The 144,179-nt window shown below is 46.3% G+C and overlaps 2 pseudogenes across 2 annotated transcripts; both read right to left on the bottom strand.

Moving 5' to 3' along the window:
• Positions 1–44,318: 44,318 nt before the first annotated feature.
• Positions 44,319–74,497, bottom strand: LOC307066835 (zinc finger protein 541-like; annotated as a pseudogene). The gene is made up of 15 exons: positions 74,392–74,497; positions 73,944–74,187; positions 70,435–72,302; positions 68,616–68,674; positions 68,249–68,408; positions 67,924–68,091; positions 66,707–67,031; positions 51,803–51,866; positions 51,067–51,209; positions 50,558–50,661; positions 49,243–49,318; positions 48,596–48,684; positions 44,913–45,053; positions 44,548–44,729; positions 44,319–44,430 (listed from the first exon to the last, which is right to left on the bottom strand). The product of its transcript is annotated as a zinc finger protein 541-like (transcript).
• Positions 74,498–79,709: 5,212 nt separating this feature from the next.
• On the bottom strand, positions 79,710–138,782 carry LOC307066102 (zinc finger protein 541-like; annotated as a pseudogene). Its single transcript has 15 exons — positions 138,476–138,782; positions 100,996–101,239; positions 97,224–99,097; positions 95,404–95,462; positions 95,033–95,192; positions 94,708–94,875; positions 93,494–93,818; positions 87,181–87,244; positions 86,444–86,586; positions 85,935–86,038; positions 84,622–84,697; positions 83,975–84,063; positions 80,305–80,445; positions 79,939–80,120; positions 79,710–79,821 (listed from the first exon to the last, which is right to left on the bottom strand). The product of its transcript is annotated as a zinc finger protein 541-like (transcript).
• Positions 138,783–144,179: the final 5,397 nt, after the last annotated feature.

Genomic DNA, 144,179 nt, shown 5'->3' with positions numbered 1-144,179 from the left:
GGCTGACAAAATAGTCCATATTATGTGCTGCACCTGTGGTGTAGTTCAAATGTTCTGTGTCACTGCTCATTTGGAAGCTTTACAAAGCTGATGCCACCTCTGGGCTGTGAGCATGAAGAGGTGTAGATGACATTTACACTGAAATAAGGGGCTTTCTTCCAATGGAGAAAATGTTCACATCACCCAACAGGTGGAGGCATGCCAAGTGACAACATTCATTCTGTCTATGAAAAATACAATTAGGCATACTTGATTGGGGCTCCCTGGTGAAGTAATTTAGAGTCGACAACAACCTGAGTACCTTTCCTGAAGTTTGTTTCCTAGTTGTGTAAATCGGGGTTCAGAGGTTAGATGAGAACAATCTTCCTCTGCTTGCAGGAAAGAGCCTTCGTCCCATGCCAAAAGCCTTGTGTTTCTGGTGTTTGAAACAGAAGAACTTTTACACCAACCGTTCTTCCTTTATGGGGAACTGTCCCTGAAGGCTGAAGCAGGCGGGGTTTCTGTACCACAGCCTGGGAAGCAGGGCAACTGCCCTCAATTTTAGCTAATTGAGAAAATGTGTCAAGACCTTCGGAAAGCACCGAATATGAAAAGTTACGTTGCAGTTTAGGAGAGTTTTCTACCAAACATCAGCAACTCTGCTACTTGATAGTGCTCATGCTGTGTAGAATAGTGATAGGCATGACGTTGCCTGGCTTGTGAATGGTTCATTTCTGAATCGAATTCATCGGTGAAAATTTCCCGAGAGGCTGATCTCAAGCAAGAGGGCTCCACACCATTAGCATGGGGGCATAGCAGTCCTGACTAGTTGTGCCACCTAAAGAATGGAACCAAAGTTTTCTTACCATAAGAAAGCACACCGAGGTCTTGTGTTCTATCCATGAAAAGGACGTGGACTTTAAGTGTGATGCCTATAGTATGTTGTAGGAAAGCTTAGTTGTATGGCGGTCTTTCTCTGTCTCTCGGTCCCTCGCCCCTGGGTTCAGCTATGTGGAGGAATGCTGAGTAGGAGAGACGGCCTCTCCACTGGACTCAGAAGCCTTCTTCACCTAATGGGAAGTGTATATATCTGTTACGTGTGGGAGGATGTGTGTCCAAAGATGTTCTGAAATGAAATATGTAATGACACAGGTTGCAGTGGAGCTGGACCCTCAGTGGAGGGAGACAAAAACCCCGCATTGGTAAGGACCTTTCGAAAGCTGCTGAAGGCTCTGTGCTCAGACCTAGGAAATGAAACTTTTGACAGCATGGAAAGACTTTAAACCCTGGGACCCAGTGCAAATTCGACTCGCAAGTTAGATGGAAGAACCTAATGCAAAGTGTCCTTGCGAATATGAAACTGGACTCAAGTGGCTGAGGCAGGGAGCATTTTACTTCACAGAATTGCTATCCTCCTATGCCTGTAGGCTGGTTTCCTGAATGTGACAACATCAAGAAATTATTCATAATGGCCAAAAGAACCCGGTTAGAGAGAGGAGCTGCTCAGTGCTGCACAGAACCATTAATCAAGACAACCGACCAGTGTCTCAAGCAGCGTTCTTTCCCAGGATTGTCCTTAGCCTCCCATCGGGATTCAAGCAGGGAATTTTGCCTCGTACTAGAAAAGCTTACACCGGAGCCTGGGATGAGATGTGTGGCTAATCAACATGCTCTCATTACAAGTGTCCAGGAGTTTTCATGGATCAGCATTCCTCACTATTCCTCTAATACACGTGTACACCAAACAACCACTGTGCAGCGGGTGTTCACAGGATGACAAAAAAGTCCATATTGTGTGCTGTACCTGGTTTGTGGTTCAAACGTTTTGGGTCAGTGCTCCTTTGGAAGCCTTTCAGAGCTTATGCCCCCTCTGTGTTTCGAATACGAAGAGGCGTGGAGGCCTTGCACACCGGAGGACGCGGTTTGCTTCCTCGGTAGAGAATGTGTACATTGCCAACCAGCTGGGAGTGTGCAATTTTACACCATTTCTTCTCTGCATGGAAGTTACATATACGCATAATTGATTTCGGCTGCCTGGTGAAATAACTGGAAGTTGGGAACACCCTGTGTACCTTTCCTGAATTTAGATTCCTAGCTCTGTAAGAAGAGCTGTCGGAGATTGGATGAGAACTAACTTGCTCAACTTGCGGGGAAGAGACTTTGTCACATGCCTAAATTACTTGTGCTTCTGCTGAGATTCAAGCAAGATCTTTTAAATATAGCATTCTTCCTTTACGGTATGCTGTCCCAAGTAGCTGAAGCAGGCGGAGATTCCATAGAACAGCCTGGAAAGCTGGGCATTTGTGGAGTCTACCAAACAACTGCGCTCAATTTTAGCTAAGAGAGAAAATGTGTCAATGCCTTTGGAAACTACCTACAATGACAGATTTCGTTTTGGTACAGGAGATTTTGACACCAAAACCCCGAAGCTCCTCTCTCTTAGAGTGCTCTTGCTGTGTACACTAATACAGAGCAGGATCACAGTCCGCAGCTTGCAAACGATTCATTTTCAAGTGGGTATCATCGGGTAAAAATCCAAAGGTGGCTGACCTCAGTGAAGTGGACTCCACACCATTATCCTTTGGGGCACAGCAGGCCTGAGCACTTGTGCCACCTAATGAAGGGACCAAAAGTTTTCTTATCAGAGGAAAGCACACCGAGTTCTTGGGCTCTCTCCATTAAGTGAACGTGAGTGTTAAGGGTGGTGTGTATACTATGCTGTGGGAAAGCACTGTGGTATGGTTGTTTCTCTAGGTCCTTCGTCCCATGCACGTAGGCGCAGCTCCATAGAGGAACGCTGAGTGGTATCGACTGACTATTTTCTGGATTCAGAAGGCTTCTTCCCCTAATGGCAATTCTATATATCTCTTATTTGGGGGAGGATGTGCGTGCCCACAGATGTTCTGAAATGAAAAATCTAACAACACAAGGTGCACTGGAGCTGGTCCCTCAGTGTAGGGGGACCATAAGACCCACATTTGTACGGTCCCTTTGAAAGCTACCTGTCACTCTGCGATCATAAACCTAAGAAGTGGACATTGTGACAGTATGGAAACCCTTGGATCCAAGGACGCAGTGCGAATGCGACTCAGTGTCTCCAGCAGCATTCTTTCCAAGGATTGTACACATCTGCTCACCGGGATTCAAGCAGGGAGATTTGTCTCATACTACTACAGCTTACAAAGGATCCTGGGATGAGATGTGTGGCTAATCGACGTGCGCTCATTCCAAGTGGCCCAGATAAGTTTTTATGGAACAGAATTAAACACCGTTCCTCTACTACACGTGTACACCAAAGAAGCGCTGTGCAGTGGGTGTTCACAGGCTGAACAAATAGTCCATGCTGTGTGCTGTGCCTGCTCTGTGGTTCAAGCGTTCTGGGACACTGCTCCTTTGGGATATTTACGGAGTTAATGCCAGCTCTGGGCTCTGAGCACGAAGAGGAGTAAGTGCCTTTTACACTGAACCAAGGGGCCTGCTTGATGGAGAAAATGTTTACATCACCCACCGGGTGGAGGCATGCAAGTTTACACCATTTCTTCTGTCCATGAACAATACAATTAGGAATCCTCGATTTGGGCTCCCTGGTGAAATAATATGGAACTGTCAGCCCCTGAGCACCTTTCCTGAAGTTTGTTTCCTAGCTGTGTAAAATCGGGGTTCAATGGGTAGATGAGAACAACCTTGCTCTGCTTGCGGGGAAGAGCCTTTATCCCATGCCCCAAATCCTTGTGCTTCTTGTTTTTGAAATGCAAGAACGTTTACAAATATGGTTCTTCCTTTATCGTGAACTGTCCCTGGAGGCTGAAGCAGGAGGCGTTTCCCTATCGCAGCCTCGGAAGCAGGGCGACTGCCCTCAATTGTAGCTAACTGAGAAAACACGTCAAGGCCTTTGGAAACCACCAAATATGAAAGGTTTCCTTTCAGACTAGGAGAGTTTGCTAGCAAACATCAGCAGCTTCACTCCTTCATAGTGCTCTTGCTGTGTAGACTAATAATAGGTACTATGGTGCCCAACTTGTGAACGGTTCGTTTCTGAGTCGAATTTTTCGGTGAAATATTACCAAGAGACCGATGTCACGCAAGTAGGCACCCCACCAGTAGCATTTGGGGCATTCTAGGCCTGAGCAGTTGTGCCTTTTAATGAATGGAACCAAAGTTTTTTTACCACAAGAAAGTGCACTGAGTTCTTGTGTTCTCTTCATGATCTGAACATGGGCCTTAAGGGTGATGCCTATAGTGTATTGGGGGAAACCTCGGTGGTATGGCGGTCTTTCTCCATCTTTCGGTCCCATGCACCTTGGCTTAACTCTGTGGAGGAATGCTTGAGTAGGCTATACTGACTCTCCTCTGCACTCAGAAGGATTCTTTTCCTAATGACAAGTCTATATATGACTTACATGGTGGTAGACGTGGGTGTCCACAGATATACTGAAATGAAATATGTAACTACACAGGCTGCAGTGGAGCTGGTCTCTCTCAGTGGATTGCGCTGGAAATCCCACATTGTTAAGGACCCTTTGAGAGCTGCCGGAAGCTGTATGCTTACAGGCTAAAAAATGAACCTTGTGACGGCATGGAAAGGCTTGGATCCCTGGGATGCAGTTCAAATGCGACTGGCAACCTGGATATAAGAACCTAATGCTGAGTGTTCTTGTGAGTATGATACTGAACCCAAGTGGCTGAGACAGGTATTGTTTTATTTCACAGAATTGCTATCCTCATATGCCTGTAGGCTGCTTTCCTGAATCTGACACCGCCTGGAAACTCTTTGCAAAGGCTATAAGAATGCGGTCAGTGAGAAGAGCTTTGAAGTGATGCACAGAACTGTTAATCTAACCAACAGACCAGTGTCTCAAGAAGCGTTCTTTCCCAGAATTGCCCTTAGCTGCCCACTGGGATTCAAGCAGAAAATTTTGCCTCGAAGTAGTACAACTTACGCAGGAATCTGGGATGAGATGCGTGGCTAATCAATGTGCGCTCATTCCTAGTCACCCGGAAAAGTTTTCATGGAGCAGTATTCAACACCTTTCCTCTTCTACGTGTGTACACCAAAGCACTGCTATGCAGTGGGTGTTTTCAGGCCGACAAAAATCCATGTTGTGTGCTGCACATGGTCGGTGGTTCAAAAGTCTGGTACACTGCTCCTTTGGAAGCTTTTCAGAGCTTATGCCTCCTCTGGGTTTCAAAAGTGAAAGGGTGTGGAAGCCTTGCACACTGAAGGAGTAGTCTTGCTTCCCAGGGAGAAAATGTGTTCCTCGCCAACAAGCTGGAGGAGTGCAACTTGACACCATTTCTTCTCTCAATGGAAATTACAATCAGGCATAATCGTTTTGGTTTGTCTAGTGAAATATTTGGGAGTCGGCAACACCCTGAGTACCTTTCCTGAAGTGAGCTTCCTAGATGTGTAAATAGATGTTTCAGAGATTAGATGAGAACAAACTTCAAAGCTTTCAGGGGAGAGCCTTTTTCACATGCCTAAAATGGTGACCGTCAGGCAAGGTCTTTTACAAATAGGGCTCTTCGTTTACGGTAAGCTGTCCCGAGTGGCTGAAGCTGGCGGAGATTCCGTATCACAGCCTAGGAAGGAGGGCGTTTGGGGAGTTTACCAAGTGACAGCTCTCAATTGTTGCTAACTGGGACAATGTGTCAATGCTTTTGGAACGTACTTACAATGAAAGATTTCCTTTTGGAACAGGAGATTTTGCCACCAAAACACCGAAGCTCCTCTCACTTTGAGTGCTCTTGCCGTGTACATTAATACAGAGCAGGAGCACAGTCCCCAGCTTGTGAACCGTTCATTTCCGAGTGGGTTACATCAGGGAAAGATCCACGGGAGGCTGATCTAAACAAAGCGGTCTCCACACCGTTAGCCTTTGTGGCAGAGCAGGCCTGAACAGTTGTGACATGTAATGAATGGACCAAAAGTATTCTTACCACAGGAAAGCACATCGAGTTCTTGTGCTCTCTTCTTGAACGGAACGAATCAGCTTTTACTTTTATTGATCTTTGCTCTTCTTTCCTTCTTTTACTTTTCATTTATTTCTGATCTGATCTTTATGATTTCTTTCGTCTGCTGATTTCGGTGTTCTTTCTTTTTTTTTCCTGTGCTACCTTCTTTAATTGCTTTAGGTGTAATATTACGTTGTATATTTGAGGTGTTTCTTGTTTCTTGAGGTAGGATTGTATTGCTATATACTTCCCTCTTAGAACTGCTTTTGCTGCATCCCATAGATTTTGGATCGTAATATTTTCATTGTCCTTTGTTCCCAGGTATTTGTTGATTTCCTCTTGATTTCTTCAGTGATCTCCTGGTTATTAAATAGTGTATTGTTTAGCTTCCATGTGTTTGTATTTTTTACAGATTTTTTCCTGTAGTTGATATATAGTCTCAGAGCATTGTGGTTGGACAAGATTCTTGATATGAATTCAATATTCTTAAATTTACCAAAGGTTGATTTGTGACTCAAGATATGATCTATCCTGGAGAATGTTCCATTAGCACTTGATAAGAAAGTGTATACTGTGGTTTTGGAATGGAATGTCCTATAAATATCAATTAAGTCCATCTTGTTTAATGTATTATTTAAAGCTCGTGTTTCCATATTTATTTTCATTTCGGATTATCTGTTCATTGGTGAAAGTGGGATGCTAAATCCCCTACTATGATTGTGCTACTATTGATTTCCCCTTTTATGGATGTTAATATTTGCCTTATGTATTGAGGTTCTCATATATTGGGTGCATAAATATTTACAATTGTTATATCTTCTTCCTGGATTGATCCCTTGATCATTATGTAGTGTCGTTCTTTGTCTCTTATAATAGTCTTTATTTTAAAGTCTATTTTGTCTGATATGAGAATTGTTATGCCAGCTTACTTTTGTTTTCCATTTGCAAGGAATATCTTTTTCCATCCCCTCACTTTCAGTCTCTATGTGTCGCTTGGTCTGATGTGGGTCTCTTGTAGACAGCATATATACACTTTTTTTTTTTTTTTTATCCTTTCAGCCAGTGTATGTGTTTTGGTTGGAGCATTTAAACCATTTACATTTAAGATAGTTATCAATATGTATGTTCCTATTACCATTTTCTTAATTGTTTGGGATTTGTTATTGTAAGTCTTTTCCTTGTCTTGTGTTTCCTGCCTAGAGAATTTCCTTTAGCATTTGTTGTAAAGCTGGTTTGGTGGTGCGGAATTCTCTTAGCTTTTGCTTGTCTGTAAAGGTTTGAATTTCTTCATTGAAGCTGAATTAGATCCTTGCTGGGTAGAGTAATCTTGGTTGTAGGTTTTTCCCTTTCATCACTTTAAATATGTACTGCCACTCCCTTCTGGCTTGCAGAGTTTCTGCAGAGGATCAGCTCTTAACCATATGGGGATTCCCTTGTATATTATTTGTTGCTTTTCCCTTCATGCTTTTAATATTTTTTCTTTGTATTTATTATTTTTTTAGTTTGATTAATATGTGTCTTGGCATGTTTCTCCTTGCAGTTATCCTGTATGGGACTCTTTGTTCTTCATGAACTTGATTGACTCTTTCCTTCACATATTGGGGAAGTTTTGAACTATAATCTGTTCAAATATTTTCTCAGTCCCTTTCTTTTTCTCCTCTTCTGAGACTGCTATAATTCGAATGATGGTGCATTTAATGTTGTCCCAGTGGTTTCTGTGATGGTTCTCAATTCTTTTCATTCTTTTTTCTTTATACTGCTCTGTGGTAATGATTTCCAATATTTTATCGTCTAGGTCATTTATCCCTTCTTCTGACTCAGTAATTCTGCTATTGATACCTTCTAGAGAATTCTTAATTTCATTTATTGTGTTGTCCATCATTGTTTGTTTGCTCTTTAGTTCCGCTAGGTCTTCGTTAAAGGTTTCTTGTTGTTTGTCCATTCTATTTCCAAGATTTGAGATCATCTTTACTATCATTACTCTGATAGTAATGACCTGCAATGTGGGTCATTGCAGGTTAGCTTTTGCCACACAATAAGTAAAGGGGAAAACAAAGGGATGGTTTTTAAGGTTTTTGGAGGTTGGAATTGCAGATATGGGGTTGTAGATCGAGATGATCTGGGACATGGTGGGATATCTGTGGCGTTTCATTGAGATAAGGTACCGCCTGGCACTTAATAAGCCCGTTGTAAGTGTTGGCTGCTATTATTATCATTGAAAAGCCTTTAGTCTGTACCTACTAAGTCTGTGCAGACAGATTGGGCTGTGTTGCAGATCAACAGTTTCTCAAACTTGAACGTGCACATGAATCCCTTGGGGAGCCTGTTCGAATGCGGAGTCTGATTCAGTGGGTCTGTGGCAGGCCTGAGACTCTGCATTTCTAGCAGGCTCCCAGGGGACACTGAGGCCGCTCCTTTGAGTAGCAAGGGGTAGAGTGGTTTCTGGACGATTTCCGAGTTGCTTCAAGGGCCCTGCACTGGATGCCGAGGCTAAGATCAGATTCCTTAACTCTTTGGGGTTTGCCAATTTGAGGGCAGATCTGTATGAATTAATTAGACACAGAAAAAAGTCATATATAACACTATGAAAGTCTTTTCACTGTCCCCTTGTCCTGCCCTCTCCAGAGGAGCCCTCTGTGAGGAGTTTGGGTGCATTCTTTCTACCCCTCTATTCTGTGCATACATTTTTTCCTCTTGCTCACACGTACCATATGAATTATTCTACACCTTGCATTTTAACTTGAACAAATGTCTTAGAATTATTTCCATGGCAGCAATCTAGAGCTGCACTCTTTTATTTTTAATTGAAGTATAGTTGATTTACAATGTTATGTTAATTTTTGCTGTACAGCAAAGTGATTCAGTTGTACATATATATTTATATTCTTTTTCGTAGCCTTTTCCATTGTGCTTTATTACAGAATATTGAATACAGTTCCCTGTGCTATACAGAAGGACCTTGTTTTTTTTTAATGTTTATTTAATTAATTAATTTATTTATTTTTGGCTTTGTCGGGTCTTAGTTGTGGCACATGAGATTTTCACTGTGGTGCATGTGCTTCTCTCTCCAGTTGTGGCACGCGGGCTCCAGAGCATGTGGGCTCAGTAGTTGCGGCTCACAAGGGCTTAGGTGTAGTGTGCGGGCTTAGTTGCCCCAAGGCATGTGGGATCCTAGCTCCCTGACCAGGGATCGAACCCACGTCCTCTGCACTGGACAGCAGATTCTTAACCACTGGACCACTAAGGAAGTCCCCAAGACCTTCTGTTTTTTTTTTGTTGTTGTTTTTGTTTGTTCATATGTTTTTTAAGTTTTTTTTGTGTGTGTGGCTGCACTGTGCCGCACGTGGGATCTTAGTTCCCCAACCCGGGATCAAACCCACATCCCCTGCATTGGAAGCACAGAGTCTTAACCACTGGACCGCCAGGGAAGTCCCAGGACCTTGTTGTTTATCCACTCTGTATATAATAGTTTGCATCTGCTAATCCCAAACCCCTTATTCGTCCGTCCCCCACCTGTCCCCCCAGAACCCGTTCTTTTAGCAAACTAAAGGAGGAGTAATATTCCATAATTTATTTAACCTCTACTCTATGGATTTTTTTTTTTTTGGTTCCAATTCTTACTGTGAGCCTATATATGTCTTTATATTTAAAGTGTGCTTACATTTAAAGTGTGTCTCTTGCAGACAACAAATAGTCTATATCCTTTTGATGATTGGAATGTCGAGACCAGTGCTGTCCAGTAAGGAAATCCTAGCCACTTATACGTTACTTAAAATTTTCTAGTAGCCACAGGAGAAAGAAATAGGGAAAATTAATGTGAATATATTTTATGCAACCTGTTATATACAGAATACTATTATTTCAACACGTAAATCAGTCTAGAAGTCACTAATGAGATATTTTACAGTCTTTTGTATTGTGGTAAAATGCACGTGACCTAAAATTTCCCATTTTCACCATTCTTAAGTGCACAATTCAGTGGCATTATGTATATTTGCAATGTTGTGTAACCGTCACCGCTCTCCGTTTCCAGAACTTGTTCATCCTTCCAGACAGGAACTCTGGGCCCCGTAAACAATCATCCCCATCCCCTCTCCCACCACCGACTGCTAACCTCCGTTCTACTTTCTTTCTCTATGAGTTTGACCACTTCTTCCTCATATACGTGGAATCATACAGTATTTATCCTTCTGTGTCTGGCTTATTTCACTTACCATAATGTCTTCAAGGAGAGTCATCACATTCGTAGCATCTATCAGAATTTCCTTCCTTTTTAAGGCCGAATACTATTCCATTGTCTGAATAGACCACACTGTGTTTATCCATCCAATAATAGACAGACACTTGGGTTATTTCCACCTTTTGGATATTGTGAATAGCGCTGCTATAAACATTGGCATACAAGAATCTGAGGCTGCCTTCAGTGCTTTTGGATATACACCTAGGAATGGAGTCGCTTGGTCATCTGGTAATTCTCTTTTTAACTTTCTGAGGAATCACTGTTGTCCACGGTGGCTGCACCATTTCACATTGCCACGAGTAATGCACAAGGGTTCCGATTTCTCCACATCCTCGCCAACACGTGTTGTACAGTGTGTTCCGCCTTCCACCCCGCACTGAGTTTTTGAAATCCAGTGTGTATTTTCCACTCAGAACATCTTATTGGACTAGCTCCGTTCCCAGGGCTGGGCAGTCATATGAGGCCTCTCTGAGTGGACGGTGCGGGGTTAGACCGTTCGTATTTGCCCTCATTACTGATGTGGCTGCATTGAAATCTTCTATCTTACTGTTCATTTTTGGTTTATCTCTGGTATTCTTTGTTCCTTATTCTCTCGTTTCCTGCCTCCTTTAGATTAATTGAGTAATTTGGCCTTCCATCTTATCTCCATTAGGAGCTGATTCATGCTACCTCTTTATTACTCTAGAGTTTCCATTCTGCGTCTTTGACCAGGACCTGGGCTCTGCTTCTGAGTGAGATGGGAGACATGGCAGGCTTTTGAACAGGGGAGTGACCCGACCTGGCATTTTTTGTATCCACATCTGCAGTTGTTTGTGCAGGAGCGTTTCTACTGGCCGGATTCCTGGAAGAGGACTTGCTAAGGCAAAGGGAAGCGTGTGCTGAGGTTTGAGGAGGCCCTGGCAAATGGCATTCCAGAAAGGCCTCACTGTTCTCATCCCTTGCAAAGAGCAGCCAGAATTTACCGAGTGACTGTTTGGTGCCAGGCCCTAGAGATGCTGGCGAGAATCAGCCCAAGTCCTGCTACTTAAATAACTCTTGGTCCTGGAAACGCAGGGCAGACTGTGTAGTGGCCTATGAGCTCAAAGGAAGGTGAAGCTTTCAGAGGAACCAAAAAAGGAGAGGCCAGAGGCTATTCTAGGTGGCAGAAGGTGGCCTGGCACAGCCCTGGTGTGAGCTCTGGCTGGACCAAGAAGTGGAGTGTATTGGCCTGGAGACTGCGTGTGTGGGCCCCCCATCCATGTGGGACATATCGAGGTACAGCTAAGGAGTAAAATAATAGCACCTCCCCCTTGGGGCTTGTCTGGGAGGGTTCAGCAGGAAGCAGACAGCACACGGTTGTTGTTTGGCTAACTTATCCCCCCTGGGAGGGGATCAGTATCAGGGACGGGGCGGCCTGACTTAGGGACAGGCATGATCCATGCTTTGGACATGTTTAGGCCCTGTGGCAGATAGACTTGGACTTGGAGCCCCAGCTGTCTCCTTCTTCAGGCCAGCTGCGCCAGGCCTCTGTTAAAAGAGGATACATAACAGTAGAAGCTGCTTCTCAGGAGAGTGATGAGGGTCAGGCAATGAGACGGTCACCACATGGAGCACAGGGGCCTCCTGGACCAGAGTAGGGTTCCATGAAGGTTAGCCACTATTATTATTATTGCTGCTGCTGCTGTTGTCATTGTTGTTGATTTAAGGCTTATAAGCAACAGCCAGATCCTTCCAGACCTGCCCCCCCCCAGGACTGAGACCCCTGGAGAAATGAGGTCAGTTGCTCAGGGTCAGGAAATCGCAGAGCAGGGATTTGAAGCCAGGTGTGTCTGACCTGAGCTCAGGGGCTCCCTGCTTCCAGGCCTTGGGGGAGCCTTGGGCTTAGCACAAAGACTCTTCCCTTCTTAGATCAACCAGCGAGCAAGGCGTGCTATCACAGTGACACCACCTCCATCAGTGATGATAAGGGCAGCTCGCCCGCTGTGACTCAACAGGCAGCAGGACCTGACCCGAAGCCAAGCTATTCGTAGTCTGTCTTTGCTCTCCATGTGAATATTCATACATTTGTCTGCAGAAATATTAGTGTTTGATTGCTGGGTGGCGTCTCAGAGCTGGTTGCGGGTGTTCCGCCATAGACAGGTGCGCATCCCAGCACCTGGCAAAGTCTGGAAAAAATCTGCTTTTCGGAAAGCATCTCCCCTCAAAGGTTTCGGATAAAGGATCTTGGACCCCTTAGAATATATATTCTGTCTCGCGCTTGCCCACCCCCCAGGGTGCATGTTGCCTGTACTGTTTGGCGACGTTGGATGGTGTTTACTATTCAGATTCCGCACTCCTTGCTAGACGATGCAGAACGAGCAGACGCATCGAGCCTTCATGGGCTCCAAAGGCGGGGAAGCCGGGTGGGTGGTAAGAGTGGGCAGGGAGGCTTCTGGAAGCCTGTTCCCTGAAAGCTGGGAGCCTGGAGGCTGTGTTGCACTGTGACTGGTGATGAGTGAGGAAGGGGGAACGTGATGATGGGCCAGACTGGGGCCTGCCCTGTGACAGGATGATCCTGCACAGCTGGACACTGTGTCAAGGGAACCAAGAGAGAAGCCAGGCCCTGGAAATGTGCAGGAGAGGAATTAAGGGCAGATTTTATTCACTTTTGTCTCCAGCCCGTCCCGCTCTGCCGAGCCCTGCTCCACTGGGTTGTCTCAGAGTCACCTCAAACTTAACACATCGGACCCCTCAACCCCACCCCCCAAGCAAACAAGCAAAAGTAAAGCCTGCCCCCTCCAGTTTGTCACCATCTCAGTCCATTCTCCCAGTGGCCTGGGTCAGGTACTTTGGCATCATCCTTGACTCTTTTTTTCTCTCTCTTTTTAAATTTTATTTATTTATTTATTTATTTATGGCTGCTGCTCAGCTTGCGGGATCTTAGTTCCCCAACCTGGGATCAGACCCAGGCTGCAGCAGTGAAAACGCCGAGTCCTAACCACTGGACCGCCAGGGAACTCCCGATTTTAATTTTTCTTATTGTGATAAACAACACATGACATAAAACTTACCATCTTAAGCCCTTTTTAGTCACATTGCTGTGTGGATGCCCCTTATCCTTCTGTCTTCTGCACCCCGTCAGTCCAGCAGTGTAGCCTGTGAGCTCTGCCTGTGGAAGATCTCCACCGTCTGGCCTGTCTCCCCACCCCCGCTGCGCCCACCCCGGTCCAGCCACCATCACCTCCCGCCTGGACCATCTCAATCTCCTCCGCCTGGGGCTCCCTCCATCCCCTGTCCCCCACTGGCTATTTCCCTCACTCAGCCAACCAGACCCTGTTGTAACCTGAGTCAGCTTATGGCCCTTCTCTGCTCAGAGCCCTCCCGTGCTCGCCCAAGAACTCCACTCACCAATGCACTAACCACTGGGTGAGTGTGTGTTAAAAAAAAAACACACACACACACACTGGATTTCAAAGGCTTCGAAGGAAGGGGGAAAAAGTCAGTTCCCCATTAATACTATTTTTATATTGAAGACACGTTGAAATGATCGTGTTTGTATATATCATATTACATAAAATGTATTCTTGAAATTAACATATGTTAAATTTACCTCTTCTTTCCACTAGAAAATTTAGAATGACATATGTGGCTTGCATTGCCTTTCTGGGGGGCAGCACTGGTTTAGAAGGCACCTCCCCTATTGGGTTGTCGGAGGGGTGAAGGAATGAACATATGTAAAGCTTTGAGTACAGTGCCTGATACATCTAATGCAACATGTTAGATGTTATTGCTTTTTTTTTTTAGATAGTTAACTGCTAGGATATTTTAAAAATTATTTTTAATTTTATTCATTTATTTTTGGCTGTGTTGGGTCTTTGTTGCTGCGTGTGGGCTTTCTCTAGTTGCGGTGAGCAGGGGTTACTCTTTGTTGCGGTGCACAGGGTTCTCATGGCGGTGGCTTCTCTTGTTGTGGAGCACAGGCTCTAGGCGCACGGGTTTCAGTAGTTGCAGCACGCGGGCTCAGTAGTTGTGGCTTACGGGCTCTAGAGCACAGGCTCAGTAGTTGTGGCACACGGGCTTAGTTGCTCCGTGGCATGTGGGATCTTGCTGGATCAGGGCTCAAACCCGTGTCCCCTGCATTGGCAGGCGGATTCTTAACCACTGCGCCACTAGGGAAGTCCTGTTATTGCTTTTTAATTGTGGGAAAATGTGCATACCATAACATTTACCATTTTCACCATTTTTAAGTGTCCAGTTCAGTGGCACTAAATACGTTTATGGTGTTGTGCAGCCATCATCTGTATCCATTTCCAGAACTTCTTCGTCATTCCAAACCGAAACTCAGTACCCATGAAACAATAACTCCCTGTTCTCCCCTCCCACCAGCCCCTCGTAACCTCTCATCTACTTTCTGTTTCCATGAATTTGCCTATTTTATGCACCTCATTTAAAAATTTTTTAAATTTAATTTAATTTTTTTAATCTTTTGGCTGCACCCTGCGGCATGTGGGATCTTAGCTCCCCGGCCAGGGATGGAACCCATGCCCCCTGCACTGGAAGCACAGAGTCTTATCCACTGGACCACCAGGGAGGTCCCGTATGGTCTCATTTAAATGGAATCATACCATATTTGTCCTTTTGAGTCTGAGTTATTTCACTTAGCATAATGTTGCCAAGGTTCATTGATAATGTAGCATGTATCAGAATTTCATTCCTTTCCAAGACTGAATAATACATCCAGTGTGTGGCTGTACCACATTTTGTTTCTACACCCCTCAGGTGATGGGCACGTGGGTCGTTTCTGCCTTTTAACTGATATTATTTTTAGTTCATGATCTGACCCCTGGCTTTCTATCTATCTACCTAACCTCATCTCCCACTAACTACTCTCCCCCTTACTCACTCCGCTTCAGCCTCACTGGCCTCCTTCCTTGACTCAGACACGTATCCACCTCAGGGCCTTTGCACTTGCTATTCCTCTGCTCCATGATTCCCTCCCTCCCCTCCTCAATCAAGCCTGCCTTTATTACTCTAGTTAAAATTACAAATACCTTGTCCTTCTTTTTCATTGCTTTTCCTCCACAGCACTTAGCAACTTCTGACATAATATTTATGTTACATTTATATTGATTTTACATGTCCTAATCTTTTATAACATTTGTATTTTAAATATGATACATAATTCTATACATGACATATATTCTAATATCTATTAAATATTTATTCAATAAATAAAAGCTAAATACATGTAAGTTAAATATTTGTAAATACTTAGTATAATCTGTTATATTGTTCTTTCTTTGTTTCCCTCCTTACTCTCCTCAAAAATGTAAGCTCCACGTGAACAGGGATCTTTGTTTTGTTCACAGCCATCCCTCCAGCTTCTAGAACAGAGCCTGGCACGCAGCACATATCCCAAGTTTTAATTGCTGAATGGCTGGATATTTCGTGAATGAGGAACCCGGGAGGATGTGAATGAGACAAAAGAAAGTGTGTTAATCGGGGAGAGGGGAGGAAGTTGGGAAGAGCAGAAAAAGGGCCCCGAGGCTTAAAAGCTGGTGTGATCAGGCCCTGGGTGAGTGTGAGGGACACTAGGGAACAGGCTGGCAGAAGAGACACAGTGCGTGCTTTGGGGGTGGTGGAGGTCTGAGCTTTGCTTGAAATGTGGTTCCCTCATTTGCTGGGTAAACTTGAGTCAGTGACTTGTCCTCTCCGGGCCTCATTGCCTCATCTGTAAAAAGGGAGAAGAGCAGCTGTTCGTTCATGAATGCAACATGAACGTACATATTTCCTGCATTCCTGCCATGTGCCGGGCACTGTGGTAGATGAGGCAGGCAGCGTCCTCACCCTCATTGATCTATTCCAGGCCCCCACCTCTAGAGTCATGTAGAATTAAGCACTGTGGTTGGCCTGTGGTGAACCGCAGTTCCCGTCGTCAGGTTAGCTGTAGGCTTCAGCTTTCCTCTTCGGTAAGGTAGGGATAGAGGTACCCACCATGCGTGGTTGTCATGGAAGCCCAGTACCCCGTGTATGGTAATGGTGATTTCTAAATGAGGGCTTTGTTATTGGTGCGGTCTTGGGCTCGAGATGCAACTTGGACCCTTCATCATTGAGCTTATGTTTCTTTTCTTTTCTTTTTTTTTCTTGACCATGCCACGCAGCTTGCGGGATTTTACTTCCCCGACCAGGGGTTGAACCTGGGCCCCCCCAGGCAATGAAAGCACTGAGTCCTAACCACTGGACCGCCAGGGAATTCCCATGGAGCTTATGTTTCTTTTCAAAATATGAACTTGGCGTGGCTTAGAACGCATTTTGTGGATGCTAAATCTCTGGCCTTGGACGTGACCCTGATGCTTCACTAGGCTTTTCTGAGTTGGGCACACGTCCTGTTCTGTGAGACGTCCAGAGACTCAGTTTCCTCTCCTCTCCTCTCTGGAACTTCAGAAAAAGATTCTTCATTCAGCGGGCTGCTGAGTTAACCAACCTTCATTTGGCGGGGGGTGTGTGTGTGTGTAAGTTAGCACAGGTCATGCTAGCTGCTGTAACAAATAAGCCCTTTATTCTCAGTGGCTTCAGTGTACTAAATGGCTTCAAAGCATTTTTCTCACACATGTTATAGACCAGTGAGGGTGTTTCTGGTGGGGCAGCCTCATGTGAACTCATTGAGAGAACCAGACTCCTTCCCTAAAGTGTCTTTGCCCTCCCTAAGGCTGTGGAGTCCACTTTAGATGAAGAAGTGTGGAGGGATGTCTTTTGTGCCAGGCCTGGAAAGTAGGAATGTGAATGTCACTTCCAACTTCGTTCTGTTGGCCAGAATTCAGTCATGTGACCACACCCAGCTACAAGGGATGCTGGGAAATGTAGTCCAGGGAAAGAAAATGGTTGGGAGAAACATCAGCAGTCTTCACCATAGTGGGTGTGTATTTGTAGATGCCCGGGTGGCCAGTGGAATGAATGGGAAGGTCTCAGATCTATGGGAGGAGGCATGTGGATTAGCTGTTTTCCTGACCTTTGGACCTGCAGTCTCTGATAAGACATATATATTTCACACCATGATCCAGGAGGGATAAACACACACACACACATGAAACAAAGTTTTGTGGAATACTTAGCTAAACCACCTTTGAGTCATTCAATATGTTTTTTCAATTTTACTCTGTTCTTTTTCCTTCATTTGTTTCAGTGATGGTTGAGACTCACTATACTGATTTCATCACTGCTCAAATTTTCCAACTCACAATTTGAAAAGTGCTGAAAATGAAAGTAGAAATGTGAGGAACCCTATGGGCAACTTCTACACTCCTGAGAGAGTAGCACCTCAGTTCCCCATGTGTCCCAAGCCCAGTTCCAGAAGCGCGTTGGAGACATTGGGGCAACTCTGGAAGGTTAGAACACTTAGAGCAAAATCTACTCGCTTCCCATGCTTACTGCCCCCTCCCCCCCCCCCCCAGCTACTTCTCTGATGTCCTTCCCAGCGCCCTCCCCCCACCTCACAGTGATCTAGTTGTTCTTGTTGCCTGTCAGGCACATTCCTGCCTTAGGGCCTTTGCACTCACTGTTCCCTCAGCCTGGGATGCTTTTCCCCCATCTATCTGCACGGCTCCCTTCATTTCAGTCTCTGCTTCAGTGTCACATGTATTGACCACCCTGTTTTAAAACTAAAGCCTCCCCTTCCCCATCATTCCCTTATCCTGCTTTTTGAGCTCCTTCTGGCCACTTGCCACTAGCCAATATCACGTCGTAGATGACTTTGTTTATCAATTTATGGTTTGCTTCTTCCAGGAGAATTTAGCTCTATGAGGGGTCTCCCAGGGCCTGGGGCATAGTGGGTGTTCACTGAATATTTGTTGAGTGAATGAATGCAAATGTTTTGGTTTTGTGGTTTTTTCTCCCTGCCCAGTGGGAAAGCAGCTTCCTCTCATCAGCATTTTGGGAAGGTGAATTGTCCACCGGTTGTTGTAAGAGAGGGTCTGGGTGGGGGTCGGGTGGGAGGGAGAGAACCGAGCTGGGAAAGCTGTTCCCAGGAATTCTGTGGAATCAATAGCTTGGTTGCTTGACGTGAGAACATATGTCTATAGATTATTATTTCATAAAAGAATCGCTTAGGAACTGTGTGGGTTTTTCTGTTTCCCCTGCTGAAATAACAGTGCTAAATCTCACCTCCTAACCAACTTAATCTCCCAAGGCACCGCAGAGCGTGGCGGGGCAGGGTGGGGGTTCCCTCAGGTCCCTCTGGCCTGATTTGGTATGTGTGTGTGTGTTTTCACTTTTTGTTGAAGTCTAAAGGTTTCTATGTTTGCTTGGTTTTGTGTTTTGAAGTATAAAGGTATTTCTGCCTCCGAAATCAGCACTTGACACACTTAGAAAATTCTACAAACCCAGCACATTTTACATGCCTCTGTGGTTTCTGTGATTTCTTGCCCATTTTTGGCTTTGGTGGGGTTGGGGGGTGGGGTGTGGTGGATGGAATGAGAGGCTAAAGCTTCATACTCACCTCTCACATGTAGCGCCCCCATCCCAGGGCCAGTAGTGGGTACAGAGGGAAGTGACCCAGGGACGTGCTGGGGGTGTCCCACCTGGGTCATGGAGGGCACCCAGGAAATTCAGCCAGGGCTGGAGGCGGGGGTCCCGGCGCTGCCCCATGCGTTTGAGGGGCAGGGGCCATGCTGAGGGAACATATTCTGGGAGGATGTGCAGCCTGGTAAGTGCAGGTTGGGAGTCATGGTCCAGGTGGGGGTGGGGGTGGGGTTGGGCCATGTGACCAGTTCCTTCCTCCCTCCCTCCCTCCCTCTCTCCCTCCCTCCCTCCCTTCCTTCCGTTTTTCCTTGCTTAAAATTTTGAGCAGCTTTATTGAGATATAATTCACATACCATAAAATTCCCCCGTTTAAAGCATACAGTTCAGTGGTTTTCTGGTACATTCACAGAGTTGTGCAGCCATCCCCACAATCTATTTCCAGAAAATTTTCATCCCCCAAAATGGAAACCCTGTCTCCTTAACAGTTGCTCCCCATTCCCCCTTCCATCCAGCCCCTGGCAACCCCTAACCTGCTTTCTGTCTCATGAATTTGCCTGTTGTGGACATTTTCTATAAATAGAACCCTACACTGTGCGGCCTTTTGGGTCTGGCTTTCATGCAGTGTGTTTTCAAGGTTCATCCATGTTGTCGCATGTGTCAGAGCTTCATTCCTTTTTTTTTTTTCTTTTTAAACATTGAGAGGGCTTCCCTGGTGGCTCAGTGGTTGAGAGTCCGCCTGCCGATGCAGGGGACGCGGGTTCGTGCCCCGGTCTGGGAAGATCCCACATGCCGCGGAGCGGCTAGGCCCGTGAGCCATGGCAGCTGGGCCTGCGCGTCCGGAGCCTGTGCTCCGCAACGGGAGAGGCCACAGCAGTGAGAAGCCCACGTAATGCAAAACAACAACAACAACAACAAAAAAAAACATTGAGATATTTGCATACCATTAATTTCTCCCCTTTAAGGGTACAACTCAGTGGGTTTTAGTACATTTACAGAGTTGTGCAACCATCCTCACAATCTAGTTCTTGAACAATTTCACTCAAAAGGAAACCCTGTATATTTTCCCCTAATCCCTGGCAACCATTAATTTACTTTGTCTTTGGGGATTTGCCTTCTCTGAACATTCGTACAAATGGAATCGTGCAAGATGTGGTCTTTTGTTTCTGGCTGCTTTCATTTCATGTATTGTTTCCAAGGTTCATCCATGTTGTAGCATGGATCAGTGCTTCATTCCTTTTTATAGCTGAATAATATTCTGTTGTACAAATGTACCGCATCTGGTTTATCCGCTTGTCAGTTGGTGGACATTTGGGTTTTTTCCACTTTTTGTCAACTATGAATAAAGCTACTTGGTGGCTGTTTCTTCACTTGAGGTGGAAGATGGCATTTCCAGCCACACCCTGCCCAGGCCTGTTCTTCCTTTGTGTGCTTACAGGTACACAGGCTTCCCTTTCCCTCTCTCCCTCCCCGCCTCCCCTTCCTCTTTTCCTTTCTCTTCCTAGCCTTCCTGTTCTTCTTGTGTTGTATCTCCTCCTCCCCCAGCCTCAGCCCAGGGCTTAGGAGTCTGGAAATCTTTTCCAGGGAGCCCTGGGCAGTCCCACAGGGCGGTTCTCCTCTCCCAGCAGGAACGTCTCAGCCCTGCCTGGCCTCCCACCCCTGGGAGGGAACAGAGGGGACAACCTGATCCTTCTAATCCAGCCCCAGGGGAGATGTGTGGGGACAGGGCCACATGTAGGAAACAGCTTTTCTTTGGGGCTTAAAAAAATTTTTTTTTCTTTTTTTTAAATAGGAACAATGCACCCAAGTAGAAAACTCGAATAATATCAGAGATTTCTAGTCAAAAGTCTCCCTCCCTCTCCCACCTCCCAGCTATCTGTACCCACATCCTCTTCCCAGAGTTAAATGGTTAGAGTTTGGGGGCCTCTTTTCAAACAGACATTCTGTGCATGTGTAAGCATCTCTCCCTCTCTCTCTCTCTCTCCTTCCCCCTCCTTCCCTCCCTCCCTCTCTCTTCATGCCCCACCTCCCCCCATTTTTTAAGGCACTAATGACAAGTTATTCTAACACTGTTCTGCCCTTTGCCTTTAGCTTTTAATGATATATCCTGGAGGTTCTAACTTGTCAAGTTCTGTGTCTTTCTCAGCTGCATGGTATTTATTCCATTGGAGGGCCCTAGCTTGCTGAAGCAGTCCCCATCTGCTGGACACTTAGGTTAGTTCTAGGCTATCACAAACAAGACTACAGTGAGGTACCGTGTGTACCACTGTTGATTTGCATGAATGAGAGTAATGTGAGTACCGTGTAAGTTAAAAGCCCAGAGGTGAAATTGCTGGGGCAAAAGGTGTGCAGAAGAAAATAAAATTTATTAATGAAAAATTCCAACTGTATACAAAATTAGAGAGAACTGCATAATGAACCCTCCTTACTTATCCCCAGGTTCCATAGATCGAGATCTGGCCACACTTGCTTGTATCGATATCTTTTTTGTTGCTGTTGAAGTATCAATATTTTAAAGCAAATCCCAGATCTCCTGTCATTCTAATTCTACAAACTCAAGTGTGTATTTAAAAAACAAAACTAAGCATTTTCTTACATAGCCACAATGACATTGTCAAACCTAGTAAAAATTACGGTCATTTGGTATCATCAAGGGATGTGCTTTTTTTAATTACTTTTTTTTATGGAGATGTAATTCACATACCATAAAATTCACTGTTTGAAAGTATACAGTTCAGTGGTTTTTAGTATATTTACAAGGTTGTACAACCATCACCGTTATCTGATTCTAGAATATTTTCATCACCCTCAAAAGAAATCCCATTTCCAAGAGAAGTCTCCTCATTTCCCCCAGCCCTCCTTCCCCACTACAAGCCCGTGATCACCATTAATCTACTTTCTGTTTCTATAGATTTGCCTGTCTGGACATTTCACATGAATGGAATCATCCAGTATGTGTGTGGTCTTTTTTACTTGGCATCTTTCACTGAGTATAATGTTTTCAAGGTTCGTCCATGTCGTAGCATGGATCGGTGCTTCATTCTTTTTTCTGGCTGATTAATGTTTAATTATGTGAATATACCAGGTTTTATTTATCCATTGATAGACATTTGGGTTGTTGCCACTTTTTTGTCTCTTGTGAATATGCTGGTATGGGCATTTGTGCACAAGTCTTTGTGTGGATGTATGTTAATTCTCTTGGGTCTATACCTAGGAGTGGAATTCCTGGGTTAAATGATAACTCTGTGTTCAGTTATTGAGGTACTGCCAGACTTTTTCCCCCAGCGTCTGCACCAGTTTACTTTCCCACCAGTAATGCATGAGGATTCCAATTTCTCTTTTCTAACACAACCATCCTACTGGGTGTGAGGTGGTATCCCATTATGTTTTGTTTTTTTTTTAATTTTTTTTTGTTTATTTTTGGCTGCATTGGGTCTTTGTCGCTGCGCATGGGCTTTCCCTAGTTGCGGTGAGTGGGGGCTACTCTTCGTCGCAGTGCGCAGGCTTCTCATTGCGGTGGCTTCTCTTGTTGCGGAGCACGGACTCTAGGTGCGTGGGCTTCAGTAGTTGTGGCGCACGGGCTCAGTAGCTCCGTGGTATGTGGGATCTTCCTGTACCAGGGCTCGAAGCCGTGTCCCCTGCATTGGCAGGTGGATTCTTAACCAGTGCGCCACCAGGGAAACCCCCCATTATGGTTTTGACTTGCATTTCTCTAATGGCTAATGATGTTGAACATCTTTAAATGGGGTGGGGGTGTGCATCTAAATTCTCATCTCTGTTTCCACTTGGTGGATGGGACCACTGGTTCTCACTGGCTTGTCTTTAATTTTCCCCGAAACACTCTCCTTCCCTCTTCCCTGCCTGTTTTCTCTGCCCCTGCTTTCTCTGTCTTGACTGAGTAGTCTTTGTGTACAGAGACCGCCAATCCTTCTTGCTGCCTGTCATTCAGGGGAGGAAATCTGGGCTTCATGGTGGTCTGGGCTCATGTCCTTCTCTGGGGCAGCATGCAGTGTGCAGTGTAGGTAGCTGGTGGTGTCAGCCTGCCCAGTAGGGACCCAAGCTCCACCCCTTACTTGCTGTGTGACTTGGGGCCAGTGCCTTTGCCTCTCTGAGCTTCAGATCCTTGAGGTTAGTGGTGAAGCCCATTTCTTTCCATCTTCCCTTGTGCTTTCTCCTTCTTTCCTTGACTAGATACTTATTGAACATTTTGCAATTCACATCCCCAAATGGGAGTAGCATGTATCCCTTAGCTCACTTATTCAGCAGTTATTTACTAAGTACCTATTGTGTGCCAGACACTATTCTAGGAGGGGGGATATAGCATGAACAAGACAAAAATCCCCGCTGTCTGGGGGCTGGCTGGCTGGTGGGGGAGACCCATGATAGGACTCATCAGAAGGTACTGAATGCAGTGGAGCAAAAGGGAAAGTGGGTGGAGAGGGCTGGTGGTGCTAGTGGTCATTTTAACCTGCCCTCGCTGAAAATGTGACATTTGAGCAAAGACCTGAAGAAGGTGAGCTGGAAGCCCCGTAGCTATCTGCAGGAAGGGTGTTCCTGACAGAGAACAGCAAGTGCAAAGGTCTTGAGGCAGGGAAGTGAAGATACCTGCCCCAATTCACAGCTGGTAACTTGTGGAGCCACAGTTTGAACCAGGAAGTCCGGAGTCGGAGTCTGTTTTTGTTTTTGTTTTGTAATGAACTTCATTAAGATATAATTTATATTTAATGTGATACATCCATTTAAAAATGTTTTTAATTTAATTTTTCAAATTGAAGTGTAGTTGATTTACCATGTTTCAGGTGTACAGCAAAGTGATTCAGTTATACATATATATATTCTTTTATTTATTTATTCATTCATTCATTCATTCATTCATTTATTTATTTTTGGCTGCAATGGGTCTTCGTTGCTGTGCGCGGGCTTCTCATTGTGGTGACTTCTCTTGTTGCTGAGCACAGGATCTAGGCGTGCGGGCTTCAGTAGTTGTGGCTCACTGGCTTCAGTAGTTGTGCCTCGCAGGCTCTAGACCACAGGTTCAGAAGTTGTGCCACAAAGGCTTAGTTGCTTCGTGGCATGTGGGATCCTCCCAGACCAGGGCTCGACCTGTGTCCCCTGCGTTGGCAGGCGGATTCTTAACTACTGCGCCACCAGGGAAGCCCATCCACTTGTGGTTTTGATTTGCATTTCCCTGGTGGCTAATGATGTTGAACATCTCTTCATGGGCTTGTTGGCCATTTGTATTCTTTAAAAAATTTTTTTTTATTTTACGTTGGAGTATAGTTGATTTACAATGTTGTGTTAATTTCAGGTATACAGCAAAGTGATTCAGTTATATATGTACATATATGTATTGTTTTTCAGATTCTTTTCCCATATAGGTGGCCATTTGTATTCTTCATTCTTTTTTACAGCTGCATAGTATTCCCATTTAGATGGACCCAGTTTATTTAACCTGTTTTCCAGTGATGGCCAGTGGATTACTTCCAATATCTCGCTGGTAGACAACACCTTGCCCTAAAAACCTCCTAAATGTATAATTTTGGATATATCAGGTTGCACCTGTAGGATCAGACCATGAGTGAAATCTCCAGGTAAAGGGTAAATAAATGTGCTATAATCTTGACCAATATTTCCCTGTACAGTTGATTCTCATTCCCACATGCCATATTTGTGAATTCATCTACCTGCTAAAATTTCTTTGTAACCCCCAGATCAGCACACCGGGTGCTTTCCCAGTCATTTACAGACATGTGCAGAGCAAGTGAAAAATTTGAGTTGTCTTGTGTGCCTGTTCCTAGCTGAGATCAACCGGGGCGACCCTGTGTCTTCTTGTTTCAGCTCTTACTGTAGCCAAGTGGCTTTTTCTTGGTCTGTTTAGTGCCACGTTTTTCACATTTTGGGGCTGTTGGTTGCTGGTTTAGCTGTTTAAAATGCCCCACAAACATTGTGCTGAAGTGTTGGCTAGTGTTCAAGTTCCAGAAGGCTGTGATGTGTCTCAGATGAGCTTCGTTCAGGTGTGAGTTACAGCGCCGTTGGTTATGGGTTTACTGTGAATGAATCAGCCGTATATATTAAATCAGGCGTCTATAAACAGAAACACACGTTAAAAACAAGGTTATGTATTGATCAGTTGATGAAAATGTTGGGACCAGAGGCTCATAAGAACCTGTATTTCCCCCAAGAACAATAGTTCCTTATTCTCTAATTCAGTGTTTGTGGCAACTTTGTCGAACATAACTACCACGAATAACAAGAATCGATTGTGTAGGGTTTTTTTGTTTTTTGTTTTTTTAAGCTGTGCTTTACTGGGATACAAATGAAGTATAATAAAAGGCACAAACCTTAAGTGCACTGCTTGATGAACTTTGGCAAATATTACCTATGTAACCATCACCCAGATCTAGCTACAGACCATTTCCATCATCCCAGAAGATTTCCTCGTGGACCTTCCTAGTCAGTACTTAGCCCTCTCCCCCTCCTGCTGCTCGCTTAAGGCCATCACACCTCCGATTTTTTTCCCCATCACTTTCACCAGAACTTTACTTCAAGGGGATCGCACAGTGAATGGTCTTTTGTGTCTGGCTTCCTTTCCTCAGCATGGTGGATTTAAGATTCATCCATGACCTTGCGTGTATCAGTAGTTTATTCCCTTTCATTATCAAGCTGTATTCAAGTGCGTGGATATAACATAGTTTGTTTCTCCATCTACTAGTCGATGGACACTGTGCTGTTTCCAGTTTGGGGCTTTTGTGAATAATGCTGCTATGAAAATTTCTGTACAAATGTTTTTGTAGACATACTTTTCACATCCATTAAGTGGAATTCTTTGAAGTGGAATTTCCGGGTCATAGAGTAGGTGTATGTTTAACCTTAGTTAATTCAGGCTTTTAGTTCTCTTCTGGAACAACACATCTAGTTGAAGGCCATTCCAGGAATATTTGGCAGCTCAATATTGCCAGGATGCTGGGTCTGTCTCTGATTCACTGGGCCTCCCCCCTCAGGAGTGCAAAATGGCTGCTGTAGCATGGCCATTGTCACCATGCTTCACATCATTCTCTGAAGCAGGAAAGAGTAGGGGCAAATAATCTTCCCAATGTAAGGTTCTGTCTTTTTTATCCAAATGTAAAAATCTTCCCATGTCCACACTTGGCTGCAAAGGAGGCTGAGAAAGGAAGTCTCTGGCAAAGGGGCAAAAGGCCTATACTCACTGTGAGTCGTCCTCTTAGGAGGGTACATTGCTGAATGGAACCAAATCCATGTTCTGTTTAAAAGGATATCAGACTGAGACTGGCTGTTGGACCCTCCTGAGCCTCGGAGAGGACCCTGCGAGGCCACATTGTCAGGGGCCTGGGCACTGGCTAGGAACTGGTGGCTTGTGTTCTATACAAGAGCAAGAGCCCCAGAAGGAAAACTAAAGAGACAAAAGCTTCTAGAGCAGTGGTCCTTGGACCAGCAGCATCAGCATCACCTGGGAACTTGTTAGAAATGCAAATTTTCAGCACCCCCCGCCCCTGCCCCCAACCTGCTGATTCTGAAATCCATTCTTTCATTCTTTATTTTAAAAGCCTTCCAGGTGATTCTGGTGCCTGCCCACGTTTAGGAACAAGTGGTCTAAAGCATGTGTGGAATGTTGTAGGGGCTTTTCTTTCCCCTTCGCTTCTCTTAACTCCATTTTTTCCTGAACTTGAAGTGCTCTCTTTTGCTTGATGCCCTGGGCAGCCCTGTGTCTGGTCAGTGTAATCGCTGCTTTTGTTCCCTTCACCCCACCCCGTTACCTGTTTCACTCCTCAGAGTTTCCCCCCTGTTTTTTATACACTAGTATTAAGAAAATATTCAAAAACCTTTTCAGATGCCTGATTTTCTTGGCAAGTCTGTGGCTTTATAGCTTCATTTAGAACAGTGGTGAATGGCAAAAAGAGAAAGAGAGAACATACCAAACATTTCTAGTGTGTGACTACCTGTGTAAACAGGGCTTTTAGGAGCTAGACACCAGTTGCTTTATGAGCAATCCAAGTTTTATAGGGCAGGCTTTTATGTTGTTAAACTAATTCCGTGATTTTAGAACTCTAAAGGTCACTGAACATAAAGGTGGTGTCGATTTTAATTGCTCTCCAAATAGCTCTTTCTTTCTCTCTCCCCAAAAGTCTGGGTGGATGGATAGATGAAAAGAGAGATGGTGAGGCCTGGATCTGGGCAGGAATAGTGGTCATGGAGAGGAAGAGATAAAGTGGAGAGATTTGGGAGGTGGAATGGGTAAGACTTGGGTGAGGGACTTCCCTGGTGGCACAGTGGTTAAGAATCCACCTGCCAATGCAGGGAACATGGGTTCAATCCCCGGTCCGGGAAGATCCCACATGCTGCAGAGCAGCTAAACCCATGTGCCACAACTAATGAGCCTGTGCTCTAGAGCCCGTGAGCCACAACTACTGAGCCTGCATGCCACAACTACTGAAGCCCATGCACCTAGAGCCCGTGCCCCGCAACGAGAAGCCACCACAGTGAGAAGCACGTGCACCACAACAAAGAATAGCCCCCGTCGCCGCAACTAGAGAATGCCTGCACGCAGCAATGAAGACCCAATGCAGCCAAAAATAAATGAATTAATTTAAAAAAAAAGAAAGAAAGAGTTGGGTGAGTCAGAGGTGTGAGGTCAAAGTTGGTACTTAGTCTCTAGAGAGGGCTGTATCAGCTAGCTGCTGCCACATAACAAATAACCCCCAACTTTAGAGGCTGTTCTGGTTACTGTTGCTGTTTAACAAATTACCCCAAAATGTAGCAGCTTAATGGAACAGCTGTATTATGCTCACAGGTGTTATGGGCCAAGAATTTGACATGGAATTTGACATAGTGGGTCTCTGCTCCATGATGTCTGCAGTCTTGGCTGGGAAGACTCGCAGGCTGGGGGCTGAGGACTTGTTCATATGCCATGCATGGCACCTGGGCTGGGATGACTTGAAGATAAGACCATCAACCAGAGCATCTACTCATGGTCTCTCCATGTGTCTAGCTTAGGCTTCCGCATGGCATGGTGGCCTCAGAGCGGTAAGAATTCTATTAAGGTGGCTTAGGGCTTCCAGGGTAAATGTCCTGGTGGACATGGCAGAAACTGAGTTGACTTTTATGACCTAGCTTCAGAAGTCACATAGTGGCAATTCTGTTGCACTGTCCTGGTTGAAGTAGTCACAAAGTTTCCTCAATTCAAGGGGACTGGCAAGATCACACCTTGGTAGATCATGGGAGGTTGTAGACATTATTTCAGCCATCTTTGGAAAACACGATGTGCCACAGTGGATTAAAATAAAACTGTGGTTCCACTGGTTAGAATTTGGCCTTGGGTACCTCTGGTTACTTCTGTCTTACCTGGGTGTGGTCAGCGGTAGGTCAGCTAGGCAGCTCTGCTTCTAGGGCTTGGCTGGCTGTGAGCTGGGATGATAGAGGTGATGGGCATGTGTCTCTTGTCCTCCAAAAGGCTAGCCTGGACTTTGTCACATGGCAGCTGGGCAAAGAGTAGGCTCAGAAACGCACACCATCACTTCCACCACATTCTGTTGGCCAAGGCAAGTCAAAAGGCCAACCCAAGTTCAAGGGTTGGATAATAAATAGGAGGAGCTGTAAACAGTGGGACTAGGGAGAAGAAGAGTTTTTGGCCCCAGTGGTCTTTTTTTCAGGTCCCCTTACCATCAGCCCTCTCCCACGTTGCTGGGCCTATCTTCTCAATCAGCAGATTCACAGAGTACAGTCCTTGACCCACGGAAGGCTTTGAGAGTCCTTGTGATGGGCTGCAAAGATGTGTAGAAATGCCAACTCGTTTGTGTCAGGTTGTGTTTGACTGCAAATAACGGAAAACCTAACAGTGGCTTAAACTGTAAGGATTAAGAAGTCTGGAGGCAGGCAACCCATGAGGAGTTGTTAAGAACCTAGTCTTTTTTTCTCCTCTCATCAGTTATCCTCCGTAGGTGGGCTTATCAGCCTCAGGTTTATTACGTCATGATTGCAAAATAGCTGCCAGAGCTCCAGTCTTCTCAACTGTATTCAAAGCTGGAAGCAGGAAGCAAAAGACTTTCTCCCTAGAGAAGCTCTGTCTTTATATTCTGGAAGAAAACCTTTCCCAAATTCTGTCTTCCCCAAAAGATTCATTGAGCAGAACCCAACTCTGTACACTTTGGCTTTTACTTATTTGCAAAACTATGGCTAGCCTAGCTGCTAGGAAGCCTGGGAAAGTGAATGGCTGATAAAGGGGAGAGCAGTGCCACTGGCCTCGTCCAATTATTTTAAAGCTATTTTGGCCACAACCCACAGTAGGAAATATGTACACACAGAGACACACAAAATTGAAACGAGTATCACAAACTGATCCTTTTGCTTACCCTGTGTGATGCCTTTTAATATTTCCTATTCTATCCCATTCCATTTGACCCCATACTCTTTAACTTAAAACAAAATTCCTTGTCACAACCTGCTAATTTGATTTCACAACCCTCAAAGGCATGACCCATAGTTTGAAAAAGACTGACTGACTCAGAACAGCGTTTGTTTACATCTTGGAATTGGCAGGGGTTACCCCGAGCAGCATCAGGCTGCTGTGAGCAAGGCGAGGAGGGGTGGGGAAATGGTGTTTGGAAAAGCAACAGCTAGACTTTGCCACATCCTCTTCACCTATCACTTCCCATGAGCAAATGGTAGTGTTCCGTCGACTTTCATTTTTATGACTTGCAAATAACCTGAGGGTTACTAGCATTAAATTAAATCTAAATTAAAATTAGCCTGTTTCTGGAGCTTTGCGGGGACTTTTAATTCTGTATCCTGCTCAGCAGCCTGGCTTCTGCACAACTCCTGATGACAACGCAAAACTCCGATGGCATTCCAAGTGCCGGAGGAATTCACAGGATTTTCTGGAAGGACACTTTGTCATTGTTGCATCGTGGCTGTTCTCTTGAGCTGGTTGTGGTTTCGCAAGCCCATCTTTTCGTGCTTTTTATAGCCCAGTGGTGGAGAACGAGGTTCTTCGGAATCACAGGGTCTGAGTTCGAATTCTGGCCTCACAGTGTGGTTTGGGGCAAGTGTCCTGACCCCTGGGAGCCTCAGTTTCCTGCGCTGTGGGAAATGTTCCTCCTGCCTCCCCGGGGACTGGGAGGAATCAATAGGTGTGGGGTTAGCACAGGGCCTGATACCAAGGAAGCACTGGGGCAGGGTAGGCTCTTCCTAGATGTATCAGCCAGCTTCGGCTGAGTGATTTGCAGTAATGAGTGAGCCCTAGATCTCAGCAGCTGACAGCAGCAAAGGCTCCTCTCTCGCTCGTGTGTTCGAGCTTCGTGCATTGGCTGTGGCTCCGTCCACGTATCCCTTGTCATGCCAGGACTTGGGCAGAACCGTGTGATGGCTTTTAAAGCTTCTGCTCTGAAGGAGCGCAAGGCGTCCACTCCCCTGTGCGCAATTTGGGGTTGCAGCTTGGCATGCTAATTGTGTGTCCCCCACCTCCCCTGGTCACTTTTTCAAAAGCTTTTTGAGTATGTGTGTGTCGAGGAAGGAGAGGGGCGTCTAATGTCACCCCTGGTTGAGAACCACTAGTCCTGATCTTGCCCAAAGTCAAGGACTGGGTCTGCTTTTGTTCGTTACAGTATCCTCAGCTCTCCCCCATGCTGGACACAGAGCGGGCAATTAGTAAATGCCTTTCTCACCAGGCTGCTCTTTGAACGAATGATTGTGTTTGTTTAACCACCTGTGCAAATTCATTTGTTCACCCCACAAATATTTAGTGACCCCCTACCATGTGCCATGCTCTGTGCAGGCTCTGGGTGTCCCACAGGGAACAAAACAGACAAAATCCCGGTCCTTCGTGGGGGTTGACATTTTGGTGGGGGAGCCAGATGACAAAAAATCAGAGAGACGTATGATTTTTTGATGTTCAAGTATTTTCAAAATAAAAAATTTTCATTTTGGAAAACTGCAAATGTGCTCAAAGTAGAATAGTAAAACATGGACCCCATCAACCAACTCTTTGCCAATTTTCAGTTTTCCGCCACTCTGACAGACCAGCACTGCCCAAGAGAGCTTTCTGCCACCATGGGAATATTCTAGATCTGAGGTGTCCTGTGGGGTAGCCAGCAGCCACGTGTGGCTGTCAAGCCCACGAAATGTCGCCACCGTGACCGCGAACTAAATGTTTAATTTCCTTTACACTCTTAAGGTAAATCTTTTTTATTTAAAACTTTCACATTCCTCATTGTCCCCTTTTTTTTCCCATTTGTTTATTGCAGTAAAATATACATAACACAACCTACCATCTCAGCCATTTCGAAGTGTACGATTCAGCGACAGTAAGTGCGTTTGCATAGTTGTGCAACCTTCACCCCCATCCTTCTCCAGAACTTGTAGCATCTTGCAGAACTGAAACTCTGCACCCACTAAACAATAACTCCCGGTTTCTCCTCCCCTGCCCCCAGTCCCTGGCAGCTGCCATTCTACTTCCTGTCTCTCCGTCATAAGTGGCATCAGATGGTATCTTTGTCTTTTTGTCACTGGCTCACTTCACCTAACTTAAGGTCATCCATGCTGTTGCGTGTATCAGAATTTTCTCCCTGAATGCTATTCCATTGTAAATAGACACCACATTTGGCTTATCCATTCATCTGTTGATGGACACTTGGGTTGTTTCTACCTTTTGGCTCTTGTGAATAGTGTTGCTGTGATCGTGGCTGTATAAATCTGTCTTCAAGACCCTGCTTTCAATTCTTTTGTGTATATATCCAGAAGTGGACTTGCTGGGTCATATGCTAATTCTATTTTTAATTTTTTGAGGAACCGCCAAAGTGTTTTTCACAGCAGCTGCAACATTTTACATTTCCACTAACTAACAGAGCACCAGGGTTCCAGTTTCTCCAGGTCCTCGGCAAGACTTGTTAATGTTTGGTTTTTTGATAGTAGCCCTTCTAATGGGGGTGAGGTGGCATCTGTGGTTTTGATTGCATTTCCCTAATGATTGGTGGTGTGGATCATCTTTTCCTGTGCTTATGGCCATTTGTATATCTTCTTTGGACAAATAACTACTCAAGTCATTTGCCCTAATTTCATTTCATTAGCTTGAACTTAAATGCGCGTAGTCACACATGGCTGGTGGCTTCCGTATTGGACAGCGCAGGTCAGTATGGCCCTGACCTCCCAGAACTGGATTATTTTGCAGTAAATCACAGACATTTGATCATTTCACCCCTATGTATTTTAGGATGTATTACTAAAAGGTAAGAACTCTAAAGGAAAAAAAGCAGAAAAACAAAAACACTATGCCATTGTTATACCTAGAATCTTAATCCCAATTTCTTAGTATCATCAGATATCCAGACAGCATTCAAATTCTGTCTTTCCACTCTCAGTGGGTTCATTTGTGTCTTTCAAGGCTCCCTCTGCCGGGTTGAGAGCTGCAGGCTCCTGGGTAGCCCTGTGCATGAGTGGGTAGGGGGCACGTATCACTGGTTGTGTGTGGGCCATGGTTTCCCATTCACCACTCTATTTAGCCTCGTTTATCTCACCTGACAAATGGGGTAACAACAGGGGTTTGGAAGGACCCAAGGAGACCTGGTACCTGGCAGTTTAAGTCGGACCACGTGCATAATCAAATGGTATGTAAACCCTTCCATATGGTAACTCCATTTTTCGTTTTTGAAGGAGCCTCCATGCTGTTCTCCATATTGGCTGCACCAATTTCCATTCCCACCAACAGTGCAGGAAGGTTCCCCTTTCTCCACACCGTCTCCAGCATTTATTATTTGTAGACTTTTTGATGATGGCATTCTGACTGGTGTGAGGTGATATCTCATTGTAGTTTTGATTTGTATTTCTCTGATAATTAGCAATGTTGAGCATCTTTTCATGTGCCTGTTGGCCATTTGTATGTCTTCTTTGGAGAAATGACTATTCAGGTGTTCTGCCCACTTTTTGATTGGGTTGTTTGTTTTGTTGTTATTGAGTTGTATGAGCTGTTTGTATATTTTGGAAATTAAGCCCTTGTCAGTCACATCATTTGCAAGTATCTTCTCCCAGGCTATAGGTGGTCTTTTCCTTTTGTTTCTGGTTTCCTTTACTGTGCAAAAGCATATAAGTTTGATTAGGTCCCATTTGTTTATTTTTGCTTTCATTTCTGTTGCCTTGGGTGTAAACCCTTCAAAATGTGCTCAAGGGCCAAACGTGACAAAAGGCACCAGGTGGAAAAGCTGGGGCCTGGGGACTTTTGTCCAACCTGACTGTGTGTGGCCAGAAAGCTTTGGGAGTTGCTCCACTAGGTAAGATTCACAATGGCAGCTAAAATGATTGTGTAACAGTATCTATCGCTTACAAAATACTTTACTACACCAGGGGATTAAAGGCCTAAGAGCCTCTCCACTACCATACGTGAAAATAAGGACTATGATTGTGTCCATTTTACAGATGAGGGCACTGAAGCCTAGAGCAGTGAAGTCACTTGCCCGACTTCAGCCCATGTGTGGGGAAGTGGAGATTTGAACTGCTGACTCCAACCCCAAACGGTAACCCCATGCTGGGCCTCTTGGCATCAACCTGATAGGCGACATAGATGCCAACCCTGGCACCTGAACGGGGGGCCCATCTCAGAGGAACCCCGGACCTGCTGATCATTGACAAATGGTTTTCTTTTTATTATGGAAACTTTCGAGAAGATGTAAATTAACTAGAATGGTGTACTGAGCCCCCAGGTAGCCATCATCCAGCTCTAACAGTTACCAACATTTGCCATGTCTGTTAGCTCTCCTCCCCCACTACAACTCTATGCTGATTATTTATTTTGTACAGTTTTTTTTTTTTTTTTTTTTTTTTTTTTTGCGGTACGCGGGCCTCTCACTGTTGTGGCCTCTCCCATTGCGGAGCACAGGCTCCGGACGCGCAGGCTCAGCGGCCATGGCTCACAGGCCTAGGCGCTCCGCGGTATGTGGGATCTTCCCGGACCAGGGCACGAACCCGCGTCCCGTGCATCGACAGGCAGACTCTCAACCACTGCGCCACCAGGGAAGCCCTGTTTTGTACAGTTTTTTAAAGGTAAAATTAACATGGTTGAATTGACATGTGTTGACATACACAAACCTGAGCTGTGAATTTTTAAACCCCCATGTAACGGACACCGCATCACCATGCAGAACCTTGCCCTCTCCCCGGAAAGTCCCCCTCGTCCATTGCTCTGCTGTTACCATCTGAATGAAAACACATGGATAACAGATTCTCACAGTCTGGAGCCTCCCACTGGACATTCACCCACAGATCCCCTTTGGAGAGCCCTGTTCAGGAGACACCCACCTCCTGGCTCTACTTCTGGTCCGATGTTTACAGAACTTGGGCCACACCCAAAGCTTGGGGCATGGAGGAGGGGGGAGCCCACATGGAGCTGGCGGCACTCACAAAGCCACCTTGGGCACTTGTGATCACCCTGGTCCAGGACAGTGCACCTGGAATCTAGATGGGCCAGGATCCCGTGTTCCAGGGTCTTGTGACAGATGCTTTCTAGATCTTTCCAGGGCCTGGGGCTCTCCATACAAAGGAGAAGCAGCTCCTGTTCCTCCTCTCTTCCATCTGCTTGCTTTATCGCTTTTTTGGATCTGAGCTATCCCAGGCATTCACAAAATGCTAACAAAGGCTGTCACCCAGCTTCATCTTATCTTGACACTGTGGCGTGTTGGCTTCACATTTAAAAGAGAAACAATATGAGGAGAGGACCGTCTGTGGGATAGTGGTTAAGGGCGGGGACTCTGGAGTCAGCCGACCTTGGCTCAGACCCCAGCCCGACCACTGACCACTGGAGGGATATAGAGCGTTTGGCTCACCGTTCTGAGCCTCGCCTTCCTCATCTGTGGAATGGGGCTGCGAAAATCACCTGCTTCATAGGGATTCAAAGACGGTGAACAGGCTGATACGTGCAGAGCACTTCAAACCAGCAGCCATCATCATCGTCATCACAGCCACCATCATTACTGTCATCAGGTCAATCCTTGTTATTCGTGGATTCCATATTTGTGAATCCGCCTATTTGCTAACATTGTTAACCCCCAAATCAATACTCAACGGCACTTTCCTGGTCACTTGCAGACGTGTGCAGAGCCGTGAGTCTATCTTGAGTCTCCCGATGCACGTGCTACCAGCTGAGGTTGAACGCGGCGACCCTCTGTCTCTCTGTTCAGCTCGAGAGCTATAAACAAGCATCCTCTTTAGTGCCCTGTTGTTTTGCACTTTTGTGCTTTTTGTGGGTGGTTTTGCTGTTAAATACGGCCCCTCCCGTGTAGGGCTGAAGGGCCGCCCACTGTCCATAAGAACAGGAAGGCTGCGATGTGCTCTGGAGAGATCGTGCGTGTGAGGTGACCTGCCCTCAGGCACGAGTTACAGCGCTGTGGGCCTTGAGCTCAGTGTGAGCGAATCAACCATTTATATTAAACAGGGTGTCTTTATTGTTTTTTTTATTATTTTTAAAATGAATTTATTTATTTATTTATTATTTATGGCTGAGTTGGGTCTTCGTTGCTGTGCGCGGGATTTCTCTAGTTGCAACGAGCAGGGGCTACTCTCGTGGTGCGCGGGCTTCTCATTGCGGTGGCTTCTCCTGTTGTGGAGCACGGGCTCTAGGCGCGCAGGCTCAGTAGTTGTAGCGCACGGGCTCTGTTGCTCCACGGCATGCGGGATCTTCCCGGACCAGGGCTCAAACCCGTGTCCCCGGCATTGGCAGGCAGACTCTCAACCACTGCGCCACCAGGGAAGTCCCAAACAAGGTGTCTTTAAACAGAAACACACATAAACCAAGGGGATATATTGATGGGTTGATGAGAATGGGACCAGAGGCTGGCAGGAAGCTAACCCTGTCTTTCCCCAGGGGCTGCAGCTCAGCGGCCATAATCGCAAATTCACGGTGACCTTATAGGACATAAGCACCTCAAATGATGAGACCTGACTGTATTTTGCTAGATTGAAGTGCTGATGGATTATATCATATAATGTTATATACTATTGCATGATGTGTGTGTGTGTGAATATATATATATATATGTACACACACTGTATGTAGATATAGTGCAGTGTGTCTGCATATATATATGTGATAATGTACAGTGTTGTTTCCTGTGGTTTTTGTTTTTTTTTTTGCGGTATGCGGGCCTCCCACTGTTGTGGCCTCTCCCCTTGCAGAGCACAGGCTCCTGACGCGCAGGCTCAGCGGCCATGGCTCACGGGCCCAGCCCTTCCACGGCATGTGGAATCTTCCCAAACCGGGGCACGAACCCACGTGTCCTGCATCGGCAGGCAGACTCTCAACCAATGCACCACCAGGGAAGCCCCTTTCCTGTGGTTTTAAACTTGTATTTGACCTCTCGTCTCTCTGGCTACATCTTTCTCCTTTTCACTGACTGTCTCACTCACAGCCTCTCTCTCATTCTCTCTCTACAGCTGGCCCCCAAAAGGACCCTCCCCACATCCCCAGCTGGGGGCCCTGCGTAGAGCTGGAGTGGACGCACCCTCCTTCCCTTCATGATTCATTTGTAGCGCAGGTAACCAGCCAAGCACCCCGCTCATTACCGGAGGGGCCGTGGTCTCCCGTCCACCTCCCCGGAAGGGACGTTCCTTCTTGGAAGAGCCTGGCTCAGCCACATCCTTCAGCCCCGCCCTCTCCATCCTGGGCCCCCTGGGTCATTCGGGCCATTCCCCCCCAACCTCCATGCCATCTGCAGGCAGGATCTCCCTCCCCCCTTTCCGTCTTCTCCAGATTCTCTGCAGATCCTGCCTTGTCATTCCCTGGCCAGGCCTTGCCCACCTTAGGCTGGTTGGGAAGGGCAGGGGCTCGTAGGCCACAGAGCTGGTGACATGGGAAGACAGTGGGTGTGGGCGGAGATATGAAGCCAGAGAGAGTGTGTTATCTTGCCGTACGGATGCAGCAAGAGCCTTGGAAGGGCCTCTCTGGGGACAGTCCCCGGGGCCAGCTGTAGAGGCGAGCATGATGGGTGTGTGAGGCTCCGGGGCCATGTGTTTCTGTTCTAGACTGGGCTTGTTAACCCAGGGCCTGTGAAGTGTGTACGTGTGTGCATACATGTGTGTGTGTGTGTGTGTCCGTCCCATGACACACTTCCCCCTGGGAAAGAACGTGTAACATTTCTGGCCCACATGCATGTTTCTGGCAAGAGGGTCTTTTGTTTTCATCAGACTCTCCAAGGTACTGGTCAGAGAAGCCCCTGAACTAACCATGTGGGGTCCCTCCCTGAGATTCTTTATGTCACAGAGCCGTCGAGGGTAATAGGGGTTGTAGTGGTGATCAGGAAGTTCAGAGAATGCTATTGGGGGTTAGGGGTGGTGACCCAGCTGGGTGAGGGCACGACACTCACCATGTCCTCAGTGAGTTCAAGACCATCCCCCTCCCCCTAAGAAGAAGAAAAAAAGAGGGTAACAACTCCATGGCCCTGGACTGGGATTGTGTGTGATTTCTCATCGTGTTCTGTCTGCGTGGTTGAGAGGGAAGGATGCGTGGGCTGATGCAAGGATAGGCGGATGGGGACTTCCCTGGCGGTCCAGTGGTTAGGACTCAGTGCTTTCCCTGCCCGGGCCCGGGTTCAGTCCGTGATCGGAGAACTGAGATCCCACAAGCCTCTCAGTGCGGCCCAAAAAAGTAAAAAGGAGGAGCGGATGGAAGGACGGGTCAGTTTGTGTGTTTGGAAGACAAGAAAGATGGGCGGTTGGGTGGAAGTTTGTAAAGATGGGTGCATGGAAGCTTGGTAGGATGTCTGGAGCAGTGGTGGTTGGCGCGTGGGTGGATGGGCAAACAGAGAACTTGTTTTCTCACTTGTAAAATGGGGCACACGGCATCCTTTTCCCATGGGGGCTGAACAAGCTAACATTTGTGAAACGCTTGGGACAGTGCCTGGCACATGGTAAGCAGGAGCCAAATGTTAGCCGTCCTCATCCTCATCATTCTGACAGGCTCGGCCCGGCTCTGGCGGTTCCTCTGACTCAGAGCGCCTGCCCTCCTGGCCCCTCTCCCTCTCTGTTCTCTTCCTTGAGAACCACGCTGCATGTGTCTTCCAGGGGGACCCAGAGCCTGGGCCCCTTCATGCCGCCTCCCCTCCCTCCCTCCTTCACCTAGTCACGTGTAGGACAGGAGCACAGGCTTGGGGCCAGGCTTGTGGGTTCAGGGCTGGCTCTGCCACCTGCTAGCTGGGAGACAGAGAACCATGGTCTCAGCTCTTCCTTTTACTCATCTGCAAAGCGGGGGTGGCAGGACCCACCTCGAGGGATACTGTGGGGATTAAATGAGATACATGTGTGTGAAGCACTTAGCACGGGGCCTGCATGTGATCAGGACTCAGTCTGGGTTGATGTCATCACCATCGTCATCAGATGCTGGGGAGAGAGAGGGAGGAGGAAAAGGCAGCTGTCTGTCTCTGATCAGGAGGCTCTGGTACGGAGGGCACCTGCCCCACCCCTACCCATGCCCCTAGACTTAAGGGGACAGAAACCCTGACCCCTCCAGGGGTCTTGGCCCCAGGGAATGGTCCTTGCAGGGAGGGTCCTGGCACGCTGACGACATCTAACTTGTCTCCCTTGCCCTCTTCCCGCCCCGCCCCGTCCAGTGGCGATGGATGATGAGGATGGGAGATGCTTACTAGACGTGATTTGGTGAGTAATGGGCTCCCCACCCCACCCCACCCTCCCCCACCCTCTCCCTCCCCTCCCCTGTCCCTCATCTCCTCAAATGTCTCTCCCCTTCTCTCTTTCAGTGACCCTCAGGCCCTCAATGACTTCTTACATGGATCTGAGAAGGTGAGTGCTGGGGCAGGGAGAAGCATCCCCAGGGCAGGGGCCTGTGGAATTGGGAGCTGAGAGACACACCCCGCTGATTCAGTAGACATCTGCCCCTTGCCTTCCATGAGCCAGGCCCCAGGGTTATGGCAGAGAGTGAAACAGATGGCAAATCCCTGCCCTCACTCCATACACATTTCCTTGGTAAAGAAAGCAACCGAGAGCTAATAAAGGTGATGGTGGAAAGCACCATGCAGAGCAGCATAAGAAATAATAATGTCACTTGCACAACAAAAGAGGTTTAAAAGAAAATGAATGGGAGGCGGAAGCAGGGGCTTCTCTAGCTGGTGTGAACCTGAAGGATCAAAGGGAGGTGGCCATGGCGCTCTGGGCAGGGGAAGGACAGGTAGGAAGCTTGGAAAGTTTGAGAAAGAAGGCCAGTGGGGCCGGAATGAAGGGGAAACTAGAAGGTGGTAAGACTGGAGTGGACAAAAATCACCAGGTCATGAAGGGCTTGGAGGACTTGATCGAGGAGTTCAGACTTTATTCTGAACGTGACAGGCAGTTCTGACGGGTTATTAAGCAGGAGAATGCCACATTCCGTTTGCCCTCCAGAGAATGGAACAAAGTGGGGGAGAGTGGATGTCTGTTGAGCCATGAGGAGCTGTATCAGTCACCTACAGCTGCATAACAAGTTATCCCATCACTTAGTGACTTAAAACAACATTTGTTAGAGCTCTCAGTTTCTGAGGGTCAGGAACTGGGGAGTGCTTAGCTGGGTGTCTAGCTCAGTGTCTCCCCTGAGTAGCAATCAGGATGTTGCCTGGAGCCACTGTCATCTGAGGGCTTGTCTGGGGCTGGAAGATGTGCCTTCACAATGACTCATTGCCGTGGCAGTTGGCTGGAGGCCTCAGCTCCTCACCATGTGGGCCTCCCCCTAGGATTGCTTGAGTGTCCTCACAGCATGGCAGCTGGTTCCCCCAGAGCAAGTGACCCAAGGGAGAGAGGCAGGAGGAAGCTCAGTGCCTTTTATGACCTAGTCTCCAAAGTCGCACACTGTCACTTCTGTCATACCGCATTTACTAGAAGCGAGTCACTAAGCAGGCCCACGCTCACAGGGAGGGAACAGAGCTCTGCTCCTTGAGAAGGGATGTATCAAATAATCTGCGGAGCGGAGGCGAGTGGGGAGCAGAAGTTGGTGGCCTGGGCCCCAGGGCAGGTATGGGAGGAGGTACCAGACGCTGGTTCTGGGATCTGTCTGGGAGGCAGAATCACTAGACTTGCTGGTGGCTTAGACGGTGAGGAAGAAAGAGCATCCAGCATGCCTCCTGGACTTGACCTGAGCAGCTGAGTGGGTGGTGGTACCATTCTCTGAGACTGGGAGTTCGAGGTGGATGCCAGAAGTCCAAGGGCGGCTATTGGATATACCAGTCTGGGGTTCTGGAAAAAGATCAGCTGGACAGAGAAACTGGAGAGGCTTGGCCGTGGACAGCCATTCATTGGGCGCTTAGGGCCTGTTGTAGACATTGCCTATGTCTGCGGGAACAAGACAGGTCCCTGTGCTCCCAGACATGGGAACAGCACGCACGTTAGGCGCCCGGGTGGCAGGGCGTGCCGGGTGCTTGGGCTGGGCAGTGGAAGGAGTGACTTAGTAGGAAGGGACGAACAGTTATCAGGAGGAGGTGACAAATGTGACAGGCCCTGCCAGATGTGTTACCAAAGACGCTTGAGCAAAGCCACGGAGGCAGGATTCTAGAGTTCAAGGCAGGCATGTCAGGAGAGGCTCGGACTCAGTGCTGGGGTTGCCTCGCGTTTTAATCTTGCAGCCAAGCCCCTTTCTTTGGGGCGACTTTTCTGGAGGCGGAGTTTCCTGTACCCCTCGAATCTCCCCCCGCAACCCCCCCACCTCGTCTTTGTCTTTTTGTCCCATGTAACCCTCAACTGGTTTTTGTTCTAGAGGTGGGCCAGCCCACTGCCCAGCTGACCTTTGACCTTGGTTGGGGGCGGGTCTTGTTGCAGCTTGACAGTGATGAGCTCCTGGATAATCCCGGGGAGGCCCAAAGTGCCTTCTATGAAGGTCCTGGGGTAAGTGGCCCGGGGGCTCAGGGAAGGCCGTGGGCTCCAGGCATCACCCAAGTCGCCTGTGGTGGCAGCCCGTGGGGGAGGGGAGAAGGGGTCACACTCGTCCCCTGAGGCACTTTGCCGGGAGGGGGGCAGGGGGCAGTCACTGAGGAGCAGTATGGGGTGCAGGTGAGGCCGGAGCTGCTGGACCCCCAGCTGTGCCCTCCGGCCCCTCAGAGAAGGAGGTGTGGTCCTGAGTCCCTGGCCTTGGAGGGCAGCTGCTACAGAGCTGGAATAGAGGCAGAGGCTGGCTCTGGAGTTCACAGTGGGCAGGGCAGCGGCGCTGTGGGGTCCTGTCCCGGCCCAGCCGTGGGTGGGGTGTGTGACCTGGGGTAAGGGGATCGACTGTTGTGGACCTCAGTCTCCACCTGGAAGATGAAGGCAGGGGTGATGAGCAAAGCCCAGAGCGGGGAGCACAGTGCACTTTTATTGAGCACCTACTGTGTGCCGGGCCCATTACTCAGTGCCAGTCGTCCCTCCCTCTTCTTCCTCTTCTGTGGCCTCTCCCCTCCCCACTTCGCTCCCCATCCCTCCCCCTCCTTTTTCCTCCTCCCCCCTCTTCTCTCTCCCTCCCACTCCCCCCTGCTCCGTCTTCATTAACATAACTATTAGTTACCAAATACCTATCATATGCCAGGCCCTTTACAGTAATTTTCATTTAGTCCTCACAACAACCACAGTAACATTCCAAATAATTTATCTGGCATAATATAAATGACTAAATCCAGAATCCAACAAATACACATTATGTTCATGTTATTACATTTACGGACCAGTAACAATGTGCATTATTCTTACCTGTGCCATCCTCTTAATGCCCATAACGTCCCTGGTCAGGTTCTCAGCACCTCCTGTATGTGACGTCAGTGAACGTCACGACTGTCCTAGGAGGCGGGTTTGGTTATGGCCATTTAGCGGTTAGGAACTCAGAACTGCCTGGTCCTTGGTTGGGGGCTGAGCCGGAGCCCCATCCTGCCAGGCACTGCCCTCCACTCAGCAGCAGGGTGACCCCTTTTCCCGGTCTGGGAGGCAAGGAGGGAGCAGTGCCCACCTCACTGAGCTGTTATTAACGACAACATGGACAGTAATAATGACGGTAACAACGATAGATGATGTTCTCGCATGCCAGCCAAGAGCCACATACTGCTCTGAGCCCTCCACTAGGATTAACTCAGAATCTTTCAAACTACAGGTGTTGCTATTTTTTTAAAATTTTATTTATTTTATTTATTTATTTTTGGCTGCGTTGGGTCTTCATTGCTGTGCGTGGGCTTTCTCTAGTTGCGGCGAGTGGGGGCTACTCTTCGTTGCGGTGCGTGGGCTTCTCGTTGCAGTGGCTTCTCTTGTTGCAGAGCATGGGCTCTAGGCGTGCGGGTTTCAGTAGTTGTGGCTTGCGGGCGCTAGAGCGCAGGCTCACTAGTGGCGCATGGGCTTAGTTGCTCCGCAGCATGTGGGATCTTCCCGGACCAGGGCTCAAACCTGTGTCCCCTGCATTGGCAGGCAATTCTTAACCATTGTGCCACCAGGGAAGTCCCCGAACTACAGGTTTTGATCCATTGCCTGGTCAAGTATCAGTGGGTTTTCCATGCCCTTGGCATAATTATTACTTGTGGAATATTTGCTCTAAAATGCATGTATAGATTACACACTCGTGTCCTGGATTGCCATCCCGGAAAGCATTTAAGAAACATCAGGTTCGGGACTTCCTTGGTGGTGCAGTGGTTGGGAGTCTGCCTGCCGATGCAGGGCCCTGGTCTGGGAAGATCCCACATGTCGCAGAGCAAATAGGCCCGTGAGCCACAACCACTGAGCCTGCGCGTCTGGAGCTTGTGCTCCGCCACGAGAGGCCGTGACGGTGAGAGGCCCGCGCACCACGATGAAGAGTGGCCCCCGCTTCCCGCAACTAGAGAAAGCAATCGCACAGAAACGAAGACCCAACACAGCAAAACAACAACAACAACAAAAAGTTAAAGGGTATTAAAAACAAAAAAACAACCAGATACATGGGGGTAGGCGTTTTCCATCCCAGTTACAGCATGAGAAAACTGAGACTCAAACAGGGAAAATGACTTGCCCAAGGTGGCAAAGAAGGAAGAAGAGCCAGGCTGTAAATTCTGGTTCATCTGATGCCAGAGTCCTTTCCCCAACCACAGTGCCCGCACCGCTTCCAACTCAACTTCCTCCTCTGCTCCTCCTCCCTCCCCATCCTTTCAGATGTACTGAGCTGCAACCTGGCCCTTCTGTGAAGCCTCCTGACACCACCGTTTGCCCTGCTCCCCTAGCCAGTCCCTCCGAAGGCAGCACAAAGTTACAGACACAATCTCGCCTTTAAGCCATCAATCCTCTGATGTGTCCCTCTTCCTCATCTCAGTTAACAGCATCTACTCAGTTGCTCAAACCCCAACCTGCCCTGCCTACCTCCATCTGTCCTTTTCCTTACCAGCTCTCCCTGTGCCGTGTGACCCATCAGCAAGTCTGAATCTACTTCTAACGTGATCCCTAATCCTTCTGCTTCTGGCCTCTTCACTGCTACTCCAGCCCAGGCCACCATCTCCGCTGAGAGCCTTCCAGCTACTCTCTAGGATTCCCATCTTGCCGCCCACGGCCCCCACACAGCAGCTAGAGCTTTGCACAGCCTCCCCTGGTTCCCATGGCAGAGTCTGTGCTTTGCCTCACCGTGGCCCGGAAGTGGGTCTCAGCCTCAGCAGCCTCCTCAGTGTGGCTTCCCACCCCCACGCCATCCACCTGCCAGCGTCTGCCACTCCCTGTCACTCCTTTGCACTTCGCCCCCTGCTGTACTTTCCTCATGTCACTTTGTGGTGGACACAAGGTCTGACTCCCCAGTGGCCATTTCTGCTTCCTCTTCTTTTCCTGGCAAGTGGGATTCCAGTTTGGATCGGGTGACAACAAATTTGAGGGAGCACACTGGTTCTCCCCACTCCTGGGAACTGGGGGGAACACAACTTATGCTTTTGTCGTGGACACAAATCTTGAGGGTCCGGGATAACGGTGGACACTTCCCTTTCCACTGCCACGGATCAGTTTAGAAAGAGCACTGGCTACAGTTCTGGCGGAGGAGACGTGAGGGGCGTTCTGTTGGGCGCTGCTACAAGCTTTCCTCACTTTAAAAAAGGGGAACAAGGAAGGGAGGGAGCTGCTCTCTGCCCTGCACCCTCCGAAGGTTTGGGTGCTCCGTGTACAAGAGGGGATTCTTGCTGCTGCTGCTGCAGCCGACTTGCAGACGCTGGCCACTGCTGGCAGGCCTTGACTTCACCGTGGAGCCACTGGCACCACCACGTGTCCTGAGAGCTTAAACCTACGCTGACTCCTCTGTTATTACGGCCAAAAGCATATGCACTATAGGTATCTAAACTCACCTTTTTGCTGCTTTATCACTCCTACCTTCCCGCTCCTAAAATGTAAGCTCTGTGAGGGGAGGGCCCTGTCCCTCCATCACTATGTCCCCATCACGTGGACTGGGCATTGTCTGGCACAGCTACAGCAGGTGCTTGATAAGTGCTGGCTGCATTAATGTTATGAGGCTCCTCCAGGGAAGGGACTCAGTCACTGTGGCTTCTGGGAGCGGCAGGGGCTCAAAAGCCTTCGCTGGATCAACAGGCAGGGAAGCCAGAAGACAGCTGCTTAAGAAACCAATTTAATACTATAAACAAGGAGAAACGTACAAAAACAACCTAACAAAGGAGATGCAACAGGGCTGGAGGTGCCCGTCCCAACTAGCTGCCCACGCAGAGGGCCGATGGCAGCCCCTACTCCCCTCCTCCTCCTACAGTTGGAAGGGCTCCACGGGCCACCTTGCCCTTACGGTGGGATCCACGTGGTCCTGAAGCCGGTGCCACTTCATGTGGGCATTCCGACCCTTGATCTTGCCAAACACCCTGAGGAGGCACCAGAGGACACAGGGGTCAGAGCAGGGGGAGGCGGGTAGCCCTGAGGGGGGCACCCCAGAGGGCTGAGGGCAGGCGGTGTGGGAGCATCCAGGGAAAGGGCGGTACCTCTCACACTCCTGGCAGGGAAAGAAGCCCTGGCCCTTCCTGTTCCCCGGCAGCTCAGGGGTGCGCTTCGAGCCGCTGTTTGGGCTGGAGTTGGGGATGGACTCCCTCCTGTAAGTCTCAGTAGTCCTCTGTAATTCGGGGGTTGGACGGTGGCTGGGTTTCCTCCGAGGGCTATGAGTGACCTGCACAGGGGGCAGAGGTGATGAAAGGGTGCTGACCGCCCCGCCGCTCTTCTAAGGAAGAAGCAGGTGTCCAGAGCGTCCAGACGTCGCGGGGTGCATCCCTCCACAACCACCCAGCTTGGATGAGCACCGGGCATCCAGATCCGTGCTGAACTCCTGAAGCCCTACCCCGAGACCCTCTACCTTTGCTTCTGTCCTGTCTGCTTCACCCAGCTCTCTCTTGACCCTCTTTTCCGGCACTGGGGCTCAGCCGCAGTCAAACTCGATCATTTTCTTCTGCATGTAGTAGTACTCGACACACTGGGCTACTGTTTTTGTCTGGACCTAGTGGAGGAAGACAGAAGCCGGCTAAGTACAGTGCCTCAGGAGTAGCAGTGAGTATGGCCTTGACGCCCTAAATCCCCTCCCCATGGGGCCAGCCGCCACTTTTTGAAAGCCCTCCTGAAACGTCTCTCCCCTACGGCTTGGTATGCTCCTCTGCTATGGGGGACAGAGAATCACAAAGTCCTCCTGGGGATGAAGGAGTTCAGAGAGAAGCCACCAGAGTCAACACCATCTAAGCTCTGCACGCTCTCAGCAACAAGGCTGGCCCAGGAAGTCTTCTCTCCAGGAAAACGCACACAAAGGTACACACGAGGACGCTCACTGTGACATCATGTGGAGCCACATGTCTACCGACTGGGACTAATTAAAGCAGAGTGTCCTTATGTGGTGGATGCCTCATAGCCTTACGCGACAGCTAGGCAGAGCCCTCCAAAAAACTGAAGAGGAAGGAATACTTCCCAACTCAGTCCGTAAGTTCAACATTTCTCTGATACCAAAGCCAGACAAAGGTATTACAAGGAAAGAAGGCTACAGACCAATATCCCTCATGAACATAGATGAAAATTTTTAAGCAAAACTTTAACGAACAGAATCCAACTATATATATATATATATATATATATATATATATATATATATATATATATATATATGTATCTTTGTATATATATATATATATAAAGGACAATATACCATGACTAAGTGGAGCTCATCCCAGAAACGTGAGGTTGGTTTAACAATCTAAAATCAATGTAATTCATCATATTAAACTTAAAAAAGAAAAATCATATGAGCATCTTGATAGGTGCAGAAAAAGCATTTGATACAATCCAATGTCCATTCCTGATGGAAACTCTCAGCACAATAGGAATAGAAGGAACTTCTCTTCAACCTGATAAATGATACCTACAAAAATCCCTACAGCTAACGGTGGAGTGGTTTCCCCTCAAATATCATGAACAAGACAAGGATTTCCACTCTCACCACTTCTACTCAATACTGTACTGGTGGTTCTAGAGTGCAAAAAGGCAAGAAAAAAAGTAAAGGCATCCAGGTTGGAAAGGAAGAAATAAAAGTGTCTTTATTGGCAGATGATATGACTGTCTATGTAGAAAATTCAGTGGAATCCACAAAAAAGTTGCCAAAACTAGTAAGTTAGTTTGGCAACAATTCAGAACACAAGATCAATATAAAAATCAACTTTGTTTCTATACATACTAGAAACAAACCATTGGAAACTGAAATAAAAAACAACTCTATAACATCATAAAAAACACAAGTACTGGGCTTACCTGGTGGCGCAGTGGTTGAGAGTCCTCCTGCCGATGCAAGGGACACGAGTTCATGCAACGGTCCTGGAGGGATCCCACGTGCCATGGAGCGGCGGGGCCCGTGAGCCATGGCCGCTGGGCCTGCGCGTCCGGAGCCTGTGCTCCGCGGCGGGAGAGGCCACAGTGGTGAGAGGCCCGCATACCACAAAAAAATACAAAAAACAAAAACAGAAAAAAACCAAGCGCTTAGGAATAAATCTGACAAAAAGTATGCAACAACTGTACACTAAAAACTTCAAAACATTGCTGAAAAATTAAAGATTGAAATAGAGAGATATACGCTGTTCACGAGTCAGACGACTCAACATTGTTAAGGTAACAACTCTCCCCAGTTGACCTATAGAGTCAAAAACAGTACCAATCAAGTTCCTAGCAGGAATTTTTATTTTGAATTTGACAAGTTATTTCAAAAATTCATAGGGAAATAAAAAGGATCTAGAATACAAAAAATAACTTTGAAAAAGAATAACAAAGTTGAAAGACTAACATTTTCTGATTTCAAGACTTAGAATAAAGCTACAGTAATAAAGACAGTATGGGAATAGCTTAATAAAAGACAAACAGGTCAATGGAACAGAATACAGCGTCCAGAAGTAGATGCATATATATATGGCCAACTTATATTTAACAAAGTTACAAAAGCAACTGAGTGGAGAAAGTATGGTCTTTCCAACAAAAGGTATTAGAACAATAAATATCCATATGCAAAAAATGAACTCACCTTGCACCCCATACAAAAATAAACTTACAATGGGTCATAAATCTAGAAATAAAACCTAAAACTATAAAACCTCCAGAAGAAAACATAGGGGAAAATCTTTGTGACTTTGGGTTAGGCAAAGATTTCTTAGATACAACACGAGAAGCACAGTCTATAAAAGAGAAACTAGTAAGTTAGGCTTAAGCAAAATTAAAAACTTTTCTTCAAAAGACGCTGTTAGGAGACTGACAAATAGCATATTGGGAGAAAATATTTCCAAAGCGTATATCTGGATAAAGGACTGGTGTTGAGAACAAAATAAGAACTCCTACAGCTCAATAAACCACAGACACTCCAATAAAAACAGAGGCAAAAGATATGAACAGACAGCTCACCGGAGAAGGTGCACATATAGCAAAAAAACACAAAGATGCTCAGCATCATTACTCATTAGGAAAATGGAGTCAGATGCTACTGTACACTCATTAGAATTGCTAAAATTAAAGAGACTTAGCAAGTGTCGACGAGGGTGTGGAGCAACTGGACCTTTCATAACCTGCTGGTGGGAATGGGAAGTGGTATAGCCACTTTGGAAAACAGTTTGGCAGTTTCTTAAAAAGTTAAACATACATCTAATATAAGTTACCCTCATTCCCCTCCTAGGTATTTATAATCCCAAACCCGTGTCCGCAAAAAAAAAAAGAACTCAGTACATGTCCGTACAAAGACTTGTATGTGAATGTTCAGAGCAGCTTTATCTGTAGTCATCAGTAACTGGAAACCGCCAACAGGTGGATGATTAAATGAACGGTGGTCCGTCCACACAGTGGTATACTCCTCAACAATAAAGGGATGAACTATGGGTACACACGACAACATGGATGAATCTCAAAATCATTAGGTTGAGTGTAAGAAGCCAGACAAAGCAGATCACATGCTGTATGATTATTCCATGTATATAAACCTCTAGAAAATGCAAACTAATTTAGAGTACAGAAAGTAGACAAGAGTTGACTAGGGACCCGGGTGGCAGGAAGGAAGGGTTGCAAAGGGGCAGGAGGGAACTTTTGGGGGTGACAGATATTCTCATTATCTTGATCATGGTAGTCGTCTTACAAGTGTATAAATATGTCAAAAACATTAAATCTTACACTTTGATTATGTGCAATTTTGCGTACATCAATTTAAAAAAGCAAAATAATCAGCAGGATATTAAGTATATGATGTCATCTGTTTTTGAGAAAGTGCATATAGGTGTGTAAAATCCGTATGGGCAGTAAATACCTGTCAGGTTATCAATCAGAAGTAGGATTGTGGGGAGGGGCCTGGAGGGCTTTATTTTGAACATGGGATTCATTTCTGTACTGTTTGGGGTTGTTCAAAGCAATGGCATTTCAGTTGTCAACTGTTCACAGCATGAGCAGAGTATCGCCCCTGACAGGCCCTGCAGTTCTAGCGCCTCGGCCGTGTGAAGGAGCCTTGTCTACACCAGCCTGCCATGTTCGCCTTACCATCTTGTGTATCAAGTAGAAGTCCTTCTTTTAGGCACAGAACGCCTTCTTAAAGAGCCTCTTCTCCATGGAGGTCCAGATGTCCGAACCTATTGGAGAAACAGCCAAGAGGAGGAAGGATGTTTCTCCTTCTGGGACCACAGCCACGGCTGAAGTGCAGACTCTCCTCCTTTCTCAGGCCACCAAGCGCCCATTATTTGCCAAGATTTCTGCTAAGCCCCTTACTTGCTTTATCTCACACAATCCTCACAAAAACCTTAGCAGGTAGGGGCTATTACTATCCCCACTTGACAGGTGCAGCAACTTGAGGCTTCCTCTGGTTAAGAGACTTGCCAAGGGCAGGCGTGGGCCCCTGGTTGCCTGATTCCAACGCTGGAGTGCTCAACTGTGGAACCTGAGCCCACCCCAACCTGGCACCCCCCTTCTGGCCAGGAAGAGCCCACGAGGGAACCAGTGGAAAGGGGAAGGTTGGATCCAACTAGAGAACAGCACCCACTGAGTCCCCCAGAGAGGACGGGCCCTTCTGGGAGGGCAGGTGCAGGCCCCAAGAGAACTCCGGGAGGCACGTGCAGAGCTTGCCATGGAAACTGACTGGCTCTCAGGCACCTCAGCCAGGCCAAAACCACGTGGGCAGCCACGCTCGTTACCTGTGTAATGATAGTTGGCGAGAGGGTGAGTCCGTGACTTCTGGGGTCCTCTCAGTAAGAGGGTCTCCAGGGCAACCTGGAACGAGAGGAGTGGTGGGCAACTGTCTGAGGGAGGGAAGATGAGGTAGAGGCCCGCCTTCATTCTTTCATTCATTCAGAAAATATGTGCAGCCCTCCCTAAAGCCACCCCTACCCCAGGGCGACTCAAAGTGTGGTCGGTCTGTGGACTGGCCACCCGCTGTGAACCACTTGGGACACATTGCCTACAGCACTAAGTGGACTGTTGAGTGCAGCTGACGTTACCTTTTTCATAGCAAGATTTACTTGATGACGAAACAGTGTGTGGACTTATTCTGGCACAAGCTCCTTATTTCTTCAGGGAGCAGCATTTAGAGTGGCACTGCCCCCGCCCTTCCCCCATTTTATGGTCCTCATAGAACTAATCATTATCTGTCACTTTAAAAAAATGTATTTCATGTGTTCACTCTCCTAAAATGTAAGCCCTGCAAAGAGAGGGCATTTGTCTTGCTCAACAGCGTAACCCCGTTCAGGGCTAGCTATGCAGTTTGCAGAACCCAGCACAAAATGGAAACACGGGGCCATGTGCTCAGAAACTATTAAGAATTTCAAGATGGTGGCAGCAGAGCATTAAACCAAGAATGGGCCCCTGAGCTGGCCCCAGCCTGATACCATGACATCACCAGGTATCAGGAGGACCCAGTAAATGTGTGCTGGTTACTCTGCTGAGCACCCACCATGTGCCAGCCACTGCCTCTCAGCTTGAGAAAAAGCACCATGTAGCCCTGACTCTTGGGTCTCCAACTTGGGTGACGTGACTTCCTCTCCCACTACACACAGTTGGACTTCTTCATTTTCTAAACTTCAGGATGGTGAGGAGGGTCCTTGGAGGAGGCAGAGGCATTTCTGTTGCATCAGAGGTTTTCATACACCATTTTTAATCAAAAAGTCACTGTTCAGTAAATGAACCAGATTAATGCAGGCCCTGAGTTGGCTCTGCTAGGCACCGCCTCCCCCGTGCCGCGCTGAGATGAGGTAATGCTGGAGGAACCCTGGTGCTCTGCTGTCACCCCAGATAAATAACTTATTGAGCCCGTATGTGTGCATTTCCCCTACGTTCAAAAGGACACCACCAGTCCCAAAGCGACCAGGGAGAAGGGTGGGTGGCCAGCCTTTGGTTCTCGTGAGCTGCAAAGCCCCAAGTAGAAGGCACATGTTTTGCGCCTAGAGCCCCTGGCCCTAAGAGAGCAGGGAGCTTCCCACAGCTCCTCTGAGCCCACCCTCGACTGCACCTCACCTGGATGTTGCCCTGGGCTTCATGCAGACAGTGCAGAGCGAGCTCCAGGTTGGTGCCCCCGCCCGGCATCACGCCGGAGCAGGCCACGTTGCAGAGCTCGGTCACTGTTCCCAGCAGGCAGCCCGGCAGCGGGAAGGAGAGGAGACACAGAGGGTCAGCAAGTGCCAGAGAGGAAACCTCCCCAACAGCACAGATGGGGCGGGGGGCTCCTGTCACCATCTCCCTCACCTCTCTGTTACAAGCAGGCTGAGGGAAGCGAGGGACAAGGAGGACGGGCAGAAACCCTGCTCCTGGCACCTGCTCTGGATGGCCTGCCCAGCTACTGGGTGAGAGGAGAGGTGGGGCAAGGGACTGCAGCACAGCAAAGCAGTCCTGCGCTGAAGGCCAGCTCTGCCCACCCCACCCCCACCTGGGGATCACTGCCTCTTGGTCAAAGTGAGAACTGGGAGGAGAAACCCCTTGGACATGGAGGAGGGCCCTCGGGAACCTGGCCCCAAAGTCTCAGCCACCTCTATCCTGCGTCTTCGGGTTGGTCATCACATCTCCCCATGGCTTCCAGACCAGAGTAGCTACATGTTCGTCACTTCCAGCCAGTGATGTGTCCTGGAGCTCTGGGATCTCAGCCTGAAACCGGCTTCCTATGTTGATGTGTCTGAAATGAGGCCACACACACGGACATAAAGACACATGTGTGTGACCAAGATGGGAAATACAAGAGAGATGTGCAGTGAGCCTTGCTCAGCAGGGCTGTGGAACCCACCTTTTGGCCATCTCTCAGACACAGGGAGTGCTCATCAGCCCAGTAGACATGTGCAGGTATTCCAGAGACCTCTTGAGGGATACTTCCTTCCTTCCTCCAATTGGCTTTATCACCAGATTTCTGGCTTCAGGCGTTTGGGGTCTAGGACAGGGGAGGTATATGCTGATACCTAGCATTCTTCTGTATCCAAGGTAACATCCAAGCTACAAAAGAGTATCTCATTGTGCCATCATCAATTCTATCTAGAATCCCAGGGTGCTGGGCATTCTGTCCACAGAGATCCAACTATGGCATGTTTGGACAGAAGGAATATTGGGGAAACGCCTGGAAAAATCCACCATTTCTCTCCTAGAGAGGTTCTGGGTCTAGACCTGACTTTCCCGTGATGAAGGCTCCCTTGGGAAAAACCGACACTGGAATGCAAGGAGGGTAAAATATTCCCCACGTTGCAAGGACCCTCAGGTTCTAAGTCTGTTCCAACTCACGGTTCAGTGCTGATCTTGCTGTTGGCCTTCACCACATAGATGCCAAAAGAGCCATCCATGTGATCTGGAAAACACCCAAAGAAGAGCCTCAAAAGTCTGGCTACAACTGACCCATGAGGCCCTTTCTGCCTGCCTTTCTAGAGCAGCTAAAAGCAGGCTCTTCAAGATTGCATGGTATACCCACACTACTGTATATAAAATAGATAATCAACAAGGACCTACTGTATAGCACAGGGAACTATACTCAATGCTCTGTAATAACCTATATGGGAAAAGAATCTAAAGAAGAATAGATATGTGAATATGTATAACAAAATCACTTTGCTGTATACCTGAAACTAACACATTGTAAATCAACTCTAATCCAATGTAAAATTGAAAATTACAAAAAAAAGATTGCATGGTATGGAGTTTCCTCAAAAATTAAAAGTAGAACTACCATATCATGCAGCAAACCCACTTCTGGGTATTCATCCAAAAGAACCGCAGTCAAGACCTCAAAAAGATATCTGAACTCCCATGTTCACTCCAGCAGCATTCATATTACCCAAGATGTGGAAACAACCTAAATGTCCACTGACAGATGAGCACATAAAGGAAATGTGACATAAACATACAATGAAATATCATTAAGCCTTAAAAGGAAATTCTGCAATATGCAACAACATGGATGACCATTGAGGACATTATACTAAGTGACATAAGCCAGTCACAGAAGAGAAATACTGCATGACTCCACTTATATAACGTACCTAAAGTAGTTGAATTCATATTGATAGAATCAAAGAGTGGAATAGGGGTTACCAGGAGTTGGGGGAGTGGGAAATGGGAGGTTACTAATCAATGGGCATAAAGTTTCAATTAATCAAGCTCTAGACATCTGCTGTATAACATTGTACCTATAGTCAACAATACTGCATTGCACACTTAAATATTTGTTAAAAGGACAGATCACAGATTAACTGTTCACATCACAATAAAATAAAAAGATTGCATGGAAGGGGGATAAGACTTCTGAAAATATAGAGTAAGGAACTCGGCAAAACAACAAATTTACTGATAAAAATCATTAAAAAAAAAAAAAAGAACAGTAAGCTAAAGTCTCTGCAAGTTGTCCTAAAGGCATACAGCATTTTAAGAAATACTCATTCAAGAAAATCTACTACATCTTGGGAAGAACAGTGAGAGTCTGTGGCACTGGAGCCATGGCCCACTCCCTTGCCCACAAAGCCCCAGCTCTTTGTAATGGAAGCTCTACCCATGTAGGTGCAGCCACAGAGATGGGGGCTTTTTCCCCTGTCTCCCATGCTTAAAGTAAGATAAAATAAAAATTTCTCATCAAAGAGAAAATGCCATGAAGAGATTGAAATTATTTTTTAAAAAAGAAACAAATGTGGACTTCCCTGGCTGTCCAGTGGTTAAGACTCCACGCCTCCACTGCAGGGGGCATGGGTTTGATCCCTAGTCGAGGAACTAAGATCCTGCATGCTGTGCGATGTAGCCAAAAAAGAAAAAAAAGAAGAACCAAATGGAAATAATTAAGGGGTTAAAATAGTACAATAACCAAAATAAGGCTCAACAGTAGATCTGAGCTGGCAGAAGAAATGATCAGCAAACCTGAAGATAGAACAATGGAGACTGAAATCTGAAGAACAGAGAGAAAAAAAAATATAGGAAAGTGAAGAGAGCCTGAGAGAAATGTGAGATGTCATTAAATGCAACAATATATATGTAGTGGGAGTAACAGAAAGAGGGGAGAAAGGGACAGAATATTTAAAGTATTAATGGTTGGAAATTTCCCGAAGTTGAGGAAAAACAATATGTATATCCAGCAAACTCTATAAACTCTAAGAAAGATTAACACAAAGAGCTCTACATCCAGACATATCATAGCAAAATGTGGAAAGCAAAAATAAAGATAAGATCTTGAAAGCAAAAAGGGAAAAACAATTTGTTACATACAAGGGCACTACAGTAAAATTAACAGCTAACTTCTTAACAGAAACGATGTAGGTTACAAGGCAATCGGATAATATATTCAAATTATTGAAAGTAAAAGAGTGTCAACCAAGTATCTTATATTCAGCAAATTATCTTTCAAAAATGAAGGTAAAATAAAGACACTCCCAGATAAATAAAAACTGAGAATACCTGTTGCTGGCAGACCTGTCTTACAAGAAATATTAAAGGTGAAATAGTATTCTGTCCACAAAAAGGAACAAAGTACTGATACATAGTGCAACGTGGATGAAACCTAAAAACATCATGCTAACTAAAAGAAGGCATTCATAAAGGACCACATACTGTATGATTCCACTCATAGGAAATATGCAGAATAGCCAAATCGATAGAGACAAAGTAGATTAGTCGTTACCCATGGCTGGGGATGGGGAGGATGGAAAGGAGGGACTGCTAATAAGTACAGGGCTTCTTTTGGGGATGATGAAAATTTCTGAAAACTGATGGTAGTGATGGTTGCACAGCTCTGTGAATATACTAAAAACCACTGAATTCTATACTTTAAAGGGATGAATTGTATGGTATGTGAATTATCTATCCCTAATAATAATAAATACTAAAGAAAGTCCTTCAGATTGAAAGCAAATGACATCAGATGGTAACTTGAATCCAAACAAACAAACAAAAAAAAAAGCGAAGTGCTAGTAAATATGGGTAAGTATAAAAATCAGTATGATTACATATTTCTTTCCTTAAGTGCCTTAAAAAATAACAGCATAAAACAATATGGATTGTGGGCCTGTAACATATAGAAATATAATATATGTGACAGTAACTGCACAAGGAGCACAGCTGCATTGGAGTAAAGGAATATCACCTCAGACAGTAACTCAAATCCACAAGAATAAATGAAGAGATCAGAAATGGTAAATAAGAAGGTTAATATAACAACCTCTATAAATCATGCTTGCTTTCCTTTATTCTCTCAGTGTTTTTACATGAAATAAAATTATATAAAGCAATAAACATGACCAGTAAGGTATTAATGGGTCTCTCACATATAATAGCAAAAGAGAAGGAACAGAGCTAGATAGGAGCAGTGTTTCTATATTTCATTGTTAGTGAGTTGTTACACATCCTAACAGATTCTGATAAGACATATATTTTAAGTCCTAGAGCAACCACTAAGAAATGACTAAGAAACAGTGAAAAATTAAAGGAATTAAAATGTCACACTAGAAAATACTCACTTAATACAAAAGAAAGCAGGAAAGGAGGAACAGAGGGAGCAAAAGACATGTAACATATAGAAAATAAAAAGCAAAATGGCAGATGTAAATCCAACCATATCAATATAACATTAAACAAGAATGGATTAAACAAACCAAGCCAAAAGGCAGAGTTTGTAAGACTGGCTAAAAAAACACATGACCCAACTAATGGTGTCTAGAGGTATAATGCTTTATTTTCAAAGACACAAATAGGCTGAAAATAAAAGAAGAGAAAAATATATACCAAGAAAACAACAACCAAAAAAGAGAATGGAATGGCTATACTAATGTCAGGCACATTAGACTTTAAAACAAAAAATATTACTAGAGATAATGATAAAATTATTGTAATAATGACAAATGATGTCACAATCACATCCTAATGATAAAAGGTCAAGCCATGAGGAAGATGTGACAATTACAAACATATACACACCTAAAAACAGACCCCCAAAATACACGAAGCAACAAACGACAGAACTGAAGGATGAAATAAACCATTAAAAAATAATAGTTGGAGATTTCAATACGTTCAACAGTGGATAGGGCAACTGGGCAGAAGATCAACAAGGAAATTGAAACTAACTAGACAAAACAGACAAAATACAGCATTCTACCAAACATCAGTAGAATACATTCTTCTCAAATTCACATGGAACATTCTTCAAGACAGACCGGATTCTAGCCCATACAACATGCCTCAATAAATTTTAAATTTTAAAATAAATTTAAGGGAATTCCCTTGCGGTCAAGTCATTAGGACTCCACACTTCCACTGCAGGGGGCATGGGTTCAATCCCTGGTGGGGGAACTAAGATCCTGCAAACCGCACAGCACAGCCAAAAAAATAAAAATAACTTAAATAAATTAAACTTAAAAAGAAAAAAAGTATGTTCTCTGACCACAAGAGAATTAGATTACAAATCAATAAAGGGCCGCAATTGGGAAAATTAACAAATATGTGAAAATTAAGCAACACACTCTTTAATAATCAGTGTATTAAACAAGACGAGAAATGATAAATTAGAAAATACTTTAGCTGAATGAATATAAAAACACAACGTACTAAAACTTGCAAAATGTAGCTAAAGCAATGTTCAGAAGGAAATCTATAGCTGTAAAATGTCTGTATTAAAAAAGAAGAAAAGGGTGGCTCAGTGGTTGGGAGTCCCCCTGCCAATGCAGGGGACGCGGGTTCGTGCCCCGGTCCGGGAAGATCCCACATGCCGTGGAGCGGCTGGGCCCGTGACCCATGGCCGCTGAGCCTGCGCGTCCGGAGCCTGTGCTCCGCAATGGGAGAGGCCGCGGCAGTGAGGGGCCCGCGTACCGCAAAAAAAAAAAAAAAAAAGGAAAAATCTCAAATCATTTATGGTCAACTGGTTTTCCACAAAGGTACCAAGACAGGGCTTCCCTGGTGGTGCAGTTGTTGAGAGTCCGCCTGCCGATGCAGGGGACATGGGTTCGGGCCCCAGTCTAGGAAGGTCCCACATGACACGGAGCAGCTGGACCCGTGAGCCATGGCCACTGATCCTGCGCGTCCGGAGACTGTGCTCTGCAACAGGAGAGGCGACAACAGTGAGAGGCCCGCGTACAGCAAAACAAAACTAAACAAAACAAAAAAATGTACCCAGACAATTCAATGAGAAAAGAACAGTATTTTCAAGTGCTGGAAGAACTGATACATACAAGCAAAAGAATGAATTTGGACTCCTACCTCATACAGTATATAAAAGTTAACTAAAGATTGATCGCAGGCTGAAAAATAAGTTGGACTTCATCAAAATTAAAAACTTGTGTACTGCAAACCATATCATAAATAAAAAGAAAAGACAACCCACAAAATGGGAGAGAAGTTGCAAATCATATATCTGATAAGGGGCTTGCGTCCAGACTATATAAGGAACTGAGACAACTCAATAATAAAAAGATAAGAATTCAATTTAAAAAAATGGGCAAAGGATCTGAATAGACATTTCTCCTGAGAAGATATTCAAATGGATAAGAAGCACATGGAAAGATGCTCAACATCATAAGCCATCAGGGAAATGTAAATCAAAACCACAATGAGGGGGCTTCCCTGGTGGAGCAGTGGTTGAGAGTCCGCCTGCCGATGCAGGGGACGCAGGTTCATGCCCCGGTCCGGGAGGATCCCACGTGCCGCGGAGCGGCTGGGCCCATGAGCCATGGCCGCTGAGCCTGCGCATCCAGAGCCTGTGCTCCACAATGGGCGAGGCCACAAACGGTGAGAGGCCCATGTACCTCAAAACAAACAAACAAACAAACATCCCACAATGAGCTACCACTTTACACCCACTAGAATAGTTATAATAAAAAAGACAGATAAGAAGTGTTAGTAAGGAGAGGCAGTGCTTCAGATGGTGGCTTGAGTTCTGGAGTGAGGATGCCACAGAGCAGCAGCCACAGCCCTCCACAAGGACATGACGTGTGAGCAAAGAGGATCTAACCTGCGCCCCCTGCAGTGGAATTGTGGAGTCTTAACCACTGGACTGCCAGCCAGGTAGAAGAAAGGCTCTTCGTGCTGCAACAAGGAGTCAGTGCTGTGCCTCTGAAGTGGGAGAGCCAACTTCAGGACACGGGTCCACAAGAGACCTCCCAGCTCCACATAATATCAAGCGGCGAAAATCTCCCAGAGATCTCCATCTCAACACCAGCACCCAGCTTCAGTCAACGATCAGCAAGCTACAGTGCTGGTCACCCTATGCCAAGCAACTAGCAAGACAGGAACACAACCCCACCCATTAGCAGAGAGACTGCCTAAAATCATAATAAGGCCATAGGCACCCCCAAAACACACAACCAGACGTGGACCTGTCCACCAGAAAGACAAGATCGAGCCTCAACCACCAGAACACAGGCACTAGCCTAGCCCACCAGGAAGCCTACACAACCTACTGAAACAAGCATAGCCACTGGGGACAGACACCAAAAACAACGGGAACTACGAATCTGCAGCCTGCAAAAAGGAGACCCCAAAAATAGCAAGATAAGCAAAATGAGAAGACAGAAAAACACACAGCAGGTGAAGGAGCAAGATAAAAACCTACGAGACCTAACAAACGAAGAGGTAATAGGCAGTCTACGTGAAAAAGAATTCAGAATAATGATAGTAAAGATGATCCAAGATTCTATTTCCAAGATTTTGGATCTTGGAAATAGAATAGACAAAATGCAAGAAACAGTTAACAAGGACCTAGAAGAACTAAAGATGAATCAAGCATCGATTAAAAACACAATAAATGAAATAAAAAATTCTCTACATGGGATCAATAGCAGAATAACTGAGGCAGAAGATCGGATAAGTGACATGGAAGATAAAATAGTGGAAATAACTGCTGCAGAGAAAAATAAAGAAAAAAGAATGAAAAGAACAGAGGACAGTCTCAGAGACCTCTGGGACAACATGAAATGCACCAACATTCGAATTATAGGGGTTCCAGAAGAAGAAGAGGAAAAGAAAGGGACTGAGAAAATATTTGAAGAGATTATAGTTGAAAACTTCCCTAATATGGGAAAGGAAATAGTTAATCAAGTCAAGGAGGCACAGAGAGTCCCATACAGAATAAATCCAAGGAGAAATACGCCAAGACACATATTAATCAAATTGTCAAAAGTTAAACACAAAGAAATCATATGAAAAGCAGTAAGGCAAAAACAACAAATAACACACAAGGGAATACCCATCAGGTTAACAGCTGATCTCTCAGCAGAAACTCTACAAGCCAGAAGGGAGTGGCAGGACATAATTAAAGTGATGAAGGAGAGAAACCTGCAACAAAGATTACTCTACCCAGCAAGGATCTCATTCAGATTTGATGGAGAAATTAAAACCTTTACAGACAAGCAAAAGCTGAGAGAGTTCAGCACCACCAAACCAGCTTTACAGCAAATGCTAAAGCAACTTCTCTAGGCAAGAAACACAACAGAAGGAAAAGACCTACAATAACGAACCCAAAACAATTAAGGAAATGGGAATAGGAACATACATATCGATAACTACCTTAAATGTAAATGGAGTAATGCTCCCACCAAAAGACACAGATTGGCTGAATGGATACAAAAACAAGACTCATATATATGCTGTCTACAAGAGACCCACTTCAGACCTAGAGACACATACAGATTGAAAGTAAGGGGATGGAAAAAGATATTCCATGCAAATGGAAATCAAAAGAAAGCTGGAGTAGCAATTCTTATATCAGACGAAATAGACTTTAAAATAAAGACTATTAAAGAGACAATGAAGGACACTACATAATGACAAAGGGATCAATCCAAGAAGAAGATAGAACAATTGTAAATACTTATGCACCCAACATAGGAGCACCTCAATACATAAGGCAAATACTAACAGCCATAAAAGGGGAAATCGACAGTAACACACTCATAGGAGGGGACTTTAACACCCCACTTTCACCAATGGACAGATCATCCAAAATGAAAATAAATAAGGAAACACAAGCTTTAAATTATACATTAAACAAGATGGACTTAATTGATATTTATAGGACATTCCATCCAAAAACAACAGAATACACATTTTTCTCAAGTGCTCATGGAATATTCTCCGGGATAGATCATATCTTGGGTCACAAATCAAGCCTTGGTAAATTTAAGAAAATTGAAATTGTATCAAGTATCTTTTCCGACCACAATGCTATGAGACTAGACGTCAATTACAGGAAAAGATCTGTAAAAAATAGAAACACATGGAGGCTGAACAATACACTACTCAATAACGAAGTGATCACTGAAGAAATCAAAGAGGAAATAAAAAAATACCTAGAAACAAATGACAATGGAGACACGACGACCCAAAACCTATGGGACGCAGCAAAAGCAGTTCTAAGGGGGAAGTTTATAGCAATACAATCCCACCTTAAGAAACAGGAAACATCTCGGGTAAACAACCTGACCCTGCAACTAAAGCAATTAGAGAAAGAAGAACAAAAAACCCCAACAGTTAGCAGAAGGAAAGAAATAATAAAGATCAGATCAGAAATAAATGGAAAAGAAATGAAGGAAACGATAGCAAACATCAATAAAACTAAAAGCTGGTTCTTTGAGAAGATAAACAAAATTGAGAAACCATTAGCCAGACTCATCAAGAAAAAAAGGGAGAAGACTCAAATCAATAGAATTAGAAATGAAAAAGGAGAAGTAACAACTGACACTGCAGAAATACAAAAGATCATGAGAGATTACTACAAGCAACTCTATGCCAATAAAATGGACAACCTGGAAGAAATGGACAACTTCTTAGAAATGCACAACCTGCCAAGACTGAATCAGGAAGAAATAGAAAATATGAATAGACCAATCACAAGCACTGAAATTGAAACTGTGATTAAAAATCTTCCAACAAACAAAAGTCCAGGACCAGATGGCTTCACAGGTGAATTCTATCAAACATTTAGAGAAGAGCTAACACCTATCCTTCTCAAATTCTTCCAAAATACAGCAGAGGGAGGAGCACTCCCAAACTCATTCTACGAGGCCACCATCACCTTGATACCAAAACCAGGCAAGGATGTCACAAAGAAAGAAAACTACAGGCCAATATCACTGATGAACATAGATGCAAAAATCCTCAACAAAATACTAGCAAACAGAATCCAACAGCACATTAAAAGGATCATACACCATGATCAAGTGGGGTTTATCCCAGGAATGCAAGGATTCTTCAATATACGCAAATCAATCAACGTGATACACCATATTAACAAATTGAAGGAGAAAAACCATATGATCATCTCAATAGATGCAGAGAAAGCTTTCGACAAAATTCAACACCCATTCATGATAAAAACCCTGCAGAAAGTAGGCATAGAGGGAACTTTCCTCAACATAATAAAGGCCATATATGACAAACCCACAGCCAGCATCGTCCTCAATGGTGAAAAACTGAAACCATTTCCACTAAGATCAGGAACAAGACAAGGTTGCCCACTCTCACCACTCTTATTCAACATAGTTTTGGAAGTTTTAGCCACAGCAATCAGAGAAGAAAAGCAAATAAAAGGAATCCAAATTGGAAAAGAAGAAGTAAAGCTGTCACTGTTTGCAGATGACATGATAGTATACATAGAGAATCCTAAAGATGCTACCAGAAAACTACTAGAGCTAATCAATGAATTTGGTAAAGTTGCAGGATACAAAATTAATGCACAGAAATCTCTGGCATTCCTATATACTAATGATGAAAAATCTGAAAGTGAAATCAAGGAAACACTCCCATTTACCATTGCAACAAAAAGAATAAAATATCTAGGAATAAACCTACCTAAGGAGACAAAAGACCTGTATGCAGAAAATTATAAGACACTGATGAAAGAAATTAAAGATGATACAAATAGATGGAGAGATGTACCATGTTCTTGGATTGGAAGAATCAACATTGTGAAAATGACTCTACTACCCAAAGCAATCTACAGATTCAATGCAATCCCTATCAAAATACCACTGGCATTTTTCACAGAACTAGAACAAAAAATTTCACAATTTGTATGGAAACACAAAAGACCCCGAATAGCCAAAGCAATCTTGAGAACGAAAAATGGAGCTGGAGGAATCAGGCTCCCTGACTTCAGACTATACTACAAAGCTGCAGTAATCAAGACAGTATGGTACTGGCACAGAAACAGAAAGATAGATCAATGGAACAGGATAGAAAGCCCAGAGATAAACCCACGGACATATGGTCACCTTATCTTTGATAAAGGAGGCAGGAATGTACAGTGGAGAAAGGACAGTCTCTTCAATAAGTGGTGTTGGGAAAACTGGACAGGGACATGTAAAAGTATGAGATTCGATCACTCCCTAACACCATACACAAAAATAAGCTCAAAATGGATTAAAGACCTAAATGTAAGGCCAGACACTATCAAACTCTTAGAGGACAACATAGGCAGAACACTCTATGACATAAATCACAGCAAGATCCTTTTTGACCCACCTCCTAGAGAAATGGAAATAAAGACAAAAATAAACACATGGGACCTAATGAAACTTAAAAGCTTTTGCACAGCAAAGGAAACCATAAACAAGACCAAAAGACAACCCTCAGAATGGGAGAAAATATTTGCAAATGAAGCAACTGACAAAGGATTAATCTCCAAAATTTATAAGCAGCTCATGCAGCTCAATAACAAAAAAACAAACAACCCAATCCAAAAATGGGCAGAAGACCTAAATAGACATTTCTCCACAGAAGATATACAGACTGCCAAAAAACACATGAAAGGATGCTCAACATCTTTACTAATTAGAGAAATGCAAATCAAAACTACAATGAGATATCATCTCACACCAGTCAGAATGGCCATCATCAAAAAATCTAGAAACAATAAATGCTGGAGAGGGTGTGGAAAAAAGGGAACACTCTTGCACTGCTGGTGGGAATGTGAATTGGTACAGCCACTATGGAGAACGGTATGGAGGTTCCTTAAAAAACTACAAATAGAACTACCATATGACCCTGCAATCCCACTACTGGGCATATACCCTGAGAAAACCATAATTCAAAAAGAGACATGTACCAAAATGTTCATAGCAGCCCTATTTACAATAGCCCGGAGATGGAAACAACCTAAGTGTCCATCATTGGATGAATGGGTAAAGAAGATGTGGCACATACATACAATGGAATATTACTCAGCCATAAAAAGAAATGAAATTGAACTATTTGTAATGAGGTGGATGGACCTAGAGTCTGTCATACAGAGTGAAGTAAGTCAGAAAGAGAAAGACAAATACTGTATGCTGACACATATATATGGAATTTAAGAAAAAGGTCATGAAGAACATAGGGGTAAGACAGGAATAAAGACACAGACCTACTAGAGAATGGACTTGAGGATATGGGGAGGGGGAAGGGTAAGCTGTGACAAAGTGAAAGAGCGGCATGGACATATATACACTACCAAACGTAAGGTAGATAGCTAGTGGGAAGCAGCCGCATAGCACAGGGAGATCAGCTCGGTGCTTTGTGACCGCCTGGAGGGGTGGGATAGGGAGGGTGGGAGGGAGACGCAAAAGGGAGGGGATATGGGAACATATGTATACATATAACTGATTAAATTTGTGATAAAGCAAAAAATAAAAAATAAAAAAAAAAAAAAAAAAAAAAAAAAAAAATCCTCAACAAAATACTAGCAAACAGAATCCAACAGCACATTAAAAGGATCATACACCATGATCAAGTGGGCTTTATTCCAGGAATGCAAGGATTCTTCAATATACGCAAATCAATCAATGTGATACACCATATTAACAAGTTGAAGGAGAAAAACCATATGATCATCTCAATAGATGCAGAGAAAGCTTTTGACAAAATTCAACACCCATTTATGATAAAAACCCTGCAGAAAGTAGGCATAGAGGGAACTTTCCTCAACATAATAAAGGCCATATATGACCAACCCACAGCCAACATCATCCTCAATGGTGAAAAACTGAAACCATTTCCACTAAGATCAGGAACAAGACAAGGTTGCCCACTCTCACCACTCTTATTCAACTTAGTTTTGGAAGTTTTAGCCACAGCAATCAGAGAAGAAAAGGAAATAAAAGGAATCCAAATTGGAAAAGAAGAATTAAAGATGTCACTGTTTGAAGATGACATGATACTATACATAGAGAATCCTAAAGATGCTACCAGAAAACTACTAGAGCTCACCAATGAATTTGGTAAAGTAGCAGGATACAAAATTAATGCACAGAAATCTCTGGCATTCCTGTACACTAATGATGAAAAATCTGAAAGTGAAATCAAGAAAACACTCCCATTTACCATTGCAACAAAAAGAATAAAATATCTAGGAATAAACCTACCTAAGGAGACAAAAGGCCTGTATGCAGAAAATTATAAGACACTGATGAAAGAAATTAAAGATGATACAAATAGATGGAGAGATATACCATGCTCCTGGATTGGAAGAATCAATATTGTGAAAATGAGTCTACTACCCAAAGCAATCTACAGATTCAATGCAATCCCTATCAAACTACCACTGGCATTTTTCACAGAACTAGAGCAAAAAATTTCAAAATTTGTTTGGAAAAACAAAAGACCCCGAATAGCCAAAGCAATCTTGAGAACGAAAAACGGAGCTGGAGGAATCAGGCTCCCTGACTTCAGACTATACTACAAAGCGACAGTAATCAAGACAGTGTGGTACTGGCACAAAAACAGAAAGATAGAACAATGGAACAGGATAGAAAGCCCAGAGATAAACCCACGGACATATGGTCAACTTATCTTTGATAAAGGAGGCAGGAATGTACAGTGGAGAAAGGACAGCCTCTTCAATAAGTGGTGCTGGGAAAACTCGACAGGGACATGTAAAAGTATGAGATAAGATCATTCCCTAACACCATACACAAAAATAAGCTCAAAATGGATTAAAGACCTAAATGTAAGGCCAGAAACTATCAAACTCTTAGAGGAAAACATAGGCAGAACACTCTATGACATAAATCACAGCAAGATCCTTTTGGACCCACCTCCTAGAGAAATGGAACTAAAAACAAAGATAAACAAATGGGACCTAATGAAACTTCAAAGCTTTTGCACAGCAAAGGAAACCATAAACAAGACCAAAAGACAACCCTCAGAATGGGAGAAAATATTTGCAAATGAAGCAAGTGACAAAGCACTAATCTCCAAAATTTATAAGCAGCTCACGCAGCTCAATAGCAAAAAAACAAACAACCCAATCCAAAAATGGGCAGAAGACTTAAACAGGCATTTCTCCAAAGAAGATACACAGACTGCCAACAAACACATGAAAGAATGCTCAACATCATTAATCATTAGAGAAATGCAAATCAAAACTACAATGAGATATCATCTCACACCCGTCAGAATGGCCATCATCAAGAAATCTAGAAACCATAAATGGTGGAGAGGGTGTGGAGAAAAGGGAACACTCTTGCACTGCTGGTGGGAATGTGGATTGTACAGCCACTATGGAGAACAGTATGGAGGTTCCTTAAAAAACTAAAAGTAGAACTACAATATGATCCCGCAATCCCACTACTAGGCATATACCCTGAGGAAACCGTAATTCAAAAAGAGACATGTACCAAAATGTTCATAGCAACCCTATTTACAATAGCCCGGAGATGGAAACAACCTAAGTGTCTATCATTGGATGCATGGGTAAAGAAGATGTGGCACATATATACAATGGAATATTACTCAGCCATAAAAAGAAATGAAATTGAGCTATTTGTAATGAGGTGGATGGACCTAGAGTCTGTCATACAGAGTGAAGTAAGTCAGAAAGAGAAAGACAAACACTGTATGCTGACACATATATATGGAATTTAAGAAAAAAAAATGTCATGAAGAACCTAGGGGTAAAACAGGAATAAAGACACAGACCTACTTGAGAATGGACTTGAGGTTATGGGGAGCGGGAAGGGGAAGCTGAGACAAAGCGAAAGAGAGGCATGGACAAATATACAGTACCAAACGTAAGGTAGATAGATAGTGGGAAGCAGCCGCATAGCACAGGGAGAGCAGCTCGGTGCTGTGTGACCGCCTGGAGGGGTGGGATAGGGAGGGTAGGAGGGACGGAGACACAAGAGGGAAGGGATGTGGGAAAAGATGTATATGTATGACTGATTCACCTTGTTATAAAGCAGAAACTAATAAAATAAATAAATAAAAAATAAACATAAAAATAAAAATAAAAAACAGTCTTTCCTCAAAGTTAAAAAAAAAAAGAAGTGTTAGTAAGGATGTGGAGAAACTGGAACTATCATATAATGCTGGTGGAAATTTAAAATGACCCGGCCATTTTGAAAAACAGTCTGGCAGTTCCTTAAATGGTCACACATAGTTACCCTTTGACCCAGCAATTCCACTCTGAGTTATATACCCAAGAGAAATGAGGACTTATGTCCAACAAAAACTTATACATAAATGTTCTTAACAGCACTATTTGCAATAGCCAAAGGACGAAAACAACCCAAATGCCCCTCAACTGATGAATGGATAAATAAAATGTCGTCTATCCAGACAATGGAATATCATTCATCTATGAAAAGAAATGAAGCACTGATGCATACTACAAGATGAACCTTGACAACATTATTCTAAGTGAACAAACTAGACAGAGAATGTCACGTATTTTATAATTCCAATTATATGAAATGTCCAGAATAGGGAGACCCATAGAAAAAGTAGGTTGGTAGACTGGTGGTTGCCCAGGGCTGAGGAGTTGGGGGCTACAGGGCCTGTGTGTAACTGCTCGTGGATATAATCATCTGGGGTGATGAAAATGCTCTAGAATTAGATTGTGGGATGGGTGTACAATCCTAAGAATACACTAAAAAAAACACTGTACACTTTAAATGGGTGATTCATATGGCATGTGAATTATATCTCAATAAAGCTGTTTAAACAATTACTCGAAAGGGCAGGCAGAAGAGTGGTTAGGCTAAATGGCGTCTATTTTCTTTCTGGCTACAAAATTATAAGCACCTAGAAGGCTGCTGGTCCCAGATGGTCCTGGGATAGTTCTGAACAGCAACGGGACCCCCAGACCAGACCCCCGCATAGGCCAGAGAGAATGGCTGGACCAAATTCTACAGGGGGCGGGGGTCTGGCCCTCCGCAGGCTCATCATGGGGTGATCAACCTCACTCACCAAGCATGGTGCTGATCAGCCTGTCAGGATGGGCCCGGGCAGATGTGGAACAGAGAGTGTTGAAATACAGCCCAGAGCACTCCCGAATGTGGCTGAGCATCAGAGGCGGCGTGTAGGGAGGGCACTGGGACAGTCCCTTCAGGAGGCGGTCCACCAGAAACATGGGCGAGCGCAGGCAGCTCTGGCGGCATCCTCCCGGGCCCGGCTCCCCAGACATGGAGGGCGGAGGAGGGATGAGCAGTGCCTTGGGCCGTGGGAGCTTCTTCCGCTTCCTGTGTTGGCTGCTCTCCTTGCAGTCTCTCTTTTCCCCGTCCTTCTCCTGTCCCTGGAGAAGAAGAGACTTCAGAACCACGGGGGTCACCTGAGGCCACCGGCCCAACAGCTCAGTCCTCAAGATGGCCTGAGAGTGGGAAAGGGTACTGACCAGCCAGACGCACACCCAGCATGGCCGTGCCCAGAGTCCTCAGCGCAGGAAGCCCGGCAGGGCCACCATGCCTGAGCCAGGCACCAGACACTAAGCCGGGTGACATTTGACGCTGGGGCCTTCTCAGGCACCCACACCCCCCAAGGAGAGGCCCTCACTCAGACCATTTTGGAAACTCATGTCCGTTGTTAAAGTGACTGGCACTTAAAGTGTAGGGGCCAGACGGATGCCACAGCATGACAAAAGGAAAAACTGTTGCCCTCAAAACGACAGCAGCTCCTGGGAAACAAACAGTGGGCTCCATGCACCCCGTCCCCGAGTCCGGCATGAACATCTCCAGGTGGGGTCTTCCAGCACAGGCTGAAGAGACGACAGCTTGAGCTTGCTACACTCTCTCTTACCTCCACACAATCTCCCCTCCTCTCTGCCCATCTTACCCCTCCTCATCCTCCAGCTCTCAGCTGCAAAGCCCCCTTCCTCAGGCAGGGTCTCGGGTGCCCCCGGGGCTCCTACAGCTCCCTCTCCCAGCCGGGCCCGTTCTGGGTCGTCAGTGTCCGGGGATGGGTCTATCTACTCCGCTGGGCTGGGAGCCCCAGGAGATGGGGGCAGGCCTCTTGTGGTCGCTGCAGTGTCCCCAGCCCTGCCCAGAACAGGGCCAGACACAAAGGAAGTTCACTGGAGGTTGAATGGATGAATGAACACGCACATCAAGCTCTTCTGGAGTCAGGATTTGGGTGCTTTTCTCACAGCTCCCACTGGCAGCTGGAAAGCAGCTGGAAGGAAGTGCACCCACCTTGCTCCCCGGGGGATGGTTCTCTGGAGCCACAGGCACCGACACAGGGACCACCAAACGGGCTGCGGTCATGTTGCCCAAGAACTTGCTGGCTCCCGCGGAACTCTGCCTGTCTTCCTCAGGCCTCAGCACCTGTCTTGGTGGCTTGCAAAACTCCATGCCACACACCTACACACAGAGAAGAGCAAGCCCTTTAAGAGACAGAGTAGGTAGGGAGCAAGAGGCCCCTCCAGAGCAGCACAGCCCTGACTCCTGGCCCCCAGCCAGGCTCCCCGCAGGAGGACGGCTCCATCCTGAGATGAATGGCAGCCTCCCGCCCCTTCACCTGTGGCTCCTGCTTCCCTCGAGGTAACGGCCACTGGTCACTGTGAAAACACATGTGGCTGCTCAGCCCTCTCTCGGTATAAAACATCTGGCTGCAATTCTTGCAGACGTAAATGCTCCTTGGCTCTGCCCAGTCTGTGGGAGGACAATTGTGCTGGTTCCTGTGGGGAAGAAAGGGAGAATAGGACTCAGTCCCCAAACACTGATCCTCTGGCAGCTTTGGACGAACCATAAAGAAATGGAGATGATGCCCCAGATTCCCCGTGACCTGGTGCTCGCCCCTTCAGGAGTGAAGCATCCAGAGCTCGCTCACCCAGGGCCAGCACACCAAAGCCACCAGAGGATTTCCGAGGGGCTTCGGAACTTACCAGCCACCTGCCATGTTCTCCTCCTTCATCAGGTGGGGGAGTCGGTAGATATTTCCACCCTGAAGACAAAAATACATCTGAGCCAACGTATCAGAAATGAGATGCAAGAGTGAAAACTATAAGACTTGGAAGAAAACACAGGTATAATTTTTGGTGACCCTGGAGTAAGCAGTGGTTTCTTGGATGACTCCAAAACCAAACAAAAGACAGACATATTGGACTTCATCAAAACGTACAACTTCTGTGCTTCAAAGGACATCATCAAGAAGTGAAAAGACAGAATATGAGAAAGAAGTTGCAAATCATGTATCTGATAAGGGACTATGTATATATCTGTACCTGTGATACATAATGAACTCTCACAGCTCAAAAATAAAATCACAACGCAATTTGAAAATGGGCAAAGACTCTGAAGAGACACTTATCCAAAGAGGATATACAAATGGCCAATAAACACATTAAAAGATGCTCAGGATTATTAGCCATCAGGGAAATGCAAATTAAACCATAATAAAATTATCATTTCCCACCCACTAAGGTGGCTGTAATCAAAAGAACCAACTGGACAATAACAAGTGTTGGTGAGGATGCAGAGAAACTGCAGGCCTCATACACTCTGGGTAGGAATATAAAACAGCACAGCTTTTTGGAAAAGTCTGGCACTTCCTCCAATAGAATTACCCTAGAGCCCAGCAATTCCCCTCCTAGGTATTTCCCAAGAGAAATGAAAACATATGTCTAAACAATAATCTGTACACAAATGTTCATAGCAGCGTGTATTCACAATGGCCAAGAAGGGAAAACAACCCAAATATCTATCAGCTGATGAATGGATAAATAAAATATGGTGTATCCATACAATGGACAAGTTACCAGCGATAAAAAGGACTGAAGTTCTGACCTGTGCTACAGCACAGAGGAGCTCTGAGGACATCATGTGAAGTGAAAGAAGCAAAAGACACAAAAGGGCACGCAGCGTTCTGATTCCAATCACATGAAGTGTCCAGAATAGGCAAATCCATGGAGACAGAAGGTAGATGCATGGTTGCCAGGGGCTGGGAGGGATGGAGAGATTGTGGGTGACAACCAAGGGTGTGGGGTTTCTTTCTGCGGTGATGAAAGTGTTTTGGCCAAGAGTGGCGATGGGTGCATGACCTTGTAAACAGACTGAAAACCACTGAACGGTGCACTTCAAGATGGCGAATTAGAAGGCACGTGAATATTAAAGCTATTAAAAAAAAAGAGGAGGAGGTAGCTGTACTGTGACAGGAAGGATGCTGGACCTCGGAACATCACGAAGAGACGTGGCCAAGCTCTCTGTGCCCAGGACCTCGTGGGCACGATATGGGAAGACCCAAGCTGCTCCACAAGGGCGGACCGGCGCCAGGCCTGCAGCAGGGGCCAAGTCGGACTTGTGGACCTGTGGTTCACAACCAGAAAAGACAGAGTATTTCACGTACAAATATCAACGACAAAGGAGCTCTGCCTTTCATTCTCTGAAGAAGTGAAGGAGGCAAATCCGAAAGGAAGCAAAAGGCAGAAAGAAAGCAAATAGAAAAAGTTTAGTGAAGAAACATGACGCAAAGTGTCTCTGACAACTCTAAAGCTCTGTTCTGTTTTGTGCGTGTGTTTTGCAGGGTGGAGGGTGATGGGAGGAACCATCACCCCTCTGGACCTTCAATCCCCCCTCTGTAAACAAACTGCATCTGACGATTTGCTGAGGTTATATACAGTGCCTGGACAAGTCAGAAACACGGACACAGGTAAGGACGAGACTCTGCCTCCCACATGGTTAGGTCCCGTGAGAGGGCCCTGGTGCCTGGATCCTGTTGAATATCGTCAGCTTGGACTTGGAGTCCCAGGGGGCATCCGCTGGAAGTCTCGCTGACGACGAGAACGAGGCCATGGCTACCTGGCTTGGAGAAGCCACACAGCACATATCCATTTTTACCTTCTCCTTCTGGAAGCCTGAAAAGCGCTGGGCCCTGGAGTTGCCAGAGAAGAGCCTGTAGCCTCCGCCCCAGGAGCAGGCCGGGCCCTCTCCACCTTTTGTGGCCCCGGAAGCCGTGCCATTCTCAGCCTGGGCCTGCTTCCCTGGGAGGTGGGCTCTGGATGGCTCCTCCCCTGCTAACTGGGTCTGACGCAGGCTCCCAAGGGAGTTGTCCCCCAGGTCCAGGGTCCCTTTCGAGGATCTCAACTGCTTGGCCAGAGAGGAGATGTCTGGCTTCCCAGGAGGGTCCAGGGACGACGCTGTGAGGGAAGGTGGAGCAGCAGCCACTTTTGGTCTTCCCTTTCGGTCCTGGCTCACGCTGCTGGGGGAGGCCTCTGTGGGGAAAGAGGGTGTGGATTTTCTCCTGTGGGCTAAGGATCCCTCTGGCTCAGGGTTCACGGGGCCAGCATGGAGAGAGTCAACAGTGGGCGCCATAGGTGGGGGCTGCTGTGGCCACGGCCCCTGCAGTGACTTCAGGGCAACTTGCTTGCCGTCGGGTGTGGGAAGTTGGGAGGAGGCGGCGGCCACCTGGGTGTGGGAGAAGATCCGCTGGGACTTGGTGATCATCTGGAACACCTGCATCTGCTCGTGCCTCACCAGAGACTCCTGAGACTTCAGGAAAGGCTGCCAGAAGAGCGGCGTGGCATCCGACGGGAGGTCACTGGACTTCGGGCCGTTCTGGGGGCCAGGCTCACCAGGGTTCTGCCACGAGAAGGAGTCGCAGTCGAACTTGCTCTTCTTGGAAGCCCAGCAGTCCTCCTCCTGAATAGTGCCTGCATATCTGGGGTCACCCGAGGCTTCCATCGGCGCTTTCAGGAGCATGAGAGGGAAAGGCGGCGTATCCTCCACACTGGTGGCCCAGCTCGGTGAGGGCTCCCCCACAGGGGAGTCGCTGCTGAGCCCGGGGCAGGTGGGGATCCCTCCCGGGACGGCACTGCAGAGGGCTTGTGGACGACAAACATACTGTTTCCTTAGCTCTTAAGGCAGCCCGACAGGTTTCGGAGCCACTGGAAACTGTGGTCTGATGGCTGGGAACTGGCGGGGACAGTCTGGCCACGGAACAGAGGCAGGCAGGCAGGCAGGGGAGCGCCCTCGGGCCAGCCCTCCAGGGATGATGGGGGCTGGAGCAGAGGCAGCTCCGGCTCAGCTGGGTTGGGCCGCTGTTCTCCGCTGCATGCGAGTGGATGGCCGTGAACACGTCCGTGGCAGGCTCCTTCCGTGGGGGCCAGGGCTCCTCGGGAACCTCAGTGCCCAGGGCTCCTGGGGCCGCTGGGGTGCTGGCTGGGCCCCAGAAGGAGGACCCTGACGAGGGCAGGGAGGAACAGGCCGTGATCCTCCCTTCGCCGCTGTCTGAAGGCGCTCGCGGGGCTGGCCTGGGAGAAGGGATCTTCAGGCAGACGATGCTGCTCACGATACAGCGCAGGAGGTCTCGGTTGGGCAAGAGGGAGCTGTGGGATGGGGCTTCCGGGGGCACCAGGGACCACAGGCTCGCGGGTGCGGGCTGGCTGGCCACCTCGTGCGCTTGGTTTGAGTTCCCGCAGGGCTCTTTCTCTGGGGGGACCTCCTTGAGGATGCACAGGCCGTGCTGGACCTCATAGTGCCGGCGCACGGAGCGGTAGTCGCAGTAGCTCTTGCTGCAGCCCTGCTCAATGCACACAAAGGGCTTGGACTTCTGGTGGGTGAGCATGTGCCCGGTCCTGGAATCACATGAGGAGAAAGTTAGTGGGTGTCTCGGCGTGGGTCACCCACTGCAGGAACCCAGGCGTGTCCCCAGGGGGCAGCAGCATCGCAACTCAGAAACTGTGCTCAGACCCTATGAGGAAAGACCCCTGCTAAGGCCAAAGCCGTCTGGAAGGGGGAGCTCTTGCCCTCACCCCTAAGCAAACCCCTAATCTGAGATTTAAAAAATCAGTGGGAGCCAAGTCACAGTTCCCCAAAGTGGGTTCCTAAGGAACACCAATCTCCAGAGTTGCTCCCTGAGGACTTGGACTCAGCTGGCAAATAAGTTTGGAAAAAACACTGTTTACTTCTTGGAGGTTCCTAGTAGCAAACTGAAAAGCCACAGAGCAGATAAAGAGAGATCTGTTGAACTTTCCATGTCTCAGACTTATTTGCCCACAAAACCATTTTTTTAAAATAGACCCTTTTAGCACCCCCGAGAAGCAGAGAACCAGAGTTCTGAGAACAAACTTAAGGAAACGCTAACTTGGGAATGATCCTTCCTTGAACAAAGGAGTCTTTGCCTTCCCACAGGAGTCCTCTAGACAGCTACCTGGGAGCCCCACAGCAACAACAACAAAAAGCCAAATTTGCCTATAATTTCTGCAAATATAAACGAATGGAAGTATGTATTATATTTACATCATACTTATACCTGCATTAATATATTATAAATATAAACAAATGGGTAAGTCACCCTCTGGGGTCCCAACAATCCTACTCCGGATGGTTCTAATCAATGGAACCCAGTAAATAATGAAACCCTTTCCCAAACGTGGACCCTTGGCCTCCATCTGAGGGAAGCAGCAGAGAGGGCATCTGGAGACCCACTTTCTAGCCCTAACTGTTACCAGCTTGTGACAGGAGTAAATCATTTCCCATCCTTAATGGCGAGAGGGGAGAGGATACAATGAAAGCGGGATCCATCGAAGCCTCAGTAAAGGCCGGGCGAGCTGTAAACATGCAAGGGATCGTCCTCTCCCACTTACGAGTCTCTCAGTTTGAAAGTCTGTCTCTCCTCCCTCGGCAGCAAGAAAAGCTTATCATTTCTAAGACATGAAGAACAAACGGAATTCTGCTCCTCTTACACTGAGCTTGCTTTTTAAAGTCAAGTTTTAAAAAAACTCGAGTTAATAAAAGGTGGAATTAAAAGAGGAAAAAAGAGACTGAACACTGCATTGCCATGTTCTAGAAACAGGCATTTCAGAACCCCTCACGCCCTGGTGTTATCCCAACATATATTCCTCATGGAGTGCATATCTGTTCTGCTCAGACACCTACCAGGGACTCTGAAACTTTCTCTACACAGTTAGCCCAACTCCCTCCATGACAAAATTGCCTCTGGAGTGTGTTTTTAAAGCACATGGGTCCTGTCTGCAAATCGCTGAGGCGCTCTCCTCACTGGAGTGAATCTGGAGGCTGGGGAGGGCGGGCTGTCCGGGTCAGAGTAGGCCCTGCCCCCACAAACACTGGCCGTGGGAGGAGCACAGGTCGCACACACCTGGGACACCCGACGGTGGGGGCGGTGCAGGTGGATGGGAGGGGATGCAAAAGAACCAGGAACATGCCCTGCCCCCAGCAGCCCCCTGAACAGACGTGCCGACCAGACTCCTACATACAGGTGGTCCTGACGCTTAAAGGCCTTGCTGAAGATTTTGCACACGTGTCTCCTCTCCTGGCTGTGCGTCAGGTAGTGCTTGCTGAGAGAACTGGCGCTGCTGAACACCTTCCCGCAGAGGCTGCAGTCCAGGAGTGGGTTCTGAGGGGAACTGTGCTGCCGCTTTCCTTTCCTTGTGCTCCCAGACGTGGCCCTGCCTCCTTTTTTAGCCTCTTTGGGCACCTTGAGCACGCCTAGCCCCAGGTCTAGTCAGAGGGAGAAAGCACAGGTTATGACATCCGGGGACATAGGAGCCCGGGCAGAAGCACTCTACCACCCTCGGACCAACTTCAGCAGCTGAGTCCAAATCAGGGAGTTGGCCGAGAACCCCAACTTCAGCAGCTTCACTCGCAGAGAAAACCAGGCTTAGCACCAGGTGAGGGGGAGAAGGGACCCTGGTCAAGCCACACCTCCAGGGCAGCACGTAATCTTGAAGCCACACTTGGAGGGTAACGGAGGGGCCAGCAACACACTGAGCGATTCCACGACAGAGTCACTCGACAGGCAGGACTTCATGACGGTAACATCAACAGCACACTTGCAAGTGCAATCCAGAAATGCACAATGCAAAATCTTAGAAAAGTTTAAGTCCTTTCTCCCAGCCAATTCCACTCTGGTTTTTTAATTAAGGAAATTAACGCAGATCTGTAGAATTAACAGAGATCTTGCAGTTAACTGCAAGGGAGTTAACTGTAGCATTGTTTTTCCTGGTGAAATGTGAGAAACCACCTAATAACTGACACGAGGGCAGGTGGGTGACTGTATTCTGATCTCAATGGTCTATGGCTCAGGCATTTAAGATACAACTGTAGGAAAATATCCATTGATGTGAAAGGGTGTTCATGCTGTACCACTAAGTGCTGTGCCACTAACAAGAGGATTGTTGAAAAACGGAATGATCTAGTCTTTAAAAGGGAAAAATAAACTTGAATAGAAACAAACAGAATGGGATTGATTGGTAGGATCATGGATCAACTTAATTTTCTTTTTCCTGTATATCTGAATTTTACATGTTTCTGTACTCCTTGCGTATATGAGTAGCAGTTTTGTTTTTATAATTTCATTTTTGATTTTTTTTCTTTGAGCCATGAGTTATTTTAGAAGAGTGTTTTTTAGTTTCCAAATACTTGAAGACATTTTTCTCTTATTTCTTTTATTTATTTATTTATCTTTGGCTGCATTGGGTCTTCATTGCTGCACGAGCTTTCTCTAGTTGTGGCGAGTGGGGGCTACTCTTTGTTGCGGTGCATCGGCTTCTCAAAGCAGTGGCTTCTCTTATTGCGGAGCATGGGCTCTAGGCTCGTGGGCTTCAGGAGTTGTGGCACGCGAGCTCAGTACTTGTGGCTTGCGGGTTCTAGAGCGCAGGCTCAGTAGTTGGGGCCCATGAGCTTAGTTGCTCCGCGGCATGTGGGAGCTTCCTGGGCCAGGGCTCGAACCTGTGTCCCCTGCATTGGCCGGCGGATTATTAATCACTGAGCCACCAGGGAAGTCTGCAATAAAGTATTCTTAAATTAAGATATGTACTTTTGTGTGCGCGTGTGTGTGTGTGTGTGGTACACGGGCCTCTCACTGTTGTGGCCTCTCCCGTTGTGGAGCACAGGCTCCGGACGCGCAGGCTCAGCGGCCATGGCTCACGGGCCCAGCTGCTCCGCGGCATGTGCGATCTTCCAGGACCGGGGCACGAACCCATGTCCCCTGCATCGGCAGGGAGACTCTCAACTACTTCGCCAAGAGGGAAGCCCCACTTTTTTCTTTTTTTTTTTTAACACATAATGCTACTCCACACTGAATAGAATATAGTATAGTGTAAACATAATTTATGGGCACTGGGAAAGAAACAAACAAAACTCCTATGATTGGCCTTATTGTGGTGTTCTGGAACCGGACCTGCAGTACCTCTGAGGTATGCTGATACTTGAGTGATGGGAGTCAAAACTGAGATCAGAGGTTCTCTAACTCTGGTTTCATTAAGAAATAGCTGGTGAGACTGTGTTCAAAATTCAGGTTCAAACACACCTAGTGCCCAGATCCTAGTTTTTAATACTGTTCTCCAATAAAGGTAACCAGGGCTCCTTGGATAAACGGCTGGTTCTAGGACTGGGCAGGAAATTATACAGGATGTGCTTAGAGTATCTTGTAGTTCCAGAACAGAAGTCTCTCAGCATCCATCTCGTTGTCTCTCTCTCTCTCTCATACACACACACACACACACACAAATGGGGTATGTCAAAGAGACACAGGAGCCAACTGAAAGAGCTCCCAATAGTCAAAGCTGGAACAACTTGAGTAACAAAGTAGCACTGGATAATAACCCAGTCTATAAAATCTCCGTGAGCCCATGCTGATGTAAATGAATGACTGAACAAAGAAATAAATGGCCGTGCATGATTCCAAATAATTTGTGTGGCTATTCTGCCCTCAAGAAGTTGAAGCATGACTCTTCACACCTTATGCATGAACTGTGCACAGTGACTTCCTTCCACAGATGACAGTATTGGGGGTGGGGACTAAGTTTACAGCATAGAAACATGACAAACATTGTCAGCCAGGTGGTGGAGGTTAATGTCAACAGTGGCAAGTCACACTGATACTGTGCACCCTGAATACCATGTGAGGACAGTGGCACTTCACTTCTGTGGTCTTCCTCCCCCTCGGATCATAAGAAACATAAGACAAACCCCAGCTGAGGCACATTCCCCAAAATACCTGACCACGATTTCTCATAACTGTCATCAAAAACAAGGAAAGTCTGGGAAACTGTCACAGCCATGAGGAGCCTAAGGAGATGTGACAACTAAATGTAATGTGGTGTCCTGGGAGGATCCTGGCACAGAAGAGGGACATGAGGTAAAAACTAATGAAATCTGAATGAAGCATGGACTTTAGTTAATAATAATATAGCAATATTGGTTCATTAATGGTAACAAATGTACCATACTCATGTAAGATAAGAATAGGGGAAACTGAGTGTGGGGTATATGGAAATTCTCTATACCATCTTCCCAACTTTTATGCATATCTAAAAACTAGTCTTCTAAGAACGTTTCTTTAAAAAATTTAAGTTCCAGGGCCCTACCTCCAATGATTCAGATTAGGAAAGTCTGTGGTGGGGTACAGGAATATGCATTTTTTACAGGACCCCTAGATGATTACGATGCAGATAATTTGGGGTTGAGAAAACACTGTTTTCTGGGGGTGGAGTTTGTATGGGGGGAGGTAATTCACAAGAAACCTTTGCCCAACTCTCTTCTTACATTCAGAAATTCTTCTGGACCACCCACTTGTGGTTGCCACTGTATTCTGACCGCAGGTAAGATGGGGGTGAGTTTGGATAACCACAAACAGTTTGGGTTCCCTGCCCCTCTAAGCAGCACTATTGTAAAAGTTTCCATTTGTTTAAAGCTGTTAAGTTTCAGCTTAATTTCTTATGCAGCAATAGATAACTTATATACCACTCGACCATGAAGCCAGACACTCTCATTTCCAGTGTCATCGGGCTTCACTTGTTATGGAGCGTGGGACCCACATGGTGACAGCAACAGAATGAGTGCTCAGGTCATACGGGGCACCTGCCAATATCCGATTTACATTTTTCTCATCAAGGCTTCCCTGGTGGCGCAGTGGTTGAGAATCTGCCTGCCAATGCAGGGGACACGGGTTCGAGCCCTGGTCTGGGAAGATCCCACATGCCGTGGAGCAACTAGGCCCGTGAGCCACAACTACTGAGCCTGCGCGTCTGGAGCTTGTGCTCCGCAACGAGAGGCCGTGACGGTGAGAGGCCCGCGCACCGCGATGAAGAGTGGCCCCCGCTCGCCGCAACTAGAGAAAGCCCTCGCACAGAAACGAAGACCCAACACAGCAAAAAAAAAAAAAAAAAAAAAAAACACAACAAAAAAACAAATTAAAGGGCTTTAAAAACAAACAAACCAACCAGTTATATGTGGGTAGGCGTTTTGCATCCCTGTTACAGAATGAGAAAACTGAGACGCAAACAGGGAAAATGACTTGGCCAAGTTGGCAAAGAAGGAAGAAGAGCCAGGCTGTAAATTCTGGTTCATCTGACGCCAGAGTCCTTTCCCCAACCACAGTGCCCGCACCGCCTCCAACACAACTTCCGCCTCTGCTCCTCCTCCCTCCCCGTCTTTTCAGATGTACTGAGCTGAAACCTGGCCCTTCTGTGAAGCCTCCTGACACCACCGTTTCCCTGCTCCCCTAGCCAGTCCCTCCGAAGGCAGCACACAGTTACAGATACAATCACGCCTTTAAGCCATCAGTCCTCTGAGGTGTCCCTCTTCCTCATCTCAGTTAACAGCATCTACTCAGTTGCTCAAACCCCAACCTGCCCTGCCAACCTCCATCTGTCCTTTTCCTTACCAGCTCTCCCTGTGACGTGTGACCCATCAGCAAGTCTGAATCTACTTCTAACGTGATCCCTAATCCTTCTGCTTCTGGCCTCTTCACTGCTACTCCAGCCCAGGCCACCATCTCCGCTGAGAGCCTTCCAGCTACTCTCCAGGATTCTCGTCTTGCCGCCCACGGACGCCACACAGCAGCTAGAACTTTGCACAGCCTCCCCTGGTTCCCGTGGCAGAGTCTGTGCTTTGCCGCACCGTGGCCTGGAAGTGGTCTCAGCCTCAGCAGCCTCCTCAGTGTGACTTCCCACCCCCACGCCATCCACCTGCCAGCGTCTGCCACTGCCTGTCACTCCCTCGGACTTGGCCCCCTGCTGTACTTTCCTCATGTTGCTTTGTGGTGAACACAAGGTCTGACTCCCCAGTGGCCGTTTCTGCTTCCTCTTCTTTTCCTGGCAAATGGGATTCCAGTTTGGATCGGGTGACAAAAAATTGGAGGGAACACACTGATTCTCCCCAGTGCTGGAACTGGGGAAAACCAGGGGGGAACACAACTTCTGCTTTTGTCCTGGAGAGAAATCTTGAGGGTCCGGGATAACGGTAGCCACTTCCCTTTCCACTGCCACGGATCAGTTTAGGAAGAGCACGGGCTACAGTTCTGGCCGAGGAGACATGAGGGGCGTTCTGTTGGGCGCTGCTACAAGCTTTCCTCACTTTTAAAAAGGGGAACAAGGAAGAGAGGGAGCTGCTCTCTGCCCTGCACCCTCCGAAGGTTTGGGTGCTTGGCGTACAAGAGGGGATTCTTGCTGCTGCTGCTGCAGCCGACTTGCAGACGCTGGCCACTGCTGGCAGGCCTTGATTTCACCGTGGAGCCACTGGCACCACCACGTGTCCTGAGAGCTTAAACCTACGCTGACTCCTCTGTTATTACGGCCAAAAGCATATGCACTATAGGTATCTAAACTCACCTTTTTGCTGCTTTATCACTGCTACCTTCCCGCTCCTAAAACGTAAGCTCTGTGAGGGGAGGGGCCTGTCCCTCCATCACTATGTCCCCATCACATGGACTGGGCATTGTCTGGCACAGCTACAGCAGGTGCTTGATAAATGCTGGCTGCATTAATGTATGAGGCTCCTCCAGGGCAGGGACTCAGTCACTGTGGCTTCTGGGAGTGGCAGGGGCTCAAAAGCCTTTGCTGGATCAACAGGCAGGGAAGCCAGAAGACAGCTGCTTATGAAACCAATTTAATAATATATACAAGGAAAAACGTACAAAAACAACCTAACAAAGGAGACGCAACAGGGCTGGAGGTGCCCGTCCCAACTAGCTGCCCACGCAGAGGGCCAATGCCAGACCCTAGCTCGCCCTCCTCCTCCTACAGTTGGAAGGGCTCCACGGGACACCTTGCCCTGACGGTGGGATCCACGTGGTCCTGAAGCCGGTGCCACTTCATGTGGGCATTCCGACCCTTGATCTTGCCAAACACCCTGAGGAGGCACCAGAGGACACAGGGGTCAGGGCAGGGGGAGGCGGGTAGCCCTGAGGGGTGCACCCCAGAGGGCTGAGTGCAGGCGCTGTGGGAGCATCCAGGGAAAGGGCGGTACCTCTCACACTCCCGGGAGGGAAAGAAGCCCTGGACCTTCCTGCTCCCCGGCAGCTCAGGGGTCCACTTCGAGCTGGTGTTTGGGCTGGAGTTGGGGATGGACTCCCTCCTGTAACTCTCAGTAGTCCTCTGTAATTCGGGGGTTGGACGGTGGCTGCATTTCCTCCGAGGGCTACGAGTGACCTGCACAGGGGGCAGAGGTGATGAAAGGATGCTGACCACCCCGCCGCCCTTCTAAGGGAGAAGGAGGTGTCCAGAGCGTCCAGACGTCGCGGGGTGCACCCCCCCCACCGCCACCCAGATTAGATGTGTACAGGGCATCCAGATCCGTGCTGAACTCCTGAAGCCCTACCCTGAGACCCTCTACCTTCGCTTCTGTCCTGTCTGCTTCACCCAGCTCTCTCTTGACCCTCTTTTCCGGCACTGGGGCTCGGCCACAGTCAAACTTGATCATTATTTTCTGCGTGTAGTAGTACTCGACACACTGGGCTACTGTTTTTGTCTGGACCTAGTGGAGGAAGACAGAAGCCGGCTAAGGACAGTGCCTCAGGAGCAGCAGTGAGTATGGTCTTGACGCCCTAAATCCCCTCCCCATGGGGCCAGCCGCCACTTTTTGAAAGCCCTCCTGAAACGTCTCTCCCCTACGGCTTGGTATGCTCCTCTGCTACGGGGGACAGAGAATCACAAAGTCCTCCTGGGGATGAAGGAGTTCAGAGAGAAGCCACCAGAGTCACCACCATCTAAGCTCTGCACGATCTGAGCAACAAGGGTGGCCCAGGAAGGCTTCTCTCCAGGAAAACGCACACAAAGGTACACACGAGGATGCTCACTGTGACATCATGTGGAGCCACATGTCTACCGACAGGGACTAATTAAAGCAGAGTGTCCTTACGTGGTGGATACCTCATAGCCTTATGTGACAGCTAGGCAGAGCCCTCCAAAAAACTGAAGAGGAAGGAACACTTCCCAACTCATTCCGTAAGTTCAACATTTCTCTGATACCAAAGCCAGACAAAGATATTACAAGGAAAGAAAGCTACAGACCAATGTCCCTCATGAACATAGATGAAAAATTTTAAACAAAACTTTAAGAAACAGAATCCAAGTATATATATATATATATATATATATATATATATATATATATATACATACATATATATAAAGGACAATATACCATGACTACGTGGAGCTCATCCCAGAAACGTGAGGTTGGTTTAACAATCTAAAATCAATGTAATTCATCATATTAAACTTAAAAAAGAAAAATCATATGAGCATCTTGATAGGTGCAGAAACAGCATTTGATACAATCCAATGTCCATTCCTGATGGAAACTCTCAGCACAATAGGAATAGAAGGAACTTCTCTTCAACCTGATAAATGATACCTACAAAATCCCTACAGCTAACGGTGGAGTGGTTTCCCCTCAAATATCATGAACAACACAAGGATTTCCACTCTCACCACTTCTACTCAATACTGTACTGGTGGTTCTACAGTGCAAAAAGGCAAGAAAAAAAGTAAAGGCATCCAGGTTGGAAAGGAAGAAATAAAAGTGTCTTTATTGGCAGATGATATGACTGTCTATGTAGAAAATTCAGTGGAATCCACAAAAAAGTTACCAAAACTAGTAAGTTAGTTTGGCAACAATTCAGAACACAAGATCAATATAAAAATCAACTTTGTTTCTATACATACTAGCAACAAACCATTGGAAACTGAAATAAAAAACAATTCTATAACATCATAAAAAACACAAGTACTGGGCTTCCTTGGTGGCGTAGTGGTTGAGAGTCCGCCTGCCGATGCAAGGGACACGAGTTCCTGCCCCGGTCCTTGAGGATCCCACGTGCCATGGAGCGGCAGGGCCCATGAGCCATGGCCACTGGGCCTGCGCGTCCGGAGCCTGTGCTCCGCGGCGGGAGAGGCCACAATGGTGAGAGGCCCGGGTACCGCAAAAAAAAAAAAAAACCCAACAAAAACAGAAAAAAACCAAGCGCTTAGGAATAAATCTGACAAAAAGTATGCAACAACTGTACACTAAAAACTTCAAAACATTGCTGAAAAATTAAAGATTGAAATAGAGACATATACCCTGTTCACGAGTCAGAAGACTCAATATTGTTAAGGTAACAACTCTCCCCAGTTGACCTATAGAGTCAAAAACAGTACCAATCAAGTTCCTAGCAGGAATTTTTATTTTGAAATTGACAAGTTATTTCTAAAATTCATAGGGAAATAGAAAGGATCTAGAATACAAAAAATAACTTTGAAAAAGAATAACAAAGTTGAAGGACTAACATTTTCTGATTTCAAGACTTAGAATAAAGCTACAGTAATAAACACAGTATGGGAATAGCTTAATAAAAGACAAACAGATCAATGGAACACAATACAGCGTCCAGAAGTAGATGCATATATATATGGCCAACGGATATTTAACAAAGGTACAAAAGCAACTGAGTGGAGAAAGTATGGTCTTTCCAACAAAAGGTATTGGAACAATAAACATCCATATGCAAAAAATGAACTCACCTTGCACCAAATACAAAAATAAACTTACAATGGATCATAAATCTAGAAATAAAACCTAAAACTATAAAACCTCCAGAAGAAAACATAGGGGAAAATCTTTGTGACTTTGGGTTAGGCAAAGATTTCTTAGATACAACACGAGAAGCACAGTCTATAAAAGAGAAACTAGTAAGTTAGGCTTAAGCAAAATTAAAAACTTTTCTTCAAAAGACACTGTTAGGAGACTGACAAATTGCATATTGGGAGAAAATATTTCCAAAGCATATATCTGGATAAAGGACTGGTGTTCAGAACAAAATAAGAATTCCTACAGCTCAATAAAAACACAGACACTCCAATAAAAACAGAGGCAAAAGATATGAACACACAGCTCACCAGAGAAGGTGCACATATAGAAAAAAAACACAAAGATGCTCAGCATCATTAGTCATTAGGAAAATGGAGTCAGATGCTACTGTACACTAATTAGAATGGCTAAAATTAAAGAGACTTAGCATACCAAGTGTCGACGAGGGTGTGGAGCAACTGGACCTTTCATAACCTGCTGGTGGGAATGGGAAGTGGTATAGCCACTTTGGAAAACAGTTTGACAGTTTCTTAAAAAGTTAAACATACATCTATTATAAGTTATCCTCATTCCCCTCCTAGGTATTTATAATCCCACCCCCATCTTTGCAAAAAACAAAGAACCCAGTACATGTCCATACAAAGACTTGTACGTGAATGTTCAGAGCAGCTTTATCTGTAGTCATCAGTAACTGGAAACCGCCAACAGGTGGATGATTAAATGAACGGTGGTCCGTCCACACAGTGGTATACTCCTCAACAATAAAGGGATGAACTATGGGTACACACGACAACATGGATGAATCTGAAAATCATTAGGTTGAGTGTAAGAAGCCAGACAAAGCAGATCACATGCTGTATGATTATTCCATTTATATAAACCTCTAGAAAATGCAAACTAATTTAGAGTGACAGAAAGTAGACAAGAGTTGACTAGGGACCCGGGTGGCAGGAAGGAAGGGTTGCAAAGGGGCAGGAGGGAACTTTTGGGGGTGACAGATATTTTCATTATCTTGATCATGGTGGTGGTCTTACAAGTGTATAAATATGTCAAAAACATTAAATCTTACACTTTGATTATGTGCAATTTTGCGTACATCAAGTTAAAAAAAGAGGAAAATAATCAGCAGGATATTAAGTATATGATGTCATCTTTCTTTGGGAAAGTGCATATAGGTGTGTAAAAACCGTATGGGCAGTAAATACCTGTCAGGTTATCAATCAGAAGTAGGATTGTGGGGAGGGGCCTGGAGGGCTTTATTTTGAACATGGGATTCATTTCTGTACTGTTTGGGGTTGTTCAAAGCAATGGCATTTCAGTTGTCAACTGTTCACAGCATGAGCAGAGTATCGCCCCTGACAGGCCCTGCAGTTCTAGCGCCTCAGCCGTGAGAAGGAGCCTTGTCTACACCAGCCTGCCATGTTCGCCTTACCATCTTGTGTATCAAGTAGAAGTCCTTCTTGTAGGCAGAGAACGCCTTCTTAAAGAGCCTCTTCTCCATGGAGGTCCAGATGTCCGAACCTATTGGAGAAAGAGCCAAGAGGAGGAAGGCTGTTTCTCCTTCTGGGACCACAGCCACGGCTGAAGTGCAGACTCCCCTCCTTTTTCAGGCCACCGAGCGCCAATTATATGCCAAGATTTCTGCTAAGCCCCTTACTTGCTTTATCTCACACAATCCTCACAAAAACCTTAGCAGGTAGGGGCTATTACCATCCCCACTTGACAGGTGCAGCAACTTGAGGCTTCCTCTGGTTAAGAGACTTGCCAAGGGCAGGCGTGGGCCCCTGGTTGCCTGATTCCAACGCTGGAGTGCTCAACTGCGGAACCTGAGCCCACCCCAACCTGGCACCCCCCTTCTGGCCAGGAAGAGCCCACGAGGGAACCAGTGGAAAGGGGAAGGTTGGATCCAACTAGAGAACAGCACCCACTGAGTCCCCCAGAGAGGACGGGCCCTTCTGGGAGGGCAGGTGCAGGCCCCAAGAGAACTCCGGGAGGCACGTGCAGAGCTTGCCATGGAAACTGACTGGCTCGCAGGCACCTCAGCCAGGCCAAAACCACGTGGGCAGCCACGCTCGTTACCTGTGTAATGATAGTTGGCGAGAGGGTGAGTCCGTGACTTCTGGGGTCCTCTCAGTAAGAGGGTCTCCAGGGCAACCTGGAATGAGAGGAGTGGTGGGCAACTGTCTGAGGGAGGGAAGATGAGGTAGAGGCCCGCCTTCATTCTTTCATTCATTCAGAAAATATGTGCAGCCCTCCCTAAAGCCACCCCTACCCCAGGGCGACTCAAAGTGTGGTCAGTCTGTGGACTGGCCACCCGCTGTGAACCACTTGGGACACATTGCCTACAGCACTAAGAGGACTGTTGAGTGCAGCTGATGTTACCTTTTTCATAGCAAGATTTACTTCATGACGAAACAGTGTGTGGACTTATTCTGGCACAAGCTCCTTATTTCTTCAGGGAGCAGCATTTGGAGTGGCACTGCCCCCACCCTACCCCATTTTATGGTCCTCATAGAACTAATCATTATCTATCACTTTAAAAAAATGTATTTCATGTGTTCACTCTCCTAAAATGTAAGCCCTGCAAAGAGAGGGCATTTGTCTTGCTCAACAGCGTAACCCCGGTCAGGACTAGCTATGCAGTTTGCAGAACCCAGCGCAAAATGGAAACATGGGACGCTGTGCTCAGAAACTATTAAGAATTTCAAGATGGTGACAGCAGAGCATTAAACCAAGAATGGGCCCCTGAGCTGGCCCCAGCCTGATACCATGACATCACCAGGTAGCAGGTGGACCCAGTAAATGTGTGCTGATTACTCTGCTGAGCACCCACCATGTGCCAGCCACTGCCTCTCAGCTCCAGAAAGAGCACCATGTAGCCCTGACTCTTGGGTCTCCAACTCGGGTGACGTGACTTCCTCTCCCACTACACACAGTAGGACTTCTTCATTTTCTAAACTTCAGGATTGTGAGGAGGGTCCTTGGAGAAGGCAGAGGCATTTCTGTTGCATCACATGTTTTCATACACCATTTTTAATCAAAAAGTTAATGTTCAGTAAATAAACCAGATTAATGCAGGCCCTGAGTTGGTTCTGCTAGGCACGGCCTCCCCAGTGCCGCGCTGAGTGAGGTAATGCTGGAGGAACCCTGGTGCTCTCCTGTCACCCCAGATAAATAACTGACTGAGCCCGTATGTGTGCATTTCCCCTACGTTCAAAAGGACACCACCAATCTCAAAGCGACCAGGGAGAAGGGTGTGTGCCCAGCCTTTGGTTCTCGTAAGCTGCAAAGCCCCAAGTAGAAGGCACGTGTCTTGTGCCTAGAGCCCCTGGCCCTAAGAGAGCAGGGAGCTTCCCACAGCTCCTCTGAGCCCACCCTCGACTGCACCTCACCTGGATGTTGCCCTGGGCTTCATGCAGGCAGTGCAGAGCGAGCTCCAGGTTGGTGCCCCCGCCCGGCATCACGCCGGAGCAGGCCATGTTGCAGAGCTCGGTCACTGTTCCCAGCAGGCAGCCCGGCAGCGGGAAGGAGAGGAGACACAGAGGGTCAGCAAGTGCCAGAGAGGAAACCTCCCCAACAGCACAGATGCGGCAGGGGGCTCCTGTCACCATCTCCCTCACCTCTCTGTTACAAGCAGGCTGAGGGAAGGGAGGGACAAGGAGGACGGGCAGAAACCCTGCTCCTGGCACCTGCTCTGGATGGCCTGCCCAGCTACTGGGTGAGAGGAGAGGTGGGGCAAGGGACTGCAGCACAGCAAAGCAGTCCTGCGCTGAAGGCCAGCTCTGCCCACCCCACCCCCGCCTGGGGATCACTGCTTCTTGGTCAAGGTGAGAACTGGGAGGAGAAACCCCTTGGACATGGAGGAGGGCCCTCGGGAACCTGGCCCCAAAGTCTCAGCCACCTCTATCCTGCGTCTTCAGGTTGGTCATCACATCTCCTCATGGCTTCCAGACCGGAGTAGATACATGCTCGTCACTTCCAGCCAGTGATCTGTCCTGGAGCTCTGGGATCTCAGCCTGAAACCGGCTTCCTATGTTGATGTGTCTGAAATGAGGCCACACACATGGACGTAAAAGACATATGTGTGTGACCAAGATGGGAAATAAAAGAAAGATGTGCGGTGAGCCCTGCTCAGCAGGGCTGTGGAACCCACCTTTTGGCCATCTCTCAGACACAGGGAGTGCTCATCAGCCCAGTAGACACGCGCAGGTATTCCAGAGACCTCTTGAGGGATCCTTCCTTCCTTCCTTCAATTTGCTTTATTGCCAGATTTCTGGCTTCAGGCATTTGGGGTCTAGGACAGGGGAGGTATGTGCAGATACCTGACATTCTTCTGTATCCAAGGTAACATCCAAGCTACAAAAGAGTATCTCACTGCGGCCTCACCAATTCTATCTAGAACCCCAGGGTGCTGGGCATTCTGTCCCCAGAGATCCAACTATGGTATGTCTGGACAGAAGGAATATTGGGGAAACACCTGGAAAAATCCACCACTTCTCTCCTAGAGAGGCTCTGGATCTAGACCTGACTTTCCCGTGATGAAGGCTCCTTTGGGAAAAACCGACACTGGAATGCAAGGAGGGTACAAGCATCCCCACATTGCAAGGACCCTCAGGTTCTAAGTCTGTTCCAACTCACGGTTCAGTGCTGATCTTGCTGTTGTCCTTCACCACACTGATGCCAAAAGAGCCGTCCATGTGATCTGGAAAACACGCAAAGAAGAGCCTCAAGAAGACTGGCTACAACTGACCCATGAGGCCCTTTCTGCCTGCATTTCCAGAGCAGCTAAAAGCAGGCTCTTCAAGATTGAATGGTATACACACACTACTGTATATAAAATAGATAATCAACAAGGACCTACTGTATAGCACAGGGAACTATTCTCAATGCTCTGTAATAACCTATATGGGAAAAGAATCTAAAAAACAATAGATATGTGAATATGTATCATGAAATCACATTGCTGTATACCTGAAACTAACACAACATTGTAAATCAACTCTAATCCAATATAAAATTGAAAATTAGAAAAAAAAAGATTGCCTGGTATGGAGTTTCCTCAAAAATTAAAAGTAGAACTACCATATCATGCAGCAAACCCACTTCTGGGTATTCATCCAAAAGAACTGCAGTCAAGACCTCAAAAAGAAATCTGAACTCCCATGTTCACTCCAGCACTATTCATAATAGCCAAGATGTGGAAACAACCTAAATGTCCACTGACAAATGAGCACATAAAGGAAATGTGACATAAACATACAATAAAATACCATTTAGCCTTAAAAGGAAATTCTGCAATATGCAACAACATGGATGACCATTGAGGACATTATACTAAGTGACATAAGCCACTCACAGAAAGAGAAATACTGCATGACTCCACTTATATAACATACCTAAATTAGTTGAATTCATATTGATAGAATCAAAGAGTGTAAAATAGGGGTTACCAGGGGTTGGGGCAGTGGGAAACAGGAGGTTACTAATCAATGGGCATAAAGTTTCAATTAATCAAGCTCTAGAAATCTGCTGTATAACATTGTACCTATAGTCAACAATACTCTATTGCACACTTAAATATTTGTTAAAAGGACAGATCACAGATTAACTGTTCACATCACAAGAAAATAAAAAGATTGCATGGAAGGGGGATAAGACTTCTGAAAAAGTAGAGTAAGGAACTCGGCAAAACAAGAAATTTACTGATAAAAATCATTAAAAAAAAAAAAAGAACAGTAAGCTAAAGTCTCTGCAAGTTGTCCTAAAGGCATACAGCATTTTAAGAAATACTCATTCAAGAAAATCTACTAAATCTTGGGAAGAACAGTGACAGTCTGTGGCACTGGAGCCATGGCCCACTCCCTTACCCACCTAGCCCACAGCTCTTTGTAATGGAAGCTCTACCCAGGTAGGTGCAGCCAAGGAGGTGGGGGCTTCTTCTTCCCCTGGCTCCCATGCTTAAAGAATTAAAGTAAGATAAAATAAAAATTTCTCATCAAAGAGAAAATGCCAGGAAGAGATGGAAATTATTTTTTAAATAGAAACAAATGTGGACTTCCCTGGCGGTCCAGTGGTTAAGACTCCACGCTTCCACTGCAGGGGGCACGGGTTTGATCCCTAGTTGAGGAACTAAGATCCTGCATGCTGTGCGATGCAGCCAAAAAAAAAGAAGAAGAAGAAGAAGAAGAAGAACCAAATGGAAATAATTCAGAGGTTAAAAAAGTACAATAACCAAAATAAGGCTCAACAGTAGATCTGAGCTGGCAGAAGAAACGATCAGTAAACCTGAAGATACAAAAAAGGAGACTATGAAATCTGAAGAACAGAGAGAAAAATATGTAGGAAAGTGAAGAGAGCCTCAGAGAAATGTGAGATGTCATTAAATGCAACAATATATATGTAGTGGGAGTAACAGAAAGAGGGGAGAAAGGGACAGAATATTTAACGTATTAATGGCTGAAAATTTCCCAAAGTTGATGAAAAACAATATGTATATCCAGCAAACTCTACAAACTCCAAGAAAGATTAAACACAAAGAGCTCTATATCCAGACATAACATAGGCAAAATGTGCAAAGCATAAATAAAGATAAGATCTTGAAAGCAAAAAGGGAAAAACAATTTGTTACATACAAGGGCACTACAGTAAAATTAACAGCTAACTTCTTAACAGAAACAATGTAGGTTACAAGGCAATGGGATAATATATTCAAATTACTGAAAGTAAAAGAGTGTCAACCAAGTATCTTATATTCAGCAAATTATGTTTCAAAAATGAAGGTAAAATAAAGACACTCCCAGATAAATAAAAACTGAGAATACCTGTTGCTGGCAGACCTGTCTTACAAGAAATATAAAAGGTGAAATATTATTCAGCCCGCAAAATGGAACAAAGTACTGATATATAGTGCAACGTGGATGTAACCTAAAAACATCATGCTAACTAAAAGAAAGCATTCATAAAGGACCACATACTGTAGGATTCCACTCATATGAAATATGCAGAATAGCCACATCGATAGAGACAAAGTAGATTAGTCATTACCCATGGCTGGGGATGGGGAGGATGGAAAGGAGGGACTGCTAATAAGTACAGGGCTTCTTTTGGGGATGATGAAAATTTCTGAAAACTGATGGTAGTGATGGTTGCACAGCTCTGTGAATATACTAAAAGCCATTGAATTCTATACTTTAAAGGGATGAATTGTATGGTTTGTGAATTATATATCCCTAATTAAAATAAATACTAAAGAAAGTCCTTCAGATTGAAAGCAAATGACATCAGATGGTAACTTGAATCCAAACCAAAAAAAGAAAAGCAAAGCGCTAGTAAATATGGGTAACTATAAAAATCACTATGATTACATATTTCTTTTCTTTTCTTAAGTGCCTTAAAAAATAACTTCATAAAACAATATGTATTGTGGGCCTCTAACATATAGAAATATATGTGACAGTAACTGCACAAGGAGCACAGCTGCATTGGAGCAAAGGAATATCACCTCAGACAGTAACTCAAATCCACAAGAATAAATGAAGAGATCAGAAATGGTAAATAAGAAGGTTAATATAACAACCTCTATAAATCATGCTTGCTTTCCTTTATTCTCTCAGTGTTTTTACACGAAATAAAAGTATATAAAGCTATAAACATGACCAGTAAGGTATTACTGGGTCTCTCACATATAATAGCAAAAGAGTTAGAAGGAAGAGAGCTAGATAGGAGCAGTGTTTCTATATTTCATTGTTAGTGAGTTATTACACATCCTAACAGATTCTGATAAGACATATATTTTAAGTCCTAGAGCAACCACTAAGGAATGACTAAGAAACAGTGAAAAATTAATGGAAATAAAATGTTACACTAGAAAATACTCTCTTAATACAAAAGAAAGCAGGAAAGGAGGAACACAGGGACAAAAAGACATGTAACATATAGAAAATAGAAAGCAAAATGGCAGACGTAAATCCAACCATATCAATATAACATTAAACAAGAATGGATTAAACAAACCAAGCCAAAAGGCAGAGTTTCTAAGACTGGATAAAAAAACACATGATCCAACTAATGGTGTCTAGAGGTAACATGCTTTATTTTCAAAGACACAAATAGGCTGAAAGTAAAAGAAGAGAAAAATATATACCAAGAAAACAACAACCAAAAAAGAGAATGGAATGACTATACTAATGTCAGGCACATTAGACTTTAAAACAAAAAAATATTACTAGAGGTAGTGATAAAATTATTGTAATAATGACAACTGAAGTCACAATCACATCATAATGATAAAAGGTCAAGCCGTGAGGAAGATGTGACAATTACAAACATATACACACCTAAAAACAGGACCCCAAAATACAGCAAGCAACAAACGACAGAACTGAAGGATGAAATAAACCATTAAAAAATAATAGTTGGAGATTTCAATACTTTCAACAGTGGATAGGGCAGCTAGGCAGAAGATCAAAAAGGAAATTGAAACTAACTAGACAAAACAGACAAAATACAGCATTCCACCAAACATCAGTAGAATACATTCTTCTCAAATTCACATGGGACATTCTTCAAGACACTCTGGATCCTAGCCCATATAACATGCCTCAATAAATTTAAAATTTTAAAATAAATTTAAGGGAATTCCCTGGTGGTCCAGTCATTAGGACTCCACGCTTCTGCTGCAGGGGGGATGGGTTCGATCCCTGGTGGGGGAACTAAGATCCTGCAAACCACACAGCACAGACAAAAAAAAAAAAAAAATTACATAAATTAAATTGAAAAAGATACAAAGTATGTTCTCTGACCACAAGAGAATTAGATTACAAATCAATAAAAGGCAGCAATTTGGAAAATTCACAAATATGTGAAAATAAAGCAACACACTCTTTAATAGTCAGTGTATTAAACAAGAAGTGGAATGATAAATTAGAAAATACTTTAGCTGAATGAATATAAAAACACAACATACTAAAACTTACAAAATGTAGCTAAAGCAATGTTCAGAAGGAAATCTATAGCTGTAAAATGCCTGTATTAAAAAAGAAGAAAAATCTCAAATCATTTATGGTCAACTGATTTTCCACAAAGGTACCAAGACAGGGCTTCCCTGGTGGCGCAGTGGTTGAGAGTCTGCCTCGCGATGCAGGGGACATGGGTTCGTGCCCCGGTCTGGGAAGATCCCACATGCCGCGGAGCAGCTGGGTCCGTGAGCCATGGCCACTGAGCCTGCATGTCCGGAGCCTGTGCCCTGCAACGGGAGAGGCCACAACAGTGAGAGGCCCGTGGACCGCAAAAGAAAACAAAACAAAACAAAGTACCAAGACAATTCAATGAGAAAAGAACAGTATTTTCAAGTGCTGGAAGAACTGATGCATACATGCAAGAGAATAAATTTGGACTCCTACCTCATACAGTATATAAAAGTTAACTAAAGATTGATCGCAGGCCTAAGTTGGACTTCATCAAAATTAAAAACTTGTGTACTGCAAACCATATCATAAATAAAATGAAAGGACAACACACAAAATTGGAGAGAATTTGCAAATCATATATCTGATAAGGGGCTTGCATCCACACTATATAAGGAACTGAGACAACTCAATAATAAAAAGATAAGAATTCAATTTAAAAAATGGACAAAGGATCTGAACAGACATTTCTCCCGAGAAGATATTCAAATGGATAAGAAGCACATGGAAAGATGCTCAACATCATTAGCCATCAGGGAAATGTAAATCAAAACCACAATGAGGGGGCTTCCCTGGTGGCGCAGTGGTTGAGAGTCCGCCTGCTGATGCAGGGGACGCAGGTTCGTGCCCAGTCCGGGAGGATCCCGCGTGCTGTGGACCGGCTGGGCCCGAGAGCCATGGTCGCTGAGTCTGCACATCCGGAGCCTGTGCTCCACAACGGGCGAGGCCACAAACACTGAGAGGCCCATGTAGTGCAAAACAAACAAACAAACAAACACCCCACAATGAGCTACCACTTTACACCCACTAGGATGGTTATAATGAAAAAGACAGATAAGAAGTGTTAGCAAGGATGTGGAGAAACTGGAACTTTCATACAATGCTGGTGGAAATTTAATATGACCCAGCCATTTTGGAAAACAGTCCGGCAGTTCCTTAAACGGTTAGACATAGTTACCCTTTGACCCAGCAATTCCACTCTGACCTGTATACCCAAGAGAAATGAGGACTTATGTCCAAAAACAACTTATACATAAATGTTCTTAACAGCACTATTTGCAATAGCCAAAGGATGAAAACAACCCAAATGCCCCTCAACTGATGAATGGATAAATAAAATGTTGTCTCTCCAGAGAATGGAATATCATTCATCCATAAAAAGAAATGAAGCACTGATGCATAGTACAACATGGATGAACCTTGACAACATTATTCTAAGTGAACAAACTAGACACAGAATGTCACATATTGTATGATCCCAATTATATGAAATGTCCAGAATAGGGGGACCCATAGAAAACGTAGGTTGGTAGACTGGTGGTTGCCCAGGGCAGAGGAGCTGGGGGCTACAGGGCCTGTGTGTAACCGCTCGTGGATATAATCATCTGGGGTGATGAAAATGCTCTAGAATTAGATTGTGGGATGGGTGTACAATCCTAAGAATACACTAAAAAATCACTGTACACTTTAAATGGGTGATTCATATGGCATGTGAATTATATCTCAACAAAGCACTTTAAACAATTACTCGAAAGGGCAGGCAGAACGGCAGTTAGGCTAAATTGCATCTATTTTCTTTCTGGCTACAAAATTATAAGCACCTAGAAGGCTGCTGGGCCCAGATGGTCCTGGGATAGTTCTGAACAGCAACAGGACCCCCAGACCGGACCCAAGCGAAGGCCAGAGGGAATGGCTGGACCAAATTCTACAGGGGGCGGGGGTCTGGCCCCCCGCAGGCCTATCATGGGGTGATCAAGCTCACTCACCAAGCATGGCGCTGATGAGCCTGTCGGGACGGGCCCGGGCAGATGTGGAACAGAGAGTGTTGAAATACAGCCCAGAGCCCTCCCGGATGGGGTTGAGCATCGGGGGCGGCGTGTAGGCAGAGCACTGGGACAGTCCCTTCAGGAGACGGTCCACCAGGAACACGGGCGAGCACAGGCAGCTCTGGCGGCATCCTCCCGGGCCCGGCTCCCCCGACATGGAGGGCGGAGGAGGGATGAGCAGTGCCTTGGGCCGTGGGAGCTTCTTCCGCTTCCTGTGTTGGCTGCTCTCCTTGCTGTCTCTCTCTTCCCCGTCCTTCTCCTGTCCCTGGAGAAGAAGAGACTTCAGAACCACAGGGGTCACCTGAGGCCACCGGCCCCACAGCTCAGTCCTCAAGATGGCCTGAGAGTGGGAAAGGGTACTGACCAGCCAGACGCACACCCAGCATGGCCGTGGCCAGAGTCCTCAGCGCAGGAAGCCAGGCAGGGCCACCACGCGAGAGCCAGACTCCAGACCCTAAGCCGGGCGATATTTGAGGCTGGGGCCTTCTCAGGCACACACACCTCCCAAGGAGAGGCCCTCACTCAGACCATTTTGGAAATTCATGTCCGTTGTTAAAGTGACTGGCACTTAAAGTGTGGGGGACAGACGGATGCAACAGCATGACAAAAGGAACACCTGTTGCCCTCAAAATGACAGCAGCTCCTGGGAGACAAACAGTGGGCTCCATGCATCCCGTACCTGATTCCAGCATGAACGTCTCCAGGTGGGGTCTTCCAGCACAGGCTGAAGAGACGACGGCTTGAGCTTGCTACACTCTCTCTTACCTCCACGCAATCTCCCCTCCTCTCTGCCCATCTTACCCCTCCTCATCCTCCAGCTCTCAGCTGCAACACCCCCTTCCTCAGGCAGGGTCTCTGGTGCCCCCGGGGCTCCTACAGCTCCCTCTCCCAGCCCGGCCCGTTCTGGGTCGTCAGTGTCCGGGGATGGGTCTATCTACTCCGCTGGGCTGGGAGCCCCAGGAGACGGGGGCAGGCTTGTTGTGGTCGCTGCACTGTCCCCAGCCCTGCCCAGAACAGGGCCAGACACAAGGAAGTTCTAGAGGTTGAATGGATGAATGAACACGCAAATCAAGCTCTTCTAGAGTGAAGATTTGGGGGTTTTTCTCACAGCTCCCACTGGAAGCTGGAAAGCAGCTGGAAGGAAGTGCACCCACCTTGCTCCCCGGGGGACAGTTCGCTGGAGCCGCAGGCACCGACACATGGAACACCAAAGGGGCTGCGGTCATGGTGTCCAAGGACTTCCTGCCTCCCGGGGAACACTGCCTTCCCCCCTCGGGCCTCAGCACCTGTCTTGGTGACTTGCAAAACTCCATGCCACACACCTACACACAGAGAAGAGCCAGCCCTTTAAGAGACACAGTACATAGGGAGCAAGGGGCCCCTCTAGAGCAGCACAGCCCTGACTCCCGGCCCCCAGCCAGGCTCCCCACAGGAGGACGGCTCCATCCTGAGATGAATGGCAGCTTCCCGCCCCTTCACCTGCGGCTCCTGCTTCCCTCGAGGTGACGGCCACTGGTCGCTGTGAAAACACATGTGGCTGCTCAGCCCTTTCTCAGTATAAAACATCTGGCTGCAATTCTTGCAGACGTAAGTGCTCCTTCGCTCTGCCCAGTCTGTGGGACCACCATTGTGCTGGTTCCTGTGGGGAAGAAAGGGAGAATGGGACTCCGTCCCCAAACACTGATCCTCTGACAGACAGCTTTGGACGAATCCTAAAGAAATGGAGATGATGCCCCCGATTCTCCGTGACCTGGTGCTCGCCCCTTCAGGAGTGAAGCATCCAGAGCTCGCTCACCCAGGGCCAGCACATCAAAGCCACCAGAGGATTCCCGAGGGGTTTCGGAACTTACCAGCCACCTGCCATGTTCTCCTCCTTCATCGGGTGGGGGAGCCGGTAGATATTTCCACCCTGAAGACGAAAATACATCTGAGCCAACATATCAGAAATGAGATGCAAGAGTGAAAACTATAAGTCTTGGAAGAAAACACAGGTATAATTCTTGATGACCCTGGAGTAAGCAGTGGTTTCTTGGATGACTCCAAAACTAAACAAAAGACAGAAATGTTGGACTTCATCAAAACTTACAACTTCTGTGCTTCAAAGGACATCGTCAAGAAGTGAAAAGACAGAATAAGAGAAAGAAGTTGCAAATCATGTATCTGATAAGGGACTATGTATATTTCTGTATCTGTGATACCTAATGAACTCTCACAGCTCAAAAATAAAATCACAACGCAATTTAAAAATGGGCAAAGACTCTGAAGAGACACTTATCCAAAGAGGATATACAAATGGCCAATAAACACATTAAAAGATGCTCAGGATTATTAGCCATCAGGGAAATGCAAATTAAACCATAATAAAATTATCATTTCCCACCCACTAAGGTGGCTGTAATCAAAAGAACCAACTGGACAATAACAAGTGTTGGTGAGGATGCAGAGAAACTGCAGGCCTCATACACTCTGGGTAGGAATATAAAACAGCACAGCTTTTTAGAAAAGTCTGGCACTTCCTCCAATAGAATTACCCTAGAGCCCAGCAATTCCCCTCCTAGGTATTTTCCAAGAGAAATGAAAACATATGTCTAAACAATAATCTGTACACAAATGTTCATAGCAGCGTTATCACAATGGCCAAGAAGGGAAAACAACCCAAATATCTATCAGCTGATGAATGGATAAATAAAATATGGTGTATCCATACAATGGACAAGTTACCAGCGATAAAAAGGACTGAAGTTCTGACCTGTGCTACAGCACAGAGGAGCTCTGAGAACATCATGTGAAGTGAAAGAAGCAAAAGACACAAAAGGCCACGCAGCGTTCTGATTCCAATCACATGAAGTGTCCAGAATAGGCAAATCCATGGAGACAGAAGGTAGATGCATGGTTGCCAGGGGCTGGGAGGGATGGAGAGATTGTGGGTGACAACCAAGGGTGTGGGGTTTCTTTGTGCGGTGATGAAAGTGTTTTGGCCAAGAGTGGCGATGGGTGCATGACCTTGTAAACAGACTGAAAACCACTGAACGGTGCACTTCAAGATGGCGAATTAGAAGGCACGTGAATATTAAAGCTATTAAAAAAAAAAAGAGGAGGAGGTAGCTGTGGTGGGACAGGAAGGATGCTGGACCTCGGAACATCACGAAGAGACATGGCCGAGCTCTCTGCGCCCAGGACCTCGTGGGCACGATGTGGGAGGACACAAGCTGCTCCACAAGGGCAGACCGGCGCCAGGCCTGCAGCAGGAGCCAAGTCGGATTTGTGGACCTGTGATTCACAACCAGAATAGACACAGCATTTCACGTACAAATATCAAGGGCAAAGGAGCTCTGCCTTTACATTCTCTGAAGAAGTGAAGGAGGCAAATCCAAAAGGAAGCGAAAGGCAGAAAGCAAGCAAATAGAAAAAGTTTAGTGAAGAAACATGATGCAAAGTGTCTCTGACAACTCTAAAGCCCTGCTCTGTTTTGTGTGTGTGTGTTGCAGGGCGGAGGGTGATGGGAGGAACCATCACCCCTCTGGACCTTCAATCCCCCCTCTGTAAACAAACTGCATCTGACGATTTGCTGAGGTTATATACAGTGCCTGGACAAGTCAGAAACACGGACACAGGTAAGGACGAGACTCTGCCTCCTGCATGGTTAGGTCCCGTGAGAGGGCCCTGGTACCTGGATCCTGTTGAGTATCATCAGCTTGGACTTGGAGTCCCAGGGGGCATCCGCTGGAGGCCTGGCTGACAACGAGAACGAGGCCATGGCTACCTGGCTTGGAGAAGCCACACAGCACATATCCATTTTTACCTTCTCCTTCTGGAAGCCTGAAAAGCAAAAGCGCTGGGCCCTGGAGTTGCCAGAGAAGAGCCTGTAGCCTCCGCCCCAGGAGCAGGCCGGGCCCTCTCCACATTTTGTGGCCCTGGAAGCCGCGCCATTCTCAGCCTCGGCCTGCTTCCCTGGGAGGTGGGCTCTGGATGGCTCCTCCCCTCCTAACTGGGTCTGACGCAGGCTCCCGGGGGAGATGTCCCCCAGGTCCAAGGTCCCTCTCGAGGATCTCAACTGCTTCGCCAGAGAGGAGATGTCTGGGTTCCCAGGAGGGTCCAGGGACGACGCTGTGAGGGCAGGTGGAACAGCAGCCACTTTTGGTCTTCCCTTTGTGTCCTACCTCACGCTGCTGGGGGAGGCCTCTGTGGGGAAAGAGGGTGTGGATATTCTCCTGCGGGCTAGGGATCCCTCTGGCTCAGGGTTCACGGGGCCAGCATGGAGAGAGTCAACAGTGGGCGCCATAGGTGGGGGCTGCTGTGGCCACGGCCCCTGCAGTGACTTCAGGGCAACTTGCTTGCCGTCGGGTGTGGGAAGCTGGGAGGAGGCGGCAGCCACCTGGGTGTGGGAGAAGATCCGCTGGGACTTGGGGATCATCTGGAACACCTGCATCTGCTCGTGCCTCACCAGAGACTCCTGAGACTTCAGGAAGAGCTGCCGGAAGAGCGGCGTGGCATCCAACAGGAGGCCACTGGACTTCTGGCCGTTCTGGGGGCCAGGCTCACCAGGGTTCTGCCACGACAAGGAGTCACAGTCGAACTTGCTCTTCTTGGAAGCCCAGGAGTCCTCTTCCCGGCTCGTGCTGGCATATCTGGGGTCACCCGAGGCTTCCATCGGTGCCTTCAGGAGGATGGGAGGGAAAGGCGGCGTGTCCTCCACACGGTGCCCCCGCTGGGTGAGGGCTCCCCCGCAGGGGAGTCGTTGCTGAGCCCGGGGCAGGCCCGGAGCCCTCGTGGGACGGCACTGCAGAGGGCTTGTGGACGACAAACATACTGTTTCCTTAGCTCTCAGGGCAGCCCGACAGGTTTCAGAGCCACTGGAAACTGTGGTCTGATGGCTCGGAACTGGCGGGGACAGTCTGGCCACGGAACAGAGGCAGGCAGGCAGGCAGGGGAGCGCCCTCGGGCCAGCCCTCCAGGGATGATGGGGGCTGGAGCAGCGGCAGCTCCGGCTCGGCTGGGTCGGGGCCGCTGTTCTCCGCTGCATGCGAGTGGATGGCTGTGAAAAGGTCCGTGGCAGGCTCCTTCCGTGGGGACCAGGGCTCCTCGGGAACCTCAGTGCCCAGGGCTCCTGGGGCCGCCGGGGTGCTGGCTGGGCCGCAGAAGGAGGACCCTGACGAGGGCAGGGAGGAACAGGCCGTGATCCTCCCTTCGCCGCTGTCTGAAGGCCCTCCCGGGGCTGGCCTGGGAGAAGGGATCTTCTGGAAAACGATGCTGTTCACGATACAGCGCAGGAGGTCTCGGTTGGGCAAGAGGGAGCTGGGGGATGGGGCTTCCGGGGGCACCAGGGACCACAGGCTCGCGGGTGCGGGCTGGTTGGCAAACTCGTGCGCGTGGGGTGAGTTCCCGCAGGGCTCCTCCTCCGGGGGGGCCTCCTTGAGGATGCACAGGCCGTGCTGGACCTCATAGTGCCGGTGCATGGAGCGGTAGTCGCAATAGCTCTTGCTGCAGCCCTGCTCAATGCACACAAAGGGCTTGGTCTTCTGGTGGGTGAGCATGTGCCCGGTCCTGGAATCACATGAGGAGAAAGTTAGTGGGTGTCTCGGAGTGGGTCACCCACTGCAGGAACCCAGGCGTGTCCCCAGGGGGCAGCAGCATCGCAACTCAGAAACTGTGCTCAGACCCTATGAGGAACGACCCCTGATACGGCCAAAGCCGTCTGGAAGGGGGAGCTCTTGCCCTCACCCCTAAGCAAACCCCTAATCTGAGATTAAAAAAATCAGTGGGAGGGCTTCCCTGGTGGCGCAGTGGTTGAGCGTCCGCCTGCCGATGCGGAGGACACGGGTTCGTGCCCCGGTCTGGGAGGAGCCCACATGCCGTGGAGCGGCTGGGCCCGTGAGCCATGGCCGCTGAGCCTGTGTGTCTGGAGCCTGTGCTCCACAACGGGAGAGGCCGCAACAGTGAGAGGCCCATGTACCGCAAAAAACAAAAAAAAAAAAAACAAAACAAAAAAAAAAAAAAAAAAAAAAAATCAGTGGGAGCCAAGTCAGAGTTCCCCAAAGTGGGTTCCTAAGGAACACCAGTCTCCAGAGTTGCTCCCTGAGGACTTGGGCTCAGCTGGCAAATAAGTTTGGAAAAAACACTCTTTACTTCTTGGAGGTTCCTAGTAGCAAACTGAAAAGCCACAGAGCAGATAAAGAGATATCTGTTGAACTTTCCATGTCTCTCCAACTTATTTGCCCACAAAACCATTTTTTTTTAAATAGACCCGTTTAGCATCCCCGAGAATCAGAGAACCAGAGTTCTGAGAATGCACTTGAGGAAATGCTAACTTGGGGATGATCCTTCCTTGAACAAAGGAGTCTTTGCCTTCCCACAGGAGTCCTCTAGACAGCTACCTGGGAGCCCCACAGCAACAACAACAAAAACCCAAATGTGCCTATAATTTCTGCAAATATAAAAGAATGCAAGTATGTATTATATTTACATCATACTTATACCTGCATTAATATATTATAAATAAAAACAAATTGGTAAATCACCCTCTGGGTTCCCAACAATCCTACTCCGGATGGTTCTAATCAATGGGACCCAGTAAATAATGAAACCCTTTCCCAAACGTGGACCCTCGGCCTCCATCTGAGGGAAGCAGCAGAGAGGGCATCTGGAGACCCACTTTCTAGCCCTAACTGGTACCAGCTTGTGACAGGAGTAAATCATTTCCCATCCTTAATGGCGAGAGGGGAGAGGACACAATGAAAGCGGGATTCATCGAAGCCTCAGTAAAGGCTGGGCGAGCTGTAAACATGCAAGGGATCGTCTTCTCCCACTTACGAGTCTCTCAGTTTGAAAGTCTGTCTCTCCTCCCTCGGCAGCAAGAAAAGCTTATCATTTCTAAGACATGAAGAACAAACGGAATTCTGCTCCTCTTACACTGAGCTTGCTTTTTAAAGTCAAGTTTTGAAAAAAACTGAGTTAATAAAAGGGGGAATTAAAAAAGGAAAAAAGAGAGTGAACACTCCATTGCCATGTTCTAGAAACAGGCATTTCAGAACCCCTCACGCCCTGGTGTTATCCCAACATATATTCCTCATGGAGTGCATATCTGTTCTCCTCAGACACCTACCAGGGACTCTGAAACTTTCTCTACACAGTTAGCCCAACTCCCTCCATGAAAAAATTGCCTCTGGAGTGTGATTTTAAAGGACAAGGGTCCTGTCTGCAAATCGCAGAGGCGCTCTCCTCACTGCAGTGAATCTGGAGGCTGGGGAGGGCGGGCTGTCCGGGGCAGTGTAGGCCCTGCCCCCCCCAAACACTGGCCGTGGGAGGAGCACAGGTCGCACACACCTGGGACACCCGACAATGGGGGGCGGTGCAGGTGGATGGGAGGGGATGCAAAAGAACCAGGAACACGCCCAGCCCCCAAGAGCCCCCTGAACAGACATCCCAACCAGACTCCTACATACAGGTGGTCCTGACGCTTAAAGGCCTTGCTGAAGATTTTGCACACGTGTCTCCTCTCCTGGCTGTGCGTCAGGTAGTGCTTGCTGAGAGAACTGGCGCTGCTGAACACCTTCCCGCAGAGGCTGCAGTCCAGGAGTGGGTTCTGAGGGGAACTGTGCTGCCGCTTTCCTTTCCTTGTGCTCCCAGACGTGGCCCTGCCTCCTTTGTTAGCCTCTTTGGGCACCTTGAGCATGCCTAGCCCCAGGTCTAGACAGAGGGAGAAAGCACAGCTTATGAGATCCGGGGACAGCGGAGCCCGGGCGGAAGCACTCTACCACCCTCGGACCAACTTCAGCAGCTGAGTCCAAATCAGGGAGTTGGCCGAGAACCCCAACTTCAGCAGCTTCACTCGCAGAGAAAACCAGGCTTAGCACCAGGTGAGGGGGAGAAGGGACCCTGGTCAAGCCACACCTCCAGGGCGGCACCCAATCTTGAAGCCACACTTGGGGGGTAAGGGAGGGGACAGCAACAGTCTGAGATCTTCCAGGACAGAGTGACTGGACAGGCAGGACTTCATGACGGTAACATCAACAGCACACTTGCAAGTGCAATCCAGAAATGCACAATGCAAAATCTTAGAAAAGTTTAAGTCCTTTCTCCCAGCCAATTCCACTCTGGGTTTTTAATTAAGGAAATTAAGGCAGATCTGTACAAATTAACGGAGATCTTGCAGTGAACTGCAAGCGAGTTAACTGTACCATTGTTTTTCCTGGTGAAATGTGAGAAACCACCTAATAACTGACACGAGGGCAGGTGGGTGACTGCATTCTGGTCTCAATGGTCTATGGCGCAGGCATTTAAGATACAACTGTAGGAAAATATCCATTCATGTGAAAGGATGTTCATGCTGTACCACTAAGTGCTGTGCCACTAACAAGAGGATTGTTGAAAAACGGAATGATCTAGTCTTTAAAAGGGAAAAATAAATTTGAATAGAAACAAACAGAATGGGATTGATTGGTAGCATCATGGATCAACTTAATTTTCCTTTTCCTATATATCTGAATTTTCCATGTTTCTGTACTCCTTGGGTAAATTAGTTTTTTTTTTATAATTTCATTTTTGATTTTTTTTTCTTTGACCCATGAGTTATTTTAGAAGAGTGTTCTTTAGTTTCCAAATACTTGAAGATTTTTTCTCTTATTTCTTTTATTTATTTATTTATTTTTGGCTGCATTGGGTCTTGATTGCTGCGTGAGCTTTCTCTAGTTGTGGCGAGTGGGGGCTACTCTTTGTTGCGGTGTGTGGGCTTCTCATTGCAGTGGCTTCTCTTATTGTGGAGCATGGGCTCTAGGCTCACGGGCTTCAGTAGTTGTGGCACGCGGGCTCAGTACTTCTGGCTTGCAGGCTCTAGAGCGCAGGCTCAGTAGTTGGGGCGCATGAGCTTAGTTGCTCAGCGGCATGTGGGAGCTTCCTGGACCAGGGCTCGAACCTGTGTCCCCTTCACTGGCAGGTGGATTCTTAATCACTGCGCCACCAGGGAAGTCTGCAATACAGTATTCTTAAATTAACATATGTACTTTTGTGTGTGTGTGTGTCGTACGCGGGCCTCACTGTTGTGGCCTCTCCCGTTGCGGAGCACAGGCTCCGGACGCGCAGGCTCAGCAGCCATGGCTCACGGGCCCAGCCGCTCCGCGGCATGTGGGATCTTCCAGGACCGGGGCACGAACCTGGGTCCCCTGCATTGGCAGGCAGATTCTCAACTACTTTGCCAACAGGGAATCCCCACTTTTTTTTTTTAACGTAAAATGCTACTCCACATTGAATAGACTATAGTATAGTGTAAACATAACTTATGGGCAATGGGAAAGAAACAAACAAAGCTCCTATGATTGGCCTTATTGTGGTGGTCTGGAACCGGACCTGCAGTAGCTCTGAGGTATGCTGATACTTGAGTGACGGCAGTCAAAACTGAGAGCAGAGGTTCTCTAACTCTGGTTTCATTAAGAAATAGCTGGTGAGACTGTGTTCAAAATTCAGGTTCAAACACACCTAGTGCCCAGATCTTAGTTTTTAATACTATTCTCCAATAAAAGTAACCAGGGCTCCATGGATAAACGGCTGGTTCTAGGACTGGGCAGGAAATTATACAGGATGTGCTTAGAGTATCTTGTAGTTCCAGAACAGAAGTCTCTCAGCCTCCATCTCGTTGTCTCTCTCTCTCTCTCTCTCGCTCGCTCGCTCGTTCTCTCTCTCTCTCAATCTCACACACAAACACACACACACACAAATGGGGTATGTCAAAGAGACACAGGAGCCAACTGAAAGAGCTCCCAATAGTCAAAGCTGGAACAACTTGAGTAACAAAGTAGCACTGGATAATAATCCAGTCTATAAAATCTCCGTGAGCCCATGCTGATATAAATGAATGACTGAACAAAGAAATAAATGGCCGTGCATGATTCCAAATAATTTGTGTGGCTATTCTGCCCTCAAGAAGTTGAAGCATGACTCTTCACACCTTACGCATGAACTGTGCACAGTGACTTCCTTCCACAGATGACAGTATTGGGGGCGGGGACTAAGTTTACAGCATAGAAACATGACAAACCTTGTCAGCCAGGTGGTGGAGGTTAATGTCAACAGTGGCAAGTCACACTGATACTGTGCACCCTGAATACCATGTGAGGACAGTGGCACTTCACTTCTGTGGTCTTCCTCCCCCTCGGATCATAAGAAACATAAGACAAACCCCAGCTGAGGCACATTCTCCAAAATACCTGACCACGACTTCTCATAACTGTCATCAAAAACAAGGAAAGTCTGGGAAACTGTCACAGCCATGAGGAGCCTAAGGAGATGTGACAACTAAATGTAATGTGGTGTCCTGGGAGGATCCTGGCACAGAAGAGGGACATGAGGTAAAAACTAATGAAATCTGAATGAAGCATGGACTTTAGTTAATAATAATATAGCAATATTGGTTCATTAATGGTAACAAATGTACCATACTAATGTAAGATAAGAATAGGGGAAACTGAGTGTGGGGTATATGGAAATTCTCTATACCATCTTCCCAATTTTTATGCATATCTAAAAACTAGTCTTCTAAGAAAGTTTCTTTAAAAAATTTAAGTTCCAGGGCCCTACCTCCAATGATTCAGATTAGGAAAGTGTGTGGTGGGGTACAGGAATTTGCATTTTTCACAGGACCCCTAGATGATTACGATGCAGATAATTTGGGGTTGAGAAAACACTGTTTTCTGGGGGTGGAGTTTGGCTGGGGGGAGGTAATTCATAAGAAACCTTTGCCCAACTCTCTTCTTACATTCAGAAATTCTTCTGGACCACCCACTTGTGCTTGCCACTGTAGTCTGACCGCAGATAAGATGGGGGTGAGTTTGGATAACCACAAACAGTTTGGGTTCCCTGTCCCTCTAAGCAGCACTATTGTAAAAGCTTCCAATTGTTTAAAGCTGTTAAGTTTCAGCTTAATTTCTTACACAGCAATAGATAACTAATATACCACCCGACCATGAAGCCAGAGACTTTCATTTCCACTGTCATCGGGCTTCACTTGTTATGGAGCGTGGGACCCACACGGTGACAGCAACAGCATGAGTGCTCAGGTCGTACGGGGCACCTGCCAATATCCGATTTACATTTTTCTCATCAAGGCTTCCCTGGTGGTGCAGTGGTTGAGAATCTGCCTGCCAATGCAGGGAACACCGGTTCGAGCCCTGGTCTGGGAAGATCCCACATGCCGCGGAGCAACTAGGCCCGTGAGCCACAACTACTGAGCCTGCACGTCTGGAGCTTGTGCTCCGCAACGAGAGGCCGTGATGGTGAGAGGCCCGCGCACCGCGATGAAGGTGGCCCCCGCTCGCCGCAACTACAGGAAGCCCTCGCACAGAAACGAAGACCCAACACAGCAAAAAAAAAAAAAAAAAAAAACAGTTCAAGGGCATTAACAACAAACCAACCAACCAGATACATGGGGGTAGGCGTTTTGCATCCCTGTTACAGAATGAGAAAACTGAGACTCAAACAGGGAAAATGACTTGCCCAAGGTGGCAAAGAAGGAAGAAGAGCCAGGCTGTAAATTCTGGTTCATCTGATGCCAGAGTCCTTTCCCCAACCACAGTGCCCACACCGCTTCCAACTCAACTTCCTCCTCTGCTCCTCCTCCCTCCCCGTCTTTTCAGATGTACTGACCTGAAACCTGGCCCTTCTGTGAAGCCTCCTGACACCACCATTTGCCCTGCTCCCCTAGCCAGGCCCTCCGAAGGCAGCACACAGTTACAGACACAATCACGCCTTTAAGCCATCAATCCTCTGAGGTGTCCCTCTACCTCATCTCAGTTAATAGCATCTACTCAGTTGCTCAAACACCGACCTGCCCTGCCAACCTCCACCTGTCCTGTTCCTTACCAGCTCTCCCTGTGCCGTGTGACCCATCAGCAAGTCTGAATCTTCTTCTAACGTGATCCCTAACCCTTGCGCTTCTGGCCTCTTCACTGCTACTCCAGCCCAGGCCACCATCTCCGCTGAGAGCCTTCCAGCTACTCTCCGGGATTCCCATCTTGCCACCCACGGCCCCCCACACAGCACCTAGAGCTTTGCACAGCCTCCCCTGGTTCCCGTGGCAGAGTCTGTGCTTTGCCACACCATGGCCTGGAATGGGTCTGAGCCTCAGCAGCCTCCTCAGTGTGACTTCCCACCCCCACGCCATCCACCTGCCAGCGTCTGCCACTCCCTGTCACTCCCTCGCACTTGGCCCCCTTCTGTACTTTCCTCATGTCACTTTGTGGTGGACACAAGGTCTGACTCCTCAGTGGCCATTTCTGCTTCCTCTTCTTTTCCTGGCAAATGGGATTCCAGTTTGGATCGCGTGACAACAAATTTGAGGGAGCACACTGGTTCTCCCCAGTCCTGGAACTGGGTGGAACACAACTTATGCTTTTGTCCTGGAGAGAAATCTTGAGGGTCCGGGATAACGGTGGCCACTTCCCTTTCCACTGCCACGGATCAGTTTAGAAAGAGCACGGGCTACAGCTCTGGCCGAGGAGACATGAGGGGCGTTCTGTTGGGCGCTGCTACAAGCTTTCCTCACTTTTAAAAAGGGGAACAATGAAGGGAGGGAGCTGCTCTCTGCCCTGCACCCTCCGAAGGTTTGGGTGCTCGGCATACAAGAGGGGATTCTTGCTGCTGCTGCTGCAGCCGACTTGCAGACGCTGGCCACTGCTGGCAGGCCTTGACTTCACCGTGGAGCCACTGGCACCACCACGTGTCCTGAGAGCTTAAACCTACGCTGACTCCTCTGTTATTACGGCCAAAAGCATATGCACTATAGATATCTAAACTCACCTTTTTGCTGCTTTATCACTGCTACCTTCCCGCTCCTAAAATGTAAGCTCTGTGAGGGGAGGGGCCTGTCCCTCCATCACTATGTCCCCATCACGTGGACTGGGCATTGTCTGGCACAGCTACAGCAGGTGCTTGATAAATGCTGGCTGCATTAATGTATGAGGCTCCTCCAGGGCAGGGACTCAGTCACTGTGGCTTCTGGGAGCGGCAGGGGCTCAAAAGCCTTCGCTGGATCAACAGGCAGGGAAGCCAGAAGACAGCTGCTTAACAACCCAATTTAATAAGACATACAACTCAAAACGTACAAAAACAACCTAACAAAGGAGACGCAACAGGGCTGGAGGTGCCCGTCCCAACTAGCTGCCCACGCAGAGGGCCAATGCCAGCCCCTAGCTCGCCCTCCTCCTCCTACAGTTGGAAGGGCTCCACGGGACACCTTGCCCTGACGGTGGGATCCACGTGGTCCTGAAGCCGGTGCCACTTCATGTGGGCATTCCGACCCTTGATCTTGCCAAACACCCTGAGGAGGCACCAGAGGACACAGGGGTCAGAGCAGGGGGAGGTGGGTAGCTCTGAGGGGGGCACCCCAGAGGGCTGAGGGCAGGTGGTGTGGGAGCATCCAGGGAAAGGGCGGTACCTCTCACACTTCTGGCAGGGAAAGAAGCCTTGGCCCTTGCTGCTCCCCGGCAGCTCAGGGGTCTGCTTCGAGCTGGTGTTTGGGCTGGAGTTGGGGATGGACTCCCTCCTGTAACTCACAGTAGTCCTCTGTAATTCGGGGGTTGGACGGTGGCTGCGTTTCCTCCGAGGGCTACGAGTGACCTGCACAGGGGGCAGAGGTGATGAAAGGGTGCTGACCGCCCCGCCGCCCTTCTAAGGGAGAAGCCAGTGTCCAGAGCGTCCAGACGTCGCGGGGTGCACGCCCCCACTGCCACCCAGCTTGGATGGGCACCGGGCATCCAGATCCGTGCTGAACTCCTGAAGCCCTACCCCGAGACCCTCTACCTTCGCTTCTGTCCTGTCTGCTTCATCCAGCTCTCTCTTGACCCTCTTTTCTGGCACTGGGGCTCGGCCACAGTCAAACTTGATCATTATTTTCTGCGTGTAGTAGTACTCGACACACTGGGCTACTGTTTTTGTCTGGACCTAGTGGAGGAAGACAGAAGCCGGCTAAGGACAGTGCCTCAGGAGCAGCAGTGAGGATGGCCTTGACGCCCTAAATCCCCTCCCCATGGGGCCATCCGCCACTTTTTGAAAGCCCTCCTGAAACGTCTCTCTCCTAGAGCTTGGTATGCTCCTCTGCTACGGGGGACAGAGAATCACAAAGTCCTCCTGGGAATGAAGGAGTTCAGAGAGAAGCCAGCAGAGTCACCACCATCTAAGCTCTGCACGCTCTGAGCAACAAGGCTGGCCCAGGAAGGCTTCTCTCCAGGAAAACGCACACAAAGGTATACACGAGGACGCTCACTGTGACATCATGTGGAGCCACATGTCTACCGACTGGGACTAATTAAAGCAGAGTGTCCTTACGTGGTGGATACCTCATAGCCTTATGCGACAGCTAGGCAGAGCCCTCCAAGAAACTAAAGAGGAAGGAATACTTCCCAACTCATTCCGTAAGTTCAACATTTCTCTGATACCAAAGCCAGACAAAGATATTACAAGGAAAGAAGGCTACAGACCAATGTCCCTCATGGACATAGATGAAAATTTTTAAACAAAACTTTAACGAACAGAATCCAACAATATATATATGTATATATATATATATATATATATACATATATATATATATAAAGGACAATATACCATGACTAAGTGGAGCTCATCCCAGAAACGTGAGGTTGGTTTAACAATCTAAAATCAATGTAATTCATCATATTAAACTTAAAAAAGAAAAATCATATGAGCATCTTGATAGGTGCAGAAACAGCATTTGATACAATACAATGTCCATTCCTGATGTAAACTCTCAGCACAATAGGAATAGAAGGAACTTCTCTTCAACCTGATAAATGATACCTACAAAATCCCTACAGCTAACGGTGGAGTGGTTTCCCCTCAAATATCATGAACAAGACAAGGATTTCCACTCTCACCACTTCTACTCAATACTGTACTGGTGGTTCTACAGTGCAAAAAGGCAAGAAAAAAAGTAAAGGCATCCAGGTTGGAAAGGAAGAAATAAAAGTGTCTTTATTTGCAGATGATATGACTGTCTATGTAGAAAATTCAGTGGAATCCACAAAAAAGTTACCAAAACTAGTAAGTTAGTTTGGCAACATTTCAGAACACAAGATCAATATAAAAATCAATTTTATTTCTATACATACTAGCAACAAACCATTGGAAACTGAAATAAAAAACAACTCTATAACATCATAAAAAACACAAGTACTGGGCTTCCCTGGTGGCGCAGTGGTTGAGAGTCCGCCTGCCGATGCAAGGGACACGAGTTCATGCAACGGTCCTGGAGGGATCCCACGTGCCATGGAGCGGCGGGGCCCGTGAGCCATGGCCGCTGGGCCTGCGCGTCCGGAGCCTGTGCTCCACGGCGGGAGAGGCCACAATGGTGAGAGGCCCGCATACCACAAAAAAATACAAAAAACAAAAACAGAAAAAAACCAAGCGCTTAGGAATAAATCTGACAAAAAGTATGCAACAACTGTACACTAAAAACTTCAAAACATTGCTGAAAAATTAAAGATTGAAATAGAGACATATACCCTGTTCACGAGTCAGAAGACTCAATATTGTTAAGGTAACAACTCTCCCCAGTTGACCTATAGAGTCAAAAACAGTACCAATCAAGTTCCTAGCAGGAATTTTTATTTTGAAATTGACAAGTTATTTCTAAAATTCATAGGGAATTAAAAAGGATCTAGAATACAAAAAATAACTTTGAAAAAGAATAACAAAGTTGAAGGACTAACATTTTCTGATTTCAAGACTTAGAATAAAGCTACAGTAATAAAGACAGTATGGGAATAGCTTAATAAAAGACAAACAGATCAATGGAACAGAATACAGGGTCCAGAAATAGATGCACATATATATGGCCAGCTGATATTTAACAAAGGTACAAAAGCAACTGAGTGGAGAAAGTATGGTCTTTCCAACAAAAGGTATTGGAATAAATATCCATATGCAAAAACTGAAGTCACCTCGCACCCCATACAAAAATAAACTTACAATGGATCATAAATCTAGAAATAAAACCTAAAACTAGAAAACCTCCAGAAGAAAACATAGGGGAAAATCTTTGTGACTTTGGGTTAGGCAAAGATTTCTTAGATACAACACGAAAAGCACAGTGTATAAAAGAGAAACTAGTAAGTTATGCTTAAGCAAAATTAAAAACATTTCTTCAAAAGACACTGTTAGGAGACTGACAAATTGCATATTGGGAGAAAATATTTCCAAAGCGTATATCTGGATAAAGGAGTGGTGTTCAGAACAAAATAAGAACTCCTACAGCTCAATAAAAACACAGACACTCCAATAAAAACAGAGGCAAAAGATATGAACAGGCAGCTCACCAGAGAAGGTGCACATATAGCAAAAAAACACAAAGATGCTCAGCATCAGTAGGAAAATGGAGTCAGATGCTACTGTACACTCATTAGAATGGATAAAATTAAAGAGACCTAGCATAGCAAGTGTCGACGAGGGTGTGGAGCAACTTTACCTTTCATAACCTGCTGGTGGGAATGGGAAGTGGTATAGCCACTTTGGAAAACAGTTTAGCAGTTTCTTAAAAAGTTAAACATACATCTACTATAAGTTACCCTCATTGCCCTCCTAGGTATTTATAATCCCACCCCCGTGTCCACACAAAAAAAAAAAATCCCAGTACATGTCCGTGCAAAGACTTGTATGTGAATGTGCAGAGCAGCTTTATCATCAGTAACTGGAAACCACCAACAAGTGGATGATTAAATGAACGGTGGTCCATCCACACAGTGGTATACTCCTCAACTGTAAAGGGATGAACTATGGGTACACACAACAATATAGATGAATCTCAATATCATTAGGTTGAGTGTAAGAAGCCAGACAAAGCAGATCACATGCTGTATGATTATTCCATTTATATAAACTTCTAGAAAATGCAAACTAATTTAGAGTGACAGAAGGTGACAGAAAGTAGACAAGAGTTGACTAGAGACCCGGGTGGCTGGAAGGAAGGGTTGCATATGGGCAGGAGGGAACTTTTGGGGGTGACAGATATTTTCATTATCTTGATCATTGTGGTGGTCTTACAAGTGTATAAATATGTCAAAAACATTAAATCTTACACTTTGATTATGTGCAATTTTGCGTACATCAAGTTTAAAAAAAGCAAAATAATCAGCAGGATATTAACTATATGATGTCATCCTTTTTTGAGAAAGTGCATATAGGTGTGTAAAATCCGTATGGGCAGTAAATACCTGTCAGGTTAGCAATCAGAAGTAGGATTGTGGGGAGGGGCCTGGAGGGCTTTATTTTGAACATGGGATTCATTTCTGTACTGTTTGTGTTTGTTCAAAGCAATGGCATTTTAGTTGTCAACTGTTCACAGCATGAGCAGAGTATCGCCCCTGACAGGCCCTGCAGTTCTAGAGTCTCGGCCGTGTGAAGGAGCCTTGTCTATACCAGCCTGCCATGTTCGCCTTACCATCTTGTGTATCAAGTAGAAGTCCTTCTTGTAGGCACAGAACGCCTTCTTAAAGAGCCTCTTCTCCATGGAGGTCCAGATATCCGAACCTATTGGAGAAACAGCCAAGAGGAGGAAGGATGTTTCTCCTTCTGGGACAACAGCCACGGCTGAAGTGCAGACTCCCCTCCTTTTTCAGGCCACTGAACACCAATTATATGCCAAGATTTCTGCTAAGCCCCTTACTTGCTTTATCTCACACAATCCTCACAAAAACCTTAGCAGGTAGGGGCTATTACCATCCCCACTTGACAGGTGCAGCAACTTGAGGCTTCCTCTGGTTAAGATACTTGCCAAGGGCAGGCGTGGGGCCGCGGTTGCCTGAGTCCAACGCTGGAGTGCTCAGCTGCGGAACCTGAGCCCACCCCAACCTGGCACCCCCCTTAAGGCCAGGAAGAGCCCACGAGGGAACCAGTGGAAAGGGGAAGGTTGGATCCAACTAGAGAACAGCACCCACTGAGTCCCCCAGAGAGGACGGGCCCTTCTGGGAGGGCAGGTGCAGGCCCAAGAGAACTCCGGGAGGCACGTGCAGAGCTTGCCATGGAAACTGACTGGCTCGCAGGGGCCTCAGCCAGGCCAAAACCACACGGGCAGCCACGCTCGTTACCTGTGTAGTGATAGTTGGCAAGAGGGTGAGTCCGTGGCTTCTGGGGTCCTCTCAGTAAGAGGGTCTCCAGGGCAACCTGGAACGAGAGGAGTGGTGGGCAACTCTCTAAGGGAGGGAAGATGAGGTAGAGGCCCGCCTTCATTCTTTCATTCATTCAGAAAATATGTGCAGCCCTCCCTAAAGCCACCCCTACCCCAGGGCGACTCAAAGTGTGGTCAGTCTGTGGACTGGCCACCAGCTGTAAACCACTTGGGACACATTGCCTACAGCACTAAGCGGACTGTTGAGTGCAGCTGACGTTACCTTTTTCATAGCAAGATTTACTTGATGACGAAACAGTGTGTGGACTTATTCTGGCACAATCTCCTTATTTCTTCAGGGAGCAGCATTTGGAGTGGCACTGCCCCCACCCTACCCCATGTTATGGTCCTCATAGCACTAATCATTATCTATCACTTTTAAAAAATGTATTTCATGTGCTCACTCTCCTAAAAGGTAAGCCCTGCAAAGAGAGGGCTTTTGTCTTGCTCAACAGCGTAACCCCGGTCAGGACTAGCTATGCAGTTTACAGGACCCAGCGCAAAATGGAAACACGGGGCCCTGTGCTCAGAAACTATTAAGAATTTCAAGATGGTGGCAGCAGAGCATTAAACCAAGAATGGGCCCCTGAGCTGGCCCCAGCCTGATACCATGACATCACCAGGTAGCAGGAGGACCCACTAAATGTGTGCTGATTACTCTGCTGAGCACCCACCATGTGCCAGCCACTGCCTCTCAGCTTGAGAAAAAGCACCATGTAGCCCTGACTCTTGGGTCTCCAACTTGGGTGACGTGACTTCCTCTCCCACTACACACAGTTGGACTTCTTCATTTTCTAAACTTCAGGATTGTGAGGAGGGTACTTGGAGAAGGCAGAGGCATTTCTGTTGCATCAGAGGTTTTCATACACCATTTTTAATCAAAAAGTTAATGTTCAGTAAATAAACCAGATTAATGCAGGCCCTGAGTTGGTTCTGCTAGGCACCGCCTCCCCAGTGCCGTGCTGAGATGAGGTAACGCTGGAGGAACGCTGGTGCTCTGCTGTCACCCCAGATAAATAACTGATTGAGCCCGTATGTGTGCATTTCCCCTACGTTCAAAAGGACACCACCAGTCCCAAAGCGACCAGGGAGAAGGGTGGGTGGCCAGCCTTTGGTTCTCGTGAGCTGCAAAGCCCCAAGTAGAAGGCACATGTTTTGCGCCTAGAGCCCCTGGCCCTAAGAGAGCAGGGAGCTTCCCACAGCTCCTCTGAGCCCACCCTCGACTGCACCTCACCTGGATGTTGCCCTGGGCTTCATGCAGACAGTGCAGAGCGAGCTCCAGGTTGGTGCCCCCGCCCGGCATCACGCCGGAGCAGGCCACGTTGCAGAGCTCGGTCACTGTTCCCAGCAGGCAGCCCGGCAGCGGGAAGGAGAGGAGACACAGAGGGTCAGCAAGTGCCAGAGAGGAAACCTCCCCAACAGCACAGATGGGGCGGGGGGCTCCTGTCACCATCTCCCTCACCTCTCTGTTACAAGCAGGCTGAGGGAAGCGAGGGACAAGGAGGACGGGCAGAAACCCTGCTCCTGGCACCTGCTCTGGATGGCCTGCCCAGCTACTGGGTGAGAGGAGAGGTGGGGCAAGGGACTGCAGCACAGCAAAGCAGTCCTGCGCTGAAGGCCAGCTCTGCCCACCCCATCCCCACCTGGGGATCACTGTTTCTTGGTCAAGGTGAGAACTGGGAGGTGAAACCCCTTGGACATGGAGGAGGGCCCTCAGGAACCTGGCCCCAAAGTCTCAGCCACCTCTATCCTGTGTCTTCGGGTTGGTCATCACATCTCCCCATGGCTTCCAGACCAGAGTAGCTACATGCTCGTCACTTCCAGCCAGTGATGTGTCCTGGAGCTCTGGGATCTCAGCCTGAAACTGGCTTCCTATGTTGATGTGTCTGAAATGAGGCCACACACACGGACATAAAGACATATGTCTGTGACCAAGATGGGAAATACAAGAGAGATGTGCGGTGAGCCCTGCTCAGCAGGGCTGTGGAACCCACCTTTTGGCCATCTCTCAGACACAGGGAGTGCTCATCAGCCCAGTAGACATGCGCAGGTATTCCAGAGACCTCTTGAGGGATACTTCCTTCCTTCCTCCAATTGGCTTTATCGCCAGATTTCTGGCTTCAGGCGTTTGGGGTCTAGGACAGGGGAGGTATGTGCTGATACCTGGCATTCTTCTGTATCCAAGGTAACATCCAAGCTACAAAACAGTATCTCATTGTGCCATCATCAATTCTATCTAGAACCCCAGGGTGCTGGGCATTCTGTCCCCAGAGATCCAACTATGGTATGTCCGGACAGAAGGAATATAGGGGAAACGCCTGGAAAAATCCACCACTTCTCTCCTAGGGAGGCTCTGGATCTAGACCTGACTTTCCCGTGATGAAGGATCCCTTGGGAAAAACCGACACTGGAACGCAAGGAGGGTAAAAGCATCCCCACATTGCAAGGACCCTCAGGTTCTAAGTCTGTTCCAACTCACGGTTCAGTGCTGATCTTGCTGTTGGCCTTCACCACATAGATGCCAAAAGAGCCATCCATGTGATCTGGAAAACACCCAAAGAAGAGCCTCAAGAAGACTGGCTACAACTGACCCATGAGGCCCTTTCTGCCTGCCTTTCTAGAGCAGCTAAAAGCAGACTCTTCAAGATTGCATGGTATACCCACACTACTGTATATAAAATAGATAATCAACAAGGACCTACTGTATAGCACAGGGAACTATACTCAATGCTCTGTAATAACCTATATGGGAAAAGAATCTAAAAAAGAATAGATATGTGAATATGTATAACAAAATCACTTTGCTGTATACCTGAAAGTAACACATTGTAAATCAACTCTAATCCAATGTAAAATTGAACATTACAAAAAAAAGATTGCATGGTATGGAGTTTCCTCAAAAATTAAAAGTAGAACTACCATATCATGCAGCAAAAACCCACTTCTGGGTATTCATCCAAAAGAACTGCAGTCAAGACCTCAAAAAGATATCTGAACTCCCATGTTCACTCCAGCACCATTCATAATAGCCAAGATGTGGAAACAACCTAAATGTCCACTGACAGATGAGCACATAAAGGAAATGTGCCATAAACATACAATGAAATACCATTTAGCCTTAAAAGGAAATTCTGCAATATGCAACAACATGGATGACCATTGAGGACATTATATTAAGTGACATAAGCCAGTCACAGAAAGAGAAATACTGCATGACTCCACTTATATAACGTACCTAAAGTAGTTGAATTCATATTGATAGAATCAAAGAGTGGAATAGGGGTTACCAGGGGTTGGGGCAGTGGGAAATGGGAGGTTACTAATCAATGGGCATAAAGTTTCAATTAATCAAGCTCTAGACATCTGCTGTATAACATTGTACCTATAGTCAACAATACTGTATTGCACACTTAAATCTTTGTTAAAAGAACAGATCACAGATTAACTGTTCACATCACAATAAAATAAAATAAAAAGATTGCATGGAATAGAAAAGGAATCTATGAACTTCCGGGTAAGATGGCGGAAGAGTAAGACGTGGAGATCACCTTCCTCCCCACAGATACACCAGAAATACAGCTACACGTGGAACAACTCCTACAGAACACCTACTGAACGCTGGCAGAAGACCCCAGGCCTCCCAAAAGGCTCGCCCCGCACTCCGTGCCCCTCCCTCCCGCCCGGACTGGGTGAGCCAGAGTACCCGAAGAGGCTGCTCCTTTAACCCTGTCCTGTCTGAGCGAAGAACAGACGCCCTCCGGCGACCTACACGCAGAGGCGGGGCCAAATCCAAAGCTGACACCCAGGAGCTGTGAGAACAAAGAAGAGAAAGGGAAACCTCTCCCAGCAGCCTCAGAAGCAGCGGATTAAAGCTCCACAATCAACTTGATGTACCCTGCATCTGTGGAATACATGAATAGACAACAAATCATCCCAAATTGAGGAGCCAGGAGTCAGTGCTGTGCCTCTGAGGTGGGAGAGCCAACTTCAAGACACTGGTCCACAAGAGACCTCCCAGCTCCACATAATATCAAACGGCGAAAATCTTTCAGAGATCTCCATCTCAACACCAGCACCCAGCTTCACTCAACGACCAGCAAGCTACAGTGCTGGACACTCTATGCCAAACAACTAGCAAGACAGGAACACAACACCACCCATTAGCAGAGAGGTGGCCTAGAATCATAAAAAGTCCGCAGACACCCCAAAACACACCACCAGATGTGGACCTGCCTACCAGAAAGACAAGATCCAGCCTCATCCACCAGAACACAGGCACTAGTCCCCTCCACCAGGAAGCCTACACAACCCACTAAACCAACATTAGCCACTGGGGACAGACACCAAAAACAACAGGAACTACGAACCTGCAGCCTGCAAAAAGGAGACCCCAAACACAGTAACATAAGCAAAATGAGAAGACAGAAAAACACACAGCAGGAGAAGGAGCAAGATAAAAACCCACAAGACCTAACAAATGAAGAGGTAATAGGCAGTCTACCTGAAAAAGAATTCAGAAAAATGATGGTAAAGATGATCCAAGATTCTATTTCCAAGATCCAAAATCTTGGAAATAGAATAGACAAAATGCAAGAAACAGTTAACAAGGACCTAGAAGAGCTAAAGATGAATCAAGCATCGATTAAAAACACAATAAATGAAATAAAAAATACTCTAGATGGGATCAATCGCAGAATAACTGAGGCAGAAGAACGGATAAGTGAGGTGGAAGATAAAATAGTGGAAATAACTGCTGCAGAGCAAAATAAAGAAAAAAGAATGAAAAGGACAGAGGACAGTCTCAGAGACCTCTGGGACAACATGAAACGCACCAACATTCGAATTATAGGGGTTCCAGAAGAAGAAGAGAAAAAGAAAGGGACTGAGAAAATATTTGAAGAGATTATAGTTGAAAACTTCCCTAATATGGGAAAGGAAATAGTTAATCAAGTCCAGGAGGCACAGAGAGTCCCATGCAGAACAAATCCAAGGAGAAATACGCCAAGACACATATTAATCAAACTGTCAAAAATTAAACACAAAGAAATCATATGAAAAGCAGCAAGGCAAAAACAACAAATAACACACAAGGGAATCCCCATCAGGATAACAGCTGATCTCTCAGCAGAAACTCTACAAGCCAGAAGGGAGTGGCAGGACATAATTAAAGTGATGAAGGAGAAAAACCTGCAAACAAGATTACTCTACCCAGCAAGGATCTCATTCGGATTTGATGGAGAAATGAAAACCTTTACAGACAAGCAAAAGCTGAGAGAGTTCAGCACCACCAAACCAGCTTTACAACAAATGCTAAAGGAACTTCTCTAGGCAAGAAACACAACAGAAGGAAAAGACCTACAATAACGAACCCAAAACAATTAAGAAAATGGGAATAGGAACATACTTATTGGTAATTACCTTAAATGTAAATGGACTAAATGCTCCCACCAAAAGACACAGATTGGCTGAATGGATACAAACACAAGACCCATATATATGCTGTCTACAAGAGACCCACTTCAGACCTAGAGACACATACAGACTGAAAGTAAGGGGATGGAAAAAGATATTCCATGCAAATGGAAACCAAAAGAAAGCTGGAGTAGCAATTCTCATATCAGAAAAAATAGACTTTAAAATAAAGACTACTAGAAGAGACAAAGAAGGACACTACATAATGATCAAGGGATCGATCCAAGAAGAAGATACAACAATTGTAAATATTTATGCACCAAACCTAGGAGCACCTCAATACATAAGACAAATACTAACAGCCATAAAAGGAGAAATCGACAGTAACACAATCATAGTAGGGGACTTTAACACCCCACTTTCACCAATGGACAGATCATCCAAAATGGAAATAAATAAGGAAACACAAGCTTTAAATGATACATTAAACAAGATGGACTTAATTGATATTTATAGGACATTCCATCCAAAAACAACAGAATACACATTTTTCTCAAGTGCTCATGGAACATTCTCCAGGATAGATTATATCTTGGGTCACAAATCAAGCCTTGGTAAATTTAAGAAAATTGAAATTGTATCAAGTATCTTTTCCGACCACAATGCTATGAGACTAGATGTCAATTACAGGAAAAGAGCTGTAAAAAATACAAACATATGGAGGCTAAACAATACACTACTTAATAACGAAGTGATCACTGAAGAAATCAAAGAGGAAATAAAAAAATACCTAGAAACAAATGACAATGGAGACACGACGACCCAAAACCTATGGGATGCAGCAAAAGCAGATCTAAGAGGGAAGTTTATAGCAATACAATCCCACCTTAACAAATAGGAAACATCTCGAATAAACAACCTAACCTTGCACCTAAAGCAATTAGAGAAAGAAGAACAAAAACATCCCAAAGTTAGCAGAAGGAAAGAAATCATAAAAATCAGATCAGAAATAAATGAAAAAGAAAGGAAGGAAATGATAGCAAAGATCAATAAAACTAAAAGCTGGTTCTTTGAGAAGATAAACAAAATTGAGAAACCATTAGCCAGACTCATCAAGAAAAAAAGGGAGAAGACTCAAATCAATAGAATTAGAAATGAAAAAGGAGAAGTAACAACTGACACTGCAGAAATACAAAAGATCATGAGAGATTACTACAAGCAACTCTATGCCAATAAAATGGACAACCTGGAAGAAATGGACAAATTCTTAGAAATGAACAACCTGCCAAGACTGAATCAGGAATAAATAGAAAATATGAACACACCAATCACAAGCACTGAAATTGAAACTGTGATAAAAAATCTTCCAACAAACAAAAGCCCAGGACCAGATGGCTTCACAGGCGAATTCTATCAAGCATTTAGAGAAGAGCTAACACCTATCCTTCTCAAACTCTTCCAAAATACAGCAGAGGGAGGAACACTCGCAAACTCATTTTACGAGGCCACCATCACCTTGATACCAAAACCAGACAAAGGTGTCACAAAGAAAGAAAACTACAGGCCAATATCACTGATGAACATAGATGCAAAAATCCTCAACAAAATACTAGCAAACAGAATCCAACAGCACATTAAAAGGATCATACACCATGATCAAATGGGCTTTATTCCAGGAATGCAAGGATTCTTCAATATACGCAAATCAATCAACGTGATACACCATATTAACAAACTGAAGGAGAAAAACCATATGATCATCTCAATAGATGCAGAGAAAGCTTTTGACAAAATTCAACACCCATTTATGATAAAAACCCTGCAGAAAGTAGGCATAGATGGAACTTTCCTCAACATAATAAAGGTCATATATGACAAACCCACAGCCAGCATCATCCTCAATGGTGAAAAACTGAAACCATTTCCACTAAGATCAGGAACAAGACAAGGTTGCCCACTCTCACCACTCTTATTCAACTTAGTTTTGGAAGTTTTAGCCACAGCAATCAGAGAAGAAAAGGAAATAAAAGGAATCCAAATTGGAAAAGAAGAAGTAAAGCTGTCACTGTTTGCAGATGACATGATACTATACATAGAGAATCCTAAAGATGCTACCAGAAAACTACTAGCGCTCATCAATGAATTTGGTAAAGTTGCAGGATACAAAATTAATGCACAGAAATCTCTGGCATTCCTATATACTAATGATGAAAAATCTGAAAGTGAAATCAAGGAAACACTCCCCTTTAAAATTGCAACAAAAAGAATAAAATATCTAGGAATAAACCTACCTAAGGAGACAAAAGACCTGTATGCAGAAAATTATAAGACACTGATGAAAGAAATTAAAGATGATACAAATAGATGGAGAGATGTACCATTTTCTTGGATTGGAAGAATCAACATTGCGAAAATGAGTCTACTACCCAAAGCAATCTACAGATTCAATGCAATCCCTATCAAACTACCACTGGCATTTTTCACAGAACTAGAACAAAAAATTTCAAAATTTGTATGGAAACACAAAAGACCCCGAATAGCCAAAGCAATCTTGAGAACGAAAAACGGAGCTGGAGGAATCAGGCTCCCTGACTTCAGACTATACTACAAAGCTACAGTAATCAAGACAGTATGGTACTGGCACAAAAACAGAAAGATAGAACAATGGAACAGGATAGAAAGCCCAGAGATAAACCCACGGACATATGGTCAACTTATCTTTGATAAAGGAGGCAGGAATGTACAGTGGAGAAAGGACAGTCTCTTCAATAAGTGGTGCTGGGAAAACTGGACAGGGACATGTAAAAGTATGAGATTAGATCACTCCCTAACACCATACACAAAAATAAACTCAAAATGGATTAAAGACCTAAATGTAAGGCCAGACACTATCAAACTCTTAGAGGAAAACATAGGCAGAACACTCTATGACATAAATCACAGCAAGATCCTTTTTGACACACCTCCTAGAGAAATGGAAATAAAGACAAAAATAAACACATGGGACCTAATGAAACTTCAAAGCTTTTGCACAGCAAAGGAAACCATAAACAAGACCAAAAGACAACCCTCAGAATGGGAGAAAATATTTGCAAATGAAGCAACTGACAAAGGATTAATCTCCAAAATTTATAAGCAGCTCATGCAGCTCAATAACAAAAAAACAAACAGCCCAATCCAAAAATGGGCAGAAGACCTAAATAGACATTTCTCCACAGAAGATATAAAGACTGCCAACAAACACATGAAAGGATGCTCAACATCTTTACTCATTAGAGAAATGCAAACCAAAACTACAATGAGATATCATCTCACACCAGTCACAATGGCCATCATCAAAAAATCTAGAAACAATAAATGCTGGAGAGGGTATGGAAAAAAGGGAACACTCTTGCACTGCTGGTGGGAATGTGAATTGGTACAGCCACTATGGAGAACGGTATGGAGGTTCCTTAAAAAACTACAAATAGAACTACCATATGACCCAGCAATCCCACTACTGGGCATATACCCTGAGAAAACCATAATTCAAAAAGAGACATGTACCAAAATGTTCATAGCAGCCCTATTTACAATAGCCCGGAGATGGAAACAACCTAAGTGTCCATCATCGGATGAATGGGTAAAGAAGATGTGGCACATATATACAATGGAATATTACTCAGCCATAAAAAGAAATGAAATTGAGCTATTTGTAATGAGGTGGATGGACCTAGAGTCTGTCATACAGAGTGAAGTAAATCAGAAAGAGAAAGACAAATACTGTATGCTGACACATATATATGGAATTTAAGAAAAAAAAATGTCATGAAGAACATAGGGGTAAGACAGGAATAAAGACACAGACCTACTAGAGAATGGACTTGAGGATATGGGGAGGGGGAAGGGTAAGCTGTGACAAACTGAAAGAGCGGCATGGACATATACACACTACCAAACGTAAGGTAGATAGCTAGTGGGAAGCAGCCGCATAGCACAGGGAGATCAGCTCGGTGCTTTGTGACCGCCTGGAGGGGTGGGATAGGGAGGGTGGGAGGGAGACGCAAAAGGGAGGGGATATGGGAACATATGTATATGTATAACTGATTAAATATGTTATAAAGAAAAAAAATACTATACTTTACAGATGTGCAGTTTCTTGTATGCTAGTTATATCTCAATAAAGCTGTTAAAATATCTGCATTAAAAAAAAAGATTGCATGGAAGGGGGATAAGACTTCTGAAAAAGTAGAGTAAGGAACTCGGCAAAACAACAAATTTACTGATAAAAATCATTAAGAAAAAAAAAAAGAACAGTAAGCCAAAGTCTCTGCAAGTTGTCCTAAAGGCATACAGCATTTTAAGAAATACTCATTCAAGAAAATCTACTAAATCTTGGGAAGAACAGTGAGAGTCTGTGGCACTGGAGCCATGGCCCACTCCCTTACCCACCTAGCCCCCAGCTCTTTGTAACAGAAGCTCTACCCAGGTAGGCGCAGCCAAGGAAATGGGGGCTTCTTCTTCCCCTGGCTCCCATGCTTAAAGAATTAAAGTAAGATAAAATAAAAATTTCTCATCAAACAGAAAATGCCATGAAGAGATGGAAATTATTTTTTTAAAAAGAAACAAATGTGGAGTTCCCTGGCGGTCCAGTGGTTAAGACTCCACGCCTCCACTGCAGGGGGCATGGGTTTGATCCCTAGTCGAGGAACTAAGATCCTGCATGCTGTGCGATGTAGTCAAAAAAGAAAAAAAAGAAGAACCAAATGGAAATAATTCAGGGGTTAAAAAAGTACAATAACCAAAATAAGGCTCAACAGTAGATCTGAGCTGGCAGAAGAAACGATCAGCAAACCTGAAGATAGAACAATGGAGACTATGAAATCTGAAGAACAGAGAGAAAAAAAATGTAGGAAAGTGAGGAGAGCGTCAGAGAAATGTGAGATGTCATTAAATGCAACAATATATATGTAGTGGGAGTACCAGAAAGAGGGGAGAAAGGGACAGAATATTTAAAGTATTAATGGCTGAAAATTTCCCAAAGTTGATGAAAAACAATATGTATATCCAGCAAACTCCATAAACTCCAAGAAAGATTAACACAAAGAGATCTACATCCAGACATAACATAGGCAAAATCTGGAAAGCAAAAATAAAGATAAGATCTTGAAAGCAAAAAGGGAAAAACAATTTGTTACATACAAGGGCACTACAGTAAAATTAACAGCTAACTTCTTAACAGAAATGATGTAAGTTACAAGGCAATGGGATAATATATTCAAATTACTGAAAGTAAAAGAGTGTCAACCAAATATCTTATATTCAGCAAATTATGTTTCAAAAATGAAGGTAAAATAAAGACACTCCCAGATAAATAAAAACTGAGAATACCTGTTGCTGGCAGACCTGTCTTACAAGAAATATTAAAGGTGAAATATTATTCACCCCGCAAAATGGAACAAAGTACTGATACATAGTGCAACGTGGATGAAACCTAAAAACATCATGCTAACTAAAAGAAGGCATTCATAAAGGACCACATACTGTATGATTCCACTCATATGAAATATGCAGAATAGCCACATCAATAGAGACAAAGTAGATTAGTCGTTACCCATGGCTGGGGATGGGGAAGATGGAAAGGAGGGACTGCTAATAAGTACAGGGCTTCTTTTGGGGATGATGAAAATTTCTGAAAACTGATGGTAGTGATGGTTGCACAGCTCTGTGAATATACTAAAAACCATTGAATTCTATACTTTAAAGGGATGAATTGTATGGTATGTGAATTATATATCCCTAATAAAAATAAATAGTAAAGAAAGTCCCTCAGATTGAAACCAAATGACATCAGATGGTAACTTGAATCCAAACCAAAAAAAAAAAAAAAAAAGCGAAGCGCTAGAATATATGGGTAACTATAAAAATCAGTATGATTACATATTTCTTTTCTTTTCTTAAGTGCCTTAAAAAATAACTGCATAAAACAATATGTATTGTGGGCCTCTAACATATAGAAATATACTATATGTGACAGTAACTGCACAAGGAGCACAGCTGCATTGGAGTAAAGGAATATCACCTCATACAGGAACTCAAATCCACAAGAATAAATGAAGAGATCAGAAATGGTAAATAAGAAGGTTAATATAACAACCTCTATAAATCATGCTTGCTTTCCTTTATTCTCTCAGTGTTTTTACACGAAATAAAAGTATATAAAGCAATAAACATGACCAGTAAGGTATTACTGGGTCTCTCACATATAATAGCAAAAGAGTTAGAAGGAAGAGAGCTAGATAGGAGCAGTGTTTCTATATTTCATTGTTAGTGAGTTATTACACATCCTAACAGATTCTGATAAGACATATATTTTAAGTCCTAGAGCAACCACTAAGAAATGACTAAGAAAAAGTGAAAAATTGACGGAAATAAAATGTTACACTAGAAAATACTCTCTTAATACAAAAGAAAGCAGGAAAGGAGGAACACAGGGACAAAAAGACATGTAACATATAGAAAACAGAAAGCAAAATGGCAGATGTAAATCCAACCATATCAATATAACAGTAAAGAAGAATGCATTAAACAAACCAAGCCAAAAGGCAGAGATTCTAAGACTGGATAAAAAAACACATGATCCAACTAATGGTGTCTAGAGGTAACATGCTTTATTTTCAAAGACACAAATAGGCTGAAAGTAAAAGAAGAGAAAAATATATACCAAGAAAACAACAACCAAAAAAGAGAATGGAATGACTATACTAATGTCAGGCACATTAGACTTTAAAACAAAAAAATATTACCAGAGATAATGATAAAATTATTGTAGTAATGACAAATGAAGTCACAATCACATCATAATGGTAAAAGGTCAAGCCGTGAGGAAGATGTGACAATTACAAACATACACACACCTAAAAACAGGACCCCAAAATACACCAAGCAACAAACGACAGAACTGAAGGGTGAAATAAACCATTAAAAAATAATAGTTGGAGATTTCAATACTTTCAACAGTGGATAGGGCAGCTAGGCAGAAGATCAAAAAGGAAATTGAAACTAACTAGACAAAACAGACAAAATACAGCATTCCACCAAACATCAGTAGAATACATTCTTCTCAAATTCACATGGAACATTCTTCAAGACAGGCCGGATTCTAGCCCATATAACATGCCTCAATAAATTTTAAATTTTAAAATAAGTTTAAGGGAATTCCCTGGCGGTCCAGTCATTAGGACTCCACGCTTCCGCCACAGGGGGGATGGGTTCGATCCCTGGTGGGGGAACTAAGATCCTGCAAACCGCACAGCACAGCCAAACAAATAAAAAAAAAATTAAATAAATTAAATTGAAAAAGAAACAAAGTATGTTCTCTGACCACAAGAGAATTAGATTACAAATCAATAAAAGGCAGCAATTTGGAAAATTCACAAATATGTGAAAATTAAGCAACACACTCTTTAATAGTCAGTGTATTAAACAAGAAGTGGAATGATAAATTAGAAAATACTTTAGCTGAATGAATATAAAAACACAACATACTAAAACTTACAAAATGTAGCTAAAGCAATGTTCAGAAGGCAATCTACAGCTGTAAAATGCCTGTATTAAAAAAGAAGAAAAATCTCAAATCATTTATGGTCAACTGATTTTCCACAAAGGTACCAAGACAGGGCTTCCCTGGTGGCGCAGTGGTTGAGAGTCTGCCTCGCGATGCAGGGGACATGGGTTCGTGCCCCGGTCTGGGAAGATCCCACATACCGCGGAGCAGGTGGGTCCGTGAGCCATGGCCACTGAGCCTGCATGTCCGGAGCCTGTGACGCGCAACGGGAGAGGCCACAACAGTTAGAGGCCCATGTACCGCAAAAGAAAACAAAACAAAACAAAGTACCAAGACAATTCAATGAGAAAAGAACAGTATTTTCAAGTGCTGGAAGAACTGATACACACATGCAAAAGAATAAATTTGGATTCCTACCTCATACAGTATATAAAAGTTAACTAAAGATTGATCGCAGGCCTAAGAATAAGTTGGACTTCATCAAAATTAAAAACTTGTGTACTGCAAACCATATCATAAATAAAATGAAAGGACAACCCACAAAATTGGAGAGAATTTGCAAATCATATATCTGATAAGGGGCTTGCATCCAGACTATATAAGGAACTGAGACAACTCAATAATAAAAAGATAAGAATTCAATTTAAACAATGGGCGAAGGATCTGAACAGACATTTCTCCCGAGAAGATATACAAATGGATAATAAGCACATGGAAAGATGCTCAACATCGTTAACCATCAGGGAAATGTAAAACAAAACCACAATGAGGGGGCTTCCCTGGTGGTGCAGTGGTTGAGAGTCCGCCTGCTGATGCAGGGGACGCAGGTTCGTGCCCAGTCCGGGAGGATCCCGCTTGCTGCGGAGCGGCTGGGCCCGAGAGCCATGGTCGCTGAGCCTGCGCATCTGGAGCCTGTGCTCCACAAAGGGCGAGGCAACAAACACTGAGAGGCCCACGTACCGCAAAACAAACAAACAAACAAACAAACACCCCACAATGAGCTACCACTTTACACCCACTAGGATGGTTATAATGAAAAAGACAGATAAGTGTTAGCAAGGATGTGGAGAAACTGGAACTTTCATACAATGCTGGTGGAAATTTAAAATGACCCAGCCATTTTGGAAAACAGTCCGGCAGTTCCTTAAACGGTTAGACATAGTTACCCTTTGACCCAGCAATTCCACTCTGACCTGTATACCCAAGAGAAATGAGGACTTATGTCCAAAAACAACTTATACATAAATGTTCTTAACAGCACTATTTGCAATAGCCAAAGGACGAAAACAACCCAAATGCCCCTCAACTGATGAATGGATAAATAAAATGTTGTCTCTCCAGAGAATGGAATATCATTCATCCATAAAAAGAAATGAAGCACTGATGCATAGTACAACATGGATGAACCTTGACAACATTATTCTAAGTGAACAAACTAGACACAGAATGTCACATATTGTATGATCCCAATTATATGAAATGTCCAGAATAGGGAGACCCATAGAAAAAGTAGGTTGGTAGACTGGTGGTTGCCCAGGGCAGAGGAGCTGGGGGCTACAGGGCCTGTGTGTAACCGCTCGTGGATATAATCATCTGGGGTGATGAAAATGCTCTAGAATTAGATTGTGGGATGGGTGTACAATCCTAAGAATACACTAAAAAATCACTGTACACTTTAAATGGGTGATTCATATGGCATGTGAATTATATCTCCATAAAGCTGTTTAAACAATTACTCGAAAGGGCAGGCAGAATGGTGGTTAGGCTAAATTGCGTCTATTCTCTTTTTGGCTACAAAATTATAAGCACCTAGAAGGCTGCTGGTCCCAGATGGTCCTGGGATAGTTCTGAACAGCAACAGGAACCCCAGACCAGACCCAAGCATAGGCCAGAGGGAATGGCTGGACCAAATTCTACAGGGGGCGGGGGTCTCGCTCCCCGCAGGCCTATCATGGGGTGATCAAGCTCACTCACCAAGCATGGCACTGATGAGCCTGTCGGGACGGGCCCGGGCAGATGTGGAACACAGAGTGCTGAAATACAGCCCAGAGCCCTCCCGGATGGGGCTGAGCATCGGGGGCGGCGTGTAGGCAGGGCACTGGGACAGTCCCTTCAGGAGACAGTCCCCCAGGAACATGGGCGAGCACAGGCAGCTCTGGCGGCATCCTCCCGGGCCCGGCTCCCCCGACATGGAGGGCGGAGGAGGGATGAGCAGTGCCTTGGACCGTGGGAGCTTCTTCCGCTTCCTGTGTTGGCTGCTCTCCTTGCTGTCTCTCTCTTCCCCGTCCTTCTCCTGTCCCTGGAGAAGAAGAGACTTCAGAACCACGGGGTCACCTGAGGCCACCAGCCCCACAGCTCAGTCCTCAAGATGGCCTGAGAGTGGGAAAGGGTACTGACCAGCCAGACGCACACCCAGCATGGCCGTGCAAAGAGTCCTCAGCGCAGGAAGCCGGGCAGGGCCACCACGCCTGAGCCAGACTCCGGACCCTAAGCCGGGCAATGTTTGAGGCTGGGGCCTTCTCAGGCACCCACACCTCCCAAGGAGAGGCCTTCACTCAGACCATTTTGGAAACTCATGTCCGTTGTTAAAGTGACTGGCACTTAAAGGGTGGGGGCCAGATGGATGCAACAGCATGACAAAAAGAAAACCTGTTGCCCTCAAAATGACAGCAGCTCCTGCGAGACAAACAGTGGGCTCCATGCACCCCGTCTCCGAGTCCAGCATGAACGTCTCCAGGTGGGGTCTTCCAGCACAGGCTGAAGAGACGACGGCTTGAGCTTGCTACACTCTCTCTAACCTCCACGCAATCTGCCCTCCTCTCTGCCCATCTTACCCCTCCTCATCCTCCAGCTCTCAGCTGCAACAACCCCTTCCTCAGGCAGGGTCTCTGGTTTCCCAGGGGCTCCTACAGCTCCCACTCCCAGCCCGGCCCGTTGTGGGTCATCAGTATCCGGGGATGGGTCTATCTACTCCACTGGACTGGGAGCCCCAGGAGACGAGGACAGGCCTGTTGTCATCGTTGCACTGTCCCCAGCCCTGCCCAGCACAGGGCCAGACACAAAGGAAGGTCACTGGAGGTTGAATGGATGAAGGAACATGCAAATCAAGCTCTTCTGGAGTCAGGATTTGGGTGCTTTACTCACAGCTCCCACTGGCAGCTGGAAAGCAGCTGGAAGGAAGTGCACCCACCTTGCTCCCCGGGGGATGGTTCGCTAGAGCCACAGGCACCGACACAGGGACCACAAAAGGGGCTGCGGTCATGTTGTCGAGGGACTTCCTGCCTCCCGGGGAACTCTGTCTGTCCCCCTCCGGCCTCAGCACCTGTCTTGGTGGCTTGCAAAACTCCATGCCACACACCTACACACAGAGAAGAGCCAGCCCTTTAAGAGACACAGTAGGTAGGGAGCAAGGGGCGCCTCCAGAGCAGCACAGCCCTGACTCCCGGCCCCCAGCCAGGCTCCCCGCAGGAGCACGGCTCCATCCTGAGTTGAATGGCAGCTTTCCGCCCCTTCACCTGCGGCTCCTGCTTCCCTCGAGGTGACGGCCACTGGTCGCTGTGAAAACACATGTGGCTGCTCAGCCCTTTCTTGGTATAAAACATCTGGCTGCAATTCTTGCAGACGAAAATGCTCCTTGGCTCTGCCCAGTCTGTGGGACCACCATTGTGCTGGTTCCTGTGGGGAAGAAAGGGAGAATGGGACTCCGTCCCCAAACACTGATCCTCTGACAGATTTGGACGAACCCTAAAGAAATGGAGATGATGCCCCCGATTCTCTGTGACCTGGTGCTCGCCCCTTCAGGAGTGAAGCATCCAGAGCTCGCTCACCCAGGGCCAGCACAACAAAGCCACCAGAGGATTCCCGAGGGGCTTCGGAACTTACCAGCCACCCTCCATGTTCTCCTCCTTCATCGGGTGGGGGAGCCGGTAGATATTTCCACCCTGAAGACGAAAATACATCTGAGCCAACATATCAGAAATGAGATGCAAGAGTGAAAACTATAAGACTTGGAAGAAAACACAGGTATAATTCTTGGTGACCCTGGAGTAAGCAGTGGTTTCTTGGATGACTCCAAAACCAAACAAAACACAGACGTATTGGACTTCATCAAAACTTACAACTTCTGTGCTTCAAAGGACATCATCAAGAAGTGAAAGGACAGAATAAGAGAAAGAAGTTGCAAATCATGTATCTGATAAGGGACTATGTATATTTCTGTATCTGTGATACATAATGAACTCTCACAGCTCAAAAATAAAATCACAACCCAATTTAAAAATGGGCAAAGACTCTGAAGAGACACTTATCCAAAGAGGATATACAAATGGCCAATGAACACATTAAAAGATGCTCAGGATTATTAGCCATCAGGGAAATGCAAATTAAACCATAATAAGATTATCATTTCCAGGACTTCCCTGGTGGCACAGTGGGTAAGACTCTGCTCTCCCAAAGCACGGGGCCCAGGTTCGATCCCTGGTCAGGGAACTAGATCCCACATGCCACAACTAAGAAGCCTGTGTGCTGCAACTAAAAGAAAGATCCCGTGTGCTCATCAAAGACCCGGTGCAGCCTAAATAAATAAATACTTTTGGGCTTCCCTGGTGGCGCAGTGGTTGAGAGTCCGCCTGCCGATGCAGGGGACACAGGTTCGTGCCCCAGTCCAGGAAGATCCCACATGCCGCGGAGTGGCTGGGCCCGTAAGCCATGGCCGCTTAGAGTGCACATCTGGAGACTGTTCTCCACAATGGGAGAGGCCACAGCAGTGAGAGGCCCGCGTACCGCAAAAAAAAAAAAAAAAAAAAAAAGAAGATTATCATTTCCCACCCACTAAGGTGGCTGTAATCAAAAGAACCAACTGGACAATAACAAGTGTTGGTGAGGATGCAGAGAAACTGGAGGCCTCATACACTCTGGGTAGGGATATAAAACAGCACAGCTTTTTGGAAAAGTCTGGCACTTCCTACAATAGAATTACCCTATAGCCCAGCAATTCTGCTCCTAGGTATTTCCCAAGAGAAATGAAAACATATGTTTGAACAATAATCAGTATACAAATGTTCATAGCAGCGTTATCACAATGGCCAAGAAGTGAAAACAACCCACATATCTATCAGTTGATGAATGGATAAATAAAATAGGGTGTATCCATACAATGAACAACTTACCAGCGATAAAAAGGAGTGAAGTTCTGACACGTTGTACAGCACAAAGGAACTCTGAGAACATCATGTGAAGTGAAAGAAGCAAAAGACACAAAAGGCCACGCAGCATTATGATTCCAATCACATGAAGTGTCCAGAATAGGCAAATCCATGGAGACAGAAGGTAGATGCATGGTTGCCAGGGGCTGGGAGGGATGGAGAGATTGTGGGTGACAACCAAGGGTGTTGGGTTACTTTTTGCGGTGATGAAAGTGTTTTGGCAAAGAGTGGCAACGGGTGCACAACCTTGTAAACAAACTGGATGGTGCACTTCAAGATGGCGAATTAGAGGGCACGTGAATATTAAAGCTGTGAAAAAAAAAAGAGGAGGAGGTAGCTGTGGTGTGACAGGAAGGATGCTGGACCTCGGAACATCACGAAGAGACGTGGCGAAGCTCTCTGCGCCCAGGACCTCATGGGCACGATGTGGGAGGCCCAAGCTGCTCCACAAGGGCGGACCGGCGCCAGGCCTGCAGCAGGGGACAAGTCGGACTTATGGACCTGTGATTCACAACCAGAATAGACACAGCATTTCACGTACAAATATCAAGGGCAAAGGAGCTCTGCCTTTACATTCTCTGAAGAAGTGAAGGAGGCAAATCCAAAAGGAAGCGAAAGGCAGAAAGCAAGCAAATAGAAAAAGTTTAGTGAAGAAACATGATGCAAAGTGTCTCTGACAACTCTAAAGCCCTGTTCTGTTTTGTGTGTGTGTGTTGCAGGGTGGAGGGTGATGAGAGGAACCATCACTTCTCTGGACCTTCATTCCCCCCTCTGTAAACAAACTGCATCTGAGGATTTGCTGAGGTTATATACAGTGCCTGGACAAGTCAGAAACACGGAAACAGGTAAGGACGAGACTCTGCCTCCCGCATGGTCAGGTCCCGTGACAGGGCCCGGGTACCTGGATCCTGTTGAATATCATCAGCTTGGACTTGGAGTCCCAGGGAGGATCCGCTGGAGGCCCGGCCGATGACGAGAATGAGGCCATGGCTACCTGGCTTGAAGAAGCCGCACAGCACATATCCATTTTCACCTTCTCATTCCGGAAGCCTGAAAAGCACTGGGCCCTGGAGTTGCCAGAGATGAGCCTGTATCCTCGGCCCTTGGAGCAGGCCGGGCCCTCTTCACCTTTTGTGGCCCCGGAATCCATGCCATTCTCAGCCTGAGCCTGCTTCCCTGGGAGTTGGGCTCTGGATGGCTCCTCTCCTCCTAACTGGGTCTGACGCAGGGCCCCGGGGGAGAAGATGTCCCACAGGTCCAAGGTCCCTTTCGAGGATCTCAACTGCTTGGCCAGAGAGGAGATGTCTGGCTTCCCAGGAGGGTCCAGGGACGACGCTGTGAGGGCAGGTGGAGCAGCAGCCACTTTTGGTCTTCCTTTGTGTCCTGGCTCACTCTGCTGGGGGAGGCCTCTGTGGGGAAAGCAGGTTTGGATTTTCTCCTGCGGGTTAGGGATCCCTCTGACTCAGGGTTCATGGGGCCAGAATGGAGAGTCAACAGTGGGCGCCATAGGCGGGGGCTACTGTGGCCACGGGCCCTGCAGTGACTTCAGGGCAATTTGCTTGCCGTCGGGTGTGGGAAGCTGGGAGGAGGCGGCGGCACCTGGGTGTGGGAGGAGATCCGCTGGGACTTGGTGATCATCTGGAACACCTGCATCTGCTCGTGGCTCACCAGAGATTCCTGAGACTTCAGGAACAGCTGCCGGAAAAGCGGTGTGGCATGCGACGGGAGGCCACTGGACTTTGGGCTGTCCTGGGGGCCAGGCTCACCAGGGTTCTGCCACGAGGAGTCGCAGTCGAACTTGCGCCTCTTGGAAGCCCAGGAGTCGTCTTCCCCGCTGGTGCTGACATATCTGGGGTCACCCGAGGCCTCCCCTGGTGCCTTCAGGAGCGTGGGAGGGAAAGGCGGCGTGTCCTCCACACCGGTGCCCCCGCTGGGTGAGGGCTCCCCCGCAGGGGAGTCGCTGCTGAGCCCGGGGCCACGCTCGGAGCCCTACCGGGACAGAACTGCAGAGGGCTTGTGGATGACAAACATACTGTTTCCTTCGCTCTTAGGGCAGCCCGACAGGTTTCAGAGCCACTGGAAACTGTGGCTTGATGGCTGGGAACTGGCGGGGACAGTCTGGCTATGGTACAGAGGCAGGCAGGCGGGCAGGGGAGCGCCCTCGGGCCAGCCCTCCAGGGATGATGGGGGCTGGAGCAGGGGCAGCTCCGGCTCAGCTGCGTTGGGCCGCTGTTCTCCGCTGCCCACGAGTGGATGGCTGTGAACACGTCCGTGCCGGGCTCCTTCCGTGGGGGCCGGGGCTCCTAGGGAACCTCAGTGCCCAGGGCTTCTGGGGCCGCCGGGGTGCTGGCTGGGCCACAGAAGGAGGACCCTGACGAGGGCAGGGAGGAACAGGCCGTGTTCCTCCCTTCGCCGCTGTCTGAAGGCCCTCCCAGGGCGGGCCCGGGAGAAGGGATCTTCTGTCAGACGATGCTGCTCATGATACAGCACAGGAAGTCTCGGTTGGGCAAGAGGGAGCTGGGGGATGGGGCTTCCGGGGGCACCAGGGACCACAGGCTCGCGGGTGCGGGCTGGTTGGCAAACTCGTGCGCGTGGGGTGAGTTCCCGCAGGGCTCCTCCTCCGGGGGGGCCTCCTTGAGGATGCACAGGCCGTGCTGGACCTCATAGTGCCAGCGCACGGAGTGGTAGTCGCAGTAGCTCTTGCTGCAGTCCTGCGCACTGCACACAAAGGGCTTGGTCTTCTGGTGAGTGAGCGTGTGCCCAGTCCTGGAATCACATGAGGAGAAAGTTAGCGGGTGTCTCGGCGTGGGTCACTAACTGCAGGAACCCAGGCGTGTCCCCAGGGGGCAGCAGCATCGCAACTCAGAAACTGTGCTCAGACCCTATGAGGAAAGACCCCTGCTAAGGCCAAAGGCGTCTGGAAGGGGGAGCTCTTGCACTCACCCCTAAGCAAACCCCTAATCTGAGATTTAAAAAATCAGTGGGAGCCAAGTCAGAGTTCCCCAAAGTGGGTTCCTAAGGAACACCAGTCTCCAGGGTTGCTCCCTGAGGACTTGGGCCCAGCTGGCAAATAAGTTTGGAAAAAACACTCTTTACTTCTTGGAGGTTCCTAGTAGCAAACTGAAAAGCCACAGAGCAGATAAAGAGAGATCTGTTGAACTTTCCATGTCTCTCAAACTTATTTGCCCACAAAACCATTTTTCTAAATAGACCCTTTTAGCATCCCCAAGAACCAGAGAACCAGAGTTCTGAGAACGCACTTGAGGAAAGGCTAACTTGGGGATGATCCTTCCTTGAACAAAGGAGTCTCTGCCTTCCCACAGGAGTCCTCTAGACAGTGACCTGGGAGCCCCACAGCAAAAAAAAAAAGAAAAAGAAAAAGCCAAATTTGCCTATAATTTCTGCAAATATAAAAGAATGCAAGTATGTATTATATTTACATCATACTTGTACCTGCATTCATATATTATAAATATAAACAAATGGGTAAATCACCCTCTGGGTTCCCAACAATCCTACTCCGGATGGTTCTAATCAATTGGACCCAGTAAATAATGAAACCCTTTCCCAAACGTGGACCCTTGGCCTCCATCTGAGGGAAGCAGCAGAGAGGGCATCCGGAGACCCACTTTCTAGCCCTAACTGGTACCAGCTTGTGACAGGAGTAAATCATTTCCCATCCTTAATGGCGAGAGGGGAGACGATACAATGAAAGCGGGATCCATCGAAGATTCAGTAAAGGCTGGGCGAGCTGTAAACATGCAAGGGATCGTCCTCTCCCACGTACCAGTCTCTCAGTTTGAAAGTCTGTCTCTCCTCCCTCAGCAGCAAGAAAAGCTTATCATTTCTAAGACATGAAGAACAAATGGAATTCTGCTCCTCTTACAATGACCTTGCTTTTTAAAGTCAAGTTTAAAAAAAAACTGAGTTAATAAAAGGGGGAATTAAGGAAAAAAAAAGAGTGAACACTCCATTGCCATGTTCTAGAAACAGGCATCTCAGAACCCCTTACGCCCTGGTGTTATCCCAACGTATATTCCTCATGGAGTGCATATCTGTTCTCCTCAGACACCTACCAGGGACTCTGAAAATTTCTCTACAGAGTTAGCCAAACTCCCTCCATGACAAAATAGCCTCTGGAGTGTGTTTTTAAAGCACAAGGATCCTGTCTGCAAATCGCAGCGGCACTCTCCTCACTGCAGTGAATCTGGAGGCTGGGGAGGGCGGGCTGTCCGGGGCAGTGTAGGCCCTGCCCCCCACAAACACTGGCCGTGGGAGGAGAACACGTTGCACACACCTGGGACACCTGACGGTGGGGGGCGGTGCAGGTGGATGGGAGGGGATGCAAAAGAACCAGGAACACGCCCAGCCCCCAGCAGCCCCCTGAACAGACATCCCGACCAGACTCCTACATACAGGTGGTCCTGACGCTTAAAGGCCTTGCTGAAGATTTTGCACACGTGGCTCCTCTCCTGGCTGTGCATCAGGTAGTGCTTGCTGAGAGAACTGGCGCTGCTGAACACCTTCCCGCAGAGGCTGCAGTCCAGGAGTGGGTTCTGAGGGGAACTGTGCTGCCGCTTTCCTTTCCTTGTGCTCCCAGACGTGGCCCTGCCTCCTTCGTTAGCCTCTTTGGGCACCTTGAACACGCCTAGCCCCAGGTCTAGACAGAGGGAGAAAGCACAGGTTATGACATCCGGGGACATCGGAGCCCGGGCGGAAGCACTCTACCACCCTCGGACCAACTTCAGCAGCTGAGTCCAACTCAGGGAGTTGGCCGAGAACCCCAACTTCAGCAGCCGCACTCGCAGAGAAGACCAGGCTTAGCACCAGGTGAGGGGGAGAAGGGACCCTGGTCAAGCCACACCTCCAGGGCAGCACGTAATCTTGAAGCCACACTTGGAGGGTAACGGAGGGGCCAGCAACACACTGAGCGATTCCACGACAGAGTCACTCGACAGGCAGGACTTCATGACGGTAACATCAACAGCACACTTGCAAGTGCAATCCAGAAATGCACAATGCAAAATCTTAGAAAAGTTTAAGTCCTTTCTCCCAGCCAATTCCACTCTGGGTTTTTTAATTAAGGAAATTAAGGCAGATCTGTACAAATTAACGGAGATCTTGCAGTGAACTGCAAGCGAGTTAACTGCAGCATTGTTTTTCCTGGTGAAATGTGAGAAACCACCTAATAACTGACACGAGGGCAGGTGGGTGACTGCATTCTGGTCTCAATGGTCTATGGCGCAGGCATTTAAGATAAAACTGTAGGAAAATATCCGATGACGTGAAAGGATGTTCATGCCATACCACTAAGTGCTGTGCTACTAACAAGAGGATTGCTGAAAAACGGAATGATCTAGTCTTTAGAAGGGACAAATAAATTTGAATACAAACAAACAGAATGGGATTGATTGGTAGGATCATGGATCAACTTAATTTTCCTTTTCCTGTATATCTGAATTTTCCATGTTTATGTACTTCTTGGGTGAATGATAAAAGGTTTTTCCACGAATCACCTCATCAGAGGAACAGGTGAAGAGGCTGGGAATGTCCATGTGGGAGAGGGAGATGTCTTCAAGTAGCTGAAGGGCCAGGATGTGGAGGAGGGAGCACACTGCTTCTGTCTTGCTACAAGGGGCAGAGCTAGATTTGATGAATAAAAGGTAAAGAGAGGGACTTCCCTGGTGGCGCAGTGATTAAGAATCCGCCTGCCAATGCAAGGGGCATGGGGTCGAGCCCTGGTCCAGGAAGATCCCACATGCTGCGGAGCAGCAAAGCCCATGCGCCACAACTACTGAGCCTGCGCTCTAGAGCCCACGAGCCACAACTACTGAAGCCCACATGCCCAAAGCCCGTGCTCCGCAACAAGAGAAGCCACCTCAATGAGAAGCCCGTGAACCGCAACGAAAAGTAGCCCCCGCTTGCTGCAACTAGAGAAAGCCCACATGCAGCAACAAAGACCCAATGCAGCCATAAATAAATAAATAAATTTATATTAAAAAGATGTGTAAAAAAAAGTATAGGGAAGCTGATTTTAAATCACTAGAAACGTAAGGACAGTGGATACAAGACCTAAGAACTCTGCAGGCTTGCTGCTGTGTTCCTAGCCCCTGGGATTCCCATTCCTGTACTCGTAGGCACACAGTAACTGTTGGATGGATGAATCATGGAAGATTTTTCTACCCCTTAAGATGGATTAGACTGCCTCACGTGATAGCAAGTTTAAAAACTGCCCTTCATCTAGGATGCAGCAGAGGCTGGACCCAAGAATCCAACAGGTCAGGGCGTGCATACTGCACTAAAGGACTCCAAATGCTAATTCTCTGTGGCTGAGATGTAGATTGAGAGACACAGCAGAAAGGAACCTCGACTCTCATCCCAACTCTGTCTCTGGCCATTTGTCACTTAACCTGTCTGGTCTACATCTTCTTCATACGAAAAGCTGCTGTGTTGAGTGGTCGAATGATTCTAACAGTTTAAATGAGGGAAAATAGGACTCCCATGTGGGAAAGTCCTTGCCTTGACAACTTACTTTTAAAATGTTCATTAGAGGGCTTCCCTGGTGGCACAGTGGATAAGACTCCGCGCTCCCAATGCAGGGGGCCCGGGTTCGATCCCTGGTCAGGGAACTAGATCCCATATGCATGTGGCAACTAAGAGTTCACATACCACAACTAGGGAGCCCGCCTGCCACAACTAACACCTGGTGCAACCAAATAAATAAATAATAATAATTTTTTTAAAAAAAGATGAGTATTTAAAATAAATAAATAAAAATCAAATCATATAAAATGCTCATTAGGACCTCTTTGGTGGCACAGTGGTTAAGAATCCGCCCGCCAATGCAGGGGACACGGGTTCGAGTCCTGGTCCGGGAAGATCCCACATACCGTGGAGCAACTAAGCCCGTGCGCCACAACTACTGAGCCTGCACTCTACAGCCCGCGAGCCACAACTACTGAGCCCACGTGCCACAATTACTGAAGCCCGTGCACCTAGAGCCCGTGCTCTGCAACGAGAAGCCACCGCGATGAAGAGCCCGTACACCTCAAAGAAGAGTAGCCCCCGCTCGCCACAAATAGAGAAAGCCCGCGTGCAGCAACGAAGACCCAACGCAGCCTAAATAAACAAACAGAAGTTTTTCTCTAAAAATAAATAAATTAATTAAATGCTTATTAAAGCAACTGTTAAACTAGAGAACAAAATGTGGTTTCAAAAAAATTGGCAGGGACACTGAAAAACAGGCACATTGAGTCACTGGCCCGGGAAGCCACTTGCTCTTCCCAGAAAGCATGTGCATAAGCTCTAGAACTGTGTGTGTTCTCCGACCAGCAAGCCTACACGGAGGAATATGTGCGAAGAACTCATCCAAGAGAAAAGTCAATGGAAAAGTTATTCACAGATCCACTGTAACAGTCTATCAGGCAAGAATATGGTCCGACAATACAATGGAATAACCATTACAATGACAACCGAATAGTCTACCTTCATATAAGAAAGCAGACTCACTAAGTTTTAGAAACTTCAAATGAATTAAACACTTAATACATCTCTGCAAAACCATGTGTACCCTAGTGGCCTCACCTACGTTTTTTAAAAATCCACGTGTGGGAGCCATGGTGGGGATTTTAATTCTTATTACTTTTCTTTATTTTCTAACTTTTCTATATAAATATATATCACTTTCTAATTAAAATATATAAGCATATCCATTTGTATGAATCTGAATTTAAGTTAGAGAAGTGTAAAGAGTTAAAATTTAACATTCAGTGGATTTTTTTAAATAAGGTAACCAAAAAAAAAAATCCTCAAGTTTAAAACAAATTAGGAAAAATTGAACTAGATTAATGCTTTGTAACATTCACTGGGGGGCACAGACCCATATGAAAATCTGGTGAAATATCACAGTTTCTCTGCCCAGCAAAACGCACACGTACTCACCCTAGCAGCATTTTTAGGTAATTTCTGTGGTTCAGGTTGAGAACCTTAATTACTGTAACCAGGCCTGGCCCAGCACCTGCAATACCAAGGATGGCCTTGGTTTCTAGGATTTCACATTTAGCCATGGTTCCAACACGGGGACAAGGCGAACGGCTTGTCTACATTGTGTGGAGTGCGGGCCTCGGCAGTCTTTCATTCTAGCGAGTATGCAGGACAGTTCTTGAGCTGCTGATCCCAATTAACATTGACATTTGTTCTGCAGGGCTGTTCCGGATGTGGCCTTCCATGCGTGTGGTGTGATTATAAATACGAAGGAGCTCTAAGTCAACTCGTCTAAGCAACTTACCCAAGAACCCATGAAGTGGGTTAAAAACAAAAATCAAATTTATCCTATGGCGGAAGTCTGAAGGTAAACCAAAAGGTGATATAACCAACGTCTCTGACTGTTCCACTAGTTCTCCCTTTGCTCCTCCGCTGTGGAAGAGAAAGACTTAGAACTGCATCAATGGACTGTGGGAAGGTATTCTAACAGTATTGGTAAAAATCACTACCATCTGTCCAGTGCTTCCCAGCCTGCAAAGTGCTTTTACTTTCATTTCTTCTTTTGCTTCTTACTGCTGGCACTCTGGGGGGAAAGCAGAGTGGGTATTATTGTAAGGCAGTCTGAGATTCTGGATCTGCATACTCCACCAGCGGCTTCATGGAGTCACTGTCCTTCCCTGAATACACGGACAGGGCATCCAAGTTGTCCTCCAGCATCTCGCTGGGCACGTCAGGCATCAGGAGGCTGGGGTTCAGGTCCAAGTGGCTCAGGCCGTCGTACAGCAGGTCTCGTGAGCCAGGCCCCAGATCCCGGTTGAGGGTGTCGCTGCATTTGAGCGCCTGGCTCTCGGGAAACGAAGGGAGGTGCATCTCGGATGGAAGGGTGCCCTTGTCCCCCAGGCTGCACTGGTCCATGGCTCTCCACTACCAGGTCTCAGCCAACAGCTACTCTCTAGACAAGCAAGGCTGTGTAAGGAGTCAGGGAGGAGAGAACTCTTGGTGGTGTTTATTTCCTGAGAATGAACGAGGACGAATCACAATTATGAGATGGCAACACACATGGTGGATAGAGCGTGGACTTGGAATTCAAACAGACCTGTATGGGGGTTTGTTCTCGGCCACTTAACAGCCACATGACCTTGGGCAAGTCACTTAAGGTCCACGAGCCCTAGTTTCCTCATCTGTAAACTGAGCGTAAGAGTACCTCCATCATAAGATGGTTGTAAGGAAAAAGCAACTGAAATGTCCATCAAAAGAGGAATGGATAAAGAAGATGTGGTACATATATGCAATGCAATATTACTCAGCAATAAAAGAGAACAAACTAATGCCATTTGCAGCAACGTGGATGGACCTAGAGATTGTCATACTGAGTGAAGTAAGTCAGACACAGAAAGACAAATATCATAGGATATCACTTATATGTGGAATCTAAAAAAAGGGGGATACAAATGAACTTATTTATAAAACGGAAGTAGAGTCATGGATGTAGAAAACAAATTTATGTTTACCAGGGGATGGTGGGGGGAAGGGATAAATTGTGAGATTGGGATTGACATACACACTACTATATATAAAACAGATAACTAATAAGAACCTACTGTATAGTACAGGTAACTCTACTCAATACTCTGTAATGGCCTATATGGGAAACGAATCTCAAAAAAGAGTTGATATATGTATATGTATAACTGATTCACTTTGCTGTACACCTGAAACTAACACAACATTGTAAATCAACTATACCCCTATAAAAATTTAAAAAAAGAAGAAGAAGAAGAAAAAAAAAGATTGTTGTAAGGAATAAATGAAAGGATTTTGGCAACATGGTGGACTAAACTGACCTCTTTCTCCAACTATAAACACATAGAGATATGAGAAAAGACCATTTTTAATACAGAGTCAAGCTCAAGAGACAGGTAAGACCCCAAGTGCCAGCAACAATGAGGAAACTCAAAGCCACAGGTGCGAGCACAAGTTGGCCCAAGGGGAAAGTCAGACTCCAATACAGGGCCTGGAACTGTCATCCAATATGGTGGCCACCAGTCACATATGGTGATGACACACTGGAAATGTGGCCCCGAATTGAGACCTGCTGTGAGTGTCAAATACACTGGATTTGGAAGACTTAGTACCCCAAATAATTCATTTTCATATTGATTACATGTTGAAATGATAATATTTCGGATCTACTGGCTTAAATGTAATATGTTATTAAAATTAATTTCATCTACCTCTTTATTTTTTAATGTGGCTATTTGCAAATTTTAAATTATATACATGGCTCATATTATATTTCTCTTAAAGAGCACTACCCTGGAGGCTGGGACCTGAGGTTGTAACAAACACATGGAAAAGGAAACAGGGACTTGAGTTCACAGGCAAGGGAGACCTGGGACCCTGGAAGAGCCAAGCCATCCACAGGAAAACTAAATAAATGAAAGAAAAACACTGCACACAAGCCTTGAAAAGCATCACAAGAACTAGTTAAAAACAGGACGAGAGACAACAAAACCTAGCAGAGAAAAGAAGAAGACACAAGGGGCAAGGACATTTTTTAAAAGAAACAAATGAAACTTCTAGAAATGAAAGACTTGTAAATTTAAAACTCACTGGGAGGGTTAAACAGCAGATAAACAGTGCTGAAGAGACAAATAATGAATGGGCAGAGCAATCTGAAGATAATTCTCCCCCAGAATTCAGTGCAGAAGGAGAAACAAATGGAAAATACAAATGAAGAAGCAAATGCAAAAGTCCAACATATGCCTAAAAGGGGTCCTGAAAGGGAAGAGAAGAGGATGGAGAAGACATGGTACCTCAGGATGGAGGAGGGATTTCCAGAACTGCGGAAACACAGGGCTCCAGACTTAAAGATATGATTCTTGAAGGTATATGGTTAATCATGAACAAGCACTGCAAGGCCAGAGCAGGACAAAAAAAAAATGAATTCACTCCTCGACACACAAGCAGAACTGCAGAACCCTAAAGACCAAGAGAAAACCCTAAAGACTACCAGGAAGACCAGGCAGATCATTTACAACTTCTCAACAGAAACGAGGCTAGAAGACAAGGACTACCACCACCTGCAGACTGAGGAAAGGCAGGAGTCAGCGCAGAACTCAATGCACAGGAAAACCAGGATTCAAGAGTCTACACAGACTTTTCCAGACAAGGCATAAGACTGTACCTTGTACACTTTGGCTCAAACACTACCACAGGTTTTGAATCATTTAGTAAAAACAAAAAGAAAGATGAAGATTCACTTCATACTTTAAGTATTCACACTCAAAGAATCTAACCGTAACCGCCAGAGAAAAGGAATAAACTATGTAACATGTAAACTAGTAGAATTGATCCTAAAAAGAAAAAGAGAGAAAAGAATCAAAATATTAAAATCAGAAATTAAAGAAGGGACATCACTCATGATCTTACAAAATTCAAAGGATTGTAAAGGAATATTATGAACAACTGCATGCCAACAAATTAGGCAACTCAGAGAAAAACGGACAGATTTCTAGAAAGATATAAATTACCAAAACTGACTCGAGGAAACAGACTATCTGAAAAGACCTGTAAGGGTAAAAAGCTTGAATTACTAATTTAAAAACTTCCCACCCATGCCAGCACAGAAACAGTGAAAACAATCTACCTTGTCTGAACTGTGGAAAATAGTAAGGCTTACAGCAACCAAGCAAACACTTATCAAGAGAAAGGTGAATGAACCACCCCCGCTTCCCCACTCTCCAGCTCAGCAGTGATTCTGAAGACAGCACCCCCCTTCTCTTGTGGGTTCCTGGTGTGGGAGGGAGCAGACAGGACCTTGTTCTCAAACAACTGAGGCTGTCTGTCCTGACCTGTCAAATAGCTTCTGAAGGTCTAATGAAAAGGTGTTGCCTTTGGGAGTTGCCTTCTGAGTTGTGTCTAACTCAGAATTTGCTCAGAGCAGAGAGTGGCCATGGGGAAGGCATTTGTCAAAAACATTCAAGGCAGTCAACCAGTCACTGCAGCCTGAGGCAAAGGATATTAACTGAGGCCGACAACAGACAGCACTGAAAGCCAGGGAGAAAAGCTGGAGAGTGAGATGCTTTGGGGAACAAGGGCTCTGAAAGGGCTCCACACTGGCAGTTTCTTACAAAGCTAAACATAAACAGGGCCTTACCATACCATCCAGCCATCGCACTTCTAGGTATCCACCCCAATAAGCTGAAAACTTATGTCCATACAAATGTTTATAGCAGCTTTATTCATAACTGCCAAAAACTGGAAGCAACCAAGATGTCTCTCAACAGAAGAATGGATAAACGAACTGCGGTACATCATATAATGGGATATTATCCAGCAATAAAAAGCAAAGAGCTATTGGACTTCCCTGGTGGCGCAGTGGTTAGGAGTCTGCCTGCCGATGCAGGGGACACGGGTTCGATCCCTGGTCCAGGAAGATCTCACATGTCGCGGAGCAACTAAGCCCGTGTGCCACAACTACTGAGCCCACGTGCCACAACTACTGAAGCCCGCGTGCCTGGAGCCCACGCTCTGCAACAAGAAAAGCCACCGCAATGAGAAGCCCGTGCACTGCAATGAAGAGTAGCCCCCGCTCGCCGCAACTAGAGAAAGCCTGCGCACAGCAATGAAGACCCGATGTAAGCTGTAAGCTGCCTGCTGAATGTTGAAGGCCTGTCCCAACACTCACCCAGATGTCAACTGCAGAGACTGTGAGTTGTTTGATGTGGGGTTTGTTTGTTTTGCTTTGAACATTTAAGGAAATCTCTGTCAAATGTCTCTTTGGACACTTAAGGAAATCTCTGTCAAATCTCAGAAGGGAGACTTCACTGACCACGCGTGACAAAAAATACAGTCTTTCTAAAAATAGCCTAGAGAAGTCACTAAACGAACAAACAATTAGAACCCACACTGGACAACAGCAAAGCCTGGGGTGGAGGTGCGGGGGAGAATCTGATTCCCAGAGGTACCATATTATACTATTCAAAATGTCCAGTTTTTCAACAAAAAGTTATGACGTATGCAAAGTATGGAGAGGGCCATCCATTTCACATAAATGGCATCAAACAATATGCAGCCTTTTCTGTCTGGCTGCTTTCACTAAGCATAGCATTTTCGAGTTTGATCCCCCCCTTGGGGCACATATCATCACTTTATTCCCTTTTATGGATGAACACTATTCCACTGTGTGGATAGAACACATTTTCTTCATCCATTCATCTGCTGATGAGTATTCGGGTTGTTTCCATTCTGGGCTATCACGCGTAATTCTGTCCATAGCGAGACATTTAATAAACGCTTGACGACTCACTGATAAATCGAGTGGATCCTAGAATAACTGGAGTTTGGGCTAGTTTCCTAGGCCATAGGTTTCGACTGTTTTTAAACCTTTCATGTTGCAATGGAATAGACTAGCTGCAAGTGTAACGTCTGAGTGTCACGTTATGTGTCCACCTGTGTGTCTGTGTTAAGTAGCCTACTGAGGGGGCTCAAATTAAAGTTCAGTGCAGGTCTGAAATCCTGTACCAGAACTCTGGGACCCAAGTGAGTTTAAGAATTCACAATCCGAGGGATTCAGAAAGGTAAATCAATGCATACGCCACACTGTAAGTAACCACCAGTGGGTCCAGGGCAGCACCTGGTGACCAAATCATTCTTTCTGCATTGAAACCCTGACAACTCAGAGTAAACAGGATAAATAAAGACAGGAAAGAGCAATATGTGAGTTCAGGTGTGGCCACAAAGAGGTCTGAGCCACCTCAGCATTTTCAGAGCTTCTGGGAATTCTAAATTGCAGACAAGGGAATGTGGATGACAGAAGTTTATATTTTAAGGCAAAGTGAATTTCTCTGCCAATTCCAAAGTTTCTTCTACAGTGCTGCTCTAAAGTGTTCCCAGCACTCCAAGGGGAAAAGAACCCATCTCCTTCACCTCCCAACTATAAAAACAAGCAAATAATATAAAACATAAAGCATTACTTAAAAGTAACATAAAGCAACATCTTATAAAGTAAAACTGTAAGCGTTTTCTCCTTGTCAGGTAGCACACCAAGTGCTCTTCGGGCCTTAATTCACTCACCCCTCACAACGACCCCGAGGTCGGTTCTATCATTACTCCCACTTTGCAGAGAAGAAAAGGGACTCTGAGAGGGTAAACCATTTGTCCACACTCACACAACTAACAGGTAGTTGAACCAGATCTTAAACCCAGATTATTATTATTTTTTGTATATATTTATTTTTGCAGTACGCGGGCCTCTCACTGTTGTGGCCTCTCCCGTTGCGGAGCACAGGCTCTGGACGCACAGGCTCA

This window comes from Hyperoodon ampullatus (assembly GCF_949752795.1).
Source record: "Hyperoodon ampullatus genome assembly, chromosome: 18".
Lineage (NCBI taxonomy): Eukaryota > Metazoa > Chordata > Mammalia > Artiodactyla > Ziphiidae > Hyperoodon > Hyperoodon ampullatus.
This window is presented reverse-complemented; position numbering and strand designations above follow the sequence as displayed.